The sequence below is a fragment of the Carya illinoinensis genome, chromosome 13 (assembly GCF_018687715.1).
Source record: "Carya illinoinensis cultivar Pawnee chromosome 13, C.illinoinensisPawnee_v1, whole genome shotgun sequence".
In the NCBI taxonomy this organism is placed as follows: domain Eukaryota; kingdom Viridiplantae; phylum Streptophyta; class Magnoliopsida; order Fagales; family Juglandaceae; genus Carya; species Carya illinoinensis.
The window spans coordinates 6,762,577-6,877,559 of NC_056764.1; the positions used below are offsets into that span (position 1 = coordinate 6,762,577).

General features: G+C 36.2%; 8 protein-coding genes and 2 pseudogenes across 12 annotated transcripts; 8 read left to right on the plus strand and 2 right to left on the minus strand.

Annotated features, from left to right (window-relative positions):
• Positions 1-2,078: 2,078 nt before the first annotated feature.
• On the plus strand, positions 2,079-12,318 carry LOC122292586 (RNA-directed DNA methylation 4). The gene is made up of 10 exons (XM_043101007.1): positions 2,079-2,251; positions 2,385-2,465; positions 2,810-2,898; positions 3,054-3,128; positions 3,278-3,322; positions 10,326-10,480; positions 10,572-10,690; positions 11,509-11,587; positions 11,665-11,735; positions 11,826-12,318. Exons 1-10 carry the CDS (start codon positions 2,143-2,145, stop codon positions 12,140-12,142), a joined length of 1,140 nt encoding a protein of 379 aa, XP_042956941.1. The 5' UTR covers positions 2,079-2,142; the 3' UTR covers positions 12,143-12,318.
• A 1,099-nt stretch (positions 12,319-13,417) lies between these two features.
• Positions 13,418-16,893, plus strand: LOC122291047 (alanine--glyoxylate aminotransferase 2 homolog 2, mitochondrial-like). Its single transcript, XM_043098698.1, has 9 exons — positions 13,418-13,755; positions 13,938-14,168; positions 14,251-14,421; positions 14,552-14,695; positions 14,823-15,002; positions 15,794-16,019; positions 16,280-16,393; positions 16,480-16,566; positions 16,691-16,893. Exons 1-9 carry the CDS (start codon positions 13,510-13,512, stop codon positions 16,732-16,734), a joined length of 1,443 nt encoding a protein of 480 aa, XP_042954632.1. The 5' UTR covers positions 13,418-13,509; the 3' UTR covers positions 16,735-16,893.
• A 7,933-nt stretch (positions 16,894-24,826) lies between these two features.
• On the plus strand, positions 24,827-26,649 carry LOC122292367 (spermidine coumaroyl-CoA acyltransferase-like). Its single transcript, XM_043100688.1, has one exon. The coding sequence runs from the start codon at positions 24,972-24,974 to the stop codon at positions 26,421-26,423; it is 1,452 nt and encodes a 483-aa protein (XP_042956622.1). The 5' UTR covers positions 24,827-24,971; the 3' UTR covers positions 26,424-26,649.
• A 6,116-nt stretch (positions 26,650-32,765) lies between these two features.
• Positions 32,766-35,315, plus strand: LOC122292987 (pentatricopeptide repeat-containing protein ELI1, chloroplastic-like). The gene is made up of 2 exons (XM_043101580.1): positions 32,766-34,586; positions 35,177-35,315. Exon 1 carries the CDS (start codon positions 32,949-32,951, stop codon positions 34,581-34,583), a length of 1,635 nt encoding a protein of 544 aa, XP_042957514.1. The 5' UTR covers positions 32,766-32,948; the 3' UTR covers positions 34,584-34,586; positions 35,177-35,315.
• LOC122292988 (protein LURP-one-related 7-like) lies at positions 34,964-36,780 on the plus strand. The gene is made up of 3 exons (XM_043101581.1): positions 34,964-35,473; positions 35,601-35,783; positions 36,457-36,780. The coding sequence occupies exons 1-3, from the start codon at positions 35,252-35,254 to the stop codon at positions 36,589-36,591; spliced, it is 540 nt and encodes a 179-aa protein (XP_042957515.1). The 5' UTR covers positions 34,964-35,251; the 3' UTR covers positions 36,592-36,780.
• A 2,938-nt stretch (positions 36,781-39,718) lies between these two features.
• Positions 39,719-68,506, plus strand: LOC122292009 (E3 ubiquitin-protein ligase listerin). 5 transcript variants are annotated; one of them, XM_043100157.1, is made up of 17 exons: positions 39,719-39,943; positions 40,051-40,165; positions 45,862-45,924; positions 46,172-46,249; positions 53,968-54,059; positions 55,242-55,344; positions 56,239-56,391; positions 57,628-58,286; positions 58,473-58,965; positions 59,575-60,098; positions 60,914-61,652; positions 62,871-63,567; positions 63,975-65,017; positions 65,156-65,614; positions 65,953-66,183; positions 66,905-67,394; positions 68,214-68,506. In XM_043100157.1, exons 1-16 carry the CDS (start codon positions 39,888-39,890, stop codon positions 67,130-67,132), a joined length of 5,733 nt encoding a protein of 1,910 aa, XP_042956091.1. In that variant the 5' UTR covers positions 39,719-39,887; the 3' UTR covers positions 67,133-67,394; positions 68,214-68,506. The 5 variants fall into 5 exon arrangements, with proteins under 5 accessions (XP_042956091.1, XP_042956090.1, XP_042956092.1 ...); XM_043100156.1 differs by having other exon boundaries at positions 68,224-68,506; XM_043100158.1 differs by lacking the exons at positions 39,719-39,943; positions 40,051-40,165; positions 45,862-45,924; positions 53,968-54,059 and having other exon boundaries at positions 46,229-46,249; positions 68,224-68,506.
• A 550-nt stretch (positions 68,507-69,056) lies between these two features.
• On the minus strand, positions 69,057-73,606 carry LOC122292010 (annotated as a pseudogene).
• A 5,739-nt stretch (positions 73,607-79,345) lies between these two features.
• LOC122292011 (wound-induced protein 1-like) lies at positions 79,346-79,954 on the plus strand. The gene has a single exon (XM_043100162.1). It carries the CDS (start codon positions 79,429-79,431, stop codon positions 79,906-79,908), a length of 480 nt encoding a protein of 159 aa, XP_042956096.1. The 5' UTR covers positions 79,346-79,428; the 3' UTR covers positions 79,909-79,954.
• Positions 79,955-89,836: 9,882 nt separating this feature from the next.
• Positions 89,837-90,684, minus strand: LOC122291267 (wound-induced protein 1-like). The gene has a single exon (XM_043098934.1). The coding sequence runs from the start codon at positions 90,630-90,632 to the stop codon at positions 90,237-90,239; it is 396 nt and encodes a 131-aa protein (XP_042954868.1). The 5' UTR covers positions 90,633-90,684; the 3' UTR covers positions 89,837-90,236.
• Positions 90,685-109,942: 19,258 nt separating this feature from the next.
• Positions 109,943-113,183, plus strand: LOC122290885 (annotated as a pseudogene).
• Positions 113,184-114,983: the final 1,800 nt, after the last annotated feature.

The following is a 114,983-nucleotide window of genomic DNA, read 5'->3' on the forward strand; positions in this document are numbered from 1 at the left end:
AATAGGCAGTCGGATAGATATGAGTTTTTGTAAAAAACAAAATTATTTTTTACTAATATTTCGAGAATTAAGAGCTTTCATCCGACATGAATACTCTTAAGACTTGTTTGGAATTGTGGTAAAAATTTTAAAAAGTGTTTAAATAGACTTAAAAGTTCTTTAATAAAAAAAATTAAGTTGTTTCAGTGTTACATATTAAAGCAATTGTAATTCCAAATAAGCTAAAAATTATATTTGAGAAAAAATATTATTTTGATGATTTCCTTAAACGTGTCTTTCCAGATAATGCATAATTAGAATTTTAAAAAACTGTCAATGGTTGAAAATATCCATACGATTTTAAAATAATTACAATTTTCAAACTTTTAAAAATATAGTCATAATATTTAAAAATTTAAATAATTGTAATTTCTACCTCGGAAAGTGCTTCTTTAATTTGTTTCAAACAAACATAATATATTTGAAATGCTTTAAACATATGATTATTAAATAATAAATAATTTTTTAATAGTATAATTTATTATTTAAATTATACACTATACTTTAAGTTATATTTTTCATTGCAATTTTAAATATGCACTTACTCAATCCATCCGAATGAGTTAATGATGTGTCAATTATATTTTGGAAGATTGTGATTAACTTTTGTGGGTTTTATTTGGAGTTGGAGCTGCAATATTTTAAATTTTGTTAGGATGATTATTTCGGTTTAAGTACTGGAATGCAATATTTTAGTATCAGTGTGTTCCGATGTACCATTTTATAATTGATTATAAATTATATATAGATATTTTATATGTATATATAAACTAACAACTAATAGGATAAATACATGTATATGTAAATGCGTATTATGTATGTATATGTATATATATACATATGAAAAAATTGAAGATTTATAAAATTGATATACGTTAAAAAAATAAAAAATTGAGTTGAGATACAAAAAATAAAGAAATTATTAAAAATCATGATATTTTTAAAAAGGAGAATTAAGGGAGATATTTAAATTTACAAAAAAAAATATAAAATTATATAAATTCATTTTATATTCTCAAATTAATTAATCAAATTCCATAAAATTCCTTAATCAAATTATTTATAACCCATCTCATATTATTTCAATTTAAATATCTCAATACTATTTGTAAACTTTCTTGATTTATCTTATGAGATGAGATGTGATGTCTTGTTAAAAATTGAATAAAATATTATTATGATATAATTTTTTAATATTAGTTTTATTTTAGAATTTGAAAAAGTAGAATTATTTATTATATTTTTATATAAAAATTTATAAAAGTTGTAATAATTATATGAGATGACATGAGATGAGATTAAATAGTTTAGATTTGAATATCCAAACCACTCACGATTAGGAATGTACAAAAAAGGTGAACGGGACCAGATTGAACCAATGGGTTTGGTCATGTACCGAGTTTGGTTCGGTCCGATACTAGTTTTATTTTTCTTAAAATTGATTTGGTTTCAGTTTTTAATTTTCTAAAACCGGAGCGGACTAGTTCATATATATATTTTATTTTTTTATATTATATATAATTTATATATAAAAAATAGTTTTGTATTATATGATAAATTGCTAATTGATATAATATTAAGTTTTAAAATCTTATATCGCTATAGTTTATTATATTAATAGTTTTACTGATATTATATAATACATATTAATAGTTATATTAATACTCTATCGTTGTATATTAGAATATACTGTAATATATCATTATATTATATATTATAATATATTATTATTATAGTATTATATAATATAATATATTAAAGCTAAAAAAGAAGACTGAATTGATAAAACTAAAAGAACCGATTTAAGAGAATAATCTATACAGAATTGATCTTTACAAATACAAAACCAATTCATATATCTTTGATCTTAAATTTTATTTAAAACCAGAGCAAGCAAACCGGATGGATTAAACCCTTACTCACGGTCTGTCTTGAATCAGTGAATCACTGTGAGCCTTGTGTAATAATAAAACAACGTGCCGTCAGACAAACGATGCCGTTTTCATGGTAGGAACGACAACCGTTTGTTTCATTTAGCTCGTTGCACAAAATCCAATTCAAATGTTCGGAGAGTCGGAAGAAGTAGGTCTCTGAAGTCTGAACATGGCGAGTATCGGCGAAAGCTCCTGTGCTCCGCCAAGCTCCACGGACGACAAGCCGGTCATCGTTAGGGTTAAGCGCAAAGCTTCTCAGTCTCCCCTCGACGCTTTCTGTGAGTTAGGGTTTCCCTTCGACTTCTCAATTTCAATCTCTGTGGCCCTGAAATTTGGTTCATCTCTTTATAAACTTGCCGATAACAATTGAAACTAGGGTTTATGTATAATGGGGATGCTTGTGTAATATAGGGCTTGAAATCAATGAGAGGCCGCTGAAGCGTCCGTTATTGGATTTTGAGAATCTATCAATCTCCGATTCATCCGGGAAAGGTGCTTACATTACTCGTTAACCGCTTGCATTTCGTTTCCCTTCGACTTATTTTTGTTCGGGATAAAGAAAACTATGTATTTCCCGATGCATTGTTATTTTCGAATTCAGTATTTACTTACCAAAAAAAATTCGAATTCAGTTGTGTTCTTTTCGAAGCAATTGTTCCAAACGGAGTGTGGAAACTGCAAATATTTGAACAATAGTGAGGAGAATTTTCTAATTCGATAAAATCGAACTTTACAATAAGATATCATTTTTCGTGATCTTATATGTTCGTACCCCCGCGCTCGCGCACACATATATTTACGGCCGTAAGTCTGAATTTTATTTTATTATGTGTCAGAGGAATTAAAGACTCAGAAGGTTCTGCTACAGCATGTGGAGACAATAAGCAGCTCTGAGGCGATCATTGATGTTGTCCAGTCATTTGTGGTCAGTCTGGCAATTCCTGTGTTGGTTCCTAGTTCTCTTCTTCTGCTATTCTGTTCATTTATGCATTTGGCAGTGCAATATGTCGTGTAATTCTCATCGTTTCATTAAATTTTGAAAATGATAATGGGTGTCCTGATAATCGACTGTTTCTTTAGGAGCCTAGTTCTTCTGATGCATCTGTAGGTAACACAAAGGGTGAGCAACGACGACACACTTTTAAGAAGGAACATGTATGCTCTCTCTCCCTCGGACACAACACAATTCGCATGGCTTTTCTGGACCACACTTTTAGCTCACTCAAATATGATTGAAGATAGAAGTTGCTTGTTTTTTTTTTTCATTATATTGTAACGCATTTTACTTCCAATCTATTGGTCAGGAAAGACAAGACCGGCAGTTGTCTAAAGCCATACATGAACAGGAGGTATTTTTTTCGTTAGAAAAATATAATTTTTCACGATTTACTTGCATCAAGTCCCTTAATGTTTGTCAAATAAAATCTGAACCATACTTGATTCTAGAACTATGTATCACGTATCTTTATTTATTTATTTATTTATTTTATTTTTTATAAGTTTTCCTTTTCTGTATCACATATCTGAGTACTATAAATGATATCTTTCTTTTTTATTTCTCTTCATGTTAAATTTTACCATGAATCATGTCTGTTCTTTCATGTCAAAACCATGCATTTTAACTGCTTTGCTATTTTATTTGTGGATCTTTATCAATTTGATTCTTATCACAACTTGCTTAGAGTAAGAGATGCCTAGAACAAAAATTAGTGATAAGACTGATTTTGACAAGAATTTCTAGTGGCTTTTTGTTCTGATGCTACATTCTTTCCTCTTGCAAAGTTCATGTTATTATTTTCTTAATGCCAAAAATAGATTGTTGTCCTGAACATAAGCTAATGAGACTACAACTATGTTGAGATCCATTTAAAACTGTAGAGCATCCAGTTTTCCTCGTTGAAAGTCAGAAAAGATGAGGCATATGCAGCTTTTTTGAACTATATAATTGTCATTAGATAGAATATAAAATTCTCAATGTTTTTGGGATTCACTTGGTGGAGGCTTGTTCAAATTATTTACAAAATCATGTCATAAGCTGAATTATGTTTAGATCTTTTTAATTTCTCAAGCCAAGCACTGGCAGAAAATTTGTTGACCTGTTTGGCTCCTCAGTGCATAAAAATTACCAAGCTAAATGGTCAGATTGTGCTCATTGTAAATGAGGTCTTTATGGAAATTGATTTTGTGAGAAATAAGACAAGTTCTATTCGGTTTTGAGTCATATTGTTTTCTAAAGTGAACTCCCAGCATCTCACTACCCTTTTTAGTTTTAACACAAAACAAGATTTTTTTTTTTTTTAAGTAATAATATAATTCAAATAATACAAAACAAGTTGGCTCTGAATGTATAGAGATCAGTTTTTTGAAATTTTCTCATTTGGGCTTCTGCTACTGTCTTCAATTCGGCTAGTGTTAATGTGGTGTGGCAGAAACAGTGTGTTGCACAGGAAAGAGCTGTGTCCTTCCACAAATAATACCAAATGTAAATTATCACCCCTTTTCTCTTATTAGAAAACAAAGATAATCCTTCTATTACAATGATGATCAATATATAGCAGGAAAATTATTGATCATGGAAAGGAAAGATATCGACAAAACAGGAAATAAATCAAATGGTTTGCAAAACAGGAAATAAATGAAATAGTCTGCTGTCCCTATAATTCAGTAATCAAAATGGTGCTACTGAGGAAGAGTAGCAATGAGGGAGATAGTTTTGCTGGTGCCTTGCTGGACCAAATCTTCCACCGCTTCGTAAAGTCTTCTAGAGAATAACCACAAGTAGTTGCTACGGTAATTTGTACTCATGTCCTTCATCAATTCTCCCCCACTTAAAAGGGAACTCGTCTTCGAGTTATTGTTGGCGTATAGTGGTTCATCTGAGGGACGATATTTGAACAAGTCTGCAACGTTAAAAGTGGATGGACATGTTTTCAAGGAGCCAACTACTTAGGCTTTATCATTAATTTTTTTTCAAGATCTGGAAAGGGCCATATTTCTTGTTTTGCAATTTTCTATAAGTGCCAGTTGGAAAACGACCCGTGTGTAGATAGACCATCACCAAGTCGCCCTTTTGAAATATTTTGACTCATTTGTGTTTGTCCATGGCGATCTTGTATTTGTCATTAGCTTGCTCTAGGTTGCTGCATACTTCTGATTGTACCTTTTGGATCCTTTCGGCCATGTTTTCAGTTGTTGTGCTTAATCCAGGAAATTTTGGGAGGGGAACCAAGTCAAGGGCGTGCCTGGGAGGTTGGGTGTGGGCAATTTCAAAAGGTGCCTTTCTTGTTGAACGGTTATACATGCTGTTGAAGGCAAACTCCACCTGTGGAAGGTTTATGGGATATGTGGGGAATGAGATGAGATATGAATTATGTGATAGTAGTGAAATGATTTGTGAATAGTAGTAAAATGATTTGAGTTAAGATGTTTTATTAGGTTTTGGGAAAGGGGAGATAAAAAGTTGAATAAAAATATTATAAAGTTAAAATGTTGTTAGAATATTATTTTTGTTTTGGAGTTTGAAAAATTTGTATTATTTTTTGTGTTTTGTTTGGATTGGGCAAGTTGTAATGATTAGATGAAAAAGTTGAAAATTCAAAATTAAAAAGTCTTTGTATTTGAGTGATGTTTGGAAAAGAAATGATGAGAAATTTTGAGATGAGATGGATTGTGTTTGGGCTAAATCCCACTGCTTCGGTTTATCACCTGAAACACACCGAAGCATATTGCCTGATGTTCGGTTGGTCACCTCGGTTTGACCATTGGTTTGTGGGGCAAGTGCTACTGCAGTTGAGAAAGGTCCCAGACTTTTTCCACATAGGTAATGGACTTGGGAACACCATGTAAACGAACAACCTCTTTAAAAAAAGATTAGCCACATTTGAGGCATCTGACGTCCTCAACAAGGAATGAAATGCGCCAGTTTAGAAAATCGATCAACAACTACAAAGATAGAATCCACACCTCGTTGAGTTTGCTGTAGTCCAAGCACAAAATCCATACTCAAATCTTCCCAGATGTTCTCAGGTATTGGTAATGGGGTATATAGCGCAGTGTTCTATGATTGACCCTTCCCTACCGGACACACAGGGCTCCTTTGCACAAACTTACCCTCATCGAGTTTTAGTTGGGGCCAAAAGTAAAGTTCAGTAGCCAAGGATATGGTTTTATCCCGTTCCATACGACCTCCTAACCCTCCCCCATGTAGCTCACATAGGATTTGTTCTCGTAAGGATGTTTGGGGAATGAAAAGTTGGTTCCTACAAAAAAGGTATCCATCCCTCTTGGATATGGAAGTCGGAGACTGGTTGCCCCGTCGAACACTTGTTCCCAATTTCAGCAAAGTCCAAGTCATCAGTGTATAAGTCCTTAAGCTGTTCAAACCCAATGAGTTTTGCTCACAATGTCACAAGCAGTGATGTACGCCAGCTAAGGGCGTCGGCCTCCTTGTTTTGTTGTCCCGATTTATGCTTGAGTACCATGGTGAATTTTTGCATAAACCTGATCCACCTTGCATGCATCCGACTTAAATTTCTATTTGTTTGTGAACTTCAAGGCGTGGTGGTCGCTATAGAGGGAAAACTCACGTTGGATCAAGTAGTGTTCCCATGTTTTAGAGATTGGATGACCTCATAAAACTCCAGTTTATATGTAGCCCATTTTTGCTAGGAGTCATTCAATTTTTCACTGAAAAACTTGATAGGCCAACCCTCCTGAGAAGGGAAAACACCAATGTTGATTACGAAGGCATCACACTCGACCTCAGAGAGTTTCTTGAAACTGGGCAAAACAAGGATTGGTGCTATGGACAACTTTTCTTTAGTGATGGTAAAATTGATCTTTTGTTCCTCTCTCCAACTAAACTTTCCCTTCTTCATACATTGTAATTGGCGCTGCAATGGAACTGAAATTTTTGATGAACCAACGATAGAAAGTGGCCAAACCATGAAAGCTACGGGCTTGACTAACGGTGGTGGGTCTCTGCCACTCTCGAATTGCACGGACTTTCTCCTCGTCTACATGTATACCTTTAGCACTCACCCCAAATCCAAGAAATAACAACTTGCTGCTTAGAAATGTGCACTTCTTTAAGTTAACATACAACTTGTTAGCAAGCAAAACCAGTAGAACCTCCCTTAGGTGTGACCCAAGTAATCAATCTCATTTTGGCTCTAAAGAAGAATATTGTCAAAATAGACCACAACAAATTTGCCAATGAAAGACTTAAGCACCTGGTGCATGACGCCCATGAAAGTGTTTGGTGTGTTTGAGAGGCTAAATGGCATCACTAGCCACTCGTACAAGCCTTCCTTAGTTTTGAATGTCATTTTCCACTCGTCTCCAGACTGAATTCTAATTTGGTGATATCCACTTCACAAATCAATTTTTGAAAAGATGTGGGACCTTGTAATCATATCCAACATATTAGTCAACTAAGGAATGGAAAATCAGTAATTTACCATGATTTTGTTGATGGTATAGCTGTCCACACACATCCTCCAACTTCCATCCTTCTTTGGTGAGCAATGATGGTACAACACACGGACTCATATTTTCCCTAATTAAATCCTTACGGATGAGTTCTTCCACTTGGTTTTGCAGAGTTTGGTGCTCATTGGGACTTGTGCGATAGTGTGGAAGGTTTAGTAGGCTCACTCCTGGGATCAAATCTATGTGGTGTTGGACATCTTGCATGGGCGATAGCCCATTTGGTAATTCCTGTGGGATGAGTTCCTCAAACTCGGTTAGGAGGTACTACGCTTGTGGAGGTATGTCAGGTACTTTAGCAATTTTGTCCTCTTTCACCACTAGTTTCCATACTTCCCCAGCTTCTTTTGCATCCTCCATGAATTGATCCTCGTTTACGGTTAGAAATGTGTTCTTCTCTTTTGCATACATAGGTTTAGGGGTCTTGTCCCTTATGGGTACTAGCACTCTTTTTCGTCCATGCCGCCAAAATGAATAAACTTTGTCATGTCCCTTGTAAGTGGCATCTACATTGAATTGCCATGGTTGCCCGAGCGGTATGTGGCAATTGGCAAGCATCCATCTCTACGACATCACATGTTGCTTCATCTTTGTAGAGCTTCTCAATAGAGAAAGGAAAATAACAGAGACTAGTTATCCGTGTCTCAACCCCCTTTGGAATCCAATTGATCTTGTAGGGATGTGGGTGTCTTTGTTTTTATCTCTAATGCAGCCACAATGGCTCTTGATACAATATTCTCGCAGTCGCCGCTATCTATTAGTAGCTTACACACTTTATTGTTGGAGGGATGCTATTCATTATCCCATACAACACACATTACATATTTTAAAAAATATATATTTTATTTTTAAAATTTTATTTTTACTAAATTAATTGAGTTGTTCTACTCATCATTCATACACCACATACTTATTATAGGTAAAAGGAACAAAAAAATAAAAGAGATGTGGTGTGGGGTGATAAATAGAATTATTCTTATTGCTGATTGTGTGGCGGGTCTTGAACATAGAGTGCCTCTGGGTCTTGCCCTCAAGCTTTGGTGAGAGCAACACTCGTTGGATGACATAGTTTACTAGTTCCCCTTTATCACCCTCTACAAGTTCCTTGCCTCTTGATCCTCACTGTCTTCCTCCTCTTTCGGGTCCTCTTCTTCCCCTTAAATTAATGGATTGACCAGCGAGTGGGACACTCATTGCCCCGATCGATTGCTCTGAAAAAACACGTCCTTGACATGGGTCTAGTGTATGGGTTATTGCTACCGCTCCCCGATTGCGACGTTGAAATAGTTGGTGCCTTCAGGTTTTGATTACTTCTACTTCCCTTTTGTAGTGTTAGATGAGGGTGGTTGCGAATTATTGGGCCGTGAGTGCTGGCCAGCCACCTTGGTGGTGGTTGAGCCAGTTACATCTCAATTTTCATGGTGAAGTTGACAACCTTAGACAGAGTCCAAACGGTATGCAACGAGACCTTGTCCTGGATGGCAAAGCATAAGCCTCGCATGTACCTTACAATTTTCTAACCCTAGGTCTCGGAGAGGTTATTTCGAGAATTCAGTCGATAGAATTATTCTGTGTACTCATTGACAATCCTCGTCCCTCGTCTACAATTCTGATATTGCTGGTACATGATTTGTTCATAATCTGGTGGGAGAAATCTGGCCCTCATCAATTGTTTCATTTTCGGCCATGCAAGTACTGGTTGTTTTCCCTGTCTCCTTCTATTGTTCTGCATCTGCTCCCACCAAGCTAATGCACCCCCATGTAATTTATAAGCCACTAATTTCACTTGTTGCGCCTCTTGGATCTGCATATAATCGAAGAAATTTTCCACTTATAGTAGCCAATCGAGAAAACTCTCGACTTGGAGGTGGCCGTTGAAACACGGTAGATCAATTTTAATTCAAAATTTGTTATTATTGTCTGGGGCCCTCTTGTTACCTTGGTCTTCTCCAACCTAGCCTTCAAGTTCTTCATCACTAGATGAACCATCATGTGTTTGGTTCCTTTGCCGTGGTATGAAACCACGACCTTCATCTAGGTGGTCTCAATCTTGTCCCTCATTATCTTCCTGTTGCCACCAACATGGACATCAGTGATGGCTCTTTGGATTTCCTGCAGCATGTGTTCATTCCCTTCAAATTGTGGCTGGTTTTGATGATTTTGTGAATGGATGGCTGCCCATAAGGCCTGTACTACACGATCTTCACCTTGGGAGTGGTTGTTGTCGTCCCTTGCCATTGAGCCAGGCAGAATCTTGCTTTGATGCCAAATTGGCGTGGCGGAAACAGGGTGTTGCACAGGAAAGAGCTGTGTCCTTCCACATCTAATACCAAATGTAAATTATCACATCTTTTCTCTTATTAGAAAAACAAAGATAATTCTTCTATTACAATGATGATCAATATATAGCAGGAAAATTATTGATCATGGAAAGGAAAGATATTGGCAAAACAGGAAATAAATAAAATGGTTTGCAAAACAGGAAATAAATGAAATGGTCTGCTGTCCCTATAATTCAGCAATCAAAATGGTGCTAATAATGGAAGAGTGGCAATGAGGGAGATAGTTTCGCTTGTGCCTTGCTGGAGACCAAATCTTCCACCACTTCGTAAGATCTTCTAGGGAATAACCACAAGCAGCTGCTACGTTAATTTGTATTCGTGTCCTCCATCATAATGTTTTTCTTGTGTCCGTTTCTAGCTTCTGACTTGTAACTAGGTGTTCTCTTTTGTTTTCTTCCTGTGTACTTGGGTTACACCTATTTACTTGATTCTATAAACTTTTATTTACTTATAAAAAAATATCTTTTTTAGGTCACTCAATTTGGTAAAAAATTGTAATCTAATGTGTTCTGTGAACTTTTAGGCCTTAGCAAAAAATGCTCGCTTTGAACAAGTATGGAGAAGGAGAAGAGGAAACAAAGAGGCAATGCATGATAAAGCATTAGATGGAATGTGTCGGTTTTATGATGTTGTCCGTGTTGATGGTGAGGAAAGATCCAATAAGGTGGAACTGGAGGAGTAAGTTTCATGATCACAAAATTGCTTTTTCAAGTCACATTTGCAAAATCTTTGCTGTGTATGATATGATTGTCCTTTAATCTTCTTTCAGGGATATGTCTTTGGAGGACCGTAAGCTTTTGTCTAGTTATCTGCCCCTCCTAAGGGAGTTCATTCCATCTGCCGCTTCACAGATTGAATCTGACTTGCATGCTTGCATGTCAAAACAAGGTTGTTTCATTAACAATATTATGCACTTCATAGATGCCTCTCTATTCTCTACCTTCAGCATTAATTTCAGACTTTGGTTTTAATCTTATTTTCAAGTTGGTGAAAAAAATAAAATGAGTAGTTATCATTTCATCATACAATCATACATGCCTCTCTACCATACGAAAGAATGAAATGAATATTATGTACTGTATACACGCCTCTCTAACTTCAGCAATAATTTCAGACTTTGGTTTTAATCTGATTTTCAAGTTGGTGAAAAAAATAAAACGAGTAGTTATCATTTCATCATACATGCCTCTCTACCATCCGAAAGAATGAAATGAATATTATGTACTGTATACATGCCTCTCTAACTTCAGCAATAATTTCAGACTTTGGTTTTAATCTGATTTTCAAGTTGGTGAAAAAAATAAAATGAGTAGTTATCATTTCATCATACATGCTTCTCTACCATCCGAAAGAATGAAATGAATATTATGTACTGTATACATGCCTCTCTAACTTCAGCAATAATTTCAGACTTTGGTTTTAATCTGATTTTCAAGTTGATGAAAAAATAAAATGAGTAGTGATTGGGAGTATTAGCTCTTGCTGCATTCTTTTTTTCTTTTTTTTTTTCTCCTTTTTGAAAAGAGAAGAAAATAATTAAGGTTTTGAGTTATCTTGCGGTACTTTTGTCCAATTGGTCCCTCCCGTGATAGGAGCTCTTTATTATTTCCTTTTTCTTAATCCCTGTACCACTTGTAAATTTGTAATTGTTATTATTTGGTTTTTGCACTTTAATGAATCCTTACTCTGTGTTACACAATCTACAGATGATTACGAATATGACTTTTACACAGTAAGGGATGACATGGACATAATTAAGGAAGATGCTTCAAACCCATTTCCTCTGTAAGTATCAAATATTCTTGATTTGTTAGTTGCTGTTATTTTCTTTCTTCCAAGGTTGATATATATCTTTGTTCCAGTGTGCAAGTTGATGAAGAGGATTTTTACGATGGGCCTGACGAATCAGATTACGAGACAGATGATTCAAATGGTAATTCAAAATTTTCTTCCTTCTATAACTTTCTCCTTGAATTCAAAATGCTTTAATTTACTGTTCCATGTTCTTTTTGGTTATTCATAGCTGAAGATAATCCTTTAAATGATTATCCGGATGAGATATCTGAAGAGGAGAAGGAAGTAGAAGCGGAGAGTGAAGCCTCCGAGAATGAGTCAGAAGAATGTGAAAGTGAGAGTGGAAGTAATAATTCTTTGGAATCTGATGAATTAGACCACCGTGGCATATCAGATGATGCAGAACTATTATATGACAAGGAGATTTACGATCGCGATGATTTGGAATGCGATGATTGCGATCTGGAATGCGATGATTTTGAATGCGATGGTGATGATAATGATAATGGTCATGATGGTGAAGATGGGAGATGGTCTTATCGATGAGTATTGCACGCCAACTTTTATGAATACCCAATCCTGAAGTATTAGCACACAGGTGTTAGGAAGGTAGTATAATGAGTTGTTAGGTTTATGAACATGTTAACTTTTTGTAGTATACTTTCGACATGCGCCTTGTAATATCAGTGGTGTTATGGACATCGTCCACTTTGTTCATTAAAGAATTTTCGTCGTCCTCACGAATCATCGTGTTTTCGATCAAACTTATGAACTATAAAAAAAAAAGAAAAATCTAGTTACAAGCATAATTATTCACTAATCTGTGCATTAATTTAATGTGATTGATTAAAAAGTAGATTTTATTGAAAATAGTGTTAATTTAAATTTTAAGTATGAAAGAATCAGTATTGGTATGCAGATTAGTATGTGATTTTGTTTGTATGTAATAAAATTTAAAAAAATATGACTAATAATTCTACTTTAAACCCCTTCTCAGAATTTAGAGTATCAGAAATTTCTAATATGTCATTATACATCTTAGATGTTTAATCTGTAAGATTGTGTTCCAGGGACTGACAACAGATGTTGTTTTTGGAGTATTATGGTTGGGAGTGGTTGGTAACTCGTTCCCACGTAATTTTTATATAAAGGAGCCGCCAACTCCATTCATTTGAAAAGGGATTAAATATAAATTTGGTTAATTGGCTTGTTTTGAAGTTAGTTTGTTTCATTTGGCTTTTAAGTAACTTATTTTCTGAGTAACTTATTTTTTGAAGGTAGTTTGTTTCATTAGAACACGAAGTTTTGCACTCTCGTTGAAAAATGTAACAAATTCAGAACTTCGAAATAAAATTTATTTATTTTAATAATTGGTTCTGTGTTATATTATATATAGTTATTTTTATATTTATATGTTACTTGACATTTTATTGATATAATTGGTTAAAATAATTATTTTATATTAAAAAATATGATGCAATCAATTATATTAATAGAGTGTCTAAAAAAATATAAAAATAAATACACAAAAATAACTAATTTTTATAAAACTGTATTTAATATTATTTTGGTAAGAATATTCAGTTAGATCATTATGCCATAATTAGGTAGTGAATCCTTACGGTTAAATTCTGGCATGCCACGTGTAAATAACATAAATTTTCAGTAACTGAATAAAACATAACGTAAATTACAACAATAAATTTTGTATTTAAAAGAACACAAAAATCGTGCAAATGCCATTGTGCCACGAAATTTTGAAAGCAGCGGAAGAAGCCAAATGGAAACACCGAGTGTATCTGTTACAATCCACATCAGTCACTCGGTGAGTCGGTATATCCTAGCAACGTGCACGACTTGTTCAGCTCAGCTTCTCTGTCTCCTCTTTTGCAGTAGCACTGAAGAAGAAGAAGATGCAGAGGATCTTCCAAAGCACACTATCTCAAAGAAATATCTGGCTGCGGCGGCCTCGTTGCCTCTCCCGGCTAGCCCATAACCATACCCAAAACACACTCGAAGAAGAAGATGATTTTCTCGTGCCCAAAATACCCCATTTCGACTACATTCCTCCCCCATACACGGGCCCATCTGCGTCTGAGATCTTGGAGAAGCGCAAGGAGCACCTCATCCCTTCTATATTGCACTTATACAAGAACCCGGCAAGTATTTTTATATAGACAAATATCTCGACACCTCATTCACTCAGTTCTTTATTCTTTTATCTTTATCGGATATGTAGAAACCAATGCAAAATCTTACCTTTTTTCGAGTCTTAAACAAATGGGTGATTTTGAGTGCGAATGATATTTGGTAGTGACAAAGTTTGTATCTTGTTTTACAGTTGAATTTGGTAGATGGGAAAATGCAGTATTTGTATGACGAAAATGGCCGTAGATATCTTGATGCCTTCGGTGGGATAGCCACTGTCTGTTGCGGGCACTGTCACCCGGATGTGGTGGAAGCAATTGTCAACCAGACAAGGCGCTTGCAGCACTCTACAGTTCTGTATGTGCATCATGCCATTGCAGACTTTGCGGAGGCTCTGGCGGCTAAGCTGCCCGGAGATCTCAAGGTAACTAGTTGGTCCAATTTTTATGCTGTTCTTATTTGAGCTGTGGTTTGATATGCACTTTGGAGTTTGGATGACCATTCAGGTTGTTTTCTTCACAAATTCTGGGACCGAAGCGAATGAACTGGCTATAATGATGGCACGGTTATATACGGGCTTCCATGATATCATTTCGCTCAGAAATGGGTATCATGGGAATGCGGCTGGGACAATGGGGGCCACTGCTCATTCTAATTTCAAGTTTAATGTTGTTCAGGTATATTTTCACAATTGGATGAGTCCTGATTTTTACTGATTTCTCTTGTTGTATTGGTGTAAAATGTACGTTGCAGCCTATAAACCTGATTTTCACAATCATTAAGGCTCCATTATGTTTATGCCAACAGACTGGAGTTCATCACGCCCTGAATCCTGATCAGTATCGAGGTGTCTTTGGTTCAGATGGAGTGAAGTATGCTAGAGATGTTCAAGAAATCATTGACTATGGAACTTGTGGTCGCGTGGCTGGCTTTATTGCCGAAGCCATACAGGTAATGATGCAGATAAACCAATACAACAGATGCAATAAACACACATACAGACACATAAACATGCTTAAGTGGGATTCTAAGTTATAGATGATTGTTCATTTCTAAGTGACGTTTCCATGCTTGACAGGGAGTAGGTGGAATTATGGAGTTGGCTCCAGGTTATCTGCCAGCCGTCTATAATTGCATCAGAAAAGCAGGGGCCCTTTGTATAGCTGATGAGGTTCAGTCAGGGTTTGCCCGTACAGGCAGTCATTTCTGGGGTTTCGAAGCACATGATGTTGTGCCTGATATTGTGACCATGGCAAAGGTAGTTCCTGCTTACCACCATTTGCATTCCCTCCCTCCCCAGTGCTTTGGGAGTAAATGGAAGCTCCCAAAGTATAGCATGTTTCTTGTGATATTGCCTGACAATTTTTATGATGTAGAAAGTATTTACGCTGCATATACGAATGAGTACCAGATAAAAGTTGTTCTGTTATGAGATACTTCATTATAGTAATGTGGAAGAGAGATGCCTGAGGAAACCTAAGCTTATCTTGGGAAAATAGTACCATTCATACAGTTCATATCATGAATAAAGAATGTGTGTGACTCTTGGCCGTTGTCAACATATTGTACCGCCTGATTCTGCTACATCCAATTATTAGCCAATCATGCAATTGCTCAAAGTAAAGATCTATTAAACATGGGATGGGAGAAAATAAACCCAGTTTGTGTCACATCGCTTGTTTACTTCTTCCCCAGTGTTCTTCTTGCGTAGGGCCAATTGTTTGTTTGCACACTGCTTTCATCTACTGTAAAATATTTTAGATTAATTGCGCATCACATTCTTGGACTTTCTTTAGATGAGCCATTTGTGATTCCCTATGAAAATTTTATGCACTTCAGATGATGGGTGTGCAATGCTTATTGGTTTTAGAAGTTGAGCCTCCACCTATTATGGAATTGGAAATGGCATCGCCACTGGTGCAGTGCTTATTAGTTTAAATGGCATTTGCGGTTGACGGGCAATTATATGAACTGTAAAATTGTAAATTACGGGTGTGCAATGCGGATTAGTTTCAGAAATTGAGTCTTCTCCTTTTATGGTTTCTTCAGGGAATTGGAAATGGCATTCCCATTGGTGCAGTGGTGACAACTCCTGAGATTGCAAAGGTCTTGACGACTCGCACTTATTTCAACACCTTTGGGGGAAACCCTGCCTGTACTGCTGGTGCTCTAGCTGTTCTGAAAGTAATTGAGAAGGAAAAACTCCAGGAGAATGCATTTGTTGTGGGGTCATATCTTAAAGAGTATCTTATTTCCCTTAAGGAAAAGCATGAAAGTATGGTTCTCCTCCATTTGTTTTAAATGCTATCTCAAAAATTCTTTACTGCATGATCTTTACAGCCAGATCTTATTTAACGGTGCACAAAGCTGTTGATAATTTAGGGTGCACGTAGCGACTTTTCCTTATTTAAAATGCACATTGCAAAAGAGCTGGTAGTTATGTGGCATAAAATAAATATAAGGACCCAAAAATATGTTTGAGATTGGAAAACCCATGGTACAATTAATAAGACCTCTCTACTTTTGTGTCTGCAGTTATTGGGGATGTGAGGGGAAGAGGTTTGATGCTTGGAGTTGAACTTGTAACCGATCGCCAGTTAAAAACTCCAGCTAAGGCTGAAATCTTGCATATTATGGATCAAATGAGAGGTTTGTGTGCGCATGCACGCACGTATGCTTTGTCTATCTATGCACACATAATTTGTACCTAATGAATTTTTACATGGATGTTTCAGAATTGGGAGTGCTACTAGGAAAGGGTGGCTTTCATGGAAATGTTTTTAGGATTACACCCCCTCTCTGCTTCACCAAGGAAGATGCTGGTAGGTCTTCTTCTTCTTTCAATTTCCCAGTTTTGCCATTCCAACTAATTGACTCTTATCTTCGTCTTCTTCTTTCATTTACCCCTTTTTTCTAATTCAAGCAATTGTCTCTCTATGAATTTAGATTTTCTCGTGGGTGCAATGGACTACACTATTTCAAAGATGTGAGGCCAACAACAATCAGGCGACTAGGGCGATTATGCATTGGTTCTAATTCTCGGTTGACCATAAGTGTAATGGTTTGTTTTTAGTATATCTACGGCTTCTGGAAATAAGTTGTTCATACATTTACTGGTTTCAATGAAATAAAGGTTAGTGTTGCTGGAAGAGGATAAGACACCATCTCGTTGTCTCTCTTCTTTTGCTGCCGGGACTATTCTCTCCATTTGAAATTAAAATATGGTCGGGTCTCAGTGTTGTCCGCATACAGGTGATAACAACTTCCTTTAATCGAAACAATTGTTGCATGGTTTGAGAGTCTAGTTCGACTGGAGTCTATCCTACCCATCATGAAGTTGTTGAAGGTCTTATCCACGTGTCAAAGTGATCTTTCCATCTGAGTTTCAAAGTTCTTTTATTTGATTAGTTGACGGAAGCTGTTGACATGGTATTCCCTTGTCATATATATCATGATGATTAAGGACGCGTATTAGAGCACTGCAATAGTTATATATCGCATCTTTTAAAATATATCACTAAAATTATTTTTTCTATTTTACATACAGATTTTTATAATATATTATATATCAGTTTATTTATTTTTTCTCTTTATATCATTTAAATGTTATATTATTTAATAATTTTTTGAAAAAAAAAATTACAAGGAGAGAGAAACTATTATGGGAAACAAAATACATGAAAAGAGAACAAATAAATAAAATATTTTTACATTTATATACAGTTCACGCTGCATTAACATTGTGGCAAAATGGAAAATAGATTTGAAAATACATGATATGTTGGAGGCATTTTTGAGCTACTTTTCTTCAAATTTTAAGCAGTTTTGAGCTACTTTTCTTTAAATTTTACATAAAAATGGATTTTACAAAACCCATAGGAAGTGCTCTTACAATTCTGTAGTCATTTTTTAAAAAAACATTAAAAAGTGTATGGATTTTGCATTTGTGATACGTGTCTATATATAAATGATGGAAAATATAGAATTATAATTCTTTTCTACGATTTTTATACAATTACGTGTTAAATAAGAATATTTCTATAAAATAATTTATAAAAATAATATCAATTTCTAAAAATATCCTCAATTTAATACACTGTTGTATCAAAATTGTAAAAAAAAGTTGTAAGTTACTCGATTGATCATATCGTGGCAATTAGTTAGTCTCATATACCAATTTTCTTTATTGAATTAAGGAAACCACTTAAAAGATCTTTCGAAATCAATTTTTTTTTTTTTTTTGAACGATATTTGAGAAGTATAACACACAAGCACCACACCCTCGCCCAGACCTCGACAACTGACATTGGTCTCTGCCTCTTTCCACTCAAGTCTGTCACCATATATACTTGGTCCAGCGGCTATGGATGGTATATAAATAAAGAGTAGAGGCAGGCTCGTCCTGGCCTGCTGTATTGCAATCATCCCCCCCGTTCCGTGATTTATTCATTACATGAGTAGGAAATGGTCCTTAACTGTTGGTTCCCCTTCATCTGTGACATTGTTGGTGTGGTGGTAGGTCATAATTCATGCATCTGAGTGTATCTATACACGATCGCTATTGCACTATTCTGCGCACATGCATGTGGGCAACGGTTATTGCCAACGAGTGGTCATGTCTTTTCTCCAGGCCGCCAACATTCGCACAGCCATTAAGCATAATTGAAAGAGAAGAAGAGTACGCTGTATGTGTTGAAAGCCACCCAAGTGGCATGATTTGCACATGCACCGTAAGGTGCATTGTTTTGTTAGGCACCGTTTTCAGGCGCCTCCCATAATTTTAGCAGCAATTTGCTGCACCGTATTTAGCAACTTATTGAGGAGAACTCCTCCTATAAATAGGAGAGTTCTGATCTGCAGAGTAGACAGTGGAGAGGAGAAAAAAGAAAGAGAAAGACGGACGTGAGAGAATTGAGAATTTGTAGATTTTCATAAATCTTGTACAAATTCTATAAAAGAGGCTCCAGTGGACGTAAGCAATTTGCTGAATCACTTTAAAATTGTTTTGTGTGATTTTCGGACAGGTTAGAGGCACAACAATTGGTATCAGAGCTCTGGTTCGAACTGTCTGAAAATTCAAGTTGCTCAAAATCAATTTTTGACAACTCCAGGGTGTTCCTCGCGTCGAGACGAATCCGTTACCGCAAACGGCATCGAAAACGGAGGTCGGATGAGCCCACACGCGCCCCTAGAAGGTCAGCGCGTGCATCTACTGTCATCCACGCGTCCCCACGCGCATCGGAGGAAGAAGACAACTGAGCCACACGCGCCCACGCGCTCCGAAGGTTGAATACACGTGACGGACACGCGCCCTACAGAGGTTCGGCGTATGTACTCCACGCGCCTCACTCTCCCCCATGCGCAGAAGGTACTGTAGCGCGTGTAATACACGCGCCTACTCGCTGCCCACGCGCACTGTGCAGCGCGTGTATCCCACGCGCCAGACAGATCAGAACCGTCCGTTTTTCACCATTTTTTACTTGATCTAAACCATTCGAAGTCCGATTTCAGCAATCAAATAGTGCTTTTCAACTATTTGGATCGTTCCGGACTCATCCGTATGGTTAGAATTTTGAAATTTTGAGTCTAAATTTTCTAAATTCAAATGGAAGGATCTGGAAGAGACAGGAGCTCTGAACATGCCAGTAGCTCAGGACGTCGGTCCACTGTGTCAAATGCCAAGTTTGAAGTTGAAAAGTTCGATGGAACAAGCAACTTCGGCATGTGGCAGTGTGAAGTCATGGACGTGTTGATCCAACAAGAGTTGGATATTGCGTTGGGAGGAAAGCCAGATGATATGACTGATCAGGGTTGGAAGAAGCTTAATACTCAAGCTTGTAGTACAATCCGATTATGCCTTACCAAAGAACAAAAGTATTTTGTCATGAGAGAGACAAATGCTAAGGTACTTTGGCAGAAATTGGAGGATAAGTTCATGAAGAAGAGCATTGAGAGTCGTTTGCACTTGAAGAAGAAGCTCTTCAGATTCCAATTTCGTGAAGGTATTTCTATGTCTGAACATCTGAATAGTTACAACCAAATTCTTGCTGATTTGTTAAACTTAGATGTTGAAATCGAAGATGAAGATAAAGCTTTACTTTTGTTAAATTCCTTACCCGATACATATGAGCATTTAATTACTACTCTACTGTATGGGAAGGAAAGTATTAGTTTTGACGATGTATCTAGTTCTTTAATTAGCAATGAGTACCGGAAAAAGGATAAGCAGGTACATCAAGATACATCAAGTGAAGTTTTAACAACAAGAGAGAGACCACAGTCAAGGTATCCCAGAAAGAAGAACGGTTTTCATTCGAAAACCCGGGCCACATCACGTGGTTCATCAGTCGGCAGAAAACTCGCCAGAGACGAGTGTTCCTTTTGTCACAACAAAGGACACTGGAGGAAGGATTGTCCAAACCGGAAGGGACAACAGCAGAATCAACCCACTACAGCCAATGTCGTGGACAGAAATGATGATTCAGATTTTTCCTTGATAAATTCATCATCCATTTGTCATTCCGATGAATGGATTATGGATTCCGGATGTACCTATCATATGCGTCCCAATCGGGACTGATTTACTGACTTCACAAAGATCGAGGGTGGAGCAGTACTTATGGGCAATGACAGTGCCTGTAAGACACAGGGAATAGGTAGCATTCGGTTAAAGCTGCACGATGGCAGCATCAAGACTCTAACAGAAGTTCGGTATGTTCCGGACTTGTGGAAGAATCTTATCTCACTGGGATCTCTGGATTCAAAGGGATTCAGAATCGCCATTGAAGATGGAACTCTCAAAGTACTAATGGGAGTTCAGGTGGCAATGAAGGGGTTAAGGCGAGGAAACTTATACTTCTTGCAGGGAAGTACTGTTGATGGAAGAGCTTCCACAGGCTGTGAGAAGCTAGATGAGACTGATGCCGACAACACCAGTCTTTGGCATATGCGTATGGGACACGCAGGAGAAAAAGTTTTGCAAACACTGGTGAAGCAAGGCTTACTCAAAGATGCCAAGACTGGTAAACTATCTTTCTGTGAGCACTGTGTATTGGAGAAGCAGAGGCGGATCAAGTTTGGAACCGCAGTACACAATACACAGGGAATTCTTGATTATGTGCACTCCGATGTTTGGGGACCTACCCAAAATGCATCTCTGGGAGGTAAACATTGGTTTGTAACTTTTGTTGATGATTATTCTCGTCGTGTGTGGGTGTATACGATGAAGAATAAAGATGAAGTGCTGAAAATCTTCCTTGATTGGAAGAAAATGGTTGAGATTCAAACCGGCAGAAAAATCAAGCGGCTCAGATCTGATAATGGAGGTGAGTACACTTCAGACCCCTTCATGGAAGTATGCCGGAGAGAGGGAATTGTTAGACACTTCACAGTACGAGGTACACCGCAGCAGAACGGTGTGGCAGAACGAATGAATCGTACTTTATTAGAGAAAGTGCGATGTATGTTGCTGAATGCTGGACTCAGTAAGAAATTTTGGACTGAAGCTGTGACATATGCCTGCCACCTCATCAACCGACTACCCGCAGCTGCCAATGATGAGAAGACACCCATTGAAATGTGGAGAGGTAAACATGCTACTGATTATGACTTTTTACATATTTTCGGATGTCCTACTTACTATCATGCTAAAGAAAGTAAGCTTGATCCTAGAGCTAAGAAAGCAAAATTCTTGGGCTTTAGTACCGGTGTAAAAGGGTATAGACTCTGGTGCATAGAGTCCAAAAAGGTAATCATCAGTAGAGATGTTACATTCAACGAATCTGAGATGCTTAAGTCACATAAGCATAAAGATTCCAGTGAAGGCAGCAATGATGGCGAAACATCAGATGATTTGTAGAATGTGGAGTTTATTACTTCAAAGAAGCATGGACAAGATGAGACTGATAATCCAGTCACAGTACCTCCATGTCAACCCGAATCAATAGCAACCAACAGATCGAGACGAGAGAAACGTATACCAACACGTTATGCAGACTATGTGACATATGCATTACCAGCTGAAGGGGGTGAGATCCCAATCACTTACAGAGAAGCCGTACAGTCCAGTGAACAAGTTGAATGGATAAAGGCGATGAATGAAGAGATGTATTCTCTTCACCAGAATCAGACTTGGGAGCTTGTGCTGCTTCCAAAAGGAAAGAAGATAATTGGCTGTAAGTGGATCTTCAATCAGAAAGATGATCAAGCTGCTAAAAATGGAGTGCGATACAAAGCTAGGTTGGTAGCCAAGGGCTACGCTCAGACAGAGGGAATTGACTACAGTGAAGTATTCTCTCCTGTTGTGAAGCATTCATCCATTCGGATATTGCTAGCTTTGGTTGCACAATATGATCTTGAGTTAGCACAGCTTGATGTGAAGACAGCTTTCTTACATGGTGATCTGGAAGAGGAGATTTATCTGTCTCAACCAGAAGGATTCAAAGAAGCTGGCAAAGAAAATTGGGTATCCAGTATGAAAAAGTCTCTCTATGGCTTGAAGCAGTCACCTCGGCAATGGTATAAGCAGTTTGACCGCTTTATGATGGATCTGAAATACATTCGTTGCCAATACGATCATTGTGTATATTTCAGAAAACTTGCAGATGGATCTTTCATTTATTTGCTTTTATATGTAGATGATATGTTAATTGCATGTAAAAGTAAGGGGGAGATAGATCATTTAAAAACTCAGTTAAGTAATGAGTTTGAAATGAAAGATCTGGGAGAAGCACGAAGAATACTGGGGATGGAGATCAGCAGAGACAGGGTGAAAGGTACAGTTCACCTTACTCAGAAGCAGTATCTAAAGAGAATACTGCAACGCTTCAACATCGACTCGAAGACGAAGTCGGTGAGTACTCCTATGGCCTCATATTTCAAGCTCAGTGCATTTCAGTCTCCTAAAACTGATAAAGAGCGGGACTACATGAGGAATGTCCCATATGCAAGTGTTGTTGGAAGCTTAATGTATGCCATGGTGTGTACACGACCTGATATCTCCCAGGCTGTTAGCTTAGTTAGTCGCTATATGCATAATCCTAGAAAGGTTCATTGGCATGCGGCTAAGTGGATTCTACGGTATATTGCTGGGACCGTAGATGTTGGTTTGAGGTTCGAGAAGAGTGAAGATAGTCTAGTAACTGGATATGTTGACTCAGACTATGCAGGTGATCTTGACAAACGCCGATCGACAACTGGTTATGTGTTCACTATGGCTGGAGGACCAGTTAGTTGGCGATCAACTTTGCAGTCAACAATTGCACTATCATCAACTGAGGTTGAATACATGGCTGTAACTGAAACTGTGAAAGAAGCCATTTGGTTACAGGGATTGGTAACAGATTTGGGCTTTGAGTAGCAAGAGGTTACCGTTTACTGTGACAGTCAAAGTGCAATCCATTTGGCCAAGAATCAGGTTTATCACTCTTGAACAAAACATATAGATGTCCGATTTCACTTTGTACGTGAAATATTAGAAGAAGATGACATCAAACTTCAGAAGATTGGCACTGAAGATAATCCAGCAGATATGTTGACGAAGGTCGTCACAGGAATCAAGTTCCAACACTGTTTGGACTTGATCAGTATTGTACACTGCTGAGCACCCTCGGGTGCAATGGAGTATACTCGATAGCAGAAGTCTCTCATGTCAAAGAATTAGGTGCATTCATTTGAAGAATGAATCAATTTGCAAACAGCCTGGTATGGCACACTTGGGTGGAGGGGGTGATTATTAAAAGCCACCCAAGTGGCATGATTTGCACATGCACCGTAAGGTGCATTGTTTTGTTAGGCACCGTTTTCAGGCGCCTCCCATAATTTTAGCAGCAATTTGCTGCACCGTATTTAGCAACTTATTGAGGAGAACTCCTTCTATAAATAGGAGAGTTCTGATCTGCAGAGTAGACAGTGGAGATGAGAGAAAAGAAAGAGAAAGAGGGACGTGAGAGAATTGAGAATTTGTAGATTTTCATAAATCTTGTACAAATTTTATAAAAGAGGCTCCAGTGAACGTAAGCAATTTGCTGAACCACTTTAAAATTATTTTGTATGATTTTCGGACAGGTTAGAAGCACAACAGTATGCAGGATGTACAGATTTAAAATGTCAACGCGGTTACTGGTTGAAAGAAGAGCATAACTTTACCCTGCAGATTTGTGGAAAAAATTGCGGAGAATGATATCGCGGACGTACTTGTAATTGGTGTGGAACGAATAAGAAAACATAGGTGCATTCCAATAAGAGAAACCTTGCAGTTGCATGGCTGTTTAGTACTGTGCTTTTGATCAAGTGCTTGTCAAGTCATTAGAATTCCGAGTATGAACTCAAACCTAGCTATTGCATCCGGTAGTTGAGAGTTTTTAGGAGAGATTCTCCCGATGAAACCTTAATGTGAAACAGGAAAAGGACCTAGAAGACGTGGGGTCTGCGTAGAATTATCAAAGATTTGACACCACCGGTACCTTATACTGCAAATTTTTGTAAATGATCATGTTCACGAGGAAAACTGTCTCCAAACTTTGGAAGCAATAACCAGCTAGTGCGCACTCTCTATCGTGAGTGCGCGCGATGCAAGCAAGGTATTTTTTCCATTGAACTGATCTGCTTGAAATGGCGCGCGGTCTTTATCGAGGCCAACTACGAGAGAGAATTAAATATTTGAAGAAGGCTATCTCGACTTAGTGCGGTTGGTCGTAATGGCTTAATACTCACCCAGTCATCCTCTTGATGATCTCCTGCTCATCAGTTATTCTCTAATTTCCTGTTGAATTTAGATGATACAACTCATACGAAGATAGACATTACTGAAAAGTTCAATACAGATAAGATTAATTATTATAGAGTCCATGCATATCAAGACACGATGTTTATCTCTTTTCGAATTACGACATCTAATCTTGTCAAATAAGGGGAGGAGATCTTTATTTCATCTTTTAACTTCGGCCTGACGATTTTTTTTTTTTTTTTTTAATTGTAAGCAAGTCCAATATATGAATGTAATTTCATGATCGTAGTTTTTTCTTTACTTAGTGCGTAGGGACCTTGTAATGATTATCATCTTCATGTATATGGAGTGATACTTAGTAGGAACCTTGTGCCAGAGCCACTGGTAGCGAGCTATATTATATAACTCAGAAGCGTGTCTCATTTTGTTCTCATTCAAGACTCCGGCTACATTACTCTCTTTTATCTGGTCTTAAGCCACAGATCAGTGTTAACCTTTTCCATGGCAAACGGCCACCATAATACGCCCTCCTTCCTACTTGAAAAGCAAGATGTTGTGCTTGTAAAACCCTCCAAGCCCACACCTTCGGGTGATCTTTCTCTCTCCAGCATTGACAACAATCCCAGCCTTGAGATCCTTTGCCAAACTATTTATGCGTACCGCTCAAATACTGATAATCCCTCTATTAATAATGATAATCATGTATTCATAAGATCAGATGATCCAGCTCTTGTAATCAAAGAAGCCTTATCCAAGGCTTTGGTTTATTACCATCCTCTGGCTGGCAAGCTAAAGAAGCACAGTGATGGAAGACTTCAAATCAATTGCAGTGCAGATGGAGTGCCATTCTTAGTGGCAACTGCCAACTCTCGGCTCTCTTCTCTTCATTATCTTGAAGGAATTGACGTTGAAGTACTCAAACAGTTTGTCTTTGATTTCCCGTCTGAGGGTGACTCAGGTTATCACCCTCTAGTCCTTCAAGTGACCAAATTCTCATGTGGGGGTTTCACCATTGGGATGGGCTTGTCTCACTCCGTTTGTGATGGGTTCGGTGCAGGCCAGTTCTTCCGAGCTTTGGTTGAGTTTTCAAGTGGGAAGAGCGATCCCTCGGTCAAACCTGTGTGGGAGAGGGAGAGACTGGTGGGAACACCTTCAGAGGAGCCTCTCCGACCCTTAGTGGATAAGGAAACTTTGGCAACTTCACCATATTTGCCCACTACAGACCTCTTGCATGCATGCTTTCACGTGAGCACTGAAAGCATAAAAAGACTTCAGATGAGTTTGCAAGAGGAATGTGGGACAGAAAGTTTGAATCAAAATTTCACAACTATTGAGGTCCTTGGGGCCTATGTTTGGAGATCAAGGTTTAGAGCTCTGGAATTGAACTCCGATGGGAAAACACATTTCTGTCTCGCCATGGGAATAAGGAAGCTATTGCATCCACCTTTGCCAGATGGGTATTATGGGAATGCTTTCGGGTCTGCAAATTTAGTGTTAACTGGAGGGGAACTTGATGAGGTACCACTCTCTAAGGTGGCAAAACTCATAAAAGAAAGCAAAAAAGTTGCTTCAAAAAGCGATTACATCATGAAATCGTTAGGCATTTTGGAAAGAATGAGACAGCAAAATATGAAAATCCCAGCTAGTGGTGCATCCATGGTTTTGACTGATTGGAGGCAACTGGGTTTGTTGGAAGAAGTAGATTTCGGATGGATGGACCCGGTGAACATATTGCCAGTGCCATGGAACATCTTTGGGTACGTAGATTTGTGCATGTTCTTGCCACCCAGCAAGGTGGATCCTTCGATGAAAGGTGGGGTTAGGATTCTTGTTTCCCTCCCCAGACCTGCAATGGCCAAGTTCGAAAAAGAGATGGATGCTCTCAAGCTTGGAATACATGATCATGGTGCAAATCAGCAAAAAGAAAGCAATATATTAATAGCCTATCCTTAATTATATATGCTAGGCCATATATAGTTTCCTTTGAGGTGACTTTTTTTCCTGAAAAATTTCATCCGAGTATTGAGGTCTGTGTACTTTTGGGAATAATCTTCATAAGCTATGGTATTGTAGTAAGGTGTAAGATCAGATGTGTGCTGGACAGCTTGAATGTAACGGGTGAAGAAACACGTCTATAGTTATCGAGTAATGCGCACTACTTATCATCATTTTTTTTCCATCACCTCTCATCATTTTATGACTTGATATTAGATAATTGAAGACTATTTATTATATTTTACTTGTAAACTTATATCATTTAATGCCACATCATGGGATGATAAAAAGATAATTAAAAAATATAATCTTCTTCTTTATCTTTATATTAGTTACAATTGAGCTTTTCACGTTAAAATAAATCATGGCTGTGAAAGAATATAGATTTCCATAATTAATCAGCCAATTCTCTTGTATGACATGCATTCTTCTCAATGGTGACGTCCATAACTTGGGTGAGTTGGGCCACTTCCATGCTCTGATTTTATCTAATTTATTTTATTTTTGAATTCCCTTTACTTTTAATTAATCAGCTTTTATTTTTATTTTTTAAAAGAGGCAAAAATCTCATATTTATTAATAACCTCACTAAGGCGGAGGGAAGCCATAAATACAAACATCAACGCCTAATATAGGAAAGATCTCATTTATCAGTTCGAATAAGGCTACAAAATCTTCTCTCTCTAAACTCCTCACCCATAAAATCTAAAGTCCGACCCTTTGCAGATTCCTTGGAAAGGAAATCCGCAACCATATTAGCTTCAAGGAAGATATGACAAACTCTAACATTTATAAGTCGAAACAAATGAAGAGCTTCTTCCCAAATCTCATAAATACCAAAACTTACAAACTCCCAACCTAAACCAACTAACAATTACCGTTGAATCCAATTCAATAAAAAAAAAAATCTTTAAAACTAAGTTGGTGACACAATTTTAAACCATCAAGAAATGCTTGACATTTCGCAATGGTATTAGTGGCATATCCATAAGAATGAGCAAATCCCGCAATAACTTTGCCTTGATCATCTCGGACTACCCTTCCTCCTCCTGACAAACTTGGATTACCTGCAGATCCACCATCAACATTTAATTTTACAGCCTTTCCAAAAGGCTTAGACCAAGATATTTTCTTCATTGGCTTCACTCTCATCGGCATCACTGGACAATTTCATTCCTACAAAATAAGAATATCTCTTCTAGAAAGCTTCATCAATTTAGTTAAAGAAACTGAAAGTTCCCCGAATAAACTCTTCACCGATCTAACAATCAACTTCCAATCATAAAGGGTCCCATCTATTCGTGCAATATATCTCGCCCTGCAAATAGCCCACGTAATAATAATAGATGTAACCCCACATAGCCACCCACTTGAGAATCAGCTTTTACTTTAGATTAATTGTTATATCTTAGAGTTGTGCTACTCATAGTCCCTACACCGCACACTGCCAGCTTGGAGTAGCACAACTTTAAAGAAATGAAAAATTTTAAACATAAGCCCATACATCACACACTATCCATTTTTTTTTTCTTTGATCAATTGTTTGATATATGAATAATGAATACAAAAAATTGAATTAGTTGAAAAAGAATAAATCTAAAAAAAATAAAATAAAAAATAAAAAATAAGGTGTATGGTGTATTAGGTTTATGAGTAGCAGTGATCTAAAAAAATAACCTAAACTGTGCGTTTTTAAAAGAAATAATGAGGTCAACTTATTTTTCAAATTCGTCCCCCCACCCCCCCGGGCATTCGACCAAGTCATTTGCCCTCTTTGCTACTCTCTCAAATCTCTCCCGACGATGACATCTGTGGCGTCCTCCACTGGAAAAATAACTACAACCGCATCAAAAGAAAAGAAAGAACAGGAGGCCGACACATTAACGTTACATTTGAGACGCTTGTTCCCTTTCTATTAGTCTCCCATATTTTTCTTCTGCACATTTTCCTTACTCTCTCTCTCTTTGCCCTTCACTCAAACTTCCTTTCAAACAAATGAAAAATTGAAACAATAGCAGTTGATTGAAGAGATTAGAGGCTTAGTCCTTCGAGTGATGAGGGTCTAAACCAGTGAAAAGAAAGAACGTTTCGTTTGTAGAACTTTGCCTTTCATTGTGCACGTGACCAACTAGACTCCATTTCCGACAAACTTGACAGTAAGAATATTAGTAGTGATCTCAACAAATTTTAGCTAAAATTTAACTAAAAAATTCACTTTTATAAATTTTAACTAGCTACTTTTTACAATACCAAATAGTAGGCTTAATAAATCTTTCATTATTTTATTAAAATATTGATTTTGAACTTTGGCTAGTCTCTTTCACTTAATAAATTTGGCTAGTCATATAGCCAAAGGTTAAATTTACTATTTATTTATTGAGCCTATTATAATATTTTATTTTGCATTTTAGTTATTCTTTAGTTAAAATTTAATTTGATTTAACTCACTATTAGTACTCTAAACGCCTTGCCCTCACTCTCAAAAAGGTAAAAATATACCACCTTATTTGGCTCAAGTGCATAGGGACCTTGCCCTCGCACTCAAAAAGTTAAAAATATACTACGCTAATTGGCTTAAGTGGATAGGGAAGAGTTTCTGAGTGTGTGAGAGAGAGAGAGAGTAGTGAGAGAGAGAGAGAGTAGAGTGAAACGCAATTTTTGTTTGAGATAGATCTAAGAATCACGATGTGGCACCTAGACCGAACTTGTCATGCATAGTGTGCAGTGTGTTGTCTCTAAATCGGCTTCTGCTTAGATTTTTCCTAAAAATATAATATATGTACTATGTAGTATTAAAATATGAGTATAGTATACAATATTGGAAAAATCTAAACGGAAGCTGGTTTGGGGACAGCATGCCACACACCGTGATGTGGCAAACCCAGTCTGGGTGCCGCATCATGGTTCTCATATCTGTCTCAAAAGAAAAGCGCGTTCCGTTCTCTCTCTCTCTCTCTTCGAGTTTCTCATAGAAACTCTTCATCTTCCACTTGAGCCAAGTAAAGTAGTATATTTTACCTTCTTGAACGCGAGGGCCCAAGGCATTTACTTTCAAGCTCGCCATGCATGGAGTTGAGTTGGTCACATGTGTAGCGAAAGGAAAAATTTTGCAAAGGAAGCGACATGTCACAGACTCTGAACACGCACATTCAAGCAGTCATGCTGCTTTTGCCACTCAATCGCTTTCTTCTTCTGTATCAAACCCTTGAGGAATTTGCTCCTCTCTAGCTCTTCCTTTGTACTCTCCATTTCTTTCCAATCAGTGGTTTAGACCCTCATCACTTGGAGGACTATGCCTTTAATCTCTTCAATTCGTGGCTATTGTTTCAGTTTTTCATTTGTTTGAAAGAAAGTTTGAGCAAAGGGCGGAGAGAGAGAGAGAGAGAGAGAGAGAGAGAGGAAATATGTTCAGAAAAAAGATGAAAGACTGCTAAAAAAGGGAACAAATGTCTCTCAAATGTAATGTTAATGTGTTAAGTCTCTTTTTATTTTGATGTGGTCATTGCTATTTTTCTAGTGGAGGAGGCCACAAATGCCATCGTTGGGGAGATTTGGGAAAGTAGCGAAGCAAGCAAATGACTCGGTTAGGTGCCGGGGGCGGAAGAATTCAGAAAATAATTTGACCCTATTATCTCTTTAAAAAACGCACAGTTTAGGTTACAAAAAAGAAATCCAAGATAGCATGTGTGCAGTGAGGGGACTCCGAGTAGCAGAACTCATATTTATATTTTATTTTCATTCCACTACATTGATGTGATATTCATTAGGAGAAATATTTTATTTAAAAAATAATTTCACAAAAATAAACTCACATATTGATATAGTGTAATACATCAAATTATAAAATTATTTTTATTATAAAGTGAATCTAACGTGTATATGAAGTTACTTTAGTTTATGAAGTTATTTTTATAAAAATTTTTATGATTAAAGTACATATTATTAATTACTTAGTGAATTATTTTACTTTTAAAAAAAGTTGACTTTAGTGTTAGATAGGGCGGGGCGGGTCATCCGCACCGTCAGGGCCGGGGCGGGGCCCCCCGACCCGGAAAGGCTAACCCCATGTGAGGCGGGGGACGGGGACGGACCCCCCCCCGGTTCGTTTTTCCCCCGCCCCGCATCATATATAATATATATAATGCCCTTTATTTATTCTTGTTACATATATACCGAAGTGCCTTTGATTTTGATACCGATGGAGAGAGAGACCAATCCAAAATTCCCAAATCCTCAGCAATTCATCTCCTAACGCGCAGACGAAGGCCCCAGAAATCAGTGGACATGGCGTCCTTGACTCAGCGTCTCTTCCTTCTCCAGATGGTCATCCTCTCTCTCTCAATTATCTCCACCAACGCCAGGCCCTGCAAGACGCTCTTCATCTCCTCCTACTCCTTCTCCTTCAAGCAAAACCCTTCCTTCTCGGGAGTCGTCACCGTCGTCACCGAGATCGGCCGTTTCAATCCCAGGCCCACCTTGGATCGAGCTTTCCCCTCCGAGATCTTCGTCTTTCCAGTCAACGATGAGGTGCAGGATCGTCCAATCGAGCGGGACGACATGCCGTTCGGGTTGGGGTATAAGAAGTCCCTGTCTTCCTCCTCCAACTACGACTACAGCTCGCTCCAGGACCGCACCAAGGACATCCTCAGCGTGGTGGTGGCTCTGCTCTTTGGCGTCGGCTGTGGGGCCCTCACTGCCACGACCATGTACCTAGCCTGGTCCCTATTCTCCAACCGCTTCTACGACTTCCGCTACGGCTCTCCCTATTCCGATGACGATGAAGACGACCACGATGACGACGTCAACACCAAGAAATTGGGCTACGTGAAGATTCCTGCTGCTGATTCCGTGCCTGCTCTAGCACCTGCGCCTGCTGCTGTGGATTCGTTGATTTGTGGATTTTGTGATGCGGGGGGCCGGACGGATTGCCCCCCACACCCGTACCCCGTCGTGTGGGACGGGGTACTCTGCCCCCGCATACCGGACGCGGGGGACGGGGGGGATTTTCCCCATCTGTCCCATGTGGGGGCGGGGAGCGGGGGGTAGCCTACCCCGCACCGTATGGTGCGGATAGCACCCCTATTAGATAGTACACAAGGATAAAAGCTCATATTAAGAAGAGAATACTGTGTGCACTATACAACATTTCTCCATCTGTGCACATCTAACAATTTCTAGAAGGTAAAAAAAAAGAAGATAATGATAGTCTTTATTCCATTCTCCCAAAAAGAGTCTTTTAATGGATCTTGTATTTTATTTTTTATTTTACATTTTGCTATATAATCCTATTAAATATAGAGGAAACTATTCATTATTATAAATATTTTAAATTAATTTCTTTCTCTTGTTGTTGATTTTCTATTAGAGGCAAAATATTAAAAAATATAATATTTAAATGAAATAAAAAAATAGATAAATTGATATATAATATATTATAAAAATCAGTAAGTAAAATAATAAAAAAGATAAATTTTAGTAATATATTTTAAAAAATATGATGAAAAATCTATTGAAAATACTCTTACCTCCTATTACTAATTTACCATTCACATTATTATTTTTAGTTTCTTTCTTTTACGCTCAGCTCTGCACGCCACTACTTCTCATTTTCAGCGTGCCCCATAGGTATTTGGAACTTTTATTTTTTTATTATCTCTTTTAAGTATTTTTTTAAAATATCTTTAATTCTTAAGAAAAAAAATTAAAAATCTATATATAATTTTATTAATAATCATTTTTTTATGCATTAAGTAAACAAAAACTAAAATACTCGAGCGGATGAGTGCATATGATCGATGGGACTGAAAGAAAGAAACTTAAAAATAAAGTGATAACAGATGGTTTGAGATAATAAATCTAGAATAATAATAAAGATTACTATTTTATTATTTATCTACTATTTTTTTTTAAATTTAATATTTTTTAATTTTTAATTTTATTTAATAATTAAAGAAGTGGGTATTAATAAAGTTATATATATTTTTAATTTTTTTAATAATTAAAGATGTTAAAAAAATACTTTAAAAAAATGATAAAAAAATTAAAATCCACTTGAGTAGTAGACGGCGGCAATAGGGTTATAAACTCTCACTACCCATAAATCTATTTTTATCTAAAAACAGAAATATATTTCAAGTTGAGATTTTGTTAAAAGGGTTTTGTTATGTATAAGAAAATTACGTACTAATCTATATATTAATATTAATTTTTTTATATTTAAAATTTAAATTAATATTAATTTTAATAAAATTTATTTTTTAACTAATTATTTTAAATTAATGTACATGTCAATACCTATTTTTACTTGCAACTAAATTTTTTTCCCTGGAAAAGGGAAAAGAAAGCACACATCGTAATTCTTCGGGGCGGCGTACAAGATTCCCGTGGTGCCACTCGAGCTTTTGTCAATAACAAGAGATAATTAGAGTACACGCCGCTAAGATTTTGTTGCTGTTTTGATCCCCAAAACGTCCTCACTAGAATATGCTGTGGAGAAATTTATCACATTCTAAAAGGATCGCTTCATATGTAACGCATGGGGAAAGCCATCAAACTATACTTTTGTTCTATCAGCTTCAGAAAACTGGGTCCAAGATCACGGAGTTGGTTCTATCAGCGGTTGCAAGAGTCTGTGGGAGAGTTGGCGCCATAGAAGAAGGAAAGCAAGCTCATTGTATGGTGTTCAAACATGGGTTCGACAGAGATATGATTCTAATGACTTCCCTTCTTCATATGTACTTTAAATGTACAGACATCAGAGACGCTCGCCGCGTGTACGATGAAATGCCTTCAAGAGATGTTGTTGTGAACAATAACATGATTTTTGGGTTATGCCGGTGTCAGTTAACAGTGGAGGCGATCAATGTGTTTAATAAAATGTGTGAACGCGACACGGGGTCATGGAATTCTCTGATTTCTGGGCTTGCACAGAACTCGGAAGAAAGGACGGCGTTGTTTTTGTTTGGGAAAATGAGAGTGGAGGGAGTTGAAGTTGACGTTATGACAATGTCTAGTGTTCTTTCAGTTTGTGCTGATCTTGCAGGTTTGGTTAACGGTAAACAAGTCCATGGGTTGGTGATTAGATATGGGTTTGACCTACACATACCTGTTGGAAATGCTATTATTGACATGTATGCTAAATGTGGATGCATGGATGATGCGTGCCAATTTTTCAAGAACATGCCTGCCAAGAATGTAGTTTCATGGACTTCTCTGATTGTAGGTTACGGAAAGCATGGCCTGGGTTTGGAAGCTCTCGAGGCATTTGATGCCATGGAAACGGAGGGTGTTATACCAAACAAGATTACTTTCTTGGGAGCCCTATATGCATGCAGTCATGCAGGATTAGTTCAAGAAGGGTGGAGGAGTTTTAACATGATGATACACAAATACTCCATCACACCCATGATGGAGCACTATACTTGCTTGGTTGATTTACTTGCACGAGCTGGCCATCTCACGGAGGCTTATAATTTCATAGAAAGGATGCCAATAAAGCCGGAGGCAAAGCTTCTAACAGCATTTTTCAGTTCATGTTGCTCCCACATGAATGTAGAGCTAGCAAAGACCGTTGGACAGAGATTACTTGAATTGGAACCCGAACAAGCAGGGACCTATATGTTGCTGTCCAACTTTTATGGACTTGTTGGGGACTTGAAAGGTGTGGCAAATGTAAGGAGATTGATGTTAAAGAAGGGAATAAGAAAAGAGAAGGCATGTACATGGATTGAGATAGATCGAAAAGTTCACACTTTTGAGTCGGGGGACAGGTCTCATCCCCGTAGCAAAGAGATATACAATTACTTGCACAATCTTGTTCAGAAGCTGAAGAATAATGGGTATGTACCAAACACAAGCATGGTTATGCAAAATGTGGATGAACACACAAAGGAAGAGATAGTTCTTGGTCACAGCGAGAAATTGGCCATCATGCTTGGGCTCATTTGCTCGCCCCCGGGAACCCGTATTATGATAGTTAAGAATCTTAGAGTATGTGCAGATTGCCATTTACTTACAGCATTGATTTCAAAAATTGAAGGGAGGGAGATTGTTGCCAGAGATTCAAGCCGATTTCATCATTTCCGTAATGGAAAATGCTCTTGTGGAGATCACTGGTGAGAGGTAAGAGAGAGTAGAAAAAAATTTTATCCACAAAGAGATTTTATAAAATTAATTCATAAATTAACGTGACTTGATATAGACTTATAGTACGTTAAATTGTAAGGTTGTTTTTATTATAAAATATATATATATAGCGTAACATATAAAATAATGTCTATTTTTTAGTTTATTTTTATAAAATCTATATGTGACTGTAACATTTCTCAAATCTGGGTCACTGGCACGTAAATGCTTTGTGCCGTGAATGAATGAGAAAGATTGAAGTAAATTAAACAAATATCGCTGTGCACAAGAACAGATTTTATTTTCCATTAACCGGCCGGAAAAGAAATAGGGAATATAAATCAAACAATATTGCTTAAAATATAAATGAACTTTGTTTTGGTTGGACAGAATTTGGCGTTAAGTATTCTCAGCCTACACACCTTTCTACTTTTCTTTGTTCACACCCGACATTTCAAAACAAATTCGGTTGCTGCATCTGATTCTATTCAAGTAAACTCAATTCCTTTTTGATAATTATTTATTTATTCCACTCCCTCTGACTCTCTTTATTCTTCGTTTCTAAATCGCCAACTCCCTACTAACAGAGTCAGAGGTAATTATTGACTCCCAATTCCTGCTGGAAGACCCAATAAGGTGAGAAATCATCATACCGCCTACCCATGGCCTATTCCGCTGCGGAGTACCCGACGAATTTGCCGATCCCGATCGACCTCTTCGTGTCCACAAAACATGCCGGCCTTACGCGTGACGATCTCGGGTTCGCAGACGCCTCCGGTCGCATTGTTTTCAAGGTCAACCGTCAGTCTTCCAAATCCTCGGCTAATAAGCTAGTAATCGTTGACGCCACGGGAAAACCTGTAATTTCCTTGCACCGTAGCGACGTGAGTCTCTCTTTCCCTGTCTTGTTTCCAGAGAGTGTCTTTCTTAAGAAGGAAAATATTTTTTTAAAAAAAAAAGGGTTTATTTAATTATTTGGTAGACATTATCGTATTATGGATGCGGTTGTAGAATGGGTCGTGGAAAGGCTACAGGGGGGACGATCAGAAGGACTCCATTTTCACAGTTAGAACGGATAAAAGTAAAACCGAGTTGGTGGTGTCTCTTGTTAACCCGGCCTCCGAATTGAAGGTGAATGGCCAGCCTTCAATGAAATCCTGCACCATCTATAAAGGCAATGACATTGTGGCTCAGGTATAATACTAAACCTTACTGGCATAGCATTACAGCATCTATGTGTAATTGCCTATCCCACATCAGCTAATATACTCACAAGACCGAGCAATTGACTGAGATTAGCCATATCCCTTTATTAATACAATATTTTACGTTCATGTTCTTCCAAATTTATTTTCATTTTTCCATTTTTGTTTTCCATGTTTATTTTTGTTCTGCGAAGTGCAGCAACAGTGTCTGTTCAATGAAGTTTTTAAGTAGATTTTGGATATCTTATTTTTGTAAAGACTAGAAATCATAAGGATATTTGTAACAACTGTGTGCACAAGATGACTGGTCAAATCCAAAGCAATACCTTGCTTAAAACTCCTAGAACTTTAATAGCTCTGCTCAAGGAACCATTGGTTAGGTTTTGGACAAGCTACACATTTTCTTTGCTGTTCTGATTTACTTGTGGCCTTTTCTATGTATCTTGTTGAACCTCCCAAGTACTCAACCGCAGTACTCTTGCCAGGAAAGTTATATAATTTATGTCATTTGTGCTGTGGAATCTGAATCCCGCATATATCCTTGTATCCATCTAACTGCTCGTGCATGCTTATCTTGTTCTGCATCCATCTCTCCATACATCAATTGAACTTCAGTTTTAGTGTATGATGATGTTTTGGTCTTCTGTTATGCTTGGATGCAGACTAGTCTAATGTACAAGCTTTGTCAGCTGTATGTTAGTAGGCGTAAATTTCGACTAACCATATTTCCTGGATCTGTTGATCATGCTGTGGTTGCGGCGCTGATCGTAATATTTTTTGAACGAAGAAGAAAATAGGATAAGGAAATGGATTGCACGTGTACAATATTCGCAGGATCCTTTTTATGTGATTCTTGTACTTAAAGCATCGAACAAGGCTCATATATGTCTTCAGCCGTGAGCTCACGTGTTAGTCTTTGGTAGTATGAATGTAACTAACTCTATGTCACTCTTCCTCTGCTTCTATATATTCGCTTGAAAGGCTCATAGTTGTGTGAAAATGGAGATTTATTTTTTTTTTAAAGAGGATGGTACCTTCAATTTTATTAATAGACATCTTTATGGCAGAGGAATACCTTTTACAATCTGTGTAAGAGCTTTATAGGTTACATAAATTTCAAAATCAAAGCTCTCGTAAAAACCTTTCTTTCTAAGAAAAAAAAATTACTACTTATATTAAATGTACCAAAATATCTTTAACAGAAATAAAGCAAATGTCACGTGAAAAATGAAGATTCGTTTATTGGTAGGCTTGCTATTTAGATGCCTGGTTACAACTTACTGGAACTGTTGGGTAGTGCCCATGACGATGCAGGATTACTGTTAAAGAATCTACTTTGTCTTATATATATATATATATTGCTCGGTTATTCAACAAATAATTAAGTAGTATTAATCGGTTCGTTTTTAGCAGTATATGTATAGTAAATTTTTCATAAATATGTAAGTCTTAACTCATGCTTTCATAATATTCCTGTCCATGAACATTGAACATTAGGCAATTATTGAGATTGGGTGCGTTTAGGAACTTCATTTGCTTCTTCTCTCAAGCAAAAGTGGATGAAATGGTGTAAGGGTATCTACTGTATTATCTATTGAAACATTTTCATAATGGAATAGAAAGTATTTATTTTCTCTTCTTTTCTTTCTCACCTCTCCCAATTTAGAATTTGAAGGGAAAATAGTTGCGTCCCAGATTATAAATAACTCTGAACTCAAGTTTGATTTTCTAAAGAGAGAAAATATTGTACAATAAATTACATGTATCTATCTCTTTTATTTATTTATTTTAGACTCGGTAAACTTTTAGGTAGTGTTTGGGAACAAATGGTTTCAAAATTCTCTTACCCTCAATCCAAACATTTTTATACCAAATCTCAATTATGAAAAATCTTATCTCGGTTTTTATAACAGACAAAGATTAGAACAACTTTCACAAAATTTGAAAACAATCTCTCACAACAGTTTTTTTCCAACTATTTTTCAATGAATCCCACCCCGTTTTCAAATCCAAAAAGCATCTCTAGAAGGCTTTACTAATCCAAATACACTTTTAATGGATCTCTCAGTACTTAAAAAAGAGTTATTATACTCATCATCTTTAATTTATACAACACACTTGTTAATAAAATAAATAAATAAATATGTGAATTGTAAGGACAAGTAAGTTTTTTTTTTTCACAAAAACACTCAACACACAATCTTTAAAAATGTTCAAAAATCTCAATTTCTTTTAAAAGAAATCTGGCTGAGGAGGAGGTGCCTCGGGCCCAACCAAGCCTTTTTTGGTTTTCTATATCTCCCTCCATTCTAGTATTTTTTTTGTTTTTTGGAGGGGGAGATGAGAGTTGGAATGAGTTATCAGATATGGTTTTTTTGTTAGGATATAATTATAGTAGCATTTAATGTACTGGAAAACCAGACAGAAGGAGCCTAAATGACGAGAATTGTAGGCGTTATTTACAAGTCAGACTTGAGCCATAACCTGACCCCAGTCTCACGAAGGCATCAATGGTCTATGAGTTAATAGGTCACCAATAATCCTGAACACTTCTTACTGCGAGATTCGACTTCAAGACCTAGTGCCCACTACCAAACTCATGGACCATTGAGCCACCACTAAGGGGGAGGGGGAGGAGGGGTCAAAGATGGCTTTTGTATTAGGATATAATTATAGTATCATCTAATGTGTTGAGAAACTAGATAGAAGGAACCTAGATGGCGAGAATCGTAGGCATTATTTACAAGTCAAACTTAAGTCATAACCTGACCCTAGTCCCATGAGGGCATCAATAGTCCATAAGTTAATAGGTCACCAATAATCTTGAGCACTTCTTATTGTGAGATTCGACCCCAGGACCAGTGCCCATTACCAAACTCATGGACCATTGAGCCACCACTGTCAGTGGTATTTTAGTAATGATGCTTAATTCTCTCTTTTTAATAGCTTTTATTGATTTATATTAATTTATTATTCAGTTGATATTCATGTTTAGCCTTACTCTTCACTTACGTTGTAATGGACGCGATTGCAGTTTTCATGTAAATATATAGTTTTTTTTAACATATAGAATATTAAAAAGTCTATAATCTAAGATTCCAAAGGAACAAAAATCCAAGTAGGTATTAAAAAAGTCTTCAGAAAATCTGAGAATAACTATGATTTATTTGATGGCAATTTACAATGTGATGCCCAATGAATTATATAATAAAAAGACATTTCAAACGGGTAACTTTTTATGACCTTCAAAAAATTTCAACAAATTATCTAAAAAGTTTCGACAAATTATCTAAATTTTTATTTTCTATTTGTTTATTTCACAAGTTTATACAAATCCAAAAGTTATTAAAAAGATAAGCGGATGAAAAAGAAAAATGTTGTTTACTTGCATTCTCATTCCATTTCTATTTAATTATGGTATGAAAGAGAAAATTAAAAGATAATTTTAATATGACATCAATAGAATAGGATGGAAATAAAATAAAAATATTGTAGAGATTAAGGCTTGTTTGATTATAAGGATAAAATTAAATAAAATTATAAAATTAAATAAATAAGTCTCCTCTCACCTTCCAAACTAAACGAGGCCTAAAAGCATAATTTGGAAAGAAAATTCTCAAAATTTCTAGGCAAGTTTCGCTTTAACAACTGAAACGTTCGCCGTAACATAACCACTTGACAACGAATTAACGATTTACCTTTGGGGACATCCGATATGATCACCAAGACCAGTGAGTCCTAAAGAGGAGCGTACATTTTGTTTTGAGTTTTACTATATATAAACATAGTTACGTAATAATCTATATATTAATATTAATTTATTTATATTTAAAATTTAAATTAATATTATTTTAATAAAATCTACTTTTTAACCAATTATATCATATTAATATACAAATTATTGCTTGCAAGTATATTTTTCCTTTTGTTTTTGTACATCCCATGCTCTTCTTTCTCCGTTGAAACAACGGGTTTTAAGCACACAAGTGGTTTTCTCGTCTCTCCGTCTCTCCGTCTCCGTCTTCTTTCTCCATCTGGGCCTCTCTCCGAAACTCTCTCTCCCGTAGGACGTAGTTTTTGAAAAGGATACGGAATGGGAAGACAGAAAGGAGAAGGAGGTAAGGGCAAGGGTCGAGCTTCAAGCAGCAGGTAATTTTTCCTTTTGAATCATGCTAGTAGTTGTTTTTTTTCGTCCCGCTAGTTTGTGTTGAACTTCGATCCAATTTTAGTCATTTATTTATTTATTTTCGTTTCAGTCTCGCCGCGTCGCTTTTGCCGGCGGGTTCTACGGCCACCGTTGGATTCGGTGGTTATGTCGGCGGCTCTCGTCTCGATTCTTCTCTTGCTAGCGACGAAGCAAGTTCCTTCGTTGTATGTTTCCTTCAAGTTTGAGTTATTTTTCTTTAAGGTTTGGTGGTTGTTCAATATAACAATTTCAATATCCTAAAAGAAATTTAAAAAAATAGAGAGTTGAATTTTTCAATTCTAATTGAAAACTGGAGATAGTAGCGTTAGAGGACAATCCTTTTGACTTCTTTACGTGCGTTCTTGAGACAGAGAAAGTAATGAAAGAATGGAAATAATGAAAGATAAAGAACTAGAATTGGAATCTTGGAAAATGAACGAATTTATTGCAAATCCAACCTCTCTCAATGTTCACAATGATCTCAGATGCCTTCTCCTTCCTTCGATCTTGCTATTTATACTCCAGTGCTGTTTACACTTAATGAACAAACTGCACCGTATTGTCCAACATTCAAACTATACGAACAACATTAACTAAATGCGTCGTTTTGTACAATCTACAACATACAACTCACTACACCAGCAAAACATCTTGTTTCATTAACGTCCTCTAAATGCTGCGTTCCATTTCAAAATCCTACTGTTGGCTCAAGTGGTAAAGGCCTTGGGCTTGGGGGTATGCACCCCCAGGTTTAAGGTTCAAATTCCCTTGGGTGCAAACAATCTCTAGGGGTTCATCGGAGTGAAGGATTTTTCCCTTGAATTACCTGAGGTGCACTTGCAGGAAACTCCCTGCCAAGGGTCTGTGCACCCCTGAGATTAGTCGGTATGCTGTTCCACACACCTGGTGCCAATAAAAAAAAAAAAATCCTACTCTTACTCTTCCCGTGTACATAACAATCATCCCTGCTTGAAAGAGCCTTGACCACAAGGCTGCAGTTGCTGACTTCTACCACACGGCAGCAGTTGCTGACTTCTTCCTTCTCCAATTCACGTCCTCACTCAAAGCCTACCTCCCTCATCAAAGAACCTTGCCTACATGGTGTGGATAAAGGTCCCTCAATTTCCACAAAGATTCCCTTGAACTGTCCTCTGATAGTGCCCCAGCCCACTTGACAAGCACTTCAGTCATTGCTTGGTTAACCAACTTCTTCATTCTCCTATCCAAAATTTCTTCAGGTTCAGATTGGATAATGCCTTCCTGATCCACTGGTAGCAATGTTGGTAATGGTGTAATTTGCTGACCCAACTTCTTTTTTAGACAAGACACATGGAAAACAAGATGGATTCGAGATGAAGTTGGTAACTTGTATGCTACTGCACCCACCTTGGCCACTATCTTAAAAGGTCCATAATATCGTGGAGCCAACTTAAGATTCAAAGATATTGATTTCTGTTGATAAGGCTGCAGCCAGCCTTAAGAATACCTAGTCTCCCACTTCAAAGCTTATCTCGGTTTTCTTCTGGTCAGCAAAGAACTTCATTCTGCTGAGCCTTACTCAAAATTTCCTTCAGTAGGGCCATCACCTATTCCCTTGACTTTAACTGATGATCAACGACAGCATTCATTGTAGTTCTTGGAACATAAGGCAAGAGCTTTGGAGGGGAATAACCATAAAGTGCCTCAAATGGAGTCAATTTAGAGGAGGAATGGGCTGTGGTATTATAGAATCACTCTACCAAAGGAAGCCATGAGCTCCAATCCTTAGGCTTGGTACCGTTGTAGCATCTCAAGTAAGCTAAGCACTTATTTAGCCTTTCAGTCTGCCCATCTGTTTGTGGGTGATAGGTAGTATTGAAAGCTAAAGTTGTACCTTGAAGTTGAAAAGGCTCTTTCCAAAAAGAGCTAGTAAAGGTTGCATCCCTATTTGATACCACAAACCTGGGCATTCCATGCAATGTAAACACTCCTGAGAAGAAAATCTAAGCCACCTTAATGGCTGTATAAGCCCAAGGAAAAAAATGGGCATGCTTAGTGAGTCTATCAATGATGGAAAAGACAACACTAAATCCATGTGATAGAGGCTACCCTTCCACAAAGTCCATGCAAATGTCAGTCCATGGAGTGACTAGTATAGGCAGTGGCTGCAACAGTCCAGCAGGGTGTATTGCTTCATACTTTTTAACTTGACACACATCACACTCCTTCACCAACTTCTTGATATCCCCTCTCATTCCTTCCCAATAGAAGTCCATCTTTGCCCTCTTCAAAGTTTTATGATACCCCATATAACCAGCCTGTGGGCTATGATGGATATATTGTAGGACCTTAGCCTGAAAGTCAGACCCTGACACTATCACCATCTTTCCCTTTTGCAAAAGTCCTTGCTGAATGGCATAATGCTTGTCTATACTTTCCCCTTGCTGTAGCCTCGAGTCAATCTCCTGTTGGAGATATGGAATAGCTATGCTTCAACTCCTCAAACCATGTTGGTGTAGGGAATGAAATCATTGCCAAGGCCCCAACTTCTTTTTGTTTCCTTGATAATGCATCAGCTACCTTATTTTATTTTTCCTTTTTGTATTTAGTAGAGAAGTCATAACCCATGAGTTTAGTGATCCACTTCTGTTGGGCCTTAGTCCCCCCACTTTCTGCTCAAGTAAAAATTTCAATGCTTGTTGGTCAATTTTTATTTTGAATGACTAACCAAGCAGATATGGTCTCCACTTCTGAACTGCTTACCAATGCGAACAACTCTTTTTCATAAGTTGGATAGTGATAAGGCCTAGCCTTTGAGTGCCTTATTGTAATAAGCAATTGGCTGCCCATCTTGCATCAAGACTACTCCTAGCCCCACCCCACTTGCATCATGCTCGATTGTGAAACTTCTTAAAAAGCAGGAAGCTTGAGAACAGGTGGCTGTGTAACAGCCCTTTTAAGCTCTATAAAAGTTGCAGAGGCCTCCTCAGTCTAGTCAAAGGAACTTTTCTTCAATAATGCAGTTAAGGGAGCTGCAATAGTCCCATAGCATCTGATGAATTTTTTGTAGTAACCAGTGATACCTAAAAACTCTCTCAAGGATTTTAGGGACACTGGGGTTAGCCACTCTAACATTGATGATATCTTTGCTGGATCTGCTTTGACCCCCTCCTTTGAGATTAAGTGACCCAGATAGTCTATCTCAGTGACCCCAAATTTGCACTTTGACTTCTTAGCAACAAGGTTATGCTGCTTCAAGATGCCCAACACTTCTCTCAAGTGCTTTAGATGCTCATTAAAGTTTCTGCTACACACCAAAATATCATAAAAAAAGACTAATGCAAATTTTCTCAAAAAGGGTTTGAATACCTCATTCATCAACCCTTGGAATGTGGATGGAGCATTAGTGAGCCCAAAAGGCACCACTAAGAATTCTTAATGGTCTTCATGCATTTTGAATGCTGTTTAAGGAATGTCTTTGCCCTTACTCGTATTTGATGATAGCCTAATCTTAAATCAAGTTTAGAGAAAACTTCATCCCCCATAACTAATCCAATAGTTCATCTATAACTGGAATTAGAAACTTATCCTTGATAGTTTCCTAGTTCTAAGCCCTATAATCCACACACATCCTCCATCTGCCATTAGCCTTCCTAAGCGGTAGTACAGGTGATGAGAATGGACTCTGACTTGGTCTGATGACACCAGTTTGTAGCAAATCCTTGACTATATTTTCTATCTCAGTTTTTTGATGGTAAGGATACTTGTAAGGCCTTACTGAGGTAGGTTGTGTTTCCTCTTTGAGAAGGATTTGATGATCATACTCTCTTGAGGGAGGCAATCCAATAGGCTCCTCACAAAACTCCTGATATTCCTTCAACACTTCATTAATATCCTGCTGACAAGTCACTTGCTTCCCACTGCCTCAGTTGGCATTAGTTGTAATAACCAGCCTTTCTTTTCCACAGAAGAAGGCTTAGGAAAACAGCTACCATCTTCTATAGAAGTTTCCCCAGCACATAACCCTTGCAAAACCATTCTTGTGCCCATCATTTGCAATTCCATGGTCATCTTGAGGAAATCCCAAATAATAAGTCCAAGAGTCCTCAACCACCGAACCTCAAGTACCACATTACACCCACCCAAATTTAGCACATGAAAAGAAACGAGGAACTTATTACCTTGGATCTTAACCATAGTGTTCTCACATCTCCCTTTACTCAGCAACTTCTCTCCATTCGCAACCTTCACTTGCAAACTAGTAGCCTCTTCAATCTTTAACCTTGTCAACTGTGCTATTCCAGGATCTAGGAAGTTGTGTGTGCTTCTTAAGTCCACCAAAATCACTACTAGTTTCACCCCAATGACCCCCATCACTCTCATAGTGTTAGTACTAGGTGAGCTAGAAATTGCATGGATGGAAATCTACAAATTCTCCTCCTGTGCTTCCACCTCTTCTTCCCCCTCCACTACTTCATCTACTCTACTGTCTTGACCTATGTCCTCCCCAACTCCATTGTCCTCCACTTGCAAAGAGATATACTTTTGAATTCTTGCACGCATGGCTTGGGTTCCACGTCTCCTCACAGTGGAAACATAAGCCTTTTCTTCTCTTCTCATACATCTGTGAGGAAGATATCTTCCTTTCTGGAATCATATTCATTTGAAACCTCTTACCAGCATCCTCGCCAACCCCACAATGTTGCCCATCTCCACGACCCACTACTGCCCTTAAGGCCCTTCTTGAGCTTTAGACATACTCCTCTCTTGAATCTTGGCTAACCCAAAAGTTGCACCTAAGTTGATGGGATTGAGCATCTTAATTGGCAATTTGATCTCATAGTTGAGGCCACTCAAGAAGCAACTCAACTTGTGCTTCTTAGAGAGACCTTTCAACCTATTGGAAAGGCTTTCAAATTGGGCCTTGTAAGTAGCAACCGTGGTTGTCTGCTTGAGTTTGGTCAAGGCCTCCATGGGATCGTCATATGCAGTCGGTCCAAACCTGACCTGCAAAGCCTTCACAAAAGAATCCCACCCATTGAATTGGCCCCCCATCCACTACATCTTAATACCAGATAAGGGCCTCACCTTCCATATGATATGAGGCCATCAACAACCTCTGATTTGGAGGTGTTTGATGAAATCAAAATATTGGGTCACCTTGAAGACCCGTCCCACTGGATTAGTCCCATTGAAATGAGGAAAATCCAAACGAACCCCTTTGGGTAAGTAGCCCCTATCTTCTTGAATTATCAAATGGGGTTCTTGCATTACTTCTCCAGAAGAAGGGATGCGATTGTGTTCAATTAAAGTTCTAAGCATGTCTTGCATTTAATCTAATCATTCCGTGAGACTCTGAATGGATTGCTGTTGGCCATCAAGCTGTCTTGGCATGGCCACTTGCTGCCTGTGCGTACTCTCCTGCTGCACCTTCAAAGCTGTCGTCCGTATCCCTTCCGCCATGAGAGAATCGACCTCTCTGATACTAACTGGTATGTGTGTTCTTGAGACAGAGAAAGAAATGAAAGAATGGAAAGAATGAAAGATAAAGAACAATAATTGGAATCTTGGAAAAACGAACAGATTTATTCGAGGCAAATCCAGCCTCCCTTTCAATATTCACAATGATCTCAGATGCCTTCTCCTTTCTTCGATCTTTCTATTTATACTCCAGTTCTGTTTACACTTAATGAACAAAACGCACTGTATTGTCCAGCGTTCGAATTTAGTAAATGCATCGTTTTGTACAATCTACAACATACAACTCACTACACCCGAAAAACGTATCATTTCATTAAAGTCCTCTAAATGCTGCGTTCCATTTCAAAATTCCCTTCCTACCAATACTCTTCCCACATACATAACACTATGATTGCCTATCTTATCATTTTTGCATTTTCAGGATATGGACGGTGAAGTGGCACAGCACTTGAAGAGGCTCGGAAGAAAGGATCCCATCACTAAGGTAACTTTTTGTTGGTGATTATTTCCAACTCTCGAAAGTTTGTCTAAAATTACTCTTAAATGAGTAAATTGCTAATTATTAAAATGGCTGTTGAATTATATCTTAGACTGCTATAATTACCTCTGCTGCAACCTTTTGTTGTTCACAGATATTTAAATTTATGTGATTACTTTTTGTATGGTAAGAAGTAAGACCTATAAAAAAATGGTAAGAAGTAAGAACTCATTGGCTTCTGCTTATTCTACAGCTTAAAGCTTTGGCATCTCTATCTGTGCTGTTCAAGGAGAAGCCTGGGAAGGACATAGTATCAATCATTCCGCAGTGGGTATAGTTCTTTCATCCTTTTCTTCCTATAGATGCCAGTCAACATGGGTAGCTTACAGTTCACTTTGTTTGCTCCATTTTGCCCCATTTTAGGAATGAGTAAGTTCTCTCTCAAAAATAAATTCTAGAGCATGGTCTTCTCTGGAATCAAGAGTGATGTTTTAGCAATGACATTGTCATACCAATTGACCCATTTAAGTGGCCATTATATGGGTGAGTTTAGTAGCACTTTGTGGCCACTGAAAACAAGGGTTTTAAGGTCTTTATCAATGGTTGAGTGGCAAAAATAGGCTCAAAAGGCAAGGATCAGGTAAAAGAAACTTAGGAAGAAAGAGGTTGAAATTAATAAAAATTGGAGTTTGTTTTATTGGTACAGAAGAATTACTAAGGATGAAAAGAATAAGATAAAAATTGGAGTTTTCAGCATGTGAAGACCTGAACTGATGCTAACACCAGGATATGGCAGTATTTATGTTGGAGGTGTAACTAAAAATAAGATAAATTTCTGATCTTTGTTCTAGTTATGGATGGCTTGGGCTCCAAGATTCCAAGATCTAGATATCATGTATTGAAGTCAAAACTCTTGCCATTGTAACAATATTATATTGGAATTCTAGTCTTTGTCAAATTCATCGAGTGTCAGCTTTTTATTTTTATTTTTTGGTGGTGAAATGGAGAAGAGATGTAATATGTTGGCTTGAAAATAGCGACAATTAATTTACTTGTTTTACCATCATGTTGCTGCTATTACCTTCGGTACTTACATACTTTGAAGTTGGTTTATTGTCATTGCTTAATTGAAATTATCTAATGATTGATTTGGATGGAAGAGAAGGATTGATATTTCAATTTTTGTGCAAACAGTTTGAATTCTGAAATGAAGTATGAAAAGCAAATATATCGTTTAATGAAATCATGGAACTAGCAAACAGAATTCCTTTTTTGACTAGGTGTATATATTATAAGCTTCCCATGTATTCGGTAGCTCCTTCTAGAGTTGCAATAAAATTTTGATTGCTTTTTAAAAAAGTACCATGAGGCCCGTTGTGTATGGAAGCTACGGCTTGGTGGTTTGGCTGGGCTCTCGTCCGGCGAGAACTAGTGCACGGCGACGGCGCCATCTCAGACGGAATCGTCTCAGGTTGAGGTGGAAGAAGAGGTGCCTATCTCGGCAGAGGTGGGGGTTGTTGGGGGAGTGCAAGCGAAGGAGGTGGCGCCGATGCAGGTTGTATTACACTCGGTAGAGTCCGAATCCGTTGCAGAGGAGGGTTGTCACCTCTCCCCATTGCCAGCGATAGATACAGACAATGCCGGCGAGATGGTTTCATCACCGGCGAAGGTCCTTCACAGCATAGACAACGCCGGCGAGTTGTTTTCATCATCGGCGAGGGTCCCCCAGGACACAGACAACGCCGGCGAATTGTTCTCACCACCGGCGAAGGTCCCCCAAGACACAGACAACGCCGGCGAGATGTTTTCATCTCCGGCGAAGGTCCCTTAGGACACAGAACACGCCGATATGCCTCCCCCAGTGCTTGAGAGCACCTCTTCGTTGGTGATTTTTGCACAGAACAGGCCGAAAATTAGTAGGGAGGTTGGGGATGGGGATTTCCAGCTTGTGAAATACTCAGACACAGCTTGTGGGGAGGAGGATCTGAGTTTACCTTCTCCAGTGACTAAGGAACGTGGGGAGGAGGATCTGAGTCTACCCCCAGGTGAGGGGGTAGATCATATGCAACCCTTTCTTCAGTTAACTCAGAGGGAGCATGAGGTGGAGCCTTTATGCACATTATCTCCCCTGATTACTATGGGAGACTCTCATTCGAATTGGATGGTTCAGAAAGTGAAGGATCTTCAGGAGTGTATGGGGATCTCTTGTGTTGGTTATGAGGAGCAATTCAGGGATTTAATTATCGCTCTTTAGGAGGGGCGGGTCCAAACCCCTAAACATACTACTAAGAAAAAAAGGGAACTGAAATGCCTTTCTTGCTCTATTAATTACGACAAAAGAGAGGGGAGCACTAGCAAGGGAAGATTCAAGGGCAAGGTTATTGTTCCCCATGAAGCCTAGAATCCTCTCTTGGAATGTTAGGGGTCTCAATGATCCCAATAAGAGGTTGAGAGTGAAGAATCTATTACGCCATTGGAAGCTGGATATTATTTGTTTGCAGGAAACTAAAATGGAATTCATAGATCGTAACTTTATCACTAGCATTTGGGGCTGTCCTTTTGTGAGATGGGTCTTCCTTGCTGCAAGGGGGGCCTCCGGGGGTATTCTTATTATGTGGGATTCAAGGGTGGTTGAGTCTATTGAGGAGTGTGTTGGAAGCTTTATGGCTGCGTGTTCGTTTAGAAATATGGAGGATGGTTTTCGTTGGGCTTTTGTTGGTGTGTATGGGCCGAACATGGACACTCATAGGAAGGTTCTCTGGGAGGAGTTAGCCGGTTTGGGCAGTTGGTGGAACTTACCATGGTGCATTGGAGGCGATTTTAATGCCACTAGGTTTTCTAGTGAATGATCGGGAGATGTAAGGCTTAACCAAGCAATGCAGGAATTTTCTGATTTTATCTTTGATATGGACTTGGTAGACTTACCACTTGTTGGTGGTGAATATACTTGGTCTAATAATCGGTCGTGGTCTCGTTTAGACAGATTTTTGGTGTCCCCCTCTTGGGAGATACATTACCCTACAGTGCTGTAGAAAAGAATGGACAGAATTTGTTCAGACCATTTCCCCATTGTTCTAGACTGTGGCGGTATTCAGGAGGGTAAATGATACTTTAAGTTTGAAAATATGTGGTTGAAAGTTGAGGGTTTTGTGGATAAAGTGAGGTCGTGGTGGACTTCTTACTCGTTCGAGGGTTCACCAAGCTTCATATTGGCTGGAAAATTGAAAGCCTTGAAGGGAGATTTGAAGAGGTGGAATGCAGAAGTTTTTGGGCTTATTAATGATCAAAAAAGGTCTCTTATGGAGGAGTTAAAGGTTCTGGAGGAAAGGGAGGTGAGTGCACCTCTTTCTGAAGAAGACTCTCGCAAGAAATTAGCCACCTCTTCGGAATTGGAAAGGGTGTTACTAATGGAGGAAATATCATGGAGACAAAAGTCGAGAGCCCTTTGGCTGAAGGAAGGAGACCGTTGTACGAAATTTTTCCATCGGGTGGCTAATTCACACCGTAGGAATAATGCTATCGATGTGATTCAGGTTGAGGGCCAAGTTTTCTCTAATCATGCGGACATTAAGAACCACATTGTCAACTATCATGAAGCACTACTCACGGAAAAATTCATGTGGCGGCCGAAATTGGATGGTATGCATTTTGAGAATATTGATCATGCTAGCTCGGAGTGGTTGGAAAGACCTTTTGAAGCTGATGAGATTCTTCGGGTGCTTCGTGGAATGGCTAAGGACAAAGCACCGGGGCCGGATGGGTTCTCAATGGCTTTCTATTATGAATGTTGGGATGTGCTGGGGGAGGATGTTATGAAGGTTTTTCAGGAGCTACACACTTTTGGTAAGTTTGAAAAAAGTCTCAACGCATCCTTTATTGCTCTAATCCCTAAGAAAGTTGGGGCAATGGAGATGAAAGACTTTAGACCGATTAGCCTCATTAATGGGATATACAAGATTATTGCGAAGGTGCTGGCCAATCGTATGAGCAAGGTTCTGAACAGTATTATAACAAAACCTCGAAATGCGTTTGTAAAGGGGAGACAAATTCTGGATTCAGTGCTAATTGCCAATGAATGTTTGGATTGTAGACTCAAGGAGGGTAAACCAGGCCTCTTGTGTAAGCTGGACATGGAGAAGGCCTACGACCATGTAAATTGGGATTTTTTGTGTTATTTACTTGCGAGATGTGGTTTTGGGGGGAGATGGTTATCTTGGATTCGACATTGTATAACTACGGTCCGCTATTCAGTTTTGGTGAATGGAACACCGGAGGGTTTCTTTACCAACTCCAGGGGATTAAGACAAGGGGATCCCCTATCCCTTCTATTGTTTGTATTTGTTATGGATGCATTGAGTTGCATGTTGAGTGCAGCTGTTAGTAGAGGTTTCATTGCTGGCTTCTCGGTGGGAGGGATGACTATCTCTCATCTTTTATTTGCTGATGATACACTGCTGTTTTGTGAGCCGGACAGTGTCCATATGCAGTATTTGAGAGCTGTTCTGCTTTGTTTTGAAGCGGTTTCAGGTTTGAAGGTAAACCTTTCAAAGTCTGAAATGGTCCTTGTGGGTAGTGTGAACAATATTCAAGGCTTGGCATCTATTTTGGGCTGTCAGATTTCTTCATTGCCTTTGCAATATCTTGGTCTTCCATTTGGGGCAGCGTTTAAGACCAAATCTATTTGGGATGGAGTGATAGAAAAAATTGAAAGAAGATTGGCTGGATGGAAACGGTTATATTTGTCCAAGGGTGGTAAATGGACTCTCATTAAGAGTACACTATCTAACCTCCCTACGTATTTTCTTTCCTTATTTCCGATACCCGCAAGTGTGGCTTCTCGCATCGAGAAAACTTTTCGCAATTTTCTTTGGGGAGGAATGGGGGATGAAGCTAAAATCCATCTTGTGGGTTGGGATAAAGTTTGCTCTCCAATTCAATGGGGAGGTTTGGGGGTGCGTAATGTAAGGATCTTCAACAAAGCATTATTGGGGAAATGGTTGTGGAGGTATCATAGTGAAGGAGAGGGCTTGTGGAGAGAAGTGATAGAGTCTAAGTATGGGAGTCTTCGGGGGGGTTGGTGTTCTAACGAAGTTAGGGGTGCACATGGAGTGGGTTTGTGGAAAAACATAAGAGCTGGTTGGGACAGATTTTCTCATTTTTTCAGAATTACAATTGGCAGCGGCAACAATGTTTTATTTTGGCATGATTTTTGGTGCAGGGACATGGCTCTCAAGCAGGCTTTTCCTATACTTTACCAAATTGCATGTGATAAAGAGGCTGTTGTGGCTGATTTATTGATACGCTCTAATGGTGCTGCTCATTGGAATGTGAGTTTTTCAAGAGCGGCTCAAGATTGGGAACTGGACATGTTGTCTGGTTTTTTTGACTCTCTATATGCTATATCCCTTGGAAATGAGGTGAGGGACAGGATGTTGTGGAATCCAAGTGGAAATAAAAAATTCTCGGTGCGGTCCTTCTATTCGGCTCTTGTGGGCCCACACCATGGTCATAGTTATCCTTGGAAAGCTATTTGGAAGTGTAAGGTACCTTCCAAAACTGCTTTCTTTGTCTGGACAGCATTTATTGGGCGGATTCTTACCTCGGATAATTTGAGAAAACGTGGGTTCTATATTTCAGATTGGTGTTTTATGTGTAAGTGTGATGGGGAATCAGTTGATCACCTCCTATTACACTGTAAAGTGGCCCAATGCCTATGGGATGAAGTTTTTAGTAGGGTAGGGGTGGCATGGGTCATGCCTAGAAGTGTCCGGGATCTTATGTGCTGTTGGAAAGGTATCCGGGAAAATGTTCAAATCGCTGCTGTGTGGAAAATGATACCTCACTGCATTATGTGGTGTGTGTGGATGGAGAGGAACAAGAGGTGCTTTGAAGATATGGAGCACTCTATGGCTGAACTGAAACGTTTTTTTTACTGTACCTTGCTTTCCTGGGCTTCGGCCATTATTTGTAATACAGATGATCTCCATACTTTGCTTGTATCTCTCACTAGTTCTTAGTTGTAACTTGGCATGATCTTTGTATACCTCTAGTGTACTCAGGCTATGCCTTTTTCATTAATAAAATTTACGTTTACCTATCAAAAAAAAAAAAAAAAATACCAGCGAACACATTACTGGTTGGGCTGGACTAAAACCCTCACATATAATCCATAATGTAAATAAAATCACCAATATATCAAATAAAACCCGAGACCCACCAATGGCAATTATAGAAGAGTGCTGCTAGGGAGCACCCAATAGTGACAGCTGGGCGTGCCCCCAGGCCAAATTCCCTTATCTAATTTTTATCATTTTTTTTTCTAACATTTTAAAATATTTCTAAAAAATATAAAAAAATACCAATACACTAATAGTCACTTCTTTAATCAGTAAGTAAAAAAATTTTTTAGGTGTGTTTTCTTTTCCTTTAGAGAGAGACTCTTCCCTCTCTAGAAAACCATTTCTGTAATAGCCGTTGCCAGAGAGGAGGGTGGAGCTATGGCTCTCACCCTTCTCTTTTTTTCCTTTCCATTTCCGCACTGTATTTACACTTTCAAGGTAGTGTTTTTTCCCCCCTCCCTCCAACGGTTCGGTTTTAGTCACAGATCTATTGCTCTCCGGCCACCATTCGCCTACACAGGCCACACCACCCTTTCCTACAGCCGCCGATCTACTGGGATGGTGTGGAGCTGCGCCAAAATGCTAAGAGCGTTGTCCTCACGTGAGGCTCGTTGCTGTGCGTGGTCCCCAGACGCCGCCGCTCTCCGATGGCTACACGCGCCATTTCAAAAGCTTCGTCTCACCGAGATCTTCTAGATCTGGGCCACCCCGCCTCCTTCCCACTGGCACGTGGCTGCCTTGCACCATCACAAGTGCGCGGAATCACAGATGATCATTGGCCACAGATCAGTCCACCCGATGCCGTGCTTTCAACTATGTTTTTGCTTTCCCTAACTGATGATCTCGAAGATAGGACTGCGGATCTCTCCAAAAATCACCTCAAGACAACAAACAACAGTGCACCCGCCACTCTCACTGCTTCTAGCGGAGCTGTTCGCAACTTTTTGCGAACGTTTTATTACTGTCTTTTAAGATGGCGTCCTTTTAGTAGGACTTGGGTGAAGACCAAGAAATTGGTCGCTAAAACCCGTCTTTTTTATTTTTTTATCCACCTCTTTGCACTGTTGTTATTATTCTAGGGCGTTTGTTTGGGAACCTCACCCCCTCCTCATGTATCATATTTTCTACTTGTTTGCTTGCTTAGGAAAAAAAAAGTAAAAGAATCTTTTTTAAAAAAAAACTTAAATGCATGAGGGGTCAAAGTAAGGGAGAAAATGGAGGGGCAAAGTAGCATTATTCATTATAGAATGGCAAAATATCCTTGAACTTAGAGAAAACCAATTTTAAAAGAAATTAAAATATAATTGACTTCGTGAGCTACCACGGACCCTTGTTATTGGACCAAAAAGGCTTCCTAGTTGTTTTTTTCGTAGACTTAGGGCATGTTTGAATGCTTGGAGTATCTCAAAATTTTGTGAATATTAGTGAAATGGTTTGAGTGAAGATGTTTTATTGAGTTTTGGAAAATGAGCGAGAAAATGTTGAATAAAAATACTATAAAGTTTTGAAAAAAAATACTATATGTTTTTCCTAATATTCTTGTTTTGAAGTTTGTAAAAGTTATATTAATATTTGTTTTAAATAATGATTAGGTAATGATTAAATGAAAATTTTGAAACTTGAAATTGAAAAGTGTTTTGTGTTTGAGTGATGTTTGGGAATGAAATTATGAGAAGTTTTGAGAACTTTGAAAATTCTCATGTTTGCCAAACATCCCCGTAGTCTCTTAAAGTGGATGCTTCACATCTAACCATGCTTTAGATGCAGCATCAGCATCTCTTGGTTACCATTTACTTGGACATTTTAATGGTTACTATTTTAATTCACATTGCTCTGTAGTTTGTTATGCTTTATGCATACTTATATAATCTGGTTCTATTTGCCATTTTTTTTATTTGAGAGTGTTGAGTATCCTTATTTTTCTTTTTAGGCATTTGAATACAAGAGGCTGTTGCAAGACTATAATAGGGAGGTTCGACGGGCCACTCATGACACCATGACTAATCTTGTAGTTGCTGTCGGGTTTGAACTTATCTTGTTACAGACTCGTGCCTTTTGTAATACGCTTTTATGACTGTGAAGCTTGGGCTATGATTTTGGTTGCTCTTGTGCATGTTTAAGCTTATATATTACTATCTCTAATTTACAGTGGAGGCAGACAACCGAAGGAAGAAAAAAAAAAGGGAGGAAAAAAAAAAACTTTGTAGATGCTAATTGTATCTTCATCTTTGTGGTGCTTTAAACCATGCTGCAGCTAGTTTGTTACTATTGCAATCTGTTTTTCTGTAACATGGGTGGATACCTCCTTGTCACCTTTTTCTACTGCTAACGGTGCCCTGATCTGATCAATGCGGCAAGTAGATTTTATTGTTTTTAGCAAAGGATGTGTCATCTTGAAATTCTCAATTTATTTGTTCTTTAATCTTGTGAATGTTTACACATACTTGTGAATGTCTCGAAGATTGTGAACGCACAATGGGGGAATTTAGGGATTTTTTCTTTAGCACTTTAAATTTTTGAGTGAACAATCTTGTGAGGGATATGAATATTTGTAATGCTTTATTTTAGTACTCTTTTGCTTTAGCTTATACTTAGGTGTATTCTCTTGTATACTTCTTGTGTACTTGGGCTATGTCTATTTACTTGGAATAAAATCTCTTATTACCTATAAAAAATTAAAAAAAAAAAAAAATTGTTTGCACATAGCTGTTAATGCTTGCGGTTTTGATTGATTTAATGGGAATTACACTTTTCACCCAGAAACTACCTTGTGTTCTGTACTTTGCACCCAAAACTACAGAAGTTTTAATTTGCATCTTAAAATACCTATATATATATATATATATTTTTTTTTTTAATTTGCAGCTCTTTTTAGATCTGACCATTTACTGAAATATTAAAAGATTGTATCACGTTACCAATTTCTCATTCATTGCAACAGTCAAATCGAAACCGATGGTGCAAATTGAAAAATAGAGGTAGTTAATATACAAATTTTAGTAGTTCACGGTACAATGTGGAAAACATGTGATAGTTTTTGGATGATATGATATAATTTCCCTTAGAATTAATTTTTGCAGAATCTTCATCAGTTCTTCACTTGCATGTGATTCCCCTGATTTTGCTCATATACATTGAGACATTTTTTATAAGTCCCAAGTGCATTGAGAACTTGCTTGTGGACCTCTTGTTTTCGTTTCTCAGGAGAGATTTAGCTCCGCACCTGAAGTCTTTGATGGGACCATGGTGGTTTTCTCAATTTGATCCTGTTTCTGAAGTTTCTCAAGCTGCAAAACGATCATTACAGGTTTCTGATGGCATCATATGAGTCTCTCTCTCTCTCTCTCTCTCTCTCTCTCTCTCTCTCTCTCTCAATTATTGATGCTAGGTCATCTAGGGGTGCAACATAGATCTGCAAATTGAGAAAGTTGTTAATATTGAATATATGCTGTCTTGCCTTCCTGATCATGCAGTGCTATAGTTTTCATTGTCTTGGACCACTATGCTAAAGGAAAATCTTCAACCTGTCTAATCCTCCAGCAATGTTTTCTGTAGCAATGTTTCCTGCCTTTTTATAGCAATGTCCTCAAAATTACTGGGTCAACTTGTTAGACACAAATGAAAGAAAACTGATTTATCGATTTCCTGTTATGTTTTGAAAATTTTATATGGTGGTATACCGGCCATGGATGTTAAAATTGGCCACGGCTACAGCTTGGACCTGTTGACCTAGACTACCATCTTACCTGTAGGGCCTGAATGCCTTCCAGTTTCAACACATCATATTTGCTGACATTTTTCAAGATTTGTTTTTCAACGTTGGGCTGGCTGTGAGTGGTGCATGCATTGGCATTGGAATTTATACTTCATACATACGATGCTTGTGGTCAACGCTTAATTTGTTGATTATTTGGTATGTTTATTAAATTTTAATTTTTTAACTTATTTGTTAAAGATAGTGGTACATTTAAAGGTCTCACTATCTGCTAAGATTACATTTACATGAACTTTTTCTTCCATGCATTTCAGAGCATTTCTTTTTTTGAAGATCCAAAGTTGGTATAGGGTAAATGTACCTCATTTCTTCTGTCAAGAAAAGTATATGCATTTCTAATTTCTGCTCAGTTGTTCAATTTAGTGGGCAATTTGTATTACTGCCTTTCAGTTTAAGTTTTAATATTACCTGAATTATGAAAAACAGGCTGCCTTTCAAGCACAGGAGAGGAGACTAGATGCTTTAATGCTATGCACAAATGAGATTTTTATGTATCTGGAAGAAAATCTAAAGCTCACACCACAAAATATGTCTGATAAAGCAGTTGCTTTGGACGAGTTGAAAGAGATGCATCAGCAGGTAAACATGTACTTGTGCAAAAAGATACCCTTTACTAGGTTTAGTTTATAGAAACTGGAAAAAATAGAAAATAAAAATGGAATATTGTGATTTCTTGTAATTTTGCACACCATTGGCCAACAACATTACTATCACTAAACAATCCCTTCTCTTGAACCCCTTTGAACCCATCGAATCTCACGCCACTCTTTACTTTGTACCCAAAAGTTTCATTTCCTTGAGGGATTTCCAACTGGGTCATCACTTCAAGCTTCAAGATCAGATTTTGGATTTTTGCTTCAGTCACCACATTTGGAAATTTGGATATTTGACCAAAATTCCTCCTGCTGTTGCTTTCAATCTGGACATTTTGGATGACTCAGTGCCGCAGTTTTTAGCATGATTCCTTTTTTTAAAATATTTTTTAGCATGGTTCTTCTGAGAGTTTTGTGTGAATCTTTTTGCTCCTGTTCCAAAACTTCTGTTCAGAGTTGAGAAGTTTGAGGTTTTGTTCATGCGAGAGACATGGAAATTTTAGGGCAGGTGTAGGATGAAGGAATTTGTTCAATCCATAAAATAATGATTATTTATTAAGAACGATTGCCTTTGTTACAGAATGTTCTGAAATGGTCTGAATTGTAATTTTTGAAAATACATGGTCAGTCTGTGTAATTTCAATAGAGCGTAGGGGAGGTTAGTATATTTTACCCCAAGAAAGAGGTGTAGCCAATGATCCGAGTCCTGGGCTTGGTATCTATCAATTACGGGAGACCCCCACCTACTTCAGAAAGCTTTTATTAAAGGAGAGTGCTACGGCCACCGCTGGGGGCTCCCGCTAGGCCAAATTTTTTTTTTCTATTTTTGTTTTTTTTTTTTCACATCATTTTTTTAATGTTTTTAAATATTTAAAAAAATATAAAAAATTCACAATAATATTAAACAATTTTTACTTAATCACTAAGAAAAAAGAAAAAAAAAAAAAACTGGGAGCGGTAGCTCCTAGCGGGGGATCTAGCATTTTCCTTTATTAAATCCTGCTGGATGGTAACTGTTCGCTAATATGTCTTAGTTGGGTGGGGGTAGGAATACATTTCTTACCCTTCTTTCGCTGCTATTATTGAAACCTAGTTTAATGTATACATGTACAATTGTCTCTACACTGCTGTTTATGGCTTAGTATTTAATATTTGTCCATAAGCTGTTTTGTTATTAAATTTTCTTCTCTTAAATTTCTTCTCCTATTTTCTCGAGTTGCAGGTGATATATGCATCATTACTTGCCCTGGCCACACTACTTGATGTGTTGGTTTGTGTGCAATTAGAAAGACCTGGTTTTGAAAACTTAACCATTGAACCAAAAAATGCTTCAAAGGCTCAGGCAACCGCTATTTCTTCTGCCGAAAATCTGTTCACTGCTAATAAATATTTTGTGGACTTCCTGAAGTCTCAAAGCCCTGCTATCCGGTCAGCTGCATTTTCAGTGTTAAGGAGTTTTATAAAAAACATTCCTCAGGCCTTTAATGAAGTAAATATAAAAACTCTTTCTGGCATGATACTTGGTGCTTTCCAAGAGAAGGATCCTGTGTGTCATTCTTCAATGTGGGATGCAGTGTTACTATTTTCAAGAAGATTCCCTGACAGTTGGTATTCCGTGAATGTTCAGAAAGTTGTATGCAGCCGGTTATGGCATTTTCTTAGAAATGGGTGCTTTGGATCTTATCAGGTTTCTTATCCAGCTCTGGTTCCATTCTTAGACACTGTACCACCTAAAGCAATAGTGGGAGAGAAGTTTTTTCTTGACTTTTTCCAGAACCTATGGGTAGGAAGAAATCCATTCCATTCCTCAAATGCCAATAGAGTAGCATTCTTCCAGGCATTTAAAGAATGTTTTCTTTGGGGATTACGTAATGCATCGAGGTTCGAGGTTTCTCTTTCCAATTTTTCGTATGGCATCCTATTATTCATAACTGGTTGCTTGTGTATTTGATGGCGCTTGATTTCTTATTGTTATTGCATTCTTCTTTTGCTGTCATGTTCATTCGTTTTTTTTTTTTTTTTGTTTCTTTTCTGTTTTTGTGACTGTTGTCTTCTTTTCTATCTTAGATACTCTGAGGGAGCCGATTCCATCCATCATTTTCAAGTCAATCTTATTGACAATATACTTGTAAAGTTTTTGTGGCAAGACTACATGTTTTCGGTGAGCTTAAAAACCCCGGAAGGAGTCTTATCTGGAACATCTGCAGCTTCATCTGAGAAAAGTAATTTACCTTCCAATAAGAAGACAGTGGAAACATTGAATATTAAGTATCCAGTGAGCTATCTTCGAGACTTGGGAAAATGTATCATTGAAATTCTTTCAGGCATACGTTTAATGGAGCATGATCTGCTCTCTACTTTCACTGTGGAATTTAAGGAAAGTTGCCTGGGTATGCTGCAGCAAACAGATATCACAGAAAGAAGCACTGAAAGTGTAGAACAGATCATTCATTTTATCTTATTACTGGAGGAACATGCAGTTCATATAGGTGAAAATTGGCCTTTGGTTGATTTAGTGGGACCAATGTTGGCACAATCTTTCCCATTGATAACATCACTAGTAAGTTACCATTGAATAAATCTTTTGATGGCATAAGAGTTAATATACTGTTTATTTATTCAATTTCTGTGGTTTTTTTTTTTTTGGAATCTTTAACTAATAGTGGCATGAAGGGGTTGTTTTGGTGGTTTCTGTCTTGGAATGATCGATGTAATAGGTAGGTGGCCACCAGGCCATCAAAAGGAAAAGACAAGAGGAGGAAAATGAAGACCAGTTGTGTGAAACGAATATAAAGTTTTGTTTGTGCGGGTTCTGAAGTTGCACTTTATTATACTGTTTTTACTTTATGATGTTTTAAGAAGTGTAAAGGAGATATACCATTTGATGCCAGGGAAGGCCTTAAAATGGTGATTTCTTGCTTTCTACATAAATCATAGTTTGAGCATTTCTATGGGAAATACAGCTGTGCAAGGACAACAGAAGCTTATTTTTGTAAATTGTCCATTAGTCCTAGAAAGTTGTCTTTAAAAGAGTTATATTAGAAATTGAGATTATTGAGGTCTTATGTTATTGAGTAGTGCTTTCAGAATCTTTGATGTGCCTTTTATTTGTCCTCTTACTTTAGATATTCCCTCTTCTATTTTCTTATTAGTATTATTTTTTTGCCAGGATTCACCAGAGTGTGTGAGACTTCTATCGGTTTCTGTTTCCGTATTTGGACCACGCAAGATCCTCCAAGAACTTTTTATTCACAATAAAGGTCACTCCTCTAGTTTGTCCGGTGATGGGGGTAGACAATTGACTGAAGAGCAATTTATGAAAATGTTCAGGGAGATTTTTGTTCCTTGGTGCATGCATGAAGATAATAGCTCTACCAGTGCTCGACTTGATCTATTGCTTGCCTTGCTCGATGATGAATGTTTCTCTGAACAGTGGGGTACTGTTATAACACATGTAACTAACTTAGAACATTCTGGAGCTGTGCCTGCTTACCAAGATTCCAACCGCATAGCAATGTTGGCAATGCTGTTAGAGAAAGCAAGAGATAAAATTGCAAGGAAAGTGGGTGAAGATTCCTATTCTCAGAAAGGTGTCAAACTGGATCAGTGGCATCATGATGATTTAGAGATAGCTGCTGTTACCATTGCCAGCTCACTTCCTCCCTTCAGAACTTCTGATGCTCAGTTTGTGCGGTAGGTGGATCAAGATTTTTGACATTACGTGTTTCAAACTTGTCCTACTCTGAATTAAGAACTGACACCATGACTTATGCAGAAGTAAATGAACTGTAGACGATTAATTTGATACTGTATTCATCGTAAGCATGTAAAAAAAGTAATTACAACCATGTATATACTGTTCATTCCCACAAAAAAAAAAAAAAGGTATATACCATTCATAATGCGTCATCTTCAGAACATGCTGTATTGTCTTTGATTTGCGTAGTTTGCTTATTTTTTAGGTTTCCATATTATTGAGTTAACTCTTTTACTTGCACGTACCGCATCAACCTGTGCTTATCTTAACCCTTTCAAGTTAAGTACTGTGACGCTCCTACTGTGGTGCATTAGTTCCCTGTCTAGTACTTTGGTTAGAATATGTACAATCATACAAGCACTACTTTTGGATTGCTTCTAAAGAAAGCCTCTAGTCAAAGACTGAATACCATCAGCTGTCCTCCTCATAATGCTTTTGCAGCAAAATTGCTTCTCTGCTGTATAGTTGCCCTTTCCCTGGAGTTGACTAATGTTCCGTTTGTAGGAAAGATTTGACTGTCCTGCATTCAATTGAAGACTTGAGTGCATTTTGATGGTTTCAATAGTTATTGAATAAAAGATGTTTCAGGGTATGGTTAAAATTTCTTGAGGGCCACTGAGTTTCATCAAATGGAAATAGCTCTCTTAATTATAGTTTTTTACCTGTAAACTTGAAAAGCTTAAGAGTGATGATTTGAGTGTTTGATTTTATTACTGCATATTTTCTCCTTAATAATCTGCCTTATCTGCAGTGCTGTTCTTGGTGGTTCGAAAGAAGGTGACGCAACTCCCTTTGTGTCGAGAAATACATTGATCTTGATATTTGAGGAGGTTTTCCGAAAGTTGCTATCTTTCATTCTGGAGTCCTCTTTGACTTGGGTAAGGGATGCGGGTTTTCTCCTAGCTGCCAGGGAAATGAATTTTGGGATGGAACTAGAAAGCCCTTCTAATATGTATGAGATGTGCCAATTTGCTCTTGAAGTCCTTGATGGTAGCTTCTTTTGCTTAAAGACACTTGATGAAGAAAATGGGCTACTTCAGTGTATTTCAGCTGCAATATTTATTATTGACTGGGAGTTTAGCATAAGAACAGCAATAGACGATGTAATTGATGAAAAATCGAACAAAAATATCGAGGCCAGATTGAATTTTGGTGAATCAGTGCATGCTTTTCGTTGTAAGACAAGTAATCTGTTCTGGAAAAGCCTCAGCATACACATTAGGGGGAGATTGGGAGGTATCCTGATTCAGTGTATTCGTTCTGCCATCTTCAGTGAAGATAGACTAGATGTCGATGATATCACATCTTTGTGTTGCTTGTGGATGCTTGAGGTTCTTGAATGTTTTTGTCAAGATCAAGATGAGGAACAAAATCTCTTAGATCAGCTTCTGAGCAAGGGTGATATCTGGCCATTGTGGATTTGTCCAGATTTTAATACCCCAAAGGGAGCTGCTGTGTTGGAAGTTGAAAATGTGCCCTCCGGCATTCATGTGAGTGTTATTTTCAAATAACTTTTTCTGCTTATGCAATAGGTTAGGACAGTGCTGTTGTGGATCCCTTCTTATGCTCTTTTTTTTTTTTTTTTAATTATTATTTTTATTTTGATTTTACATAGAAGGTTATTTAACACATTGCCTCTATCTTACCCTTGGTGAACATGCTCTTTAGAAGTACTACATGTTCACTTGAGTTCCCAATCTATTGAGACTGTCCTACCAAGCCATCAGACTTCTATTTGCTTCATCAGTTTGTTCTTGCAAGTACATCTAGGATAATCTTGTACTTGAGATTTTTGGTGGTGTTGGTTTGGAACATGATACATTGATAGCATTCTTTTTTTCTCCTTGCAATATTTTATTCATCTACTTGTTTCTTTAATATTTTTTCTACCAGAAATTTTTTTGGTCAAATGTATGTATATCATAGTCCTTAATTAGTTCCAAGGGGAATCCTTATGTATGAACTCTATGGCATATGTAGAATCTTTGGAGGCCGTTAGACAAACTAATGAGACCACATTGATGGCTATAGCATGGATATAGTTCTTATTACCATAATCATTACTTATTACATAACCTCTTGCACTGCTGCTGCTATCGCTAGAAGCACAATACTTAATGCGGTTTGACCTAGTACAGATGGAAACTTACCCTAATCTCTTCGAAAGTAGGCCTCTTTAGAAGTTGTGCACCCATGACACAGAACCGAGCGCATATTTTGGCTCATGCTTGCAGATGTCTCACTGATTTAGTATATACTCCCTGGTAGAAACATGTTATCTGTTTGCCTGTCCTGATATGTCACCATTGCTGGCTATGGGTATTTTGAGCATTTATCCATTTTTGTGCCTCAATCAATTCCTATATATCTGTGTAGTTGGTGGGTAAATTTCTCATACTTGCCAGATGATACGCATGTGTCTTGAATGCTTTTCCAGTGCATTGCCATGGACAAAAGCCAATGGTTGGAGATTTGTTTTTGTTTAGCTTGATTCAGAAGAGAGAGAGTACACCCAGTAAACATGGCTTTGATATTATTTTTACTTCACACAATTGTGATACTAGTCCCTGTAGCCATTGGGAAAAGGGTACAATAATAGGCTAATCTTCAAGTTTTGTGAAAATTCAGTTGGTTATTGTAGTGTATGCCATCTTTCAATCAGATATAAGTACTTGGTGACAAATATATGACAAGTTTGACAAATACAGGCCTCTGGGAGTGACAAGTTTGTTTCTTTTGTCAACAAACTTATCTTGAAAATTGGTATAGACAAAGTTATCGGTTTGGGTAAACATGCTCCATCGCCCAAGGAAGCAGCCTATGAACAGGTTACTTCTCGACCTTGGCTTGTTGCTGAAATATTGTGCACATGGAAGTGGCCGGGTGGCAGTGCCGTTGCTTCTTTCTTACCTTCACTGAGTTCATATGCCAAAAGTAGAAGTTATGGTTTCCAGGAAAGCTTATTGGATTCTGTTTTCAACATATTACTTGATGGTGCTCTTGTTCATGGAGGAAGAAGTGCACGTAGCTTTTCACATTTGTGGCCTGCTTCAGGTGACGAAGTCAAGGATATTGAAGAACCGTTCTTGAGAGCTCTTGTATCTTTTCTTTATACTTTGTTCAAAGATGATATATGGGAAACACAGAAAGTTAAGACACTGTTTGAATTTCTTGTAAATAAGCTCTTTATTGGCGAAGCAATTAACATAAACTGTTTGAGAATTCTTCCGCCTCTTGTGAATGTTCTTGTACGAGCATTATGTCAAAATAGCATTGGATCTGGTGAATCTAGTACGGATGCTAGACTTGATTCACCAAAGGAGAATCATTTGCAGGACGCCCTTGAAGGCTGGCTCCAAAGAACTCTATTGTTCCCACCTTTGGTTTCATGGAAAATAGAAGAAGGTAATTCAAACCTCTTTTTTTTGTTTTTAATTAATAACTCTTAAGTCGTCATTGTGGTGTTTCTCACGTCTCTTGATAGATATGAATCACGTTCAAAGACAAATAATGATGCCCACACAAGAATTTAAGCATAATTCTGCACGTACATTCATTGTCTCTTTAATTGCTTTTAATTATTTCTTCTTTTTTTTTCTCTTTTGTGCATGCGTGTGGGGTGGGCGGGGTAGGGGATGGGTTTGGGGCAGATTGACAATTGAAAAAGATATATTCTAAGACCTTTTGTTAATGAAAATACTCTTCTTGGGAGTTGGGACCATCAAGCCACCTCCTTCAGTGGTTGTGCTTGCCAGTTCATTTTAGTGATTATGGTATTTACTTTTGCATGCTACAATACTGTCTTTTTGTAGATATGGAAGATTGGTTCCAGTTGGTTATATCTTGTTATCCTTTGAGTGCAAGCTGGGGTATACAAGCACTGAAGCAGGAGAGAAACATCAGCACTGTGGAAAGAACACTCTTGCTTGAATTATTTCGAAAGCAGAGACATGGTGCCAGTGCATCAACTGCAGCTAATCAGCAGCCGGTGGTGCAAATATTGCTATCAAAGCTAATGGTTATTTCAGTTGGTTATTGCTGGAAGGAATTTGATGAGGAAGATTGGGAGTTTTTGTTGTCTAATATAAGGCGTTGGATTCAATCAGCAGTTGTAGTGATGGAGGAAGTTGCCGAAAATCTGAATGATGCTTTCATTGACATGTCAACTTCTGATAACTTGGATATTAAATTGAAAAAATTGGAGCAAATTGTTTTGGTTTCAGATCCTTTACCTATAGATATTGCTACAAATGCCCTCTTATCGTTTTCTCTGTTTTCTGGTCATCTTCTGCATCAACAATCTGAAGACTTGAACAATATAAATCCCTTGAGAAGAGAAAGATGGGACCCCATCAAAGATCGGATTTTGGAAGGTATTCTTCGCTTATTTTTTTGCACGGGAATTGCTGAGGCCATTGCAAGTTGCTGTTGTCATCAGGCTGCATCTATAGTAGCATCCCACCGACTTGAACATCCCTACTTTTGGGAGTTGATAGCTTCAAGTGTTGCTAATTCTTCATCACATGTTAGAGATAAAGCAGTGAAGTCAGTTGAGTTTTGGGGGCTAAGCAAAGGGCCTATTAGCTCTTTGTATGCCATCCTTTTTTCGTCCAACCCAGTTTATTCATTGCAGTTTGCTGCTTATTTCATGCTTTCAACTGAACCCATTTCAAATTTAGCTATCACTGGAGAAGGCACTGCAATGTACCTGGATGGTGATTCTACAGTTGACCAGGATTCTAGCAATCCAGATTTGTCGTCAAAACAAAATATCCATTTGAGGGAGGAAATTTCTTGCATGATTGAGAAGTTACCTTATGAGGTTCTTGAGATGGATTTGGTGGCACAAAAACGGGTAAAATTGCTTGATTGCATATCAGTTTTGATGTCTGCTCTGTCTTTTCACTTCTTTTTTTCAATTTCTTTTTTCATGGGATAAACGCTAGAGCATGATTATTGTAGTAATACACTTTTATATTTTTTAAATTTTCAGGTAAATGTATTCCTTGCTTGGTCTTTGTTGTTATCGCATTTATGGTCATTACCATCATCATCACCCGGGAGGGATAGACTGGTCCAGTATATACAAGATTCTGTGAGTTCAGTTATTTTAGATTGCATTTTCCAGAATATACCAGTTGAATTGTGTATGGCACATAGTCTGAAGAAAAAAGATGCAGAGCTTCCTGCTGGGATATCAGAAGTTGCAAGTGCAGCAACGCGTGCCATTACGACAGGTTCATTGTTGTGCTCTATGGAATCTCTTTGGCCTGTTGAAGAAGTGAAAATAGCTTCACTTGGTGGAGCAATATTTGGTGTGATGCTTTGTGTTCTTCCCGCTTATGTTCGAGGGTGGTTTAGTGATTTGCGTGATCGGTCTGTATCATCTGCAATTGAATCCTTTACACGAGCATGGTGCAGCCCTCCTCTCATTGCAAACGAGTTATCTCAGGTGTGTGTAGTTCAACATGGATGATTCGTTTCCATGGATCAAAAATGTTTACAAGCTAATTTTAAAAGATTTGACCTTCTAAAATGAAAGTTTACATATACACTTTGAATGCCCCCCACCCTTCTCTCCCAAAATTATATGTAAAGAACTGATTTCAATTTAATTTCTCCACTTCAGTGAGGCTCCATTCTGCTGGACATGATGGGAAGTGATTGTTTAAGTTCTATTATAGGGTGTTTATAACTCTCATATTGTGCAAAAATAGAATGCTTCTTTCAACGTATTGTTGATAATTCGAGACCTACCGCATGGCTGACATTATTGCTTTCCAAATGCAGATTAAGAAAGCCAAATTTGCTGATGAGAATTTTTCAGTTAGTGTAAGTAAATCAGCGAATGAGGTTGTTGCAACCTATACAAAGGATGAAACAGGAATGGATCTAGTTATCCGTCTTCCTGTATCTTACCCCTTACGCCCTGTGGATGTTGATTGCACCAAGAGCCTAGGGATTAGTGAAGTGAAGCAGAGAAAATGGTTAATGTCTATGATGTCATTTGTCCGTAATCAGGTATTTGTTATGCATATTCGTTCACCTTTCACAATTCCAGCTTGTTTCCTTTTCATTTGTCTACTGATAGAGGGATCAAGACTCGAAAATAATGTTTTATTACATTTGAGGACATGATTCCATGATGAGACTTAGTCCCGTTTGGTAGCAAAATTCAGCTAAGATCAATTCAGTTTAGTCTAATTTTAAGCCAAGTATAGCATCCAAACACCCAACTCTCAAATTACTAAACTCATCTGAACTCAAAACCACGCGGGACCCACAACATTTTTCAACTCAACACATCTTTATACGTGAGACCCACAACATTTTTCAAATCAGCACATCTTTAAACATGGGACCCACAATTTTTTCAATTTTTCATAAATAGTACTAAACTCATCTTAACATCTAAACACATTTAAACTCATTTTAGATGGCCGCCACATAACTCACTAAACCTACTCAACTCATTACTATTCATAAAGAACTTAGCTTAGCTTAGCTCAACATTCAAACGCAGCCTACTTGTCAAAAAAAGATTTCATGATGGGACTATATATCAACCTAACAGCGTCCTGTGGATAAATACTTTCTCATTGGGTAGTGTCCTTTGAAAATAAGGAATCGGATGAAGTAGAGTTCCACTAAATTGGGTGCCTATGAGAGGAGGGTAAGAATTGACATGAATAGGATTGGTAAGAGGGGCATTGAATAATACTTCCGTTCATTTGTGATGCAGAATGGAGCTTTAGCAGAGGCTATCGGAATATGGAAGCGCAACTTTGACAAAGAATTCGAAGGTGTTGAGGAGTGCCCTATCTGCTACAGCGTCATCCACACTACCAACCATAGCCTTCCACGGCTGGCTTGCAAGACCTGCAAGCACAAGTTCCATTCAGCCTGTCTCTATAAGTGGTTCTCAACTTCTCACAAATCATCTTGCCCCCTGTGCCAGTCTCCATTCTGACCTAGACATCAACATAGAGTCATGCACATGAGTTCTGCTGCTCTGCTTTCCATTAAATACACATGGGGAAAGAAGCGGTTGATGGTAGAGTACTTGAAGCTCATGCACTTGAGTTCTGCTGCTCTGCTTTCCATTAAATACACATGGGGAAAGAAGCTGTTGATGGTAGAGTACTTGAAGCATACATTGAGAGAAAAGAAATCTTACAATATCGTGCAAACGGAGTGGATAAAAAGGACAGCATGGGTTTAGGGGCAAAATTGTAAGCTCTCTCTCTCTCTCTCTCTCTCTCTCTCTCAAACTCCGATATTTAAAGTGATCCAAGTCAACATGTTATTGTGATTGATTGGCATTGCAAATGCCCTAGTCAAATTTTGGTTAGGAAAGGAAAAATAGTCTGTATTGGAATAAGTCAAAACTCCATAGCTTAGTTTTGAGTTACTGCAATTTTAAAATTTTTTTCAAATTTGGCCGGCGACTATTCATCTCTAAAACATTATTTTGCTCTAAAAATATTATGTTGGATAATTAGGTTAAGAAAAAAATAGTTAGGAAATAATAATTTAAAAAAATTAAATTCTTAATTAATATATGGAGTGTATTTGTAAAATATTTTTTAAAAAAATAATATTAAAATAAATAATATTATATTATTATTTTGACTTTAAGATAAATAGTTTAATGGGAACTAGTTTCTTCAATAGATTTGATTTTAGTCAAAATTTTAAATTTTATTCAAATTTTAGACTTGACAATAACTGTACCATTACATGCTATAAGAAAAGTGAGGATACGGTTCATAATCTCTTGCTTAACTGTGAGGTTAATTGATTTTACGGAACTCTATTTTCAAGTGTATAGACCAGGCAGATTAAACTATAGCTCCATCGCCAAAAAATCAAAAGATTTAGCCTCTTTGAATGTTAATAGTGAAATTATTTATAAATAGTAATAAAATAATTTGAATTAAGGTCTTTTATAAGATTTTGGAAAGGAAAAGATAAAAGTCTAGCTTTGGATGTGACCAACATGTTGCCTGAGTCCCGGCTTTTGTTGTTAACACTCATATAAATTTTTGCAGATTTTTGCAGATGGGCATTTGATTAACGGGATCAATCCGCCATCTGAGCTTTGATGCCTAACTACTGCTTTTTTCTTGCAATGACATAGCATATATCGAGAAGACCAATAGTGATATAGATTTCATGCAGATGGAAATGTAGGTTTCACAATGATATTACCTCGAAGGCTGTAACCATTTCGGAAAATAGAACAAGGACAGGGAGGTCCCTGCAAGTATTGTAAAGCTGAACATCTATCTCATCACAATAAATTATGAGAAATGCTAAGTGAAGGTTTGACCGATTGTGTGTTTTTTCTTTTTTTTTTTTTTTTTTTTTTGGTGAGAAAAAAATATTATTAATGATTAAGGAAGTAATTATTAGTGAATTTGTATATTTTTATTTTTTTTAAAATGTTTAAAAAATAAAAATACAAAATTTGAGCGTATCGGTCCTGCTATCGAAACCAGTGGTGGGACTCGTAAATTATAGAGATCTCAGTTTATGATTCTTTCAAACATTTTTTTTCCCTAGGTCCTGTACGTCATTGTCAATTTACTTCTACTCAACTTTTTGTGGACAACAATTGAAAATTAAATACGTAGGTAATTTACATTGCAGAAAAAAAAAAAAAAAAAAAAAAAAAAAAAAAAAAAAAAAGGTAAAACCACTGTAAAAAATATGTAGCCCTCAGGCATCCCGGTCAAATTTATCACCATAGCAGGCAGAACATTGCATATATATATATATAACGAACCTTAAACTTCATTAATCAAAAGAGGATAACAGACAAGAACATTGCATATTTTAAAATATAGAAAAATACGTAAAATCTGTACTGCAATGACTAAAATTTGACAAGATTAGCATAAAATTGAATATATAAATGCTGAACTAATTGGATTAGCTGAAAATTTAAATTTCTGACAGAAGGATCAATTTCCAAGAACAAAACTAGAAAATACTAACTGATCTATACATGGAACATGGTCATTGGGCTCTAATCCTGTAGGCAAGAAAAGATGATCCCGACCAAACAAGTCAATTATGCAACGGAAATGCCCATCTCACTGGAAGCATTGGGCCAAAATCCAATATCCAATGAGTAGTATTGCATGAATTTTCATTAAGGAAATAAGAAAAGCCAGAGAGCATAATGAGCACCTTTGCCTATGCACATCTAAAAGAGGGTCAGAAGATAAGTATCCTATGCAGATTGCCGCATGAAAGGAACCAGCCACCGCATTTCTGTACCATTTCCGTTGGATAGGTAGTATACCTTCTTCCAGTTTTCTTCTGAGAATACTTCATGACCTAATAGTCTTTACCTGCCAGAAAACAAATAAACAAGCTAAAAATCTGAGATACGAGTTGCAGGGAAAAGGAACTTCAGAAACATTCTACTGTTTAGGCAGGTACAAGAAGGAAGGGCAAAAAGAATTCTGCTTTCTTGAAATCATTTTCATTATTTTTATAATAACATGTCTTACCTAATGAAGAGCAAAATATAATGAACCAAATTATATTTTTCAATTACAAAACCTTTAAGAACAAAGCCTCAACCTTTACGCTTGCAGAAGCGGTAAACAAGTTTAAGAGGGATTTACGCATTTTACCCACAAATTACTCTGTTTCTCACTTTGCCTACTAAAAGCTTCAATTTGCAACCTAAACAACCAAATATTTTTCTAATACTCACCCTCAATTAAGATTTAATCATTAAGATTGTCATCAATTTCATCTTGAAGTTTGGGTAGTTAGGAGTGTAAAGTGAGAAATATATAATAGTTTGTTGTGAAAGTGTGATTTTTCCCAAGTTTAATTATATATTAAATTGTAGACCCACATGATACAACTGTCTGATGTAAGTTGGAGATTGGCACCTTAATAATATTAGCAACAGCAGAACCATAGCATGCATATATTTCTTTAGCATACCTAAGGTAATAGTGGCAAACAGTTGTTGCTTCATCTAAGCTGTAACGAGGAAAAGTAACACAAGCATCTACCGGAACATCTGGCAAATCTTTACGTAGTTTTCCAATTTCTGTAGAATGAGAGAAAGCACCCACCATCATGTCATCATGCACCATAGACCTAAAAGCATTCACCTGCAAATTACAGAAGAATTTTCTCACATAATGCACATATATCTGAGAGTGAGTGCAATTATCACCAAGTATGACCAACATGCTAAGGAGTAAAGGAGTAAGTTCACTATAAATGATAATCCATACGCTATGCAAGTATTCACTCCAACAGAAAGAGGAATTGCCGAAATTTCTACACACTAATATTTGCAGTTGTGACTGCGTATTTGAAATGAACAGTTGCCACTAACCATTGCAAGTTCTCTAGCATGTACTGGTCGACTAGAACGAATGGTTACTGCTTCCTCATACTCACTGAATGTAAACCAGCTGTTATACTGGAGAGTCGGAGACAAATAACAGCAAGAATAGTTTTAAAAAATATACAAGTTACAGAGAATATATATGAAAGTATATGTATACGTATATATTATATTAAACCAAAGAATTGGACAATAAACAGCACTTGAAGTAACACAAGAAACTTTCTCTCACTTGATCAATTGCTATAAGCACAGGGATATTTTTCACAAGTGATAGCTCTCCTCAAACGAACAACCACTCCAACAGCTGCATGTGTGTGCTTGATTCCCGTGTTGACCAGATCACAAAGCGTTGAACCTTCTGGCATTGCCATGTTATCAACATCTTTCAACCATCCAACACCAGCACCCTCTCCTAGTGGAATCGGATCATTGATTTGGCATGGCAATTGTTTTAAGTGAGATTCATTCCATTTTCGACAATCCTGGGGACAAATAACGCATTTGGAATGACACACCACTGAATGACACAGATAAGAAACAAACTTAGAAACAAATAATGAGAACCTCTAATGTACTCTTTTTTTTTTTTATATAAGTAAACTAAATTACCTCTAATGTACTCTTAAGGAGCCATTACAGAAGAAGAATTAGGATGAGGGGCTACTTTTGTTTTTTCTTTTTGGATGGAAGGATGCTACGAACATTTTGAAGTGTGCTCTTCATTCTATGAATCTAGAATGTTTAATCTGAAAGCCCGTTTCATGGTAAATATTAATATAATAAGTGAGTAAAAACTATATGAGCTCATGGACCAAGGTCATGTTCCACTTCATATTGCACATCTTCAAATACTTTCCTACTGAAATATAGAACTAATCACTTTAGTTGAAGATGTAAGAAATCGAATCGTCATCTTTATGTTTATCTTAATTTTTCTTAACAAAAGAATTAGTTCTGGAAATTGGAACATATATGCATAATGCTGCAGGATGAGTGAAAACAAAAAAGTTTTAACACTCTTGCCTTGAGTACATTTGCAGCTTGAAGAGGTGTGTCCCAAAGACCTGTTTGTTGGTTCTTGGAGAAAAATCCACCATGAGTCCATTCTCAGCCCCTGGGAACATAAAAAACCAGCCAACCTTCATCACGAGCCCAATGAACGAGCATCGCAAGTGCAATACTCTTCCCACAGCTAGCAGGAGCATCCAAGATAATCTGCTTTTTAAGTTTGGGATCTAAAATGATTAATTACCAGCATAAGTTGCATGAGAACATCACCTATCGTAAACTTCACATACTCATTACCTTATGATTCATATAAAAGCAAGAATAGCATTAATGTTTGGAGGTTGTGAGAAAAGAACATGATTGTAAATGAGAAAAAAAAAAAAGGACTCATCATATCTTATACAAGTTTTAAATGAGGATCAAGATCCTCTAAATTTTGCAACTCCAGAGTGAGATCTTAAAATCCATAACGTTACCGGTTCAGATTTTGCCATCTTGTTATAAAAAAAATTTTTTCTTTTTTTTTTTTGGATCGGTAAAAAACTAGAACAACTTAGTGAGAACAATTGATTAAGAAAACAAACAATTCACTAGATATTGTTATTGTGAAGGTGAGAAGATATGAGATTTTAATTAAAATAATGGTTAATATTTTAATAGCCCCCGGTCATATCAGGATAATGTCGTTTCTGGACCTTCAAGTTGAAAGATTATCTGAATTTTGCCATTGCATTTGAATTTTAACAAATAAAAAAATGCGAGAACAAGAATCGCTAAAATTGAAATGAAATCCGCACACACCATTAGCATCATAGAAGAGCAATGGAGGATCAACGATACGCCTAAAATTATCGCGAAGATCCAAAAGACTCTGCCGAACAAGCAAAGCCGGTCTCAGCGAGTCGTCGAACTCCTTCCGCATCCCCGTCGGCAAACCCTCCAGCAACACCGTTTTCAAGCCCTCTATACTTCAAAATCCAAAAACACGATCAATTTTCCAATCACAAGCAAGAAAAAAACCTTTACATACATATTTACAGTTAATTAGAGGTAGATTACTTTTTTACTGGGCAAATAAACGCAGATTACACGTATTAGCATCCGTATACCAAAATTTGAGATGGGAGCAGGTGTCTTTGCGAGAGAGGAGGGAGAGGGAGGGGGTGATGGTGAAGAGGTGCCGACCGTTGGGGCCAACATCGAGGGACTGGTCCTTATCGTCGGCGGCGAGCGCGGGCCTGGGCATCGGAGAGAGCGGCGTCGACTTTGGTATCCGCGGCCAATGCGTGGGGTAGGAGGAGGATTCCTTCGCGTTAGTCTTCTTGGACTTAGCGAGGCCGGACTTGGTGTTCTTGGACGAGTAATTTCTGGCTTATTTATAGGTTTGAGGAGCTAAGATTTGGATGGGAGGGGATTTGGTTGAACTCGTAGCTGCTGCCGAGGCCCTCAGAACACACCGCAACATCTTCGCTGCGAGATTGGGGTTTTTCCAAGGTTTTGGAGGGAAATGGAGAAAGGACCGGAGCAACAAGCAGTAGCGTCTGCGAGAGGCCGACTCGTGAGAGGGTTTTGCAACGGAAACTAGGGGGTCATATGGTAACTTGCAAAAGGCCCGATGGCCCGATCAACCCGTGCAACCGATTAGATCTAATCCGAAAAAGTCGGTTCACATCAAAAGTGGGTTTTGAATCAGTAAACCGCAACATCAAAAGTGGGTTTAGATCTCACCTCTCTCTCTCCAGATCACTCCCCCTCCACATCTCTCCACTTGCCCTCACATTCGACCCTGATTCACATTCCAACAGTTGGTAGAAGACAGTGCTCATGGCGATGATGAACAAAATCTAGCCGAGTTTTGTCTTACGAAACCTAGATCCAAACAAAGACTTTTGGAGGCACGACTGGAAAAATCTAACATGGATTTTTTTATTTTTTATTTTCTGGTATTCTTCTTTTATAAAAGACATTACTCTTGGAGATCAAACCTAGGGCTCACTGGCAATTTAAAATGGGTCTGTTTATGTAATGGTGTTGTTGTGAAATAGCTTGTAACAAAGATTGTAATGGTCGTAGACCGGTATGATTATTTTGGCTTTTTTATTAGGGTAACGCTACAGCCACCGTTCTTCTACCCCGCTTTCAGTTCCCGCTTGATGTGTGCATGCCACAGTGGCATTTTTTCCCTTTTCTTTTTTTCATTTGCTATATATATTTTATTATAATTTATACTTATTTTTTTTCTTATTATTTATATTATAACTTAGTAGAAGCACATATTAGTTATAATTAGTTATTATGTCTAAAATGTTTACTAATATCTATATACTTAATTGAGTGAGTTATTTATTTATATAGACAAAAAGTATATAGTATATTCTAATTAAACATTTATTTGATCCATTATTATAAATTACTCTATTTTATATTAAATATGGAGTAATTTATTCCTTCCAACTTTCAACTTATTTGGTGGCTTCAATACCTCTTTTTTGAAGAGTATTTTACTTTCTTAATTTATATATATTTAATAATATAATGATTTGGAAATTCACAAAGGTATGAATATTTAATGTGTTACCAGCAAATATAGTTATTATATATACATTATACTTAATATATAGTTTATGTACATTATACTTAATATATAGTTAAGTTGTTTACTTATAAGTTGCAAATTAATATTGGTATCAAGCTAGCTAAGCCCCAAATCCTCACCATTTTTGTCGTACATCCGTAAAGAGTTCCATTTCATTTTCCCCAAACTAGTGCCCCTGATTGACTGCCCCCAAACCCCGACCGTCTACCCTCGCCTCCATCAGACCCATCTTCGACTGGCATAAGAGACCCATTTCCAGCGCCGGTATCTCCTTTCAACCTCAAATTCGGGAAACAAAAACTCTGCATTTTGTCTCCTTCACGATAGATTTCTTCATTTCTGGCTTCATTTCTGCACCCTAGATTTCTTGATTTCTTTCTTGTTTATCTGGTCTAGATTTCTTGATTTCTTATTTTTCTGAGAATTATTTCGATGGACCACTATTGTTAGGGATGAATATACGCACTTGGTGCTCTGCAAATCAGTTTATTGAACTCTTCTTAACCACATACAGAATTCTCAACCACAAGAAGTTCTATAATTTTCATGCAAAATATTTACAACACTCATTTATTTGAATAAAAAAACCATTCATAAAATCATAAAAATATGAAATAGTCAAGAGAGCAACAGAGAGATCAACTTGAGAATCATGGTAGGTGAGGGGAATGCAAGAAACGGGATTTATGGAATCTTGCAAATATGCAAGAAATAGAACAATTACCCGAAGGAGGGGGCGAATCTATCGGGGTTTGTGGAAGACTGTACGCGAAGCTCCCTTCAGGTTATGAAATTTCAGAATTTGTATCGGATTATTCCCCAATAATAGCCCTCCGACGACTCGATATATTGACCTATCGGAAGTTGGATATAAACTTCCGAAAAAACTTTTTCCATTGTCGATACATGAGTTTCAGAACTTACTATTTTTTTTTTTTTTTTTGGGATGAAGATTTGGATTTTATAGTCCTGCGTGAGAAAGCAATAACTCCTTTTCTTATGTTCTCGATAGAGCTTTGTCTCTTTGCTTTGATTCCAAGATGAGAGAGAGTTCCGCTACATGGCTACAAAATAAAGTGGAGGGGAGACAAATTGCAGAGGGGAGATGAAGTGAGCTTGTTTGAGGGGAGCTTGACGGTGCTAGAAATGTGCTAGTCGGAGTTGGGTTTGTGGTGTGGGGGGGTTGGAGGGAATACAAAGTGTAGGGGTTGGCTATTATGAGATGCAGGTATTATGAGTTTCAAACAAGAAAGCAAAAAAAAAAGAAAGAATGCCACAATGGAATAGCCACGCCAAACAGGAAGCAAAAACGGGAAGATAAAACAGTAGCAGCAGCATTTTCCCCAAAGATTGTAATGGTCATAGACCGGTATGATTATTCTGGCTTTTTTATTATTCTAGTTGTTTCTAGCCTATGTGGCTTTTTGATCATTTTGCCCCCGTAAACAATGACACTCTCGAATTGGACGATTTACATCAAATTTTGAGCTTCATGGATGTGTTCGAGTGGTGGTTCGGAGAAAAGATCATGCATTATTGAACCAGGAATGCGGGGTTGTAGGCATAGTGGTTAGAGGCGTGGTGGCCAAGCTTTGACGACGAGTTCGTGTTTGTGGTTGAAGACGATTCAAAGGTCTCGCCACTCTATTACAAATTTCTGAGGAGATTGATCATGAATTTCTATTACAACGCTTTAAACTTTAGCCCCTCCATCTACGAGGTTTCATTGCAGAAACCAAGGTTCGTCATAGATCGGTACGAGAGTGAGAAGGTGAAAGATCTAAAACTTATGGGTTTTCAATGCTTGGGTCATGTTCTAGAATTGGCTAACGGGTTCGGTCCAACCCAAAATTTACGGGCCAGGTCGGGTTGAACTAACATGCCCTTTTCTTGCGAGTCAGATCGGGTCAGGCCCAAATATAGTTTGGGCGGGTCACTATGCATGCCTAATGGTAAGAGCATTCGCAATGTCACATCCAGTTTCTATCATTTTTAGTTAGAAATTAGACTTTTTATAATTTTTTCTTAAGTTTCAGTGATATTAAAAAATATCTCCTATATCTCATTTTTTTATTAAAATAATTTTTTTAATTATTATTTCTATTACTTTATTTTTATATCTTTAACTATTCTTTATAAAATATATATATATTAATTTAAGAATGAATAATAACTCTCCAAATATATGGTATCACTATTCACATCTTAAACCTATATACTAAAATAGGTAATGAGATAGAGTGATACTTATTTTGTTAAAAAATTAAATTAAATTTCTTAAAATTTTGAAATTTTGAAAATAAGTAACGATAGGGATGGGAATGTTCTAATTGAAGAGAGATGATCTTGTTGAAAGTGAAAAAATTAAGTAAATATGGAATATAATATATATATAAATAGAGAGGATAAAATATTAATTTTTGTAATAATAAATTTAATTTTTTTATAAAAAGATTATACAAAACTTGCGTAGTCCACCTCGTGGTATTATTCGTTTAGAAATGGTTAAGGTAATTGATTAATAAGCCCATCATTTAGGGTTAGCTGCCCGGGACCGGGACCAGGCTTAGGCCCAGATGTAACTATGAATGGTGATCATTAATCATTTCGGCCAGAAGTTCGCTATTTCTAATTTTCCCTCCTCTCTGTTGGATGTTGGATTGAGTTGAGTTGAATAAAATATTATTAGAATATTAGTTTTAAATATTATGAGTGTGTTGAGATTTGAAAAAGTTTTTTATTATATTTTATATAGAAATTTGAAAAAGTGTATAGGGATTTGAAAAATGTGTAATAATGAGATGAAATGAGTTGAGGAGGATTTACTTTCCAAATGGAACCCGCCAACCCAACTTGAGAGAAACCCAAACATTTATTTTCTGATGTTTTTTATCAAAGAATTCTGTTACTTACAAGTCAATTTATAAATACAAGGAGACTCATTATAATTATTGAAAAAATTAAAATAAATAAATAAATAGTTTTTAATTCTAACTAATGTAACAAATTTGCATATCGCTGATATATTTGATATGTCAATAAACGAACTTGTAAATATTTGATCCTTTTAAAGTATTGAAATAAATCAATAAATAATGAATAGTCCAACACACACTTGGATATAGTTAATTTTGAAATTCTTATTTCAGATTTTGCTTCAATAGAAGTTGGCACCAATTAATTCTCCTTCATTCACTTTATAGATATATGTATATATATCCTCCTAATTTTATATTTTTCTGGCACCATACATTGTGTGGTGGGATGATCTCATTTTTTAATCCCAATTGATTCGATTGATTTAAGAAATATTATAGGTTACGTACTCGATCTTTCCTTTAAAAAAAAGTACAAATGTATTTAATTAATACTTTTCACGTGGTTATAATATATTACCATATTCCAAGATAATAGTAGTATTCATGATTTAAGTTATCATGAATATATGCATGGTAAACAATTCAAAGGGTTGACCCAATCAGTAAAAGCTAGATCTTGATTTTGGGATATTATTCATTTAAAAGTTTAAGTCTTAACACTTCATATATGCAAATAATACTTTGTGGCCACACCTCCTGAAGAAAAGTTAGTAATTTAACTAATTTCGTATAGGAAAACTGTCGAGGATACGCATGGTACACGATACCGAAATTTAGTCTACAAGAGTAAGTCTAAATGGTCCTGCTTAGGAAAGGTTCCCGACAGTAAAATATATATATATATATATATATATATATGGTATAGCAGCTCCATTTGTATGTCGACCTAAAGGACGTGTGCGTGCCTACTGCCAACTGCGGAGTACTGCCTGGCCAGTTAAATCTACGCGATTCGTATCAAAAGCGAGCGAGCTAGCTAGCCCACCGGGACTCCCCAGATACGACCTATATGCGCGCAGATCACGATTTTGTGCGCGCTTTTTTTCTTTCTTTGTGTACGTGGGTGCGCGATTGGTGATTAATTACAGCTAAGCAAAAGCCGGGCTAGCAATTTATTTAATTTAAGAAGATCCTAGCTAGGACCCAATATATAATATAGATGATCTCTATCCTGCATGGCTCGAATTAACGCAAATCACTAATTAATACCCATGCATGCAGTTATATATTCGGCGTGCAATCAGCTTGGGATTTCGTGTGCATGAATGGTCGGTTTGCTTATTATAATACTAACAAATTAAGGATGGATTAATTGTGACCAAAAAAATAAACAGCATGCATTCATGCAACGTAAAGATTGATCAGCATCACAACGTAACGTGTTGTTGATCGGCGCAGCAAGTACATGACTACTACTAAGCTAGCTAAATATATAATATACATAGCACACCATTATAACAATATGACACCAAAAATTAAAAGGGGAACGTCATATTCCAATTTGTTGATCGATCGGCGGCGCGCGTGCAATGATAAATCTTATTCAAAAGTGGCTTCTTTTTGGCGGTGCCACCACTTAATAAGTTGATACAGATATATATATATATATATATATATATTATATACAGGTAATTTGAGAATCATGTGAACAAACATTAATTAGTCATGTTTGTGGGACATAACAAAGATCATCAATCTACCGAAAGTTGTTAAACAAATGTTTAATTACGTACCTAATTTTAAATTAACAATTAAAAAGATCAGACAACCGAAAGTAATTGTTCCATACTGCAGTTTTAATTAGTTACGTAATTTTATATTAACAGCGACAGATCACACATAGCAAGTGTGACAAAGGCCACAACCCGGGCAGGGCAGCAATGTTATTATATATGTTATAGATAATTTGAGGATAATCTCCAAAACACGCATGGTTTCAAAAGTTTTGTGGTGATATTATATATCGTCTGATCAGTCAATAAAGTACTTTTCCTTGATGATATGCACGTACCTAACATTCCCATTATGTATTTAATATTCAACAATCAGTTCCAATATTACAAATTGAGACCAGACATTATTTATTAATAAATAATTAAACCCACTTAGTAGACAACTTATGTATTAATTAGTGGGATTAAAATAGATTAAGCTGGCCTTGATTTTGTGGGTCCTGTTGAAGGCCTTCCACCCTCCCACGCAATCGAATCGTCCAAACTCCGAACCCCACTTCACTACGTACCTAGCTAGCTCTATAATCTATATAATATAGACATCCTCCAGTACTACTCCGTGATCAATCAAAGCAACAAGTCCAAACTTCAGGCCGGTTCAAAGCAATTTGTTTGAAAGCATCATTCGTGGTTCCAGAATTGGTGTTAAGCTCCCAAACAAACATGGAGGACAAGGAAGAAGAAAACGGCAAAAAGGTGGTCACTGCCCTCTACAGTGCTCTAATCTCCAAGGACTTCGATGAGGTGCAACGTCTACTAGCACCAAACGTCGAGTGGTGGTTTCATGGCCCACCAAACCACCAGCATTTGATGCTTTTGCTCACTGGCTCGTCACCTCCAAACAATACCTCATTCGTCTTCGTTCCTCAACCCAATATCGTCGCCTTCGGACCGATTGTCCTTGTCGAAGGCTACAACAAGGAACACTCGATCTCGTGGGTGCACATATGGACCGTCACTGAAGGGATACTCACCCAGGTGAGAGAGTATTCTAATACTTCCGTCACCGTAGCCCGATTCGAGTCACAGCCTTTATCATCCCCGGCCGTTGACACGTCAGGGTCAGCCAATCATAGGTGCCAGAATGTTTGGAAGAGCCAGCTCTCCCGTCACTCTGCACCGGGTCTCGTTTTGGCACTCTAAGTACGTCATGTATATATGTTACTTTCTATTATATTAGTAAGAAATTATGAACTATAATTAAGGCTTTGATCATGCATGTTAATTAATTGTGTATAATCATGTTTTGACGTTTGGTGTTTGGGTTTGGTAATTCTGTCTAACAACATGCAAAAGGAGTGCTCCTTCGAATGGTATACTTTTTAGTTAAATTAATATAATGATATAGATTTTAGTGTTGTTTACTGTAATCTAATTTTCTTTAAATTATCAAGTAGTGGCCAAGACTATTGTTTGAATAATTTGCGTATGCATGGTACTAAGCAGTTAAGTATAGTTATTGATCATGATGTGAATAATTAAATGGTGAAGTAGTTAAAACTCATGTCATCATTAGTAATATATTGTAAAGGTGAACAATATATATATTTGAGGTCTTAGCACCCATAAAGAAGAGAAATGCTAGATTTATGAGTTGTACAAGTATCGTGTATTCATTTTGAAAAATTATAGGATTTACTATTAAAAAATTATTTTTTCTATGGATCTTATATTTATTCATTTTTTTCAAAATAATTGCATGACGCTGGCATACTAATCTACGATTGTAAATATTATTTTTTTAATACTAATCCCAAAAGGCAATTATGGGCAGGCTATTGCTGTGCTAATTCCAATCGTCAAACAAATAACCACATGAAAAATGGGTCCCTACATTAAATACAAAATTTGAAGTTACATTGATGGAGTAATATTGTTTTCATGACTTGTCTTTGAAAAAAAGAAAAAAGTACTAAGCCATTAGGAGGAGAAATTAACACTCCAACAAGAAAGGCTTTTTGCAAGGAACATATATTGCTGCAAAAGTGGTATTTTCATTGCAATTGTTCTTCGAGTAATAAAATACACCACACTCTCATTTTACTTTTATTCTACTATATAAGATATGTCACATTAATTACTATTAGATAATAAAAAATTATTCATTAAAAGATCATTTAATGGTGATCAATATGCTACATTTCACATAATGGGATGTTGCAAGGAACATATATCGCTGCAAAAAGTGGTATTTTCATTGCAATTGTTCTTTGAGTAATAATATACACCACACTCTCATTTTACTTTTATTTCACTATATAAGATATGCAACATTAATTAATATTAGATAATAAAGAATTATTCATTAAAGGATCATTTAATGGTGATCAGTATGCTACATTTCATATAATGGAATGAAAGTGAGATAGTAGTATAATATATATAATTTTCCTTATTCTTTTGGCAAGGACTTTTGTTAGTATGAAAGTTATATAATTTTGATTTATAATTTCAAAGAATTGAAATCGTTGCTAACATATTTTTTTGCAAGCAAAATATTTCGTTGCAAATGTACACTTGCAAGGAAATTACATCCTTGTAAAAAAGATTTGCACAGTTTTCAACTCGTAATAGTAAGGAAATGTATAATTGTTATTACTGTCTTCTTGGAAGGAAATTATATTGTTACAAATGTACAATTTGCAAGGAAATTAGGTTTTGTTGCTAAAAAATTTGCATAGTTTTGAACTCCTATTGAAATTAAAATCATTTGTAACATTTTTTTGCGAGGAAATAATATCCTTTCAAATGATAATTAATTTGTAAGGAAATTATGTTTCATTGCTAAAAGGGTACGTTGCACAGTTTTGTCCTCCAATTACAAGGAAATTAAAGTCATTGCTAACATTTTTTTTTTTTTGCAAGGAAATACTATGCTTGCAAGTGTGCAATGAAATTATGTTAGTTGGTAAACATGTTGCACAGTTTTGAACCCCTATTTACAAGGAGATTGAAAGTTTTGAACTCCTATTTGCAAGGAGATTGAAATCGTTGCTAAAATATTTTTGTAAAGAAATAATATCCTTGATACATTTGCAAGGTAATTTGTTTCATTGCAAAAAGTTTACATACATTAGCGAGGAAATTAAAATCGTTACTAACATGAGTTTTGCAAAGAAATTATTTCGTTGTAAATATACATTTGCAAGGAACTAACCTATTGATAAAAACGTTTACATTGTTCTGAACTATTGTTTGCAAGAAAACTAACATCGTTGTTAATTTTTTTTTTTTTTTTGCATACATTGGTAATAATCATAGCAGCAAGATTAATATATTGTTGGAAATGAGGATTTTACAACGATTGATTATCATCGGTCTAAATGCATATTTTTGCAATGATTTTTTTCATTGCTAATGACCCAAAAATTTTGGAACAACTTTTATTTGTTGGTAACAAGGCTAGAAGTATTTGCAACCAATCAAATATATATTGTTGGTAATGGGGAGAAATATTTTTTGCAATGAAAGTATATCGTCGCCAATGAGAGAAGAGACATTGGCAACAAAAGTATATTGCTGGCATTGCGAAAAGGTACGAGTTTTTTGCAATGGGAATATGTCATTGCAAATTGTTATAAAAGTAACCCTCTTTGGTTGAAAAAAGGTTTAATATTATTATGATATTATAGACTAAAGATTTATTTTATAAAGGTATTCTGTTTTCACCGAATATAAGCCCTCTGTTATATTCCCAAACAGAAACATAATATTCATAATAACCACAGTTTGATGATAATAAAAAAAACCTAAAAACAGCAGTATACTAATAGATGTCCAGATTACCAATATACACCTCGATATTGAACAGTATTATACAGATCAACAAAAATGATGAATATCTTCCAATATTATCGCAAGAAAGCATCAAGAATCAAATATGAACAATAAGAACAATAAAGAAACTAAAAGCAAGGAAAGAACACACCAATATACGTGGTTCGACCCTAATGGTCTACGTCCACGGCAGGAATGGGCCTCAGAGCTTTTATTGATGAACAATACTTCACAGAGAAGCCTCAGTACACATAGAGTCACAAATCCTCACAGAAACCCCAAGAAATCACTCTGATTTCTTCTCTCTACAAGGAAATCTCACCGAAACCCTAATCCCCCTCTCTGTTCTCTCTGTTCTCTCTCTCTCTCTGAAATGGCCGATGTGTACAGAATGAATATCAACTAGGGTTTACACCGTATAGCACATATATATATATATATATGTTACAAGAGATGCTGACACGTGTAAGTAATCCAGCGGCTCAACTCTTAAACGTTCTGAAGGAAGCACGAGCTTCTCACGTGATTTCATCAGCTCAGATTAAAACACATCAACGATCCAGATTTGGCCATTTGTACATCATCCTTTAATCAAAAGCTTCAAGAGAGGATATTAGAAGATTAAAAAAAAAAAACATAACAGATAAATGTATTGACACACGTATTACAAATCTCCACCTTGGCAAAACATTTATTTGCCAAAAGATTTTTAAAAAAAATTTCTCATCATTGGCTCATTCCTGCATTGTCCCCCTAAGAGGGACTAATCCTAGACTCCATACCCACTAAGTTCAGACAATGTCTGAACTTGGACCAAGGGACTGACTTGGTCATCATATCTGAGGGGTTATCCTCAGTTGGGACCTTTTCCACAGCTACTATTTTAGATTCTATAACATCCCTCACAAAATGAAGCCTTACATCAATATGTTTTGATCTTTCATGAAAAACTTGGTTTTTAGCTAAGTGAAGTGTGCTTTGATTATCACAGTAGACTGTGATATTACCATTGAAAATATTTAACTCACTAGCAATACCCTGCAGCCATATGGCCTCTTTAATGGCTTCTGTTAGTGCTATATATTCAGCTTCTGTGGTTGATAAAGCCACCACAGATTGTAGGTGTGATTTCCAGCTAATAGCTCCCCCAAAAGCAGTAAATACATAACCAGTCAGTGACTTCCTAGTGTCTATGCTTCCTGCGTAATCAGAGTCTACAAACCCAGCAGATTCACAACCCTTTACAACATTTTTTCCAAAACTGAGTCCCAGGTTAGTTGTGCCTCCTAGGTACCTTAACACCCATTTGATAGCTTGCCAATGAGGTTTCCCAGGGTTACCCATAAACCTACTAACCATACTAACTGCATAGGTCAGATCAGGCCTGGAACAAACATCGCATACATTATACTTCCAACCATGCTAGAATATGGGATTTGTTTCATAAAACCGATATCCAAGTCTGTTTTAGGAGCCTGGTCTGAGGACAATTTGAAATGCTGTCCTAAGGGTGTACTTACAGGTTTTACATGTTCCATACCAAATCTATTTAGAATTTTAGAAATGTAATTTTTCTGAGATAAATATAGCATACTAGCACTTCTATCTCTTTCAATTTCCATTCCTAAAATTTTCTTAGCAGGGCCCAGATCCTTCATTTCAAATTCTGATTTCAGCATGCTTTTGACTTGATTTATCAAAACAGTGTCTTTACAAGCTATTAACATGTCATCAACATACAAAAGGAGATAAACACATATTCCTTTTTCTTCCTTGTAATAGACACAGCTATCATAGCAGCTTCTTTTAAAATTATTGTTAATCATGTGTGTATCAAATCTTTTATACCACTGCCTAGGTGATTGTTTAAGACCATATAAAGATTTCTTTAGTAAACACACTTGATTACTTTTAATTTCATTTGTAAAGCCTTCAGGAGGCTGCATATGAATTTCTTCCTCAAGTTCTCCATGCAGAAAAGCAGTTTTAACATCTAGTTGTTCTAAATGGAGATTTTCATAAGCAGTATAAGCTAACAGTAGCCTAATTGAGGTATGTTTAACCACTGGAGAGAAGATTTCATTGAAATCTATTCCTTCTCTCTGTGAAAATCCTTTGGCTACTAGTCTAGCCTTATACCTGGTCCCTTCTACCCCTGGTATGCCTTCCTTTTTCTTAAAGATCCATTTGGATCCTATAAGTTTTACCCCCTTAGGTTTAGGTACTAAAACCCAGGTTTTATTTTTATTTAGAGATTCCATTTCCTCTTGCATAGCAAGAATCCATTTTTGAGAATCCTTGCTATTCACTGCCTCTTTATAGGTCCTAGGTTCCTGGTAAACCACTTCATCAGCTACAGTTAGAGCAAACATAATGAGATCTTCCTGCCCATACCTTATAGGTGGTTTTATAACTCTCTTCTTCCTATCTCTAACTAGGTTATATGAGTTATCACCACCTATATCTTTGTCCCCTGAGTCTTCTTCCTCAGGTTTGCTACTTTCTCCAATTTCAGGTTCAGATTGGGCTCTTGATTGCTCCACCTCAATCTGAGATCCATTTGGGGACTGGTCAGTCTTGGGATCACACTTTTCCTCTTGTGCCCGAGCCATCTGTGACTCATTAAAGGTCACATCTCTGCTCACAATGCAGTTATACCTACCAGGCCCATCTACCCAAAGCTTATAACCCTTAACCCCTTCAGGATACCCTATGAATATACACTTGAGTGCCCTAGGTTCCAACTTGTCAGTTTTTGAGTGTGCATAAGCAACACAACCAAAAATTCTTAAGTAGTCATAGCTAGGAGGTTTTCCAGACCACAACTCATGTGGAGTTTTAAACTCTATGGCAGATGATGGGCATCTATTTATGAGATGTACAGCAATAGTGGCAGCCTCTGCCCAAAATGTTTTGGGCAGCCCTGAGTTTGACAACATACACCTTACCCTTTCTAGGATGGTTCTGTTCATCCTTTCAGCTAGACCATTCTGTTGGGGTGTTTCCCTCACTGTCTTATGCCTAAGAATTCCTTCTTTTTGACAGTACATATTAAACTCATTAGACAGAAACTCTAGTCCATTATCTGTTCTAAGGGTTTTGAGTTTTCTACCTACTTGGTTTTCCACTAGAGTCTTCCACTCCTTAAACTTACCAAAGGTATCACTCTTATTTTTAAGGATGTATATCCAAACTTTCCTAGAGTAATCATCTACTAAAGAAAGAAAATAACTTCCTCCACTATGTGAATTCACTCTAGCTGGTCCCCATAGATCTGAGTGAACATAATCTAGGGTTTGTTTGGTGTTGTGAGTTGCTGACTTAAAACTAACCATCTTTGCCTTTCCATAGATACAATCTTCACAGAAATGTAAGTTACCTAGGTTTTTATCACTCAGCAGTCCTTGTTTTTGAAGTTCTAAGAGTCCCCCTTGACTTACATGTCCAAGCCTCCTATGCCAGAGTACGGCTTTGTTTTCTACTATGTTCTGAGCTGGACATGCTTCCCCAACTAGTGTTTTCCCAAGTAATGTATACAACCCATTTTTAATTACTCCTTTCATAATGACTAAAGAGCCTTTAGTAACTCTAAGAATCCCTGCCTCAGATTTAAAAGTGTATCCAGCCAAATCTAGCATACCAAGAGAAATTAGGTTTCTCTTTAGTTCAGGTATGTACCTAACCTCCCTCAACACCTTTTCAATCCCATCATGCAATTTGAGTCTAACTGACCCTATTCCTATGACTTAGCAGGTCTTATTATTTCCTAGGATTACCTGCCCCCCATCCATCTTAGTGAATGTCTCAAACCACTCTCTGATTGGACACATGTGAAAGGAACAACCAGAGTCCATTATCCACTCTGTTTTAGAGTCAACCTCACTCACTGTAAGTACCTCAGCACTCTCATACCCCTCTAAGACCACAGAGGCATCTCCTGCCTCTTTGGTCTTATTCCCAAAGTTAGGTTTCCTATCTGGGCAGTCTTTCTTAAAATGCCATTCCTTGTGACAGTGGAAGCATTTAAACTGTTTCCCCTTTGACTTAGACCTATGTTTCTTATTTTCATATTTTCCTTTCTTCTCTCTTTTTTCTGATCTACCCCTTATAGACAAGCCTTCCCCATGATTCTGTTTGGTATCTCCTCTATGCTGTAGTTCCCTAGTGTGAAGTACTGATTGTACTTCATCAAGAGTCAGAGAATCTCTACCATACATCATGGTTTCTTTTAGACTTAGGTATGAAGAGTCCAAAGAACTCATTAGAAGGATGGCTTGATCCTCATCCTCCACCTTAATGTCGATGTTTGCTAAGTCTAAAATAATCTTGTTGAACTCATCAAGGTGCTGTCCTATTGGTGTTCCAGGGGCCATCTTAAAGGTATACAACTTAGTTTTCTTGTGTAGTCTGTTAGCTAGGGATTTGGTCATATACAGGTTTTCTAATTTTAGCCATATGCCTGCTGCAGTGTCCTCACTGGCCACCTCTCTCAAGACTTTATCCCCAAGAGAGAGGATTAGGGCACTGTGAGCCTTCTGGAGGATGTCCTTATGGACAATCCCATTTTCTTCCTCTTTCAAGGAAGAACCTTTTTGTTTTTCACCAAGAAGGGCATCCTGCAGTCCATGTTGGACTAGCAGTGCCCTCATTTTAATTCTCCATAAGCCAAAATCGTTATCCCCAGTAAACTTCTCTATATCAAACCTCATGGTTCCCATAGAACCTAGGCTCTAGATACCAGTTGTTATAAAAGTAACCCTCTTTGGTTGAAAAAAGGTTTAATGTTATTATGATATTATAGACTAAAGATTTATTTTATAAAGGTATTCTGTTTTCACCGAATATAAGCCCTCTGTTATATTCCCAAACAGAAACATAATATTCATAATAACCACAGTTTGATGATAATAAAAAAAACCTAGAAACAGCAGTATACTAATAGATGTCCAGATTACCAATATACACCTCGATATTGAACAGTATTATACAGATCAACAAAAATGATGAATATCTTCCAATATTATCGCAAGAAAGCATCAAGAATCAAATATGAACAATAAGAACAATAAAGAAACTAAAAGCAAGGAAAGAACACACCAATATACGTGGTTCGACCCTAATGGTCTACGTCCACGGCAAGAATGGGCCTCAGAGCTTTTATTGATGAACAATACTTCACAGAGAAGCCTCAGTACACATAGAGTCACAAATCCTCACAGAAACCCCAAGAAATCACTCTGATTTCTTCTCTCTACAAGGAAATCTCACCAAAACCCTAATCCCCCTCTCTGTTCTCTCTGTTCTCTCTCTCTCTGAAATGGCCGATATGTACAGAATGAATATCAACTAGGGTTTACACCGTATAGCACATATATATATATATATATATGTTACAAGAGATGCTGACACGTGTAAGTAATCCAGCGGCTCAACTCTAAAACGTTCTGAAGGAAGCATGAGCTTCTCACGTGATTTCATCAGCTCAGATTAAAACACATCAACGATCCAGATTTGGCCATTTGTACATCATCCTTTAATCAAAAGCTTCAAGAGAGGATATTAGAAGATTAAAAAAAAAAAACATAACAGATAAATGTATTGACACACGTATTACACAAATGTCTCAAAATCGTTAGTATTTGACTTGGCATTCTAGACATGAGGGTGATTTGCAATGATTATTTTGCAATAAATTTTTTTCGTCACAATTGGATCCATTTGCAACGAGAAATAAAATTTTGTTGTAAAAAAAGTATACATTAGTAAGGAAAAAAATATGGTTGCAAAAAGCCAAACATGTTTTAGTATATATAAGGGTATGCTTGGGAAATGAGATGAGATAATATGAGAATTTTGTAAATAGTAATAAGATAATTTGTAAATAGTAGTGATTAGATAGTTTGAATTAAGTATTTATTGAGTTTTGGAATAGTAGAGAGAAAATTTTGAATAAAAAATATTATAAAATTAAAATATTGTTGAAATATAATTTTTTAACATAATTTTTGTTTTGGGATTTGAAAATTTTGAATTATTTTTTATTTATTTGAAAGTTTGAACAAGTTGTAATGGTTAGTTTGAAAAAGTTATAACAATTAGTTTGAAAGTGTTTGTATTTTAATGATATTTGAGAATGAAATGAGATATATAGGATAAGATGAGATAAGATGAAAAACTTTTTCAAAGATTCCCATAGATCACAACATAGCACTTCAACTACAGTGCCGTTGATGTCAAATAATTCACACCAAGTTACAGGTATATCTGGTCACAATTCATCATCAAGCTAAAAAGAAAGTTATTTTCTACCTAAAATAGAAAAATTTAACTTATATGTCGGTAATTAAGAAAGATACGCATCTTAAATTGAAAAAAAAAAAAAATTATCATTCAAAGTTTCAAACTTGTCTTACGTACAAATTAAAGCCAACTCCTGCCATATGTCATCGATCCACACAAAATTAAGTATAAGTAAATTAAGATTATGACTCGATCGTACGTCCATCATGTTGTGATATATATACAATTGAAAGATGTCACCCATGCATGCACACATGAATGTATATTATATTCTAAATGATTTTTTTTATTAATTTATTGATCTACTAATGGAGGTTGTTGGTACCTGCCCAGACTCGCATATAAAATATGCTAATAAACTAGAAAATTAGTAATTAATTAAACATGGAGGATATCAACAGTTTGGCGCGCGCTCATGTGCTGTCTCTTTGCTCAGATCTTGTCTTTATTATCCTCATGCAGTTTCGTGACGTCTTCCAGTTCTTTAAGCTGTACGTTGATCAAGGAGCTCAAAGATATATAATTTATGACATTTTGAGATAGTTGTGGGCTAGCTATAGAATCATCATCAGTCAAGCCGGCGGTCCTAATTAAGAAACGTATTTAATTAATTTCTTTGAATACTTGCGAAAATCGAACTATATATCTTCTATTAATGTTGTCACTATTGATATATAGTTACATGCACGGACGGTTGTTCAAACAACCGATATACATGATGACTTGTAGATTTAAAGGTGCGCGAAGTGTACGTATATATGGGCTGATCTTGACCAAAGTATAAAAATTTTAATTCTTTCCTAAATATAGGGACGTACGTATATAAAGGTGCGCGCAGTGTACGTATATACATGATGATCTAGATCTCAAAAGTTGACTTCGAAGGAAAGGGCTACACATTACGAGAACTCTTAAAAGCAAGCTAGCTAGGTTTTTCATTTTTTAAAAAATAGTAACAATCAATCTCTGGGTAGCTAGCCAAATCATTATATTAATTAAGTACGTGACCACCGATCGATGCGAGTGGTAGTTTCCTTGAACTTGGACAAAAATGAGAAATGGTGTGAAACAGTAATATATATCAATCAAGGTCTTAAACTGATGATCAAAGTGTCCAAACAAAAAACTAAAAAGCAAAAAAAAAAAAAAAAAAAAATCATGCTCTCAACTTATAGTCCAGCTTGAAGAAATGGGCGTATACATGACACGCGCACGGGGAGATCATGGTAGATCTAGCTATCATCTGATCTTTTATATCCCTTTGAACCCATGCATATATACGTACCGATCGTAATTTTACACAGTTACTGGGCTTTAGATAATGTACTTACTAGTCCAAGTTCAACAAAAGCCATGAACACTTGCTTCTCGTAGAACCTGATGATCAACCTCCGCTAGATCGCCAGAACAAGGTCCGGCAGCGAGCGCTTTGAAATCTCCCTGGGGTCACTTCGCCACACCAGAGTCTCATCTCCAGTTTCGGAAATCCTAAGCAACACCGTGAGCAACGTGTTGAAATACTCACGGAATTGCAGAATCATGTCTTCCTTAAGCGTCCACACATGCACCCAATACACCTTGAATCCATCCCATCCCTCCATGATCACACGGTCGCCGACGGCCACGATGCTCCGAGGCCTGAACTTGAACTCCGTGTGCATCGACTCTCCGGTGAGTATCTTCATCATGTGCTGGCATTGCGGAGGTCCATGGAACCACCATTCAAGGTCGGGGCCCACAACCCTAGCAATGGTGTCGGCGTCACCTCGTGCCAGGGCCTTGTACAGCATTTTCACGATCTTCTTGTTTCCTTTCTCAAGCTTTGATTTCGGGGAGATTGATATGCCCCGATCGTTTTCCGGCATGAGCAGCTCAATATTGTGGTTGAGTACTCCCATGTTGTTGCCTGTTGGGAAATAAGGTTGGGTTTAGTAGGAACTGGGAAAGGCTCTTGATTATTGTTATTCTAGTGTATATGATTGCGTTAACATGCATGGGACGTCGATCTATTTATATAGACATTGAAGGCCAAAGAAAAATACAAATCGAAGAAGTATTGATTTGTGGGACCCATCATACTAATTAATTAAAGGAAATAATTAACTTTGTATTAAGGTTCGTGGTCATTTTTTATTTTCTTGACATGAATATATTGAATTAATCTGATCCAACGGACCATGCATGATGATGTTCCAACACGTTTGTCCAATTGTTATACCCATGGGACCATTATGGGATTAGTGTCAATAGAGTACAAGATTATTGTGGATGTTAAATTCGAAAGCGTGGTAAAATATTATAATGCTGAGAGTTAAAAAATTAACCAAATTAATATCTAACAGTTTTAAATTTTTTAAACCAATTGTTAGATTTTTAACACATATGTATACAGATAAATATATATTTGAAATGAATAAAATGTAGTTCCATAAATAAAATAAAAAAGCGATCTTCATATAATTAGTGAATAAGTTAAAAAATGTAACTAGCGCCGTCTCATGATGCACCAATTACCAACTCCCTTTGTTTACAAATCTTAAAAATCTCAAATAAATTTATGTCCTACTAAGTAGTTTTGTTATGGAGTAGTAGTAAGGCTACTCATCATTTTAATTTTTATCATTTTCTCATGATGTGACATAGATGCTTAGAAACTATTTATAATTATATTTTACATGTAAACTTATCGTATTCTAATGTCACATCATGTGATGATGAGAGGGTGATGAGAAAATTAATTATGAATAGATTTTTTTCTTTGCTACTATCATATTATAATTTTGTTTGACGAGGTTAGATTTATATGTTGTAAATTTGTAATGTTTTTTGGAATTTAAAAAATTATAAACTGAAACTAGGGCTAGTTTGGATAATCAAGTATTTCGAAATATTCTCACATATTTCATTTTCAAACATCACTTCAATACAAAATATTTTTAAATTTCAAATTTTTAACATTTTCATCTAATCATTATCTATTTATTATAACTTTATCAAATTTTCAAACAAAAACAAAAAATAATATAACTTTATAATATTTTATTCAACGTTTTCTTTCACATTGTCTAAAATCCAATAAAACATTTTAGCTAAAACTATTTTATTACTATTCACAAACTATTTCATTAATATTTACAAATATTCTAAAATATTTTAAATATCCAAACGAGCCGTAAATAATAAGATTCATCTCAAATAACAAAATATTTTCATAAACCATTATATCCTACTATTTTATTTTTAAATGAATAAAGAATTATAACTTCCATCTTATTTTCACCTAGCAAATAATTTTTTTTTTTTTTTTTTTAATTTCATCCCAACATTTCAACTTGGATGGTTAAAATTAGGGGGTGACAATGCATGACATAACCCATGAATCCAATATGATTAATATGATACGAAATAAGCAAATTTAAGTTTGATATAAATGAGTTTGGATAAAAATAGATTAATTCGATAAGGGATAGTTAATAAATGGGTAACTCCATACAACTCATAATCAACTTGTATAACATGAATAAATAATATTTTCAAATTTTATAAATGTTTGTTTTATGTACTTATTTTGTTGGGATGTAATATATTAATATTAGTATTTGACTACTTAATATCTCAAACTATTAATTTTTTATAATATGTAATTTTATTTTATAAAAATATGAATTTTATTTTATATATGATTAGTTTGAATATTGATCGTAAAATATTTTATTTTGAATCTACTTATAATTATGAATGACTTATATAGTTATTTTTGCATTATACAAAAAATTAAATTAACTGGATTAAAAAATAAATATACAGAACAGCTCAATTTATTTATATGAAATAAATTGAAATGTGTTTAACGGGTCAAAATAAGTTAAACCGTCGTGTTAACCTAATAAAAATTTATTATTAAATAGGTTAAGTGAGTCATATCATATCACTTGTTATTTATATAGGTGTTAAGATTTTAAGATCTACACGTAAAATGTATTGTATTTGAATTGATCTATATAATCTAATACTCATAATACGATACGATATGAAGACGCACGGCGATACCAATTAATGCCCTTACTTCAACGACTAATGTGGCAGACAATGATAACGTACATGACATGATCTCGTGAGTCTCTCTGAAACTAGCATATTCTAGAATTAGGGGCATGAATTAGCATGAACGTTCTCAAACAAATAAGACAAAATTAAATTTAAAATGGAAATTAGTAAAATTGGCTTTAAAAAACAATAATATTAAGATGAAGTTGAAACACTTCTGTGGCTAAATAAATTATGATCACGAGGTGCCTGTATAACAAGCTACAAAAAGTAGTAAAACTCGCACACGAAAAGGAAATTAAAATAATTAATTAAAAGAAAGACGAGAAAACAGTAAATTAAAAAGGTATGCAAGTCAGCTCAGAAAAAATATAAAATAAAGTTAAAAACAAAGTTTGGGAGTAGGTATTGAATTGAAGGCTTGTTATAATATTTAAAAAATTATTAAATTACATGAATAATAGTGAAATAATTTAATTTAAAATATTTTATTATATTTTAAAAAATAAGAGATAAAAATTGAATAAATATATTAAAAAATTAAAAAATTAATTGAATATAATTTTTTAACATGATTTTTGTTTTGAAATTTAAAAAGTTATTAATTATATTTTTTGTTTTGTTTAGAAGTTTGAAAAAATTATATTGGATCTTGTATTTAGATAATGATTAGACAACAATTACATAAAAATTTTAAAAATTTAAAATTAAAAAGTATTTTGAAGTTGGGTAACGCCTAGAAAATAGTATTAAGAATTTTTGAAAATGTTTGAGTGTCCAAACAATGCTTTAGGCAACAAGTGATGCCGTTATCTTTGAGAAATATTTTAGCCCACAAAGAAATATATAAAAATAAACTCATAAATTGATGTAATTTGATGCGGTACAAGATTATAAAAATTACTTTTATTATAAAGTAAATCTAACGTATTAAATGAAATCATGTCAATTCATTGGTTTTTTTTTTTACATTATTCTTTTGTTCTACAACAACTTCTCTAGGCCTCGTTTGGATAGTAAGATGAAATAAGATAATTAAATGGTTTGTAAATAGTAGTGAAATCGTTTGCGTAGAGATGTTTTATGAGATTTTGGAAAATGATAAAGAAAAAAATTAGACAAAAATGCTATAAAGTTAAAATATTGTTAAAAAATTATATGAATATTTGAAAATGTTGAATTATTTTTTGTGTTGTATTTAGAAGTTTAGAAAAATTGTAATAATTAGGTAACGATTAGATAAAAAAGTTAAAAATTTTAAAATTGAAAAATATTTGTATTTATAATATTTAGATATTAAAATAAGATGAAATAAAATGAGATAAAATGATAATTTTTTGCTATCCATAAGTCTTTTGCTATACAAATACTTTTTCATTACTATTTGTAAATTATCTAAAATCACCTCACTACCTAAATGTAACCTAAAATTTTAAAACTATAAAGGAGTATTTTTTTTTTTTATAATTTGAATATTGTGTACATGGTCAAATTAAATATCACTATCATTTCGGGGCTGGTTAAGGTTAGATCTGAATATAAAGATGATTTCAATTCATCTTAATTAATCATTACAACTTTATTAAATCCTCACATAAAATAAAATAATAATATTTAAAAATAATATCTTAACAATTGTAACAGCCCGTTAGAAATTCAATTGTGAAATTTTTATTAGTTTTAGGAACCTCGTGAAGACCCCGTAAGTTTTCACGAATCCATTAATCGTATAGGTTTTTGTCTAACTACATAGTTAGTATTATTATTTACTATAGTATCAGAAGTGTATTTTGATTATTGGAGATAGTTAGAAGTGTTAAAATGTATTATGGTTTGTGCCATTAGACTTGGAGGGTTATTTAAGGTATTATGGCGCAATAACATTTTTTCATAATTTCGGGCGAAACGTCTGTTCTAAACTGTAAATATTATTGGATAAAACTATCTTAAGCTAATTTTGTGGATATTATTGGATAAAAATATTTTAAGCTAATTTCGTGCATATTATTGGGTAAAAATATCTTGAACTGATTTTTATAGATATTATTAGATAAAAATATCTTAAGCTGATTTTTTTGGATAGAAATATCTTGAACAAATTTTTATAGATATTTTTGAGTAGGAGAAACCTACACTCAACTCTCACTCCAGCCTCATCCTCTTCTATATCTCTTCCATAAGTATCTCCAGCCACCCCCCATGAAATTATCTCATTTACACTTTCCATTAAAAGAATATCAAACACTCTCTCTCGGACAGCTTTTAGGAGTTCTTTTGCACACCCATTTCGAAATTTTTGTAAGTGTTTTATCATAAAGTCTCCTTCATATAATTTGTTCCTTTCTTAGTCTAGTTTACGTGGATATCTTATTTGTCCCATTTGAAAATCATTTGGTCAATAAAATATTGTGTAAACTATAGAAAGGTCATTCTGGGAGATAAACTAGAGAATATGTTATAGTTTGGAGTTTTTGACCAAGCTAATGGATAGATATTGGTCCGAAATTTTTATGGAGTATTGTTAATATGTGTATATGATTATTGGTTGAGGATTTTTACATGATTAAAGGTCTTGATGAAATATTTTCTTAGATTTAGAAACTTAGAAACTGGAAGAGGAAAAACAGTTTCTATTTTGAGAAAGTTTACCTCTTTGGTGGTCTAAACCTATTCCAATGACTTTGATAATTTTATTGGAGGATCCTAAGCATCTTATATATATTTTATATTATTATTTTGAAGATATTTGATATTATTTTCAAAGATATGAAATTTTATACAAAGAGATATTCAAATAAGCCAAAGTGCGGATGTTCTTGGCTAAATTTATATTTTGGTTAATTTTTAACCATGTGATCTTAAATTAGAAGCTTATATATGTTTTAGGACATCTTTTTAAACCATGTGATGGTTTTTTTTTAAGATCACATCTTTATAAGTCATAGATCAAAAGGTTAATCAAAACAAGTTAGAAACAAAAATCAATGGAAATAGCATATGGGAATTTCGGCCCTATGGAGTTTTAATAGTTGTAATTAGTTTTAAATTTTTTTAAATTGATATTTGAGTTGAGGATAAAATTTACATGATGCATGTAAATTTTGGTGACTTTTGGAGTTAGTATGCAAAATCTTTAAGTTATGAGTAAAACGGTCATTTTCCTACATGTAGAGAGTAAAATGGAAATTTTACTCTTTAAGTTAGTATTTTCCATATTTCAAGTTATTAGTGATTTAGTGCTAACTTTTAGAATCACTAATTACAGTCCCTCGTGATCGCGCTTGAGGTTTTATAAGAAACGCGGAGATCGAGGTAAGTTAACTTTTAACTTACTAGCAGTCTACTGTGTATGTGTGCTAAGTAAAGGAACTACAGTGTATGTATGTGTGTTATCATATATGTCATGCCATGTCAAGTTATCACGTAATTGTCTATTATATAGAATTTATTCTGTCATCAATTTTTATCTGTTACATAATATATTCTGTCATATTACTGTACCTTATAAGTACGTCATGCTAAGTATGTTATCTATTACATGTATGTCAAGTCATGTAATATTCACTGTTGCAAGTATGTTATGTTAAATATGTTGTCTATTATATGTTATGTCATGTTACGAAATGTTTCTATCTCAAGTTGGTCATGTATTTCAAGTTATGTTCAAGTCACGTTATGTTACGTCAGGGATTCAGTCTTTTCGTATTCCAGTCAAGTTTCATCTTGAGTACATTTAGTTTCGTGGGGTCCACAATATCTGTGGCACACGAAGTATGGAGTCACAGCAATTATGACGAATACACTACGTGAGACACAGTAATTGTGACGTGTAGAATACATGGGGCCACAACAACTGTGGAGTATGTATTTACACGTAAAATACATGAGTCCACAATAATTATAGAGTATGTATTTTTCATGTTAAGTCAAGTTTGTGTAGAATACATGAGGCCACAACAACTGTGGAGTATGTATTTACACGTAGAATACATGGGGTCATAACAACTGTGGAGTATGTATTTTTCATGTTAAGTCAAGTTTCAGAACAAGTTCATGATAAGTCAAGTTTCATATCACGTTCATGTTAAGTCAAGTTTTAGAACAAGTTCATGATAAGATAAATTTCATATCATGTTCATGTTAATTCAAGTTTCAGAGTAAGTTCATGCTAAGTCAAGTTTCAGATCAAGTTCATGTCAAATCAAGTTCAGTTCATGTTTCAATTTAAGTTATGTCAATTATGATATATTGTACGCCAAGTTATGCTTTAATTACTTATGAATTTGATTATGCATTTATGCTTTTACTGTCATCCATGCATCATTCGCTTGTGTGGAAGTTTTTTGTTAACTTACTGAGATTTGTAATCAAATCTCACTTTGGTAGTCCCAACTACCATTCCCCCCGAATGGTAGATCTTGTTACAGGACCTGAAGGAGAATCAGGAGCTGATCAACTAGGCACAGTTGACTAAGCGACGGTTCGACGTCAATGTTAATATAGTAGTTAACGTAAATTATTACTTGTACGATGGAGTTACATCTCTAATACTTTTTGGATCATAACCATTTTGGACTAGTGTTGTGATCTTAGTTGTTCAATGGATTTTTATGTATGAAGTATGTTTTAAGCATTTGGGATATTTTCAATTTGGTGCATAGTATTGCTAAAGAAAAAAATTATCCGTTGTGAATATTGCATAATGTTAGATGCATGTTAGGAACATTGCATCTTATATGTCATGAACGGGGGCAGGTAACCTTGTGTTGCATGTCTCGACGCTTCAAATGTCCGTCCGATCCCAAACGAAATTTGGGGGCGTCACAGGGTGGTATCAGAGCAATACGTCTCTGGGCAGTAAATCCACATGTACTAACGAAATGCACCAAACATTAGGCTTGAAATTTTAGTCGTCAGTAGGCTTGAATTTCTTAAGGTATAAAAGGCAGTATGTGGTTTTAATACATATACTGTGTGTTTCAAGAAGGGACACATGACTCGTGATAGAATACCTCGAAATCGTAAGGGAGATAACAATCAAGAGGATTAGAATTTCCCGATGGACGAAGGATTAGTTGAGGTGGTAAGTTTGCTGACCAACGTGTTTAGATATCCACAACTACGGCAAGTGCACATACCCATTAGAGTATATGCTGTCACTCAGAGAGACGTAGATGCTGGCACCCCAGGAACTGCAGGAGCTGGTATCGACACTGGTATTTTTGTGACGCCCCCAAATTCCGTTTAGGATTGGACGGACATTTGAAGCGTCGAGACATGTAACACAAGGTTACCTGCCCCCATTCATGACATATAAGATGCAATGTTCCTAACATGCATCTAACATTATGCAATATCCGCAGCGGATAAATTATTTCTTTAGCAATACTATGCACCAAATTGAAAATATTCTAAATGCTTAAAACATACTTGATATATAAAGACTTATTGAACAACTATGATCATAACACTAGTCCAAAATGATTATGATTCAAAAAGTACTGGAGATGCAACTCCATCGTACAAGTAGTAATTTACGTTAACTATTATATTAACATTGTCGTCGCATCGTCGCTCAGTCAACTGTGTTTAGTTGGTCAGCTCCTGATTCTTCTTCAGATCCTGTAACAAGTTCTACCATTCAGGGGGAATGGTAGTTGGGACTCCCACAGTGAGATTTGATTACAAATCTCAGCAAGTTAACAAAAAACTTCCACACAGGCTAATGATGCATAGAAGACAGTAAAAGCATAAATACATAATCAAATTCATAAGTAATTAAAGCATAACTTGGCATACAACATAGCATAATTGACATAACTTAAATTGAAACATGAACTGAACTTGACTTGACATGAACTTGATCTGAAATTTGACTTATCATGAACTTGTTCTGAAACTTGACTTAACATGAAAAATACATACTCCACAGTTGTTGTGGTCCCATGTATTCTATGTGTAAATGCATACTCCACAGTTATTGTGGCCCAATGTATTTTACACAAACTTGACTTAACATGAAAAATACATACTCCACAGTTGTTGTGGCCCCATGTATTCTATGTGTAAATACATACTCCACAGTTGTTGTGGCCCCATGTATTCTACACAAACTTGACTGAACATGAAAAATACATACTCCACAGTTGTTGTGGCCCCATGTATTATACGAAAACTTATTCTTTAACTGCTTAAATACATATTCCACAGTTGTTGTGGCCCCATGTATTCTACGTGTCACAATTGCTGTGTCTCACGTAGTGTATGCGTCACAATTGTTGTGACCCCATACATAAGTAATCAAGATGAAACGTGACTGGAATACGAAAGGACTGAAGCCCTGACGTAACATAACGTGACTTGAACATAACTTGAAATACATGACCAACTTGAGATAAAAACATTTAGTAACATGGCATAACATATAATAGACAACATATTTAACATGACATACCTGCAACAGTGAATATTACATGACTTGACATACATGTAATAGATGGCATACTTAGCATGACGTACTTGTAATGTACAGTAATACATAACATAATATATTATGTAACAAATAAAAATTGATGACAGAATAAATTCTGTATAATAGACAATTACGTGAAAACTTGGGATGGCATGACATATATGATAACACACATACATACACTGTAGTTCCTTTACTTAGCACACATACATAATAAATTGCTAGTAAGTTAAAAGCTAACTTACCCCGATCTCCGCGTTTCTTATAAAACCTTAAGCGCGATCACGAGGAACTGTAATTAGTGATTCTAAAAGTTAGCACTAAAAGTTAGCATGTAGGAAAATGACCGTTTTACCCATAACTTAAGGATTTTGCATACTAACTCTAAAATTCACCAAAATTTACATGCCTCATGTAAATTTTATCCTCAATTCATAAATCAATTTAGAAAAATTTAAAACTAATCACAACTATTAAAACTCCATAGGGCCGAAATTCTCATATGTTATTTCTATTGATTTTTGTTTCTAACTTGTTTTGATCAACCTTTTGATCTATGACTTATAAATATGTGATTTTCAAACCAAACCATCACATGGTTTAAAAAGATGTCCTAAAACATATATAAGCTTCTAATTCAAGATCACATGGTTAAAAATTAACCAAAACATAAATTTAGCCAAGAACATCCACACTTTGGCTTATTTGAATATCTCTTTACATAAAATTTCATATCTTTGAAACTAACATCAAATATATTCAAAATAATAATATAACATGTATATAAGATGCTTAGGATCCTCCAATAAAATTATCAAAGTCATTGGAATAGGTTTAAACCACCAAAGAGTTAAACTTTCTCAAAACAGAGACTGTTTTTCCTCTTCCAGTTTCTAAGTTTCTAAATCTAAGAAAATCTTTCATCAAAACATTTAATCATGCAAAAATATTCAACCAATAGTCATATATACATGTTAACAATACTCCATAAAAATTTCGGACCAATATCTATCCATTAGCTTGGTCAAAAACTCCAAACTATAACATATTCTCCAGTTTATCTCCTAGAATGACCTTTTTATAGTTTACACAATATTTGATTGACCAAATTATTTTCAAATGAGACAAATAAGATATCCATGTAAACTAGACTAAAAAAGGAACAACTTATATGAAGGAAACTTTATGATAAAACTCTTACAAAAGTTTCGAAATGGGGGTGCAAAAGAACTCCTAAAAGCTGTCCGAGAGAAAGTGTTTGATATTCTTTTAAAGGAATGTGTAAATGAAGATAAGTTCGTGGGTGATGGCTGGAGATGCTTATGGACGAGATAAGGAAGATGATAAGGCTGGAGTTGAGAGTTGATTGTAGTTTTCTCCTACCTAAAATATCTATAAAAGATTATCTCAAAATATTATATCCAATAATATCTACAAAAATCAGTTTAAGATATTTTCCAAATGTGGAGTAGACTTGGAAGAGTAAGGTGGCTAAAATCTTTCCATGTGTATTTTAAATCTCTATTCTTAAGATATTTTCTAAGGAAAATTCTTTTTATCATCCTCACACTTCACCACCACACTTATTTTAATTTTTTTTCATTTTTCTATAATAAATATGTAGTGTGTAGATGATAAATAGAATAATTTAATTAGTTTAATAAGAATAAAATGAAATAAAAAATAAAAAAAATAAAAAATATTATTTTAATATATAAAGTGTGTGGTGTGAGATGATGTGTAGCATTTCTCATTTTCTAAATGTGTATTTTGCTTAGGTGTCATGATCTCACACCTTGATTTCCTTCACAATTCCATCTAATGGTTTCTCTTTGTGCCAAGTATCTAATACTATTCATTATGTGTGGTTAAGATCTTGCCAAGTGTCCAAATAAAATTTCGCTAACCTAATTTGGACATTTCACACTGTGATTTTGAAAACACTGCGCATAGTTGTTTACCGAGGTAACTATTCACTCCAAAAATAAATGTAATAAACTTAGTACTGAAAAATCCTAAATATTCAATTAAGCCTAGTGGTGTAGACTATAATGTATTCTGACACTTCTAACTATCTCAAATAATTAAAATCGCATTTCTGGCACCATAGTGAGTGATAACACTAACTATTTTGACAGGTTAAAACCTATGCGATTAGTGGATTCATGAAAGCTTATAGAGTCTTCACGAGGTTCCTAAAGTCAATAGAAATTCCACAATTGAATTTCTAGCGGGCTGTTACAATTTTACTAGGACCTATATGTGGTTAAACATAGTTAACGTTGATTTGATTGCAATTGATGGTAATATTGCATTATTGTTATTTTGGAGTAGGTCAAGTCATTGGGTTGGTAAATTGTACATTGTTTGATTCAAATGAGTCATTGTTTCTATTAATTGTGGTAGTGCTTGAGAATTCAGCTTGGAAGCTGAATTGTTACCCTAGTAGGAAGAGTAACAATTTTCATTAGAAGTATTATTATTCATACCAATGTAGATATAGAATACATTTTAGTAATATGAGAAATGATATTTAAGATTGATGAATGGTATTCCACATATTTGGAGAATTGTTTTGATTCTGAGAATACGATAGAAATTGTGTTTGGAAGAGTAATTTGATTAGGAGAAGCTTTAGCCTTAATAGGATTCATTTATGATAATAGTATTACCACGCCGCCAGTAAATGATTTCTGGCAAAGCACTATCTTTATAGATACATAGATCGATCTTCTTTTGAAGACTATTATATGGGGAGTAAAATCTTGGTTTTGAGGATTTATGTGAACATTAGGAACAAATCATTTAGAGTTAGAATAATTGATAACTCATGATAGATAGAAGAGTTATGACAATCATAAGAGAGAAAGTCTCAAGTTTAAGTTATTAACTGGTCAGTTATCGAAGTACCACATAGGAAGCGGACTGATTGTTGCGATTATAAAGAAGTAAGTTAGTCCTAGACCAGTAGAACTCCTTGAGATTTTTATTAACTTGAAAATTACTGAGAGTTTGGATATGCATGATTAAATACATATTTATATGAGTCATTGGATCATGTCATATATATGAAAATCTCTGAAAGAAATAAAATAGAGCACATAAAACATCTACCAGAAGATAGAAACACAAATATGAATATTTGTGAAGTATTATTTTATTATCATAAAGCAAAATTACAGAAATTTGAGGCTCTTTGCCTCAATCTTTAAACGCTCTTACTCTTTAAAACTTTGCATGTCTTTCCTATCTATAGGAGTAGCCACTCGAAAAGAAGAGTTAAGCAAAGATTTTAAATCTCTGTTCTCTCGCTTTAGTGCTTCTATCTTCATGTTGGATTCCATAAGAAGCCTCTGAAGGACAGAAATATTCTCGTGGAGTTTGTCAACCCCACTAGTTCTGGATTGCAGTCGCTGAGAATATGCAACAATGGCTGATGAGTATCGGGTACCGAGACTCACAAGCTCGTAGATAAGTTCATTATCTGACTTATTAGTCAGATCATTATTGGATTGCATTATAGCACCTACGGAAGAAGCAAAAACAACTAGTGAACGAGGTGCATAATACCTCATGTATTGGTAATGAGAAGATTGCTGAGCCATTGCAAAGTGAGAAAGCAGAAAGAGATTGCAGAGTAAGAATGCAGACTAATTTCAGAAAAGTGAAGAAGATGAGATGCGAAAGAAGATGAACTAAATAATTCTTTTATAGAGAAAATTATGACGAATCATCTCTCATGAAGCATTTCTCTACAAGAGACAAGAGCAATGTAGTATCATAGCTGCGGTGCCTAACAACTACAGAAGAACAAAGTAGTGTCATAGCTATGCGGCGCCTGACAACTACAGAAGAGCAATGTAGTATCATAGCTGCGACGCCTGACAACTACAGAAAAACAAAGTAGTGTCATAGCTATACGGCGCCTGACAGCTACAGAAGACCTATAAAAATCATGCAGATCAAAGTTGTCTGGTCTAAAACAGAGGGCCATTGATTTTAAAAAGAGAGAGAGAGAGAGAGAGAGAGAGAGAGGTTAACGGCTTAATTTTGATGAATTCTCTACTAACTATGGTATTTACAAGAACACTTAAAGTATATCGCCTATGTTTTTCTAAAGAAGAGTTTCAGAAGATTATTTACTTGAAATTTTAGGTTTGGAAAGTGTGTCGATACAACTTGGCCAACCTTGTGGAAAGAAGTATAATATAATTGTTAATTAAAGTAAGAGAGTTAAGGAATGACATAATCTTAAAGGCAAATATATACGGGATAGACACCAGGTTGGTAACCAACACCTATTCCTTAACTTGTTATTTCTTACTTATTTCGATTTCGAGGACGAAATTTTTTTTTAGGAGGGGAGATTGTAACAGCCCACTAGAAATTCAATTGTGAAATTTCTATTAGTTTTAGGAACCTTGTGAAGATCCCGTAAGTTTTCACGAATCCATTAATCGTATAGATTTTTGTCTAACTACATAGTTAGTATTATTATTTACTATGGTATCATAAGTGTGTTTTGATTATTGGAGATAGTTAGAAGTGTTAAAATGTATTATGGTTTGTGCCATTAGACTCAGAGGGTTATTTAAGATCTTATGGCGTAATAACACTTTTTCATAATTTCGGGCGAAATGTCTGTTCAAAACTGTATATATTATTGAATAAAAATATCTTAAACTAATTTTGTGGATATTATTGGATAAAAATATTTTAAGCTAATTTCGTGCATATTATTGGGTAAAAATATCATGAGCTGATTTTTATAGATATTATTAGATAAAAATATCTTAAACTGATTTTGTTTTATAGAAATATCTTGAGCTGATTTTTATAGATATTTTTGAGTAGGAAAAACCTACACTCAACTCTCACTCCAGCCTCATCCTCTTCTATATCTCTTCCATAAGTATTTCCAGCCACCCCCCCGACAAAATTATCTCATTTAACACTCTCTCTTGGACAGCTTTTAGGAGTTCTTTTGCACACCTATTTCGAAACTTTTGTAAGTATTTTATCATAAAATCTCCTTCATATAAGTTGTTCATTTCTTAGTCTAGTTTACGTGGGTATCTTATTTGTCTCATTTGAAGATCATTTAGTCAGTAAAATATTGTGTAAACTATAGAAAGGTCATTCTGGGAGATAAACTGGAGAATATGTTATAGTTTGGAGTTTTTGACCAAGCTAATGGATAGATATTGGTCCGAAATTTTTATGGAGTATTGTTAACATGTGTATATGATTATTGGTTGAGAATTTTTACATGATTAAAGGTCTTGATAAAAGATTTTCTTAGATTTAGAAACTTAGAAACTGGAACAAGAAAAACAGTTTCTATTTTGAAAAAGTTTAACTCTTTGGTGGTCTAAACCTATTCCAATGACTTTGATAATTTTATTGGAGGATCCTAAGCATCTTATATACATTTTATATTATTATTTTGAAGATATTTGATGTTATTTTCAAAGATATGAAATTTTATACAAATAGATATTCAAATAAGCTAAAGTGTGGATGTTCTCGGCTAAATTTATGTTTTGATTAATTTTTAACCATGTGATCTTGAATTAGAAGCTTATATATATTTTAGGACATCTTTTTAAACCATGTGGTGGTTTGGTTTGAAGATCACATCTTTATAAGTTATAGATCAAAAGGTTAATCAAAACAAGTTAGAAACAAAAATCAATGGAAATAGCATATGGGAATTTCGGCCCTATGGAGTTTTAATAGTTGTGATTAGTTTTAATTTTTTTTAAATTGATATTTGAGTTGAGGATAAAATTTACATGAGGCATGTAAATTTTGGTGACTTTTGGAGTTAGTATGCAAAATCTTTAAGTTATGGGTAAAACGGTCCTTTTCCTACATGTAGAGAGTAAAATAGAAATTTTACTCTCTAAGTTAGTATTTTCCATATTTCAAGTTATTAGTGATTTAGTGCTAACTTTTAGAATCACTAATTACAGTTTCTCGTGATCGCGCTTGAGGTTTTATAAGAAACGCAGAAATCGAGGTAAGCTACTTTTTAACTTACTAGCAGTCTACTGTGTATGTGTGCTAAGTAAAAGAACTACAGTGTATGTATGTGTGTTATCATATATGTCATGCCATGTCAAGTTATCACGTAATTGTCTCTTATACAGAATTTATTCTGTCATCAATTTTTATCTGTTACATAATATATTCTGTCATATTACTGTACCTTACAAGTACGTCATGCTAAGTATGTCATCTATTACATGTATGTCAAGTCATATAATATTCACTGTTGCAAGTACGTCATGTTAAATATGTTGTCTATTATATGTTATGCCATATTACGAAATGTTTCTATCTCAAGTTGGTCATATATTTCAAGTTATGTTCAAGTCACGTTATGTTACGTCAGGGCTTCAGTCCTTTCGTATTCCAGTCACGTTTCATCTTGAGTACATTCAGTTTCGTGGGGTCCACAACATCTGTGGCACGCGAAGTATAGGGTCACAGTAATTGTGATGCATACACTATGTGAGACACAATAATTGTGACGTGTAGAATACATGGGGCCACAACAACTGTGGAGTATGTATTTAACTGCATTGTGATGTGTAGAATACATGGGGCCACAACAACTGTGGAGTATGTATTTACACGTAAAATACATGGGACCACAACAACTGTGGAGTATGTATTTTTCATGTTAAGTCAATACATGGGGCCACAACAACTGTGGAGTATGTATTTTTCATGTTAAGTCAAGTTTGTGTAGAATACATGGGGCCACAACAACTGTGGAGTATGTATTTACACGTAGAATACATGGGGCCACAACAACTGTGGAGTTTGTATTTTTCATGTTAAGTCAAGTTTCAGAACAAGTTCATGATAAGTCAAGTTTCATATCACGTTCATGTTAAGTCAAGTTTCAGAACAAGTTCATGATAAGTTAAGTTTCATATCATGTTCATGTTAATTCAAGTTTCAGAACAAGTTCATGCTAAGTCAAGTTTCAGATCAAGTTCATGTCAAGTCAAATTCAGTTCATGTTTCAATTCAAGTTATGTTAATTATGTTATGTTGTACGCCAAGTTATGTTTTAATTACTTATGAATTTGATTATGCATTTATACTTTTACTGTCATTCATGCATCATTCGCTTGTGTGGAAGTTTTTTGTTAATTTACTGAGATTTGTAATCAAATCTCACTTTGGTAGTCCCAACTACCATTCCCCCCGATTGGTAGATCTTGTTACAGGACCTGAAGGAGAATCAGGAGCTGATCAACTAGACACAGTTGACTAAGCGAAGGTGCGACGTCAATGTTAATATAGTAGTTAACGTAAATTACTACTTGTACGATGGAGTTGCATCTCTAGTACTTTTTGGATTATAACCATTTTGGACTAGTGTTGTGATCTTAGTTGTTCAATGGGTTTTTATGTATGAAGTATGTTTTAAGCATTTGGGATATTTTCAATTTGGTGCATAGTATTGCTAAAGAAAAAAATTATCCGCTGCGAATATTACATAATGTTAGATGCATGTTAGGAATATTGCATCTTATATGTCATGAACGGAGGCAGGTAACCTTGTTTTATATGTCTCGACGCTTCAAATGTTCGTCCGATCCCAAATGGAATTTGGGAGCGTCACAATAATATTTTATTTAACTTTTATATCAATTTATCTCATTTTCAACACATTAACCAAACCTCATCTAATACTTTCAAACACAATATTATTCAAATGCATGCATGCGTGAACATATATAATACCAATTAATTCTGTCGTTACGATCATGCAGCATCCCCCGAACTTTCCACAAGACAACATACACATTAGTACGTTAGTTATAAATTATAAAATAAATAATTTATTCTATTTAAAATTGTTTTCAGACATGCATGGTTAGTCCAGCTTTTGAGAGCCACTACAAGAAATTCGCCCTTTTGCAGCGCCTAAATTCGTTGCAAATTCGCCCAAAAAACGCTGCTATTACTTAATTGCAGCGTTACTACCCTCCTTGCATCTTCGACAGTATAAATGTGATATTTTTGATCAATAGCAACGTAGCTGAAAATACGCTGCAAAAGCATTCATTTACAGCGTTCATACATCGCTGCAAATTCAATAATTTAACGCTGCAAAAGACCACCACATCTGAATGGCTTGGCGCTGCAATAGATCAATTACAGCGAAATTTATCCTTGCTATATCATTAAATTTCGCTGCAATAGATATCCAACAACAGCAACGCTATAGCTGGTGCGTTGCTTTTGTAGCTTTTAGCAACAAATAAAATCGCTGCAATTAATATATAGGCGCTGCAATTGATCGACGTTAAAAGCAACATATAATTTTAGCGCTGCTTTTGTTACTAATTGCAGCATTACTTAATGTGTAACAACTTCACAATGAATGATAGTTTTGAGAATTTTGTACAACCAGCAAAAAGTGGACGTCGGGCATCCTCTAGTAGCTGCTCAAAAGATGAACTTGGAAAGGGATCTGGTATTGATCCACCAATTGGCAATGGATTACTATGATCTTGGGGCACATCAACAAATGTGCCTGCCTGAATGTCAGCTAACATATGGTCCATGTCATCAATGTAGTCATCGGTATAATCAGCAACACTATCGTCGTCTGAGTCATTGAAAGTTCGTGTTTCCTCCTCCCCATGAAAGATCCACGGGGTATAATTTGGATTGATCCCATTCAAGAACAAGTGAGTCTCCACATGAGATATAGGCAAGAAGAGAGTGTTACAGCATGAACGGCATGGACATCGAATGCGATCACTTTCTCTGGAATGGTTTCGTGCCAGGTTGAGGAAAGTGTTAACCCCCTCGGCATATGCAGGTGATCGAAGTCTATTGGGCAAGTGCATCCAGCTTTTGTCCATCTAAAATGGTTGAAATTAGCATGTTAGTATAATCGGTTTCCCTTTAAGGTTCAATTTAGCTATACGATAGATGGGTAAAGCATATGGAGGTGATTATACTAACCGGGGCTGTCATGTTTGTCGTAAGGGAATGACAAAGGTTGTGTATTCACTTTTGGTGTGTCTATGCCAGGAGTATTGAAGTGCTGCAGCAGATGTGATCATGTTAAACATTGTAATATCTAGAATATTTGTTGGTATATGGCGCAGGAATGCATATAAAGATGCTAAGAAGAAAGGCCATTGATATGGAGGTTGTACAAGCTTGTTGTTGGTATACTTTAGTACTTAAATTATTTGAAACGAAGACAATGATTTAATCCTCCAATTGCAAACATATCTCAATGAACTGCACTTGTAAACGAAGGTACTTGGGCAATAATAGGGAGGTTGTGAATAAGGATGGACGTTTCAAGAGATTTAGTATGTGCTTGAGAGAGAGCAAGAGAGTTTAGGAGTGATGCAACCCAGCAAGGTCCTCCACATTTCCAAGATTCCATTTCCATCTTTATTTAGAGTAGTCTTTATGTCTTGACATTGAAGATTTTTCTCCTATGAATTGTTTCCACTCAGTTTAGCTAACACTACAGAGAGTTTAATTTAATTTCAATACATAGAGGACACCTCTTTTTTGTATCTTCAATAACTTGTTTTTCATGTGACGAGACATTTGTCTTCATTAGACTCATCTTGGGTGCTGAAATTTGTAATTTGTATTCTTGTTATAGATATAATTTGTAACTTTGAGATAAAAAAAAAATTAAAAAAAAAAAAAAAAACCTATGGATATTATGAATGCACAATGTATATACAGTAAATTAGTTAGATTTACCTTAGCAAAGATTCACAGCAGTTCCTGAATTGGATATGGATCAAAATAATCCCTTAGGACAACATATTTACAATAGCAAAAGGAAATCATTATTTAGACTGCTAATAAGAAGAGTACTCAATGAAACATCATAATTACATAGATAATCTTAATTTTTCATGGAAGCAACAGTATCAACACTGTATGCAACTATATCAATAAGTATCAGGAACTAAAATCCGCATTTGAATTGAAACATGGAGATCAAACATGAGTTAGTACAAATGAGAATCTGGCCAGAGCTGATAGACTCACAAATGATGCTCAAAACCCCAGTAATTGCCAACTATCCTCTTAGTATGCTAATGATTTAGAGAATCTAAAGAAATTTTTCTTTCTAGAATAAGTTGAAAGAAATAATAATGCTGGCCTGAGCTCTTAGACTCATTAAAGATGTTCAACAACCGGGGGGAACTTAAAGAAAAACTACCTTCCAAAAAATGCAATATGAACCATTTACTAGTTCTCAGTCAGATTCTACCAGTTATAGGCGTCAATAAATTCACGTATAAAAGCTTAAGAAAATGTCAACTCCTATTTTTTTCTCCTTTATGATATTATAGCTAGGACTTGTGATGTCTCACTGTGATGAAACATCTTTTTTTCATGTTTTTGCATTCATAAAGATACAAAAAGTATGAATGTGATGTACCAAGGAGTCAGCAATTCCTAATATTTATAATATCGTCTAAGTTATTTTTAAATTTATTTAATATTTTTTTAAATATTTTTTCCATTACATCTTCGTTTTCTAGTTAATATCAGATAGCTATGGGTAGGAGTTCCAAATAGATATACTAATACGTAAATGATGCCCTATGAAGGTGATCAGTTGGCAATTGCAAAGGAGACAGGCCGACGACTTGGTATGGGAACAAACATGTACCCCTCTTCTTCATTATTGGGCCGTAACAAAGATGAACACGAAGCTCTTCCAGTGGATGAGCTCATTGAAAAGGCAGATGGCTTTGCTGGTGTATTTCCCTGTATTGTAATCTAATCTCTCATGAAAAGTTATACCTATTAGACAACATACATTACTATTTTCTGGTGATTTATGGAACATGAACATAAAAGCATGTTTTTAAGAGGAGGAAGAGGAGAAGGAAGAAGGATGAAGGGTATACTATTAAATTGTCTTCCTGGCCAACATTTGCTCTTCCTCATTGTTGAGCCATGACTGAGCTCTACATCAAATGGCTCCCTCCACAAGAAAGGTGTAGAGTGATGAAGATGTGAGGTTGAGACACATAGGGTGCATGTCTAGCTTAGGGATAAAAGAAGGGACATGTTGACTGCTATATATACATGTATAAATAAAAAAATGCCAACTAACTGAAGAACATGTAGCAAAAACTCTGAATTACTGTATTAGGCTGATATAACATACATATCAACAAAATTAAAAATTTCATGGCCAAGGTATGGCAAGGTTTCCACATCACCAGATCATGTAAATGACCTCATAAAAGTAAGCATTCTTCTAAACTGGATGATTAAATGAGAGAAACAGCTAAAATAGATGATTGCTTACATGAAAATCCCCGGACTATGTACTTACCAATAAAATATGTTTATCATCTGTATGTTACATATTATAGTCATGTCTCATGGTGTTTTGCTGATTCTAGTTACCATACCATATACCTTTCAGAACATAAGTACGAAATTGTGAAAATTTTACAAGAAAAAAAGCATGTGGTTGGAATGACTGGAGATGGCGTGAATGATGCACCTGCTCTAAAGAAAGCAGATATTGGAATAGCAGTGGCAGATGCTACAGATGCTGCAAGAAGTGCTTCTGATATAGTACTAACTAAACCTGGCTTAAGTGTGATTGTCAGTGCTGTGTTAACTAGCAGAGCTATATTCCAAAGAATGAAGAATTATACAGTTAAGTATTAATCTTTCTTCTGTCTATAATGATTTTAGCATTATATCTGTGGCATCAAGGTCTATAATGGGTTCAAACGGCAAAGAATTGAAATACTGGGAAGTTATGACTGGTGCCCCTATGTTGCCTTCCAACCAACTTTGGACTATAAGAATGTTCGACTCCCATACAAGTGTTACCTCTTATGTTCTAGTGGACATGGGATTCCTATGTAACAGATGATATTAAATCTGGGTACTTTAACTGGCTGTTCTTGAGGTTGGAGATATTCTAAAACCAATAAGCATGCAAGATTCAACTGAAAATTTTCTAGTAGTAACCATGATACTTAAATATATTATTTCCTAAGATTCAACTGAAAATTTTTTAGTAGTAACCATGATGCTTAAATATATTATTACCTTTTGAAAACTTTCTGTATTTCTTGCTTCTAAATTGTTTAATTGTAAAACTAATTAGCATGCATAAAAAGTGGACACCACTTTTTTTGAGGTTCTAGAACTCGTAAAACTTGTTTTACAACTTCATTTCTTGAGATGCTGTAGAAAGGAAATAAAGAAAAGACAATTGCAAGATTTGCTATATATTCCTTGTAAGTATCGATTATCCATGCCACTGCAGACTCACTTCCACGTAAGGTCCTTATAAGGCAACACTGAGGAAGTTTCATCAGCTGTATATTTGCAAGTTAGCATCATCAGCCAGGCTCTCATATTTGTTACACGCAGTCAGGGGTGGTCATTTCTAGAGAGGCCAGGAACTCTCTTGATGATTGCTTTTGTGGTGGCACAACTGGTAAAGTTTATGCAAAAACGACTCCTCTTTGAATAAGTCCAACAAAACTAACTATTATGATGTCATGCATAAAAGTTGCTTATAAATTTACTAAATCAAGACAAGCAGAGTCTCATAGCATTTGCTGAGACTTTGGTTTCTATGCATTCAGGTGGCCACTGTAATTGCTGTCTATGCAAATATAAGCTTTGCTTCCATTAGTGGCATTGGATGGGGATGGGCAGGTGTTATATGGTTATATAGTTTGATCTTCTACATACCACTGGATATAATTAAGTTCATAGTGCGCTACGCATTGAGTGGAGAAGCATTACATCTTGTGTTCGATAGAAAGGTTAGTGGCGTGTTCATTGCTCCATAGTTTTTACTACAATCTCTCAACCACTATAATCTCTCAACCATTGCTTGAAATGCTTCTTCTTACTTCATCTTTATTTTTGTTTTGAGCAGACAGCCTTTACTTCTAAGAAAGATTATGGGAAGGAAGATCGGGAGGCGAAGTGGATACTTTCTCAAAGAAGTCTACAAGGATCGATGTCTCCAGAATTGGAGACTAATGGGAAGCGATCATCTTTGATTGCTGAACAGGCCAGGCGGCGTGCTGAAATAGCCAGGTACCACAAAGTTTTACTGGAGTCTCTTTGAGTTTGGTTTGATCCCTTTGAAATTACTTAGCTTTCAGAGATTCTTTACCATCCTGATTCATTAGCTTATTCTAATGCCTTGATATACCTAAATTTTCAATCAGCTGGATAGTTTGGCATTGAATATTAACTGAAATGCACTAATCATAATAAACCTTGAATTTCGCAGGCTAGGGGAGATACATACTCTGAGAGGTCATGTAGATTCTGTAGTAAGGCTTAAAAAGTTGGACTTGGATTTGATCCAATCGGCTCATACAGTCTGATGCGATAATGGAGATTTAATATCGTTCAGTTTTTCAATGAAGGCAAACATGGTAGCCGTTGCTCACATGATTAATTGTTGAGTGTAATAAGCAAAAGAAAACAACATTTATCATGCGAGAGGTTTTAGAAATGGCCAGGGTGATCTATGCGTCGTTCTCAATTTTTGGGCTCGAGAGGTCAGCATTACATCTCAGAAGAGGTCTTTGAGCTAAATAAATCATGCCATTTCTTAGTATGATTGCAATTTTTTTCGATAAAGAAAGGATTATCTGTCTTCAGCTTTGGATATTCTTATTTTTATTTGTGGAGCTTTAATGTAATAGTTAGGCAACTCCCAGACAAATAAGGCTACTCAGATACATTTTTTCAATCAGAATTTATTTATCTCATATGGTTTGGAGGAAATAGTTTCCTGTAATAAGATCGTTCTTGCTTATGCAGTGGTTGTCACTTGTCACACCAAGTCAATGCATGAAATTGGAAATGGGTTGGTAATGAAAAACGCTAGCTGGGTGGTATGATAGGGAAAAGTACCTGACCGATACACCACGATCAATTTCTGAGTGGTATACACTGAGGGTTTCCATGTCCAATAGAAATAGTTGAGACTGCATTCTTAGTGCAAAAACCTAACTCGAGAAAGTAACATTATTCTGGCCTCTTTACTTGATGACTGCGTGTTTATTCTACGCTATGACAAGCATTGTTTGCAGAAGAAAATTTTCTTAGAATGAGGACATCATTTCAATGCATCATAGACCATAATGTTCATCATCAATTAATTAATTGGGTGCATCTTATACAATTTGTTCAAGAAGATAACAAATTTAGCGATCAAAACAGTTATCCTAAAGATGTACCTATTGCATTCACGTTGGAATAAGCAGAAAAAGCAGAATTCCTCCAATACAAGATATACATAAACTTCCAATTTTTCGATGCTATTCAAATCCTAACTGAAAATCTGGAAAATTAGGGATTTCAAGTAAAAGGGAATGTCAATCAGCGGTTACGGTGCAATTTAAAACTATAACCTAGTAAATTTAGGCCTAATTTCATAAACCCAACATCTACAGCGATGTAACAATACAGATATAAATGAAATAAAATAAAAAATTGGAATCTGTCTGAAAATAATGGCAGCTGGTAGATTCCAACATCTACCAGATGCAAAGCAGCGAGCGCTGATGAAGGGGGAGAGAGAGGAAAATGAGTAGAATCAATACCTGTGGTGACGGAAGGACTGCAAGCCTTGTTAGGTTCGACAATGGCAACGTCCGATGCAAAGAGAAACCCGGATGCAAAAGACCACCCCGACAGTAATCACAAACCCACACAGCGGGATGGGGAGGAAACGAGGCCCGTGGCTTCCGCAGAAGGGAAATGAGGTGGGTGGAGATTCTAGGGTTCGGAACGTAGGCGAGAATGGGGGTAGATTTCCAGCCGAAGATATGAAGTTGGTCTCCTGGGTACTGAAGGTAGGAGAAATGGGCGAGGCGCGAAGTGGAGAACTCTGAACTCGGTAACAGAGGTTTCGAGGGGGAAAAACAAATTCTCTTCCGTCTTCGCGCGCGTAGCCAGTGGCAACAATATTAGGCCGCTGCAAGAAGTTTTTTTATTTTCCAACGCATATTGTCGTCGTTATAGACTAAAATTTCGCTGCAAAAAACTAACTGAAGCGCCCCGCTTCATTAAACCGTGTATCGAGGTAAAAAAATTGCAAGGAGTAATTTAACGCTGCAAAAGTATATCTATTGCAGCGATTTTAATTTCAGCATAATTAAAAACGCTGCAAAAGACCTAATTTCTTGTAGTGAGCTCGCAACAGGATTCACATTTATGGGGATCTAGAATCCTAGATCGAGGAGAAGACTTGCTATATTATCGTTGTTTTTAATTTACCTATTATTTATATGCACAAATTAATTAGTTTTATTATGCATGGTTATTGTCGCACGTGAAACAATGGATCACAGGTTAATTAATTACTTAAAATGATCAAGAATATATCTTACTTAAATTAATGTTTTGTGTATCGTAAATACTATTATATATGCCGTCTTAGCTGTATCGCTTATTTTGCCACTTGGGTGTTACATTATATTGTGGTATTATCACATTATTTATTAAAAACAGAAAATTAAAGTTAAAAACATAAACATATATATAAAAGAGGTAGAGGAAATTTATAGTTTCAATATTAATCTTTTAATGTTTT

Excerpts from the sequence above, each read along its gene's own strand:
- LOC122292988 (XM_043101581.1), top strand. The coding sequence starts at position 35,252 with ATGGCCTATTCCGCTGCGGAGTACCCGACGAATTTGCCGATCCCGATC. Across the intron at positions 35,474-35,600 it reads TTTCCTTGCACCGTAGCGAC|AATGGGTCGTGGAAAGGCTA; the intron begins GTGAGTCTCTCT and ends ATGCGGTTGTAG. Across the intron at positions 35,784-36,456 it reads GCAATGACATTGTGGCTCAG|ACTAGTCTAATGTACAAGCT; the intron begins GTATAATACTAA and ends GCTTGGATGCAG.
- LOC122292586 (XM_043101007.1), top strand. The coding sequence starts at position 2,143 with ATGGCGAGTATCGGCGAAAGCTCCTGTGCTCCGCCAAGCTCCACGGAC. Across the intron at positions 3,129-3,277 it reads ACACTTTTAAGAAGGAACAT|GAAAGACAAGACCGGCAGTT; the intron begins GTATGCTCTCTC and ends TCTATTGGTCAG. Across the intron at positions 3,323-10,325 it reads AAGCCATACATGAACAGGAG|GCCTTAGCAAAAAATGCTCG; the intron begins GTATTTTTTTCG and ends GTGAACTTTTAG.
- LOC122292367 (XM_043100688.1), top strand. The coding sequence starts at position 24,972 with ATGGCAAACGGCCACCATAATACGCCCTCCTTCCTACTTGAAAAGCAA.
- LOC122292009 (XM_043100157.1), top strand. The coding sequence starts at position 39,888 with ATGGGAAGACAGAAAGGAGAAGGAGGTAAGGGCAAGGGTCGAGCTTCA. Across the intron at positions 39,944-40,050 it reads GGTCGAGCTTCAAGCAGCAG|TCTCGCCGCGTCGCTTTTGC; the intron begins GTAATTTTTCCT and ends TTTTCGTTTCAG. Across the intron at positions 56,392-57,627 it reads TGAAAGAGATGCATCAGCAG|GTGATATATGCATCATTACT; the intron begins GTAAACATGTAC and ends CTCGAGTTGCAG.
- LOC122292987 (XM_043101580.1), top strand. The coding sequence starts at position 32,949 with ATGCTGTGGAGAAATTTATCACATTCTAAAAGGATCGCTTCATATGTA.
- LOC122291047 (XM_043098698.1), top strand. The coding sequence starts at position 13,510 with ATGCAGAGGATCTTCCAAAGCACACTATCTCAAAGAAATATCTGGCTG. Across the intron at positions 14,422-14,551 it reads TCAAGTTTAATGTTGTTCAG|ACTGGAGTTCATCACGCCCT; the intron begins GTATATTTTCAC and ends TTATGCCAACAG. Across the intron at positions 15,003-15,793 it reads ATATTGTGACCATGGCAAAG|GGAATTGGAAATGGCATTCC; the intron begins GTAGTTCCTGCT and ends TGGTTTCTTCAG.
- LOC122292011 (XM_043100162.1), top strand. The coding sequence starts at position 79,429 with ATGGAGGACAAGGAAGAAGAAAACGGCAAAAAGGTGGTCACTGCCCTC.
- LOC122291267 (XM_043098934.1), bottom strand. The coding sequence starts at position 90,632 with ATGCTGTACAAGGCCCTGGCACGAGGTGACGCCGACACCATTGCTAGG.